The sequence below is a fragment of the Hypanus sabinus genome, unplaced genomic scaffold, assembly GCF_030144855.1.
Source record: "Hypanus sabinus isolate sHypSab1 unplaced genomic scaffold, sHypSab1.hap1 scaffold_694, whole genome shotgun sequence".
Taxonomy (NCBI): domain Eukaryota; kingdom Metazoa; phylum Chordata; class Chondrichthyes; order Myliobatiformes; family Dasyatidae; genus Hypanus; species Hypanus sabinus.
In genome coordinates, this window is record NW_026781546.1 from 73,833 (window position 1) to 218,011 (window position 144,179).

Below are 144,179 nucleotides of genomic sequence, written 5' to 3' on the forward strand. Positions count from 1 at the left end.
CAAGGTTTCCTCAAGGGAAAATCCTGTCTGATAATCTGCTGGAGTTGTTTCAACAAATAACAAGCAGGAGAGACAAAGGGGAACCGTCGATGTTGTGTGCATGGATTTTCAGAAGGCATTTGACATGGGGCCTCACCTGTGAGGCCACTCAGTCCCAGTACCCCCTAAAGACACCGCCAGCCGATGGGCATCAGGTGCGCCTCCTTGAGCCCCAACAAGCCACGATGATTCAGAGGTGCGACGAATTGGGCTCAAGGGCGAAATGAGGGATGGCTACAAGACCCGGAGTCCGTCATCCGCGGACCGGACCAAGACCCGGAATGCGGTCTTCGGACCGGGCCATAGCACAGACAAGAGAGATCCCAGACACATACGTTGATTCAGAACACATCGCTGGAGCAGAGCAGTGTAAAATAATAACAAAATACAGAATAAAGGGTCACGGTTACAGAGAAAATGCAGTGCAGGCAGGCAGGCAATTACGTGCCAGGGCCAGAAAGAGGTAGATTGTGTGGTCAGGGTTACATCTGATTGTAGTAGCGGACGGTTCAATAGTCTGATGACAGCGGTGTAGAAGCTGTCCCTGAGCCCAGTGAGACATGCTTTGCCCTCTTCACTCCGATGGGAGGGGGCAGAGGAGAGAATTTTCGGGTGGATGGAGATAATTATTTGACGATGCCTGCAGCTTTCCCGAGGCAGGGGGATGTGTAGAAAGAGTTCATGGAGGGTAGGCTCGTTTCGGAGCTGGGCTCAGCTCTTTACACAACACTCCACAGCCTCTTGCCGCCGTGGGCGGAGCGGTCTATATATTTTTAGTCAGGAACCAGGACGTTTCATGAGAACAGGGTAGCAGACATGGTGAACAGGGAAGAACATAAGACATTAATTTCTTTAACTTGCAGACTACTCTATGTGATGGTGTGGGACGCTGGGGAATTTGACTAACTGATATGTCCGGACAATGTACTCTTGACGAGTCTCGTATCCGGGGACCTTTGATGAAGCTGGGTGCTTTATCGGAGCAGCAGTGTGTGTCGAAAGAGTTCATGGAGGGGAAGTTGGTTTCGAAACTAGTCTCAGTCTTTTTCCACAGCACTCTGCAGTTTATTGAGTTCATGAGCAAAACAGTCTATACATTTTTAGTCAGGATCCAGGACGTTTCATGAGAACAGGGTAGTGGGCAAGGTGAACAGGGAAGTAAGAAAAGACATTTAATTATTTTCCCTTTGGAAGATTACTGTGCAGATTGTTGTGGACCAGAGGGGATTGCAGAACAGGTATATCCGGATTGATAGACATTCTGGACTCTTGACAAGTCCAGTATCAAGATCCCAGATGGTAGTTCAGTCTGAAAGAAGGTAGGGAGAGATGGAGAAGGAATACAGAGGTGAGACTGGGCCGGAGAGGGAAAGATAGGGAGAATAGAAGAAAGAAGGGGGACGGAGATGACAGGTGGCATGAGACCCAGTTAGATTTGTCGGGCTGATTTTTTCTGGGGAGGACAGACCACGAATTGGTATTAGATGAACCATGCAGAGGCTTAAACAGGTTTATAACAAGGGTTCAGCTGGCAGACCCGCCTGGAAGTTGATGTGTAACCCAAGGAGATCTCTCTGACTAATTCGATTGCGGAGGAACTATCCTCATTGTCCACTACATCTCCAATTTTTGCATCATCAGCAAATTTGCTGATCCAATTTACCACATTATCATCCAGATCATTGATATAGATGACAAACAACAATGGACCCAGCCCTCATCACTGTGGCACACCACTAGTCACAGGCCTCCACTCAGAGAGGCAATCCTCCACTACCACTCTCTGGCTTCTCCCATTGAGCCAATGTCTAATCCAATTTACTACCTCACCATGTATACCTAGCGACTGACTCTTCCTAACTAAACTCCCATGCGGGACCTTTTCAAAGGCCTTACTGAAGACCATGTAGACAACAACCACTGCATTCCCTTCATCCAATTTCCTGGTAACTTCCTCGAAAAACTCAACCAGTTTTGTTAAACATGACCTACCACACACAGAGCCACGGTGACTCACTAATAAATGTCTGTCTATCCAAATACTTATAGTTCATATCTCTTAATACTCCTTCCAATAATGTACCTGCTACTGACGTCCAACTCATCGGCCTATAATTTCCCGTATTACTTGTGGAGACTTTTTTAAACAACGGAACAACATGAGCTATCCTCCAATCCTCAAATACCTCACCCGGAGATACAGATATTTTAAATGTATCTGCCAGGGCCCCTGCAATTTCAGCACCAGACTCCTTCAAGCTCCGAGGAAATACCCTGTCAGGTCCAGAGGATTTATCTACTCTGTTTTGCCTCAAGACAACAAGTACTTCCTCCAATTCATGACCTCACTACTTGCTTGTCTTATTTCCATAGACTCCATCCCAATTTTAATAAGAAATTTAACACTGTATCTTCTGTAGATGGTACGTCAATATATTGATTTGGAAAACTTTGCTGGACACATTTTATAAACTCTAACCCGTCAAGACCTTGAACAGTATGGGAATCCCAATCAATATGCGGAAAATTAATATACCCTACTGTCCCAACTTTCCGTCTCCTGCAGTTCTCTGTTATCTCTCTGCAGATTTGCTCCTCCAATTCTCGCTGACTAGTGGGTGGTCTGTACTACAACCCCATTAATGTGGTCATACCTTTCCTGTTTCTCAGCTCCACCCAAATGGCCTCGGTAGACAAACCCTCTAATCTGTCCTAATTGAGCACTGCTGTATCATTTTCCCTGACAATCAATACCACAGGCCCTCCTCCACCCCCCACGATATTCATTCCTCTGCCTCTATCACGTCTGAAATATCTAAACCTTCAAAAATTAAGCTAGCAGTCCTGCACCTCCTGTAGCCACGTTTCACTAATGGCTGTAATGTCGTAATTTCATGTGTCAATTACTGCTTTCAGGTCGTCTGCCTTCTCTACAACACTCCTCGCATTGAAAAAAGACACACCTCAGAAGATTATTACCACCACACGGAACTCTTCCAATTGTAACTTTGCATGAACTTTTATACATAATTTATTTTCACCCCGCGCTCCACTATCTCCTCGGTCACTCTGGTTCCCATCCACCTGTAAATCTAGCTTAAACCCTCCTCAACAGCACTAAGAAACATTCCTGCAAGGATATTGGCTCCCCTGTAGTTCGGGTATAACCCGTCTCTCTTTTACATGCCCCACTTGCCCCAGAAGAGTCTCAGTGATCCTGAAAACTGAAACTCTGCCCCCTGAACCAGTTCCTCAGCCACGTGTTTATCCTCCAGAGAATCCAACTCTTGGACTCACTGGCACGTGGCACAGGTAACAATCCTGAGATTGCCCCCCTCGAGGTCCTGCTTTTTAACTTGCTACCAAGCTCTCTACACTCACTCTTCAGGACCTCCTCACTCTTTCTTCCTTCGTCATTGGTACCAATGTGTACCATGACATCTGGCTGATCCCCCTCCCACCTCAGAATGCTGTGCAGGCGATCAGAGACATCCCTGACCATGGCACCCGGGAGGCAACAAACCATCCGGGAGTCTCTGCCGGGTCCACAGAACCTCCTGTCTCTACCTCTAATTATCGAGTCCTCGACCACTACCGCTCTCCCTTCCCCTCTCCCTTCTGCACTGCAGAACCAGACTCAGTACCAAAGATCAGGATTCCGCAGCTTTTCCCAGGTAACTCATGCTCCCAACAGTATCCAATTTGGTATACATGTTGTTGAGGAGAATGGCCACAGGGGAGCCCTGCACCGCCTGCCCTTTCCCCTTCCCTCGCCTGACGGTAACCCAATTACCTGTGTGTTGCTCCTTTGGCGTAACGGCCTCCCAAAGACTGCGATCTATAAACTCCTCATTCTCCCAAATGATCCGAAAGTCATTCGACTATTTAAGAATGGAAGAAGGCAAAAGAAAGGAAATTATCGGCCAGTTAGTCTAACCTCAGTTAGCGTGTAAGCGTTGGAGTCTATGATTATGGTTGAGGTTTCGAGGTACTTGGAGACAAATGATGAAATAAGTCAAAGTCAGCATGGTTTCTGTGATGGGAAATATTGCCTGGCAGATCTCGCCTGACCTGATAGACCCTGGATAATTTCCAAAGTTCAGCATGTTAAATGTTCGGCACAGCATTGTGGGCCGAAGGACCAGTAACGTGCTGTAGTTGTTTTTAATGTTTCTATCTTTCTACATGTATAAATCTGTTAGAGTTTATAAGTGGTTGTCACTTATTTGGATTTTCAGAAATAAGTTTATAAGGTGCCACCCATGAGGCTGCAAAACAAAGATACATTTAGATGACATTACAGGAAAGAAACTGGCATGGATAGATGAATGTCTGACAGCCTGGAGGCAGCTCGCGGGAATAAAAGGGGCCTTTTCTGATTGGCTCCGGTGACGTGGTGTCCCTTCTGGGTCAGTATTGGGGCCGCTGTATTTCACTTTGTTTGTCAATGTTTTGGATAGTGGCTTTTTGGCAAACTTTGCGGATGATGCGATGATAGGTGGAGGAGTAGGTAATGGTCAGGAAGCAATGCGATTGTAGCAGGACTTAGTCAAATTAGAACAATGAGCAAAATGGGCGAAACACCTCTATCATGTCTCCTCTCATCCTCCTTCTCTCCAAAGAATAATACCCAAGCTCCCTTATTTTCTTATCATAATCCATACGCTCTAAACCAGGCAGCATACTGTTAAATCTCCTCTGTTCTCTTTCCAATGCTTCCAGAAAGAGGAGCAGAATAAAGGGTGTAAAGGTAATAAGGTAGAAGGGCTAAAGTGTGTGTACTTCAATGCAAGAAGCATCAGCAACAAAGCTGATGAACTGGGAGCTTGGGTACATACATGGAATTATGATGTATTGGCCATTACGGAGACTTGGCGGACAGCAGGGCAGGAATGGATTCTCAATATTCCTGGATTTCTGTGCTTTCAAAGGGATAGAGGGGGGGGGGAAGGGGAGGACGGTTGGGATGACGGCTCAGGAATAATATTACAGCTACCGAAAGGGTGGGTAATGTAGCAGGATCCTCTTTTAAGTCAGTATGGGTGGAAGTCAGAAACAGGAAGGGAGCAGTTACTCTACCGGGTGTATTCTACAGGCCACCTGGTAGCAGCAGAGATACCAAGGAGTACATTGGGAGGCAGATTTTGTAAAGGTGCAAAAATAACAAGGTTGTTATCATGGGAGACGTTAAATTCCCCAATATTGATTGGCACCTGGTTAGCTCCAAGGGTTTAGATGGGTCAGAGTTTGTGAAGTGTGTCCAGGACGGATTCCTTTCACAGTATGTTGACAGGCCGACTGGGGTACATGCCGTATAAGATCTAGTGTTAGGTAACGAACCGTGTCAAGTCACAGATCTGTCAGAGGGTGAGCATCTGGGGGACAGTGATCACAGATCCCTGACATTTAGCATTAACATGAAAAAAGGTAGAATCAGAGAGGACAGGAAAATGTTTATTTGGGGAAAGGCAAATAATGAGGCTAGAAGGCGAGAACTTGTGGGTGTGAATTGGGAGGATGTTTTTGCAGGGAAATGTACGACGGGCATGTGGACGATGTTTAAGGATCTCTTGTGGATGTTAGGGATAAAATTGTCCGGGTGGAAAAGATAAAGAACGGTATGGTGAAGGAACCATGTGTGACGGGTGAGGTGGAAAATCTAGTCAGATGGAAGAAAGCAGCATGCATAAAGTTTAGGATGCAAGGATCAGATGGGTCTTTTGAGGAATATAGGGTAGCAAGAAAGGAGTTTAAAAATGGGCTGAGAAGAGCAAGAAGGGAACATGAGAAGTTCTTGGCGAGAAAAAGTCCTTGGTAAAGGAAAATCCCAAGGCATTCTTCAATTATGTGAAGAATAAAAGGATGACAGGAGTGGAGGTAGGACCGATTAGAGATAAAGATGGGAATATGTGCCTGGAGGCTGTGGAAGTCAGCGAGCTCCTCAATGAATACTTCTGTTCCGTATTTACCACTGAGAGGGAACTTGATGACGGTGAGGACAATATGAGTGTCGTTAATGTTCTGGAGTATGTTGAAATTAAGGGAGAGGAGTTGTTGGAGTTGTTAAAATACATTAGGATGGATAGGTCCCCGGGGCCTGACAGATTCTTAAAGTTAGGATGCATGGGCATTTAGAGAATCATGGTCTGATCAGGGACAGCCAACATGGCTTTGTGAAGGGCAGAACGTGTCTAACAAGCCTCATAGAGTTCTTTGAAGAGGTGACCAGGTATATAGAGAGGGTTGTGCAGTGGATGTTATCTACATGGATTTTAGTAAGGCATTTGACAAGGTTCCTCACTGTAGGCTTATTCAGACAGTCAGATGGCATGGGATCCAGTGACGTTTGGCCAGTTGGATTCCAAATTGTCTTGCCTGCAGAAGGCCGAGGGTCGTGGTGGAGGGAGAACATTCGGATTGGAGGGTTGTGACTAGTGGTGTCCCACAAGGATCTGTTCTGGTACCTCGATTTTTCGTGATTTTTATTAACGACCTGGTTGTGTGGGTAGAAGGGAGGGTTGGCAAGTTTGCAGACGACACAAAGGTTGGTGGTGTTGTAGATAGTGTAGAAGATTGTCGAAGATTGCAGAGAGGCATTGATAGGATGCAGAAGTGGGCTGAGAAGTGGCAGATGGAGTTCAACCCGGAGAAGAGTGAGGTGGTACACTTCGGAAGGACAAACCCCAAGGCGGAGTACAAAGTAAATGGCAGGATAGTTGGTCGTGTGGAGGAGCAGAGGGATCTGGGGGTATATGTCCACAGATCCCTGAAAGTTGACGCAGGTTGAAAGGGTAGTTAAGAAAGCTTAAGTGCTGTGAGCTTGCATAAGTCGAGGGATAGAGTTTAAGAGCCGTGATGTAATGATGCAGCTCTATAAAAGTCTGGTTAGGCCACACGTGGAGTACTGTGTCCAGTTCTGATCGCCTCAATAGAGGAAGGATGTGGAAGCATTGGAAAGGGTACAGAGGACATTTATCAGGATTCTGCCTGGTTTACAGAGTATGGATTATGATCATTGAATAAGGGAGCTAGGGCTTTACTCTTTGGAGAGAAGGAGGATGAGAGGAGACATGATAGAGGAGTACAAGATATTAAGAGGAATAGAGAGAGTGGACAGCCAGCACCTCTTCCCCAGGGCACCACTGCTCGGTACAAGAGGACATGGTTTTGTTAAGGGGAGGGAAGTTCAAGGGGGATATTAGAGGAAGGTCTTTTACTCAGAGAGTGGTTGGTGTGTGGAATGCACTGCCTGAGTCAGTGGTGGAGGCAGATACTCAAGGGAAATTTAAGAACCTGCTGGACAGTTATATGGAGGAATTTAAGGTGTTGGGTTATATGGAGCGCAGGGTTTAGGTGTCGACAGAACATTGTGGGCCGAAGGGCCTGTACTGTCCTGCACGATCCTATGTTGTATGTTCTATGTTTCTTTTATTTCGTTCGGATAGATTCGGATCTCCAGCCCACGGTTTATTAAGTATCCAGAACTTCAATATAATCAAAAAAATCCTTATTTCCTCTGGCCACCGACAGCAGTTCTAAACCATTACAATCTACCCGAACAAAATAGAAGAAACAGATATATATCGATGTATTCAATCGAAGTAACATGTTTTGAAAATCGTGCAGGCTAATGCTGTACAGCACTCGCATGAAACGTTTATTGCTGATTCTTGGACCGTTCTGAATCTTGATATAAGGTGTGGAAAAATCCCAACATGTAAACACAACCTCAGGGATACAAACACAAGCATGGCGAGAAGAAGTTTATCACTGAGCTATTGAGCTCTTGATCACTGATACAACCCGCTGACAATAGTCTGGTTGGAAATGAGAAGACGAAAAAATATTAACAATGTTCTATTTCCTTGTGTTTTCCAACCAGGGACAGTGTGTAGTTGATCTGCTTTTCGGTAATGCGACATAGCTGGTGACGGAAGTTTATGCAGGGGAATACCTTGCATCTAGTGTTCACAATACCAACAGTTTCAAAGATGATATGCGAAAAAATGGAGTTAAGGCCCATGGATTTCGATCACAATTTGGAGAAAAGCCAGATTTGGTAGGATCAGAATGGACCAGGCAAGTGTGGAATGGGATTCGCATTTCCTAACAAACGTCCGTTGGGGAATCGCCTTCAAAAGTGACAACTTGAGAGTCGGTGCAGAACAGGTATGTGCATTTTGCTTCAGTCTTCCCGATGGAAGACACCGAACGTTTGGTGCGGGTTTTGGATGACTGGGGTCATGAAATGTCTGAGATGACCATTACTAGATGGAGGATTCTTGTGAAAAGGAAGGGTCTGAGAGTAGGTAATTAACCTGGACCAGATGGTGTCTACCACAGGGCTCCGATGTGAGTCGCTGAAGAGATCGTGGAGGCGTTAGTCATCGTCTTTCAAGAATCAGGACGAACTGGAATGTTTCCGGAAGACTGGAAAATTGCATAAGTCACTTCACACATCAAGAAGGAACAGAATCAGAAGAAGGTAAACTAAAGGCCAGGACGAGTGAATCTGCAGACGCTGAAATTAAGTAAAAGCATAAAATTCTGGCAGAACTCAGCAGGCCAGACAGCATCTACATGAGGAGGTAGTGACGACCCTGATGAAGGGAATTCGGAGTGCCAGTACTGGTACTGGAGAGTTGTCGCAGCTAGATGTTGTTTAGACCTATGGCAAGTTCAAGCATCGATGTTGGGGACGATTATTGAGGATGAGGTCTCAGAGTACTTGATCACGTGATCAGATAGGCTACAGTCAACAAGGTTTCCTCAAGGGAAAATCCTGTCTGATAATCTGCTGGAGTTGTTTCAACAAATAACAAGCAGGAGAGACAAAGGGGAACCGTCGATGTTGTGTACATGGATTTTCAGAAGGCATTTGACATGGGGCCACACCTGCGAGGCCACTCAGTCCCAGTACCCCCTAAAGACACCGCCAGCCGATGGGCATCAGGGGCGCCTCCTTGAGCCCTAACAAGCCACGATGATTCAGAGGTGCGACTAATTGGACTCAAGGGCGAAATGAGGGATGGCTACAAGACCCGGAGTCCTTTATCCGCGGACCGGATCAAGACCCGGAATGCGGTCTTCGGACCGGACCATAGCACAGACAGGAGAGATCCCTGACACATACGTTGATACAGAACACATCGCTGGAGAAGAACAGTGTAAAATAATAACAAAATACAGAATAAAGGGTCACGGTTACAGAGAAAATGCAGTGCAGGCAGGCAGGCAATTACGTGCCAGGGCCAGAAAGAGGTAGATTGTGTGGTCAGGGTTACATCTGATTGTAGTAGCGGACGGTTCAATAGTCTGATGACAGCGGTGTAGAAGCTGTCCCTGAGCCCAGTGAGACATGCTTTGCCCTCTTCACTCCGATGGGAGGGGGCAGAGGAGAGAATTTTCGGGTGGATGGAGATAATTATTTGACGATGCCTGCAGCTTTCCCGAGGCAGGGGGATGTGTAGAAAGAGTTCATGGAGGGTAGGCTCGTTTCGCAGCTGGGCTCAGCTCTTTACACAACACTCCACAGCCTCTTGCCGCCGTGGGCGGAGCGGTCTATATATTTTTAGTCAGGAACCAGGACGTTTCATGAGAACAGGGTAGCAGAGATGGTGAACAGGGAAGAACATAAGACATTAATTTCTTTAACTTGCAGACTACTCTATGTGATGGTGTGGGACGCTGGGGAATTTGACTAACTGATATGTCCGGACAATGTACTCTTGACGAGTCTCGTATCCGGGGACCTTTGATGGAGCTGGGTGCTTTATCGGAGCAGCAGTGTGTGTCGAAAGAGTTCATGGAGGGGAAGTTGGTTTCGAAACTAGTCTCAGTCTTTTTCCACAGCACTCTGCAGTTTATTGAGTTCATGAGCAAAACAGTCTATACATTTTTAGTCAGGATCCAGGACGTTTCATGAGAACAGGGTAGTGGGCAAGGTGAACAGGGAAGTAAGAAAAGACATTTAATTATTTTCCCTTTGGAAGATTACTGTGCAGATTGTTGTGGACCAGAGGGGATTGCAGAACAGGTATATCCGGATTGATAGACATTCTGGACTCTTGACAAGCCCAGTATCAAGATCCCAGATGGTAGTTCAGTCTGAAAGAAGGTAGAACGGAACGTAGGGAGAGATGGAGAAGGAATACAGAGGTGAGACTGGGCCGGAGAGGGAAAGATAGGGAGAATAGAAGAAAGAAGGGGGACGGAGATGACAGGTGGCATGAGACCCAGTTAGATTTGTCGGGCTGATTTTTTCTGGGGAGGACAGACCAAGAATTTGTATTAAATGAACCATGCAGAGGCTTAAACAGGCTAATAACAAGGGTTCAGCTGGTAGACCCGTCTGGAAGTTGATGTGTAACCCAAGGAGATCTCTCTGACTAATGCGATTGCGGAGGAACTATCCTCATTGTCCACTACATCTCCAATTTTTGCATCATCAGCAAATTTGCTGATCCAATTTACCACATTATCATCCAGATCATTGATATAGATGACAAACAACAATGGACCCAGCACTTATCACTGTGGCACACCACTAGTCACAGGCCTCCACTCAGAGAGGCAATCCTCCACTACCACTCTCTGGCTTCTCCCATTGAGCCAATGTCTAATCCAATTTACTACCTCACCATGTATACCTAGCGACTGACTCTTCCTAACTAAACTGCCATGCGGGACCTTTTCAAAGGCCTTACTGAAGACCATGTAGACAACAACCACTGCCTTCCCTTCATCCAATTTCCTGGTAACTTCCTCGAAAAACTCAACCAGTTTTGTTAAACATGACCTACCACACACAGAGCCACGGTGACTCACTAATAAATGTCTGTCTATCCAAATACTTATAGTTCATATCTCTTAATACTCCTTCCAATAATGTACCTGCTATTGACGTCCAACTCATCGGCCTATAATTTCCCGCATTACTTGTGGAGACTTTTTTAAACAACGGAACAACATGAGCTATCCTCCAATCCTCAAGTACCTCACCCGGAGATACAGATATTTTAAATGTATCTGCCAGGGCCCCTGCAATTTCAGCACCAGACTCCTTCAAGCTCCGAGGAAATACCCTGTCAGGTCCAGAGGATTTATCTACTCTGTTTTGCCTCAAGACAACAAGTACTTCCTCCAATTCATGACCTCACTACTTGCTTGTCTTATTTCCATAGACTCCATGCCAATTTTAATAAGAAATTTAACACTGTATCTTCTGTAGATGGTACGTCAATATATTGATTTGGAAAACTTTGCTGGACACATTTTATAAACTCTAACCCGTCAAGACCTTGAACAGTATGGGAATCCCAATCAATATGCGGAAAATTAATATACCCTACTGTCCCAACTTTCCGTCTCCTGCAGTTCTCTGTTATCTCTCTGCAGATTTGCTCCTCCAATTCTCGCTGACTAGTGGGTGGTCTGTACTACAACCCCATTAATGTGGTCATACCTTTCCTGTTTCTCAGCTCCACCCAAATGGCCTCGGTAGACAAACCCTCTAATCTGTCCTAATTGAGCACTGCTGTATCATTTTCCCTGACAATCAATACCACAGGCCCTCCTCCACCCCCCACGATATTCATTCCTCTGCCTCTATCACGTCTGAAATATCTAAACCTTCAAAAATTAAGCTAGCAGTCCTGCACCTCCTGTAGCCACGTTTCACTAATGGCTGTAATGTCGTAATTTCATGTGTCAATTACTGCTTTCAGGTCGTCTGCCTTCTCTACAACACTCCTCGCATTGAAAAAAGACACACCTCAGAAGATTATTACCACCACACGGAACCCTTCCAATTGTAACTTTGCATGAACTTTTATACATAATTTATTTTCACCCCCCCGCTCCGCTATCTCCTGTGTCACACTGGTTCCCATCCACCTGTAAATCTAGCTTAAACCCTCCTCAACAGCACTAAGAAACATTCCTGCAAGGATATTGGCTCCCCTGTAGTTCGGGTATAACCCGTCTCTCTTTTACAAGTCCCACTTGCCCCAGAAGAGTCTCAGTGATCCAGAAATCTGAAACTCTGCCCCCTGCACCAGTTCCTCAGCCACGTGTTCATCCTCCAGAGAATCCAACTCTTAGACTCACTGGCACGTGGCACAGGTAACAATCCTGAGATTGCCCCCCTCGAGGTCCTGCTTTTTAACTTGTTACCAAGCTCTCCATACTCACTCCTCAGGACCTCCTCACTCTTTCTTCCTTCGTCATTGGTACCGATGTGTACCATGACATCTGGCTGATCCCCCTCCCACCTCAGAATGCTGTGCAGGCGATCAGAGACATCCCTGACCATGGCACCCGGGAGGCAACAAACCATCCGGGAGTCTCTGTCGGGTCCACAGAACCTCCTGTCTGTACCTCTAATTATCGAGTCCCCGACCTCTACCGCTCTCCCTTCCCCCCTCCCTTCTGCACTGCAGAACCAGACTCTGTACCAGAGATCCGGTTTCCGCAGCTTTTCCCAGGTAATCCATGCCCCCAACAGTATCCAATTCGGTATACATGTTGTTGAGGGGAATGGCCACAGGGGAGCCCTGCACCGCCTGCCTTTTCCCCTTCCCTCGCCTGACGGTAACCCAATTACCTGTGTGTTGCTCCTTTGGCGTAACGGCCTCCCAAAGACTGCGATCTATAAACTCCTCATTCTCCCAAATGATCCGAAAGTCACTCGACTATTTAAGAAGGGAGGAAGGCAAAAGAAAGGAAATTATCGGCCAGTTAGTCTAACCTCAGTTAGCGTGTAAGCGTTGGAGTCTATGATTATGGCTGAGGTTTCGAGGTACTTGGAGACAAATGATGAAATTAGTCAACGTCAGCATGGTTTCTGTGATGGGAAATATTGCCTGGCAGATCTCGCCTGACCTGATAGTCCCTGGATAATTTCCAAAGTCAGCATGGTTTCTGTGATGGGAAATATTGCCTGGCAGATCCCGCCTGACCTGATAGACCCTGGATAATTTCCAAAGTCAGCATGGTTTCTGTGATGGGAAATATTGCCTGGCAGATCTCGCCTGACCTGATAGACCCTGGATAATTTCCAAAGTCAGCATGGTTTCTGTGATGGGAAATATTGCCTGGCAGATCTCGCCTGACCTGATAGACCCTGGATAATTTCCAAAGTCAGCATGGTTTCTGTGATGGGAAATATTGCCTGGCAGATCTCGCCTGACCTGATAGACCCGGGATAATTTCCAAAGTTCAGCATGTTTCATGTTCGGCACAGCATTGTGGGCCGAAGGGCCAGTAACGTGCTGTAGTTGTTTTTAATGTTTCTATCTTTCTACATGTATAAATCTGTTAGAGTTTATAAGTGGTTGTCACTTATTTGGATTTTCAGAAATAAGTTTATAAGGTGCCACCCATGAGGCTGCAAAACAAAGATACAATTAGATGACATTACAGGAAAGAAACTGGCATGGATAGATGAATGTCTGACAGTCTGGAGGCAGCGAGTGGGAATAAAAGGGGCCTTTTCTGATTGGCTCCAGTGACGTGGCGTCCCTTCTGGGTCCGTATTGGGGCCGCTGTATTTCACTTTGTTTGTCAATGTTTTGGATAGTGGCTTTTTGGCAAACTTTGCGGATAATGCGAAGATAGGTGGAGGAGTAGGTAATGGTGAGGAAGCAATGCGATTGTAGCAGGACTTAGTCAAATTAGAACAATGGGCAAAATGGGCAAAACACCTCTATCATGTCCCCTCTCATCCTCCTTCTCTCCAAAGAATAATACCCAAGCTCCCTTATTTTCTTATCATAATCCATACGCTCTGAACCAGACAGCATCCTGTTAAATCTCCTCTGTACTCTTTCCAATGCTTCCAGAAAGAGGAGCAGAATAAAGGGTGTAAAGGTAATAAGGTAGAAGGGCTAAAGTGTGTGTACTTCAATGCAAGAAGCTTCAGGAACAAAGCTGATGAACTGGGAGCTTGGGTACATACATGGAATTATGATGTATTGGCCATTACGGAGACTTGGCGGGCAGCAGGGCAGGAATGGATTCTCAATATTCCTGGATTTATGTGCTTTCAAAGGGATAGAGAGGGGAGAAAAAGGGGAGGACGGTTGGGATGACGGCTCAGGGATAATATTACAGCTACCGAAAGGGTGGGTAATGTAGCAGGATCCTCTTTTGAGTCAGTATGGGTGGAAGTCAGAAACAGGAAGGGAGCAGTTACTCTACCGGGTGTATTCTACAGGCCACCTGGTAGCAGCAGACATACCAAGGAGTAGATTGGGAGGCAGATTTTGTAAAGGTGCAAAAATAACTAGGTTGTTATCATGGGAGACGTTAAATTCCCCAATATTGATTTGCACCTGGTTAGTTCCAAGGGTTTAGATGGGTCAGAGTTTGTGAAGTGTGTCCAGGACGGATTCCTTTCACGGTATGTTGACAGGCCGACTGGGGTAAATGCCGTATAAGATCTAGTGTTAGGTAACGAACCGTGTCAGGTGACAGATCTGTCAGTGGGTGAGCATCTGGGGGACAGTGATCACCGATCCCTGACCTTTAGCCTTAACATGAAAATAGGTAGAATCAGAGAGGACAGGAAAATGTTTAATTGGGGAAGGGGAGATAATGAGGCCAGAAGGCGAGAGCTTGTGGGTATGAATTGGGATGATTTGCAGGGAAATGTGCGACGGGCAGGTGGACGATGTTTCAGGATCTCTTGCAGGATGTTAGGGATAAAATTGTCCGGGTGAAAAAGATAAAGAACGGTATGGTGAAGGAACAATGTGTGACGGGTGAGGTGGAAAATCTAGTCAGATGGAAGAAAGCAGCATACATAAAGTTTAGGAAGCAAGGATCAGATGGGTCTTTTGAGGAATATAGGGTAGCAAGAAAGGAGTTTAAACATGGGCTGAGAAGAGCAAGAATGCGGCATGAGAAGTTCTTGGCGAGAAAAAGTCCTTGGCAAAGGAAAATCCCAAGGCATTCTTCAATTATGTGAAGAATAAAAGGATGACAGGAGTGGAGTTAGGACCGATTAGACATAAAGATGAGAAGATGTGCCTGGAGGCTGTGGAAGTCAGCGAGCTCCTCAATGAATACTTCTGTTCGGTATTTACCACTGAGAGGGAACTTGATGACGGTGAGGACAATATGAGTGACGTTAATGTTCTGGAGTATGTTGATATTAAGGGAGAGGAGGTGTTGGAGTTGTTAAAATACATTAGGATGGATAGGTCCCCGGGGCCTGACAGATTCTTAAAGCTAGTATGCATGGTCATTTAGAGAATCATGGTCTGATCAGGGACAGCCAGCATGGCTTTGTGAAGGGCAGAACGTGTCTAACAAGCCACATAGAGTTCTTTGAAGAGCTGACCAGGCATATAGAGAGGGTTGTGCAGTGGATGTAATCTACATGGATTTTAGTAAGGCATTTGACAAGGTTCCTCACTGTAGGTTTAATCAGACAGTCAGATGGCATGGGATCCAGTGAAGTTTGGCCAGTTGGATTCCAAATTGTCTTGCCTGCAGACGTCAGAGTGTCGTGGTGGAGGGAGTACATTCGGATTGGAGGGTTGTGACTAGTGGTGTCCCACAAGGATCTGTTCTGGTACCTCTATTTTTCGGGATTTTTATTAACGACCTGGTTGTGGGGGTAGAAGGGAGGGTTGGCAAGTTTGCAGACGACACAAAGGTTGGTGGTGTTGTAGATAGTGTAGAGGATTGTCGAAGATTGCAGAGAGGCATTGATAGGATGCAGAAGTGAGCTGAGAAGTGGCAGATGGAGTTCAACCCAGAGAAGTGTGAGGTGGAAAACTTTGGAAGGACAAACTCCAAGGCAGAGTACAAAGTAAATGGTATGATTCTTGGTAGTGTGGAGGAGCAGAGGAATCTGGGGTTACATGAGCACAGATCCCTGAAAGTTGACGCAGGTTGAAAGGGTAGTTAAGAAAGCTTAAGTGCTGTGAGCTTGCATAAGTCGAGGGATAGAGTTTAAGAGACGTGATGTAATGATGCAGCTCTATAAATTTCTGGTTAGGCCACACGTGGAGTACTGTGCCCAGTTCTGATGACCTCAATAGAGGAAGGATGTGGAAGCATTGGAAAGGGTACAGAGGACATTTATCAGGATTCTGCCTGGTTTACAGAGTATGGATTATGATCAGTGAATAAGGGAGCTAGGGCTTTACTCTTTGGAGAGAAGGAGGATGAGAGGAGACATAATAGAGGAGGACAAGATATTAAGAGGAATAGACAGAGTGGACAGCCAGCATCTCCTCCCCAGGGCACCCCTGCTCGGTACAAGAGGACATGGTTTGGTTAAGGGGAGGGAAGTTCAAGGGGGATATTAGAGGAAGGTCTTTTACTCAGAGAGTGGTTGTTGTGTGGAATGCACTGCCTGAGTCAGTGGTGGAGGCAGTTACTCAACGGAAATTTAAGAGCCTGCTGGACAGTTATATGGAGGAATTTAAGGTGTTGGGTTATATGGAGCGCAGGGTTTAGGTGTCGACAGAACATTGTGGGCCGAAGGGCCTGTACTGTCCTGCACGATCCTATGTTGTATGTTCTATGTTTCTTTTATTTCGTTCGGGTAGATTCGGATCTCCACCCCACGGTTTATTAAGTATCCAGAACTTCAATATAATCAAAAAAATCCTTATTTCCTCTGGCCACCGAGAGGAGTTCTAAACAATTACAATCTACCCGAACAAATTAGAAGAAACAGATATATATCGATGTATTCAATCGAAGTAACATGTTTTGAAAATCGTGCAGGCTAATGCTGTACAGCCCTCGTATGAAACGTTTATTGCTGATTCTTGGACCGTCCTGAATCTTGATATAAGGTGTGGAAAAATCCCAACATGTAAACACAACCTCAGGGATACAAACACAAGCATGGCGTGAATAAGTTTATCACTGAGCTATTGAGCTCTTGATCACTGATACAACCCGCTGACAATAGACTGGTTGGAAATGAGAAGACGAAAAAATATTAACAATGTTCTATTTCCTTGTGTTTTCCAACCAGGGACAGTGTGTAGTTGATCTGCTTTTCAGTAATGCGACATAGCTGGTGACGGAAGTTTATGCAGGTGAATACCTTGCGTCTAGTGTTCACAATAGCAACAGTTTCAAAGATGAAGGGTCTGAGAGTAGGTAATTAACCTGGACCAGATGGTGTCTACCACAGGGCTCCGATGTGAGTCGCTGAAGAGATCGTGGAGGCATTAGTCATGGTCTTTCAAGAATCAGGACGAACTGGAATGTTTCCGGAAGACTGGAGAATTGCATAAGTCACTTCACACATCAAGAAGGGACAGAATCAGAAGAAGGTAAACTAAAGGCCAGGACGAGTGAATCTGCAGATGCTGAAATTAAGTAAAAGCATAAAATTCTGGCAGAACTCAGCAGGCCAGACAGCATCTACATGAGGAGGTAGTGTCGACCCTGATGAAGGGAATTCGGAGTGCCAGTACTGGTACTGGAGAGTTGTCGCAGCTAGATGTTGTTTAGACCTTTGGCAAGCATCGATGTTGGGGACGATTATTGAGGATGAGGTCTCAGAGTACTTGGAGTCACGTGATCAGATAGGCTACAGTCAACAAGGTTTCCTCAAGGGAAAATCCTGTCTGATAATCTGCTGGAGTTGTTTCAACAAATAACAAGCAGGAGAGACAAAGGGGAACCGTCGATGTTGTGTACATGGATTTTCAGAAGGCATTTGACATGGGGCCACACCTGTGAGGCCACTCAGTCCCAGTACCCCCTAAAGACACCGCCAGCCGATGGGCATCAGGTGCGCCTCCTTGAGCCCCAACAAGCCACGATGATTCACAGGTGCAACTAATTGTGCTCAAGGGCGAAATGAGGGATGGCTACAAGACCCGGAGTCCGTCATCCACGGACCGGACCAAGACCCGGAATGCGGTCTTCGGACCGGACCATAGCACAGACAGGAGAGATCCCAGACACATACGTTGATTCAAAACCCATCGCTGGAGCAGAACAGTGTAAAATAATAACAAAAAACAGAATAAAGGGTCACGGTTACAGAGAAAATGCAGTGCAGGCAGGCAGGCAATTACGTGCCAGGGCCAGAAAGAGGTATATTGTGTGGTCAGGGTTACATCTGATTGTAGTAGCGGGCGGTTCAATAGTCTGATGACAGTGGTGTAGAAGCAGTCCCTGAGCCCAGTGAGACATGCTTTGCCCTCTTCACTCCGATGGGAGGGGGCAGAGGAGAGAATTTTCGGGGTGGATGGAGATAATTCTTTGACGAAGCCTGCAGCTTTCCCGAGGCAGGGGGACGTGTAGAAAGAGTTCATGGAGGGTAGGCTCGTTTCGGAGCTGGGCAGTCCGCAGCTTCTTGCCGCCGTGGGCGGAGCGGTCTATATATTTTTAGTCAGGAACGAGGACAGGGTAGCAGACATGGTGAACAGGGAAGAACAGAAGACATTAATTGCTTTAACTTGCAGACTACTCTGTGTGATGGTGTGGGACCCTGGGGAATTTGACTAACTGATATGTCCGGACAATGTACTCTTGACGAGTCTCGTATCCGGGGACCTTTGATGGAGCTGGGTGCTTTATCGGAGCAGCAGTGTGTGTCGAAAGAGTTCATCAGGGGAAGTTGGTTTCGAAACTAGTCTCAGTCTTTTTCTCAGTCTCACTCTGCAGTTTATTGCGTTCATGAGCAAAACAGTCTATATATTTTTAGTCAGGATCCAGGACGTTTCATGAGAACAGGGTAGTGGGCAAGGTGAACAGAGAAGTCAAAAAGACATTTAATTATTTTCCCTTTGGAAGACTACTGTGCAGATTGTTGTGGACCCAGAGGGGATTGCAGAACAGGTATATCCGGATTGATAGACATACTGGACTCTTGACAAGTACAGTATCAAGATCCCAGATGGTAGTTCAGTCTGAAAGAAGGTAGAAAGGAACGTAGGGAGAGATGGAGAAGGAATACGGAGGTGAGACTGGGCCGGAGAGGGAAAGATAGGGAGAATAGAAGAGAGAAGGGGGACGGAGATGACAGGTGGCATGAGACCCAGTTAGATTTGTCGGGCTGATTTTTTCTGGGGAGGACAGACCAAGAATATGTATTAAATGAACCATGCAGAGGCTTAAACAGGCTAATAACAAGGGTTCAGCTGGTAGACCCGTCTGGAAGTTGATGTGTAACCCAAGGAGATCTCTCTGACTAATGCGATTGCGGAGGAACTATCCTCATTTTCCACTACATCTCCAATTTTTGCATCATCAGCAAATTTGCTGATCCAATTTACCACATTATCATCCAGATCATTGATATAGATGACAAACAACAATGGACCCAGCACTGATCACTGTGGCACACCACTAGTCACAGGCCTCCACTCAGAGAGGCAATCCTCCACTACCACTCTCTGGCTTCTCCCATTGAGCCAATGTCTAATACAATTTACTACCTCTCCATGTATACCTAGCGACTGACTCTTCCTAACTAAACTCCCATGCGGGACCTTGTCAAATTCAATCATACGATTTATGCAACAGACGGTACGCTTTCTTAACCACGGAGGCAACCTGCGCAGTTGCTTTGAGCGTCCAGTGGACGCTGACCCCAAGATCCCGCTAATCCTCCACACTGCCAAGAGCCTTACCAGTAATGCTATATTCATATTTGACCTACCAAAACGAACCACTTCACACTGACCTTAGTTGAACTCAATCTGCCACTTCCTGCCCTGTTTTGCGTCCAATCATTGTCCCGCTGCAACCTCTGACAGCCCTCCATACTATCCATAACACCTCCAACCTTTGTGTCATCAGCAAAATTAATGACCAATCTCTCCACTTCCTCATGCAGGTCATGTATAATAATCACGAAGAGTGTGGTTCCCAGAACAGATCCCTGAGGCACTCCAGTGGTGACCGACCTCCATGCAGGATATGACCCCTCTAAAACCAATGTTTGCCTTCTGTGGGCAAGGCAGTTCTGTATCAACAAAGCAATGTCCCCTTGGATCCCGTGCCTTCTTACTTTCTCAATAAGCCTTGCATGGGGTACGTTATCAAATGTCTTGCTGAAATCCATATACACAGGATCTACTGCTCTACTTTCATCAACGTGTTTAGTCACATCCTCAAAAAAATTAATCAGTCTTGTAAGGCACGACCTGCCCTTGAGAAAGCCATGCTGACTATTCCTAATCATATTATACTTATCCAAATGTTCATAAATCCTGACTCTCAGGATATTCTCCATCAACCTACCAACCACAGAGGTAAGACTCACTGGTCTATAATTTCCTGGGCTTTCTCTGAACTCTTTCTTGAATAGAGGAACAACATCTGCAACCCTCCAATCCTCCGGAACCTCTCCCGTCCTCATTGATGAGACAAAGATCATCGCCAGAGGCTCAGCAATCTCCCTCCTCGCCTCCCACTGTAGCCTGGGGTACATCTCATTCTCTCCCGGCGACTTATCCGACTTAATGCCTTCCAAAAGCTCCAGCACATCCTCTTTCATAATATCTGCACGCAGAAGTTTTTCAGTCTGCTGCAAGTCATCACTATAATCAACATGATCCTTTCCCATAGTGAATACTGAAACAAAGAATTCATTAAGTACGTCTGTTATTTCTTCCAGTCCCATACACACTTTCCCAATGTCACAATTGATAGGTCCTATTCTTTTACATCTCATCCTCTTGCTCTTCACATACCTGTAGAATGTCTTGGTGTTTTACGCAATGCTGCCCGCCAACGAACCAGAATTGTTTAGAGAGCTTAAGGTTAAAGCAACCTTAGGGGTGAGTGATCACAATTCGGATTCATTCAGAAATTTGAGAAGGAGAACCTGAAGTGAGATGAGTCAGTACTACAGTGGAGTTAGGGGGAATTACAAAGCCATGAGAAGTATTGGGCCAGAATTGATCGGAAAAGAACACTGGCAGGGGTGACGGCAGAGCAGCAATGGCAGGATTATCCGGGAGCAACTCGGAAGGCACAGGGTATATACATGCCAAAGAGGAAGAATTATTCTAAAGGAAAGGTGACAGAAACGTAGACAACAAGAGACGTCAAAGGCAGCACACAAAAGAAACAGCGGGCATATAATAGAGCCAAATTAATGGGCCGTCAGATTATTCGGAAAACTTTTAAAACTTAACAGAAGGCAACTGAAAAGGTCATTACTTATGGTAAAGGTGGAATGCGAAATTACGTCAGTCAATAAAATTAACCAGGATGCTAAAAGTTTCTTCAGATGCATAAAGTGTAAAAGAGCGGTGAGAGAGGATATCGGACCGCAGGAAAAAGATGCTGAAGCGGTAGCAATGGGGGACAAGGAAATAGCGGAAGTGAGAAGTGAGAAATTGTTTTGCGATGTTTTACATTGTGGAAGACACCGGCGGTTTGGTGGAAGTTCCAGGTGTCTGGGATCATGAAATGAGTGGTCACCTTTAGAAGTGAGAGGTTCCTAGAAACCTGAAGGTCTGAAGGGAGGCTCGCCACCTGGACCAGATGGTGACACCGCAGGTTTCTGAAAGAGGTGGCCGGAGAGATTGTGGAGGCATTCTTATCAAGAATCTCTGGGTCAGCTCTCCAGACTTCAGGAAGGGAGAGAGGCAGAAGAAAGCAACTTCTTGGCCAGATAGTCTAAACTCAGTGGTGGGGAAGTTGTTGGCGTCCATTATTAAGGATGAGATCTCAGGTTACCTGGAGACACATGGTGAAATATGCTTTAGTCAGCATGATTTCTTCAGGGGAAAATCTTGCCTGTCAAATCTGTTGGGGTTCTTTGATGAAACAACAAGCGGAAGAGTCAGAAGTGAATCGGCTGATGTTTTGTTTTGGGGAATTAGAGAGACTGCACCACTACTCAGACAGATTATGAGAATTGGCAAAGAAATGGCATCTAGAATACAGGGTCATAAAATGTAGACGAATTGAACGGGTTGACTATAAATGGAGAGAAAATACCCGCCAAATGAGAAGCAAACGGACGATGTTGCCGCCTAGTGAGATGTCAAGCTATATTGTGTTAGACAGCAGATTTCTGCAACATCCATGGACACAGGGTCTCAGACTATATTTTTCTGTGTGACTTCCATCATGTGTTTATCGTTAACATCTCGGATAAATGGTTTATATGTAGCAGTGAATCTTAATTCAGGTGCGGACAATGACGGTTTAAATGTTTGAAACACTTTCAGTTCTTCTTCATCAATAGCCACAGATTCGGCTGAGCACTGAAAGTCTCTCAGGAGATTGCCAATCATCTAGCCAATTGCTGTTAGAACTGCCACCACTGGTGTTAGCTTGTTAATACATTGATTGACAACAGTTTCACCTTCAATCCTGGGCGTGTGCTCACTCTCTTGGTCTGTATTGAAGCAAGCTATGACACGTTTGTCAGTCTTACTGTATTATCGCTGTCCTCCTCACCTGACGCGCTAGGGGTCGCTGTAGTGCCCACGTCATGTCTGGCCTGCAATTCCTCTGAGTTCGGATGGTGTCACTGTCTCGGGAGACTGCCCAAGTGCGGGCTGAAATAATTCGGAATTTCGGTCTGGTCCGGCGACGGTGGGGTCCGGGGGGGGGGGGGCGGGGTCGGGTGTATTCTCAGGCTAGAGCTTCAAAGTGGTGTCACTATAAGCGTCACCGGCAGGACCCCGCCCCTTTGAAGTCCCTGCTTAGTTTTCTTTTCACAATCAATCAGTTTGCTTCGGAGCTCCGCACAGTTCACTTCGATTGAATTGTAATCATAATGTTTGTCTTTCGCTCGTTCGGTGAATGCAGCGACCTGCTCTCTGGGCTCTGTACTGGCTCAATGCTGCTGGTTCTGCAGCGCGTCGTGGGCTTTTGCGCTTCTTTCCCAACCGATCAGTCTCTTCACTCGCCTCTTCATCTGCCCACTGTTGATGAAACTGACCTCACGGTCTTATCTCCAAATTACATATTCCCGGTTCTCACTCACCCTCAGGAATTCTCTGGATTTCAGCCTATTCTTAATAACCTTACAATGGCGGCATTTCTGTCTTCTGCTTTCATTAATTTTTATAAAACTGAGACGATGGTTAGACGGGGTTCTTTTTTTCAATCTTTTTCCGAAAAATATATATTCCATTTGTATGTACTACGATCAGCTTTTATTTTTCTTCAGCTTTATTAATTGTCTACATATTAATCTGTTGATGTTTTGTAACATTATACAGCTGTAGAAGATCATGTACCAATGAAAAGATTCTAAAAATGAAAATGATTTATTCAGGTGGGAGCTCTTAGTACGTTTCACAGATTTGGTTATTGTTTTAATTGGATCGTATTTTTAACTACTTTTATTACGTTTACCGCGATCTCGTAATGTTAATAGCTTGCAACCGAAGTTTAAATAACTTGTCCTGCAACCCAGAGATTCCTCGCGGGTTTCCACGTGTTCTGCCCCATCACATGTACGTGTGAGATCTATAGTGAGATCCATCGGCCAGGAAGGTGGAGTTGCAGCAGTCCCTGGAGAGCGCAGGGCATGCCGGGTCCCAGACCTGATGGTCATCCACTGCAAGCAAGGATGACCGCAGATTCAGACAACTGATCGTATCACTGGACTCGGACCTCAGACAACCGCCAGTACTATCCAATTGTGCTCTGGACCCACAGCTTGTCGAGTTATTTATTAGGGCCGGCCGGCCCTTCGAGCTGCGCTGCCCAATCGCGGGACAACTTACAGCGACCAAATGACCCACCAACCGGTGGGAGGAAAGCGGCGCAGCCGCCGGGGAACGTACGTACTCCTTGCAGTTAGCGGTAGGAGTTGAAGCCGCGTTGGTTGTGTAGTAAAGAAGCTGTGAAAACCACGGATTCTCACAGGTTATTTCAAATGAGGAAGGCAATTATTACCGCCCGTATAGTTTAGGCGGGGAAATATTCCACACTATCTGTGATTCTTTCAAGTCCTTAAATTTTCACAGTCTCCCCTACTGGACCATGCCAAAGTGCATTCCAATGGCATATGATGCTTTTAATCCAAGGCTCTTTCTAAGTTTTTGTAATTTTTTAAAATTGTGTTTCAACATCAAGCAAACATTTCCATAAGATGCATTTCACACATTGTACATATATATCATATAATCATATATGTCACAGATCTCCACAAAGTATTTATCTGAGGTTTACACTCATAGAAACGAGTGGAAATAAAAAACATGCAAAAGGAAAAAAAGAAAACTATGTACAAGTAAGGAGTAATCTTTTTTGTACAATATATTCATTACTGTGTGAGAATAAAATGAGGCATTATGTAGTTAAACTACTTTTCTCAGTATAAATCAAATTGTTCCAGCTTATGATTAACAGATGCTGTTATCTTCCTCATTTTGGAAATGTCCATTGTAATTTCCATCCATGTATTTAAAGTTGGGCTCCCCTGTGATAACCATTTCCTAGTAAGAGTCTTCTTCCCAGCCACCCACAGTATATTCATTAAATATTTATCTCTTTTCAACTATTCTTGAGGTATATACACAAAATATATGCTCTTACTCTCTAAGGGTATTTCACATTTAAAGATGTCTTGTAGGGCATTGTGTATCCCCCTCCGATAGTCTTTGATAACAGGGCAGTCCCTAAAATTATGATACTGATTTGCATTTTGATTTCCACAATTTCTATAGCAAACAGGGAGGTTACTATCATAATGGGATTACACATTATTAAGTTTTTCCATCCGAACTCCCTCCATTTCTGTGAACTGGTACACTTCCATTTATATCTCCATGTTATTGTCCATTCATCATCAGATATAATTATCCCTCCTTCCTTCTCCCATTTTGTTTTAATGTATGAAGTAGAATGTGTGTTAACATTTGACAAACCCTTATACATACTTGAAATGATTCTACTACCGTTATCTGAATTATATGCTCTTCTAAGTAGCTCTATCAAGCATGTACAAGCCTTGGTTACATTTTTAGACTTCCTATTAACATATTGTCGCATCTGTAAATACCGATAAAAACCTTGTTTTTCTAATAAATCTTTCTCTTTAACAGTGTTCCTTCTTTCATTATGTTGCAAAGAACTGTTATTCCTTTATCTGACCAGTCCTTAAATCCAGCATCCAGTTTATTTGGCGTAAAATCCGAGTCATACGCACACCATTTAAGAATTACAATATCTCCATCTAGATTATATTCTTTTATAGTATTTTTCCATATTTTAAGATTCAATTTCACCCATAGGTTTTCAATAGTATTTATATACTTCTGCAGGTTGTTATCAGACACAATTGATTGTATGGGGATGGCAGTACTCGCTCCTCAATCTTTTTGCATTGAGCGTCATATGATGGGTTGCACCAACATATTACAGCTCTCAACTGTGCTGCAAAATAATAATCTCTAAGAGAAGGTAGGCTCCATCCCACCTTTCCCGTTGCTAATTGCAAAGCTTTGAGACGAACTCTAGGCTTTTTGCCCTGCCAGATAGCATTCATTGAATTGATTTTAATTACTCTCTATTGGTGGGGTCTGAAAGAGATATAACAGTCTGGGCAGTATATTCATTTTAATAGACTCAGTTCTTGAACTGAGACTGCAAAAAGGAATCAGGTTCAATCAAGCCATTTCTTCCTTATTTTTTTATATAAAGGCTGATAATTGCATTCTGATAATTTTGCCAAATCTTTTGGCGAAATGATGCCAAAGTATTTGAAAGACTCTGTTTGCCATGCCCAGGGATATCTACTTTCAATTTCTCTTGGTGGGCTATAGTAATATGAAAGTAATTAGGTTTTATCTATGTTGATCTTGTATCTTGATAATTGACCATATTGTACAAAGGATTGCATCAATTAGGTAAAGAGTATGTTGGTTGCCCTAGATAAATCAAAATGTCATCCGCGTAACAAGCCAATTTATGCTCTGTCCCTTTAATAGTAATTCCCCGATATCTTCATTTTGTCTGATGTATTGAGCTAATGGTTCCAGATATAACGCGAAGAGTAGCGGTGACGATGCACAACCCTGTCTCGTGCTGTTTTCTAGGGTAAGACTATTTGATAAATATCCATTGATTTTAATCCTAGCAGTAGGGTTATCATGGAGTGTCTGTATAGTTTTAACAATTGTGTCTTGGAAAACAAATCTATGTAAAACTCTGTAAAGAAAATTCTAATTAACCGAATCAAATGCTTTTTCAGCGTCCACGCTTATCACTATTGCTCCGATTTTTTTTTGTATGTCATCCATAAAATGAAGTGTCCTTCGTATACTGTCTTGTGTTTGACGTTGTCGGATAAAGCTTGTCTGATCGTTACGTATCAGTATGGTTAGAAACTCCTCTAATCGTTTGGCCATGATGGAGGTAAATAACCTGTAATCCGCATTAAAGTAGATATTGGACTAAATGACCTGCATTCCATTTTATTCTTGCCTTTTTTCGGTATAGCTGAGATTATCGCTTCCTTCCAACTGGGTGGCATTTGTGCCTTTTTTATAGCCCAGTTCAGTGTGGGGAGTAAAACAGGAATTAACTCATTTTTAAATCCGTTGTACCACTCTGCCGTATACCCATCTGATCCTGGCGACTGGCTTAACTTAAGCCTACTAATTGCAGTTTTTAAATTCAACTTCAGTTATGTCAGCCGTCATCGTTCTATTTTGTTCTTCGCTTAAAGTGGGTAACTCTATAGAATTCAGGAAGGTGTCCATTTGGGTTATGCTTCCCTCTGGAACTCTGGAATATAGCGGTTTGTAATACCCTTCAAAAGCTTCTTGAATTTCACTTAGCTTTTTTTAAACATTTTTGTTCTTGGATCTCTAATTCTATGAATTGTATTTTCTGCTATCTTTTTTTTTCAGTTTCCACGCCAGTAGACTTAGATCGAATTTCATGCAGTGTCTGTTTCAGAAACATTATTCTTTTCTTGATTTCTTGCATTGCCAAACTATTAATTTCATTCCTATTTTTAAAGAATTTCCACTAATGTATCCTGTGCCAAATTCAATCTGTGCTTTTTCTCTAATTCTTTCAGCCTATTTTGTAATTCCTCCGATGTTTTATTCCTTATTTTTTTCTCTTATATGGGGATATCGCTGTAATCTTCCGTCTTAAGACAGCCTTTAGAATATCCCATAAATTTAGAGGTGTAACCTCTCCATTATCATTGAACTCTAAGTAGAGACCAATTTCTCTTTTAGTTAGTTTCTCAAAGTACGGATCATTGAGTAGACTTGAATTTAGTTTCCAAATAGCATTCTTTGGATGTAGGTCAAAATCAACAGATAAATAAATAGGTGCATTGTCACTTACATCTATTGTTCAAATTACACAGGTGATTATTTGTCTTTATCTTTTCCAAATGTTATGAAAATCTATTCTGGTATATACAGAATAAGGAGCAGAATAATGAATGTAATCCCTTCTGTCGGGGAAAAGGTCCCTCCATATATCAAATAAACCAACATCCTCAAAAAGTGTATTAACTTTGTTATGTAAGGATTTTGCTTCATATATTTTTTTCTATTGGAAGAGTCTAACCTTGGTTTTAATTGTAAATTTAAGTCTCCTCTACATATCAAGAGACCTTCTGTTTCCCTTACCATAATATTAGTAATTTTCTGGAAGAAACTAACATTAGTTCCTGGGGGTGGGTATATATTTCATAAAGTAACTGGATTTACGTCTATATTCGCCTTACCAGAGTAAACCTGCCCTATAAATCTTCCATTTCGAATACTTTCTCTAAATTTAGCCTGCTTGAGATGAGAATAGCAACTCATCTTCTATGTCCTGAGTTATATGAGCAGAAAAAAATTAGTGATGCCCATTCTCTTTAATTTTCCTTGCTCATTATCACTTGTGAGTTTCCTGTAAATATACTACATGGGCTTGTCCTTTTATTTCATTTTTGATAGAATTTTACTGCCTTCAACAGCACATTGCCAGTAAAAGAAATGAATTTTAATTTGTCCTTAGCCATGTCTATTTATCTGTTAGTAATTCATTGAAATTTGTAGAATATAACTTAATCGAGATCTGAAGGACTATTTTAAAGTGGACTGTTCCTTCAACAAGAGAGAGGGGGCGATCGGCTGATGCGCTATTTCAGCAGCAGGGGGCGAGAGAGTCTGTGAGTTGCCTTGGAGACCAAAAGGCGGAGCTCTATCATGGACAATTTGTTCCACACTTGTGAGATATATATTAGGTCAGTTGACTATTTAATCAGACACACAAAAGACCATGTAGTCCTTGCTGAAAATTATCCGGGCTCAACCCACCGACCAGCCACAGGGAAAAACTCAGTGGCAGAGACCTGACTGCGGAGGCTTTCGTCTGACAGGAGTCACCGTCAAGAGCGGTCACAGTGGATGCATGTTATTGAGGGGAAAAGCATCTGCAGTCCCAGCTGCGGCTCGCCTCATCTTTCCTCTCCTGCGGTCACCCAGTTACCGCGTCCAGCAGCTTACCTTTATCCACTTGATATCACCAGGGGAGGTTTTGAAAAGAAGAAAATAGATTATTTTTACTGTGCAGACTGTTAGTATGTACAGGTGAGAATGTGGGAGGCTAGGAGATTGAGAGAGAGAAAGAGAGAGAGAGAGAGAGAGAGAGAGAGAGAGAGAGAGAGAGAGAGAGAGAGAGAGAGAGAGAGAGAGAGAGAGAGAGAGAGAGAGAGAGAGAGAGAGAGAGAGAGAGAGAGAGAGAGAGAGAGAGAGAGAGAGAGAGAGAGAGAGAGAGAGAGAGAGAGAGAGAGAGAGAGAGAGAGAGAGAGAGAGAGAGGAGAGAGAGAGAGAGAGAGAGAGAGAGAGAGAGAGGAGGGGATGGGGGTAAAGAAAAAAAGAAAAAAGAATTCAGACCCGGATAATCTCCCTGTAAGCACGTTCCCTCCCTGATGAAACCTCTCTGAGCCACGTCCTCAACTCCCCGCTCTCAGCCCCACACAGTGACCGATCCCACCAATGCCGTCCGCTTCAACCTAACTCGTCTGAACTGACACACACCAAATGACGAGGTGTGCCAGGCTAGGCAGAGGTTTGTGAATGCAAGGCGGGGGTGGGGTGAGACATCGGGATAGGGTATTACTTTAGAATTGTCTACGTGTCGGAGGATACGTGGCGCGGGGAGGTTTTGTAGGCCGTGGGGTGTTGCAGAGGGTCAGAGGGTATTTGTCGGGGACGTTCAGTCCAGCCGACTGCGTTTCGCAGATTTGCTGACCGTACTGGAGCTTGCAATTGAGAATTGTTTTATGTGGTTGTGTTTGGGATCATAGATAGGGTTAAAGCGTCAGTACGTGGGCAGCGGCGGAATTATCCGTTTTGTCTTTGTCGACCTGTTCAGTGGAAATTCAGTGCCATCGCACCACTCCACACTGGAATGCTCCACACCTTCATCACGCGTTTGATTGATCGTTTGTCTTTCTGGGAATGTCTGTTTCTGCATATCGTGTCTGTGTGGGTGAAGTTTTCCGGCAGCCCTTCTGTTCCGCGGTTCCAGCTCGTGTTCACCTTCTCACTACTTGTCGCCAATTTGCTCTCTGTTTTTGTTTTCCCCAAAATCACAGCGTCACAGAGCACTACTGCGCAGAATCCGGCCCTTCGGCCCATCTAGCCCTTGCTGAAAACTTTCCCGGCTCGACCCTCCGACCTGCCCCCTGTCCAACGCCCTCCTGAACGCGACCGTGAGATGAGTGAATTCTTTCGCAGCAGTTACACTCGAACCCACACCCCGCACCTCCGCTGGCAGACACTATCTGAGTGAAGAGGCTCCGCACAGCGTGTTATCCTCTGCCTCTCCATTGCCCACCCTTGTCATTTTCACGAAGAATTCTAGCAGATTTCCGTATTCAGAAACCATGCTGACTTTGACTCCATTGATCTGTGGTCTTCTGGTATCCCGAAACATCGTCCTCAATAATACACTCCAACACGTTCCCAGCGACTGAGGTTCAGCTGGTCCAGGTGACGTACACGCCGGAAGACCTTTCGTTTGTCTCACAGGATTTCCTTCGTAATAGCAATGGCACTTCCTCCTCTGTCCCCTGAACCTCACCGACCACTGGCAGCTAGTGGCCTTCCCAGTGAAGAATGACACAGTGCCCATTAAGTTTGAACATGGAACATAGAACAGTACAGCACAGTACAGGTATGACATTTGACAAGTTTCCACATGGTAGGCTTATTCAGACAGTCAGAAGGCATGGGATCCAGGGTAGTTTGGCCAGGTGGAATCAAAATTGTCTTGCCTGCAGAAGGCAGAGGGTCATGGTGGAGGGAGTACATTCGGATTGGAGGGTTGTGACTAGTGGTGTCCCACAAGGATCTGTTCTTGGACGTCTACTTTTCGTCATTTTTATTAACGACCTGCATGTAGAGGTAGAAGGGTGGGTAGGCAAGTTTGCAGACGACGCAAAGGTTGGTGGTGTTGTAGATAGTGTGGAGGATTGTCGAAGGTTGCAGAGAGGCATTGATAGGATGCAGAAGTGGGCTGAGAAGTGGCAGATGGAGCTCAACCCAGAGAAGTGTGAGGTGGTACACTTTGGAAGGACAAACTCCAAGGCAGAGTACACAGTAAATGGTACGATATTTGGTAGTGCGGAGGAGCAGAGGAATCTGGGGGTACATGTCCACAGATCCCTGAAAGTTGACGCAGGTAGATAGGGTAGTTAAGAAAGCTTACGTGCTGTGAGCTTTCATAAGTCGAGGGATAGAGTTTAAGAGACGTGATGTAATGATGCAGCTCTATAAAAGTCTGGTTAGGCCACACATGGATTACTGTGTCCAGTTCTGATCGCCACAATATAGGAAGGATGTAGAAGCATTGGAAAGGGTACAGAGGACATTTATCAGGATTCTGCCTGGTTTAGAGAGTATGGATTATGATCAGAGATTAAGGGAGCTAGGGCTTTACTCTTTGGAGAGAAGGAGGATGAGAGGAGACATGATAAAGGAGTACAAGATATTAAGAGGAATAGAAAGAGTGGACAGCCAGCATCTCTTCCCCAGGGCACCACTGCTCGGTACAAGAGGACATGGTTTTGTTAAGGGGAGGGAAGTTCAAGGGGGATATTAGAGGAAGGTTTTTTACTCAGAGAGTGGTTGGTGCGTGGAATGCACAGCATGAGTCAGTGGTGGAGGCAGATACTCAAGGGAAAATTTAAGAACCTGCTGGACAGTTATATGGAGGAATTTAAGGTGTTGGGTTATATGGAGCGCAGGGTTTAGGTGTCGACAGAACATTGCGGGCCGAAGGGCCTGTACTGTCCTGCACGATCCTATGTTGTATGTTCTATGTTTCTTTTATTTCGTTGGGGTAGATTCGGATCTCCACCCCACGGTTTATTAAGTATCCAAAACTTCAAAATAATCATAAAAATCCTTATTTCCTCTGGCCACCGAGAGCAGTTCTAAACAATTACAATCTACCCGAACAAAATAGAAGAAACAGATATATATCGATGTATTTAATCGAAGTAACATGTTTTGAAAATCGTGCAGGCTAATGCTGTACAGCACTCGCATGAAACGTTTATTGCTGATTCTTGGACCGTCCTGAATCTTAATATAAAGTGTGGAAAAATCCCAACATGTAAACACGACCTCAGGGATACAAACACAAGCATGGCGTGAATAAGTTTATCACTGAGCTATTGAGCTCTTGATCACTGAGACAACCCGCTGACAATAGTCTGGTTGGAAATGAGAAGACGAAAAAATATTAACAATGTTCTATTTCCTTGTGTTTTCCAACCAGGGACAGTGTGTAGTTGATCTGCTTTTCGGTAATGCGACATAGCTGGTGACGGAAGTTTATGCAGGTGAATACCTTTCATCTTGTGTTCACAATACCAACAGTTTCAAAGATGACATGCGAAAAAATGGAGTTAAGGCCCTTGGATTTCGACCCTAATTTGGAGAAAAGCCATATTTGGTAGGATCAGAATGGACCAGGCAAGTGTGGAGTGGGATTCGCATTTCCGAACAAACGTCCGTTGGGGAATCGCCTTCAAAAGTGACAATTTGAGAGTCGGTGCAGAACAGGTCTGTGCATTTTGCTTCAGTCTTCCCGATGGAAGACACCGAACGTTTGGTGCGGGTTTCGGGTGACAGGGGTCATGAAATGTCTGAGATGACCATTACTAGATGGAGGATTCTTGGGAAACGGAAGGGTCCGAGAGTAGGTAATTAACCTGGACCAGATGGTGTCTACCACAGGGCTCTGATGTGAGTCGCTGAAGAGATCGTGGAGGCATTAGTCATGGTCTTTCAAGAATCAGGACGAACTGGAATGTTTCCGGAAGACTGGAGAATTGCATAAGTCACTTCACACATCAAGAAGGGACAGAATCAGAAGAAGGTAAACTAAAGGCCAGGACGAGTGAATCTGCAGATGCTGAAATTAAGTAAAAGCATAAAATTCTGGCAGAACTCAGCAGGCCAGACAGCATCTACATGAGGAGGTAGTGACGACCCTGATGAAGGGAATTCGGAGTGCCAGTACTGGTACTGGAGAGTTGTCGCAGCTAGATGTTGTTTAGACCTTTGGCAAGTTCAAGCATCGATGTTGGGGACGATTATTGAGGATGAGGTCTCAGAGTACTTGGAGTCACGTGATCAAATAGGCTACAGTCAACAAGGTTTCTTCAAGGGAAAATCCTGTCTGATAATCTGCTGGAATTGTTTTGAACAAATAACAAGCAGGAGAGACAAAGGGGAACAGTCAATGTTGTGTACATGGATTTTCAGAAGGCATTTGACATGGGGCCACACCTGCGAGGCCACTCAGTCCCAGTACCCCCTAAAGACACCGGCAGCCGATGGGCATCAGGTGCGCCTCCTTGAGCCGCAACAAGCCACGATGATTCACAGGTGCGACGAATTGGGCTCAAGGGCGAAAGTAGGGATGGCTACAAGACACGGAGTCCGTCATCCGCGGACCGGATCAAGACATGGTGAACAGGGAAGAACATAAGACATTAATTTCTTTAACTTGCAGACTACTCTTTGTGATGGTGTGGGATCCTGGGGAATTTGGCTAACTGATATGTCCGGACAATGTGCTCTTGACGAGTCTCGTATCCGGGGACCTTTGATGAAGCTGGGTGCTTTATCGGAGCAGCATTGTGTGTCGAAAGAGTTCATGGAGGGGAAGTTGGTTTCGAAACTAGTCTCAGTCTTTTTCCACAGCACTCTGCAGTTTATTGCGTTCATGAGCAAAACAGTCTATATATTTTTAGTCAGGATCCAGGACGTTTCATGAGCACAGGGTAGTGAGCAAGGTGAACAGAGAAGTCAAAAAGACATTTAATTATTTTCACTTTGGAAGACTGCTGTGCAGATTGTTGTGGACCCAGAGGAATTTGCAGAACAGGTATATCCGGTATGATAGACATACTGGACTCTTGACAAGTCCAGTATCAAGATCCCAGTTGGTAGTTCAGTCTGAAAGAAGGTAGAAAGGAACGTAGGGAGAGATGGAGAAGGAATACAGAGGTGAGACTGGGCCGGAGAGGGAAAGATAGGGAGAATAGAAGAGAGGGGGACGGAGATGACAGGTGGCATGAGACCCAGTTACATTTGTCGGGCTGAATTTTTCTGGGGAGGACAGACCACGAATTGGTATTAGATGAACCACGCAGAGGATTAAACAGGCTAATAACAAGGGTTCAGCTGGCAGACCCGTCTGGAAGTTGATGTGTAACCCAAGGAGATCTCTCTGACTAATTCGATTGCGGAGGAACTATCCTCATTGTCCACTACATCTCCAATTTTTGCATCATCAGCAAATTTGCTGATCCAATTTACCACATTATTATCAAGATCATTGATATAGATGTCAAACAACAATGGACCCAGCACTGATCACTGTGGCACACCACTAGTCACAGGCCTCCACTCAGAAAGGCAATCCTCCACTACCACTCTCTGGCTTCTCCCATTGAGCCAATGTCTAATACAATTTACTACCTCTCCATGTATACCTAGCGACTGACTCTTCCTAACTAAACTCCCATGCGGGACCTTGTCAAAGGCCTTACTGAAGACCATGTAGACAACAACCACTGCCTTCCCTTCATCCAATTTCCTGGTAACCTCCTCGGAAAACTCAAACAGATTTGTTTAACATGACCTACCACACACAGAGCCACGCTGACTCACTAATAAATGTCTGTCTATCCAAATACTTATAGTTCATATCTCTTAATACTCCATCCAATAATGTACCTGCTACTGACGTCCAACTCATCGGCCTATAATTTCCCGTATTACTTTTGGAGACTTTTTTAAACAACGGAACAACATGAGCTATCCTCCAATCCTCAGGTACCTCACCCGGAGATACAGATATTTTAAATGTATCTGCCAGGGCCCCTGCAATTTCAGCACCAGACTCCTTCAAGCTCCGAGGGAATACCCTGTCAGGTCCAGAGGATTTATCTACTCTGTTTTGCCTCAAGACAGCAAGTACTTCCTCCAATTCATGACCTCACTACTTGCTTGACTTATTTCCATAGACTCCATGCCAATTTTAATAAGAAATTTTACACTGTATCTTCTGTAGATGGTACGTCAATATATTGATTTGGAAAACTTTGCTGGACACATTTTATAAACTCTAACCCGTCAAGACCTTGAACACTATGGGAATCCCAATCAATATGCGGAAAATTAAAATACCGTACAGTCACAACTTTCTGTCTCCTGCAGTTGTCTGTTATCTCTCTGCAGATTTGCTCCTCCAATTCTCGCTGACTAGTGGGTGGTCTGTACTACAACCCCATTAATGTGGTCATACCTTTGCTGTTTCTCAGCTCCACCCAAATGGCCTCGGTAGACAAACCCTCTAATCTGTCCTACTTGAGCACTGCTGTAACATTTTCCCTGACAATCAATGCCACACACCCTCCCCCACCCCCCACCACATTCATTCCGCTGCCTCTATCACGTCTGAAACAACTAAACCTTCAAAAATTAAGCTACCAGTCCTGCTGCTCCTGTAGCCACGTTTCACTAATGGCTGTAATTTTGTAATTTCATGTGTCAATCAATGTTCTCAGCTCGTCTGCCTTCTCGACAATACACCTCGCATTGAAAAAGTCACACCTCAGAAGATTATTGCCACCACACGCAACCTTTCCAATTGTAACTTTGCATGAACTTTTAACATAATTTATTTTCACCCCCCCGCTCCACTATCTCTTCGGTCACTCTGGTTCCCATCCACCTGTAAATCTAGCTTAAACCCTCCTCAACAGCACTAAGAAACATTCCTTTAAGGATATTGGTTCCCCTGTAGTTCGGGTATAACCCGTCTCTCTTTTACAAGTCCCGCTTGCCTCAGAATAGTCTCAATGATCCTGAAATCTGAAACTCTGCCCCCTGAACCAGTTCCTCAGCCACGTGTTTATCCCCCAGAGAATCCAACTCTTGGACTCACTGGCACGTGGCACAGGTAACAATCCTGAGATTGCCACCCTCGAGGACCTGCTTTTTAACTTGCTACCAAGCTCTCTACACTCACTCTTCAGGACCTCCTCACTCTTTCTTCCTTCGTCATTGGTACCAATGTGTACCATGACATCTGGCTGATCCCCCTCCCACCTCAGAATGCTGTGCAGGCGAACAGAGACATCCCTGACCATGACACCCGGGAGGCAACAAACCATCCGGGAGTCTCTGTCGGGTCCACAGAACCTCCTGTCTGTACCTCTAATTATCGAGTCCCCGACCAGTACTGCTCTCCCTTCCCCCCTCCCTTCTGCACTGCAGAACCAGACACAGTACCAGAGATCCGGTTTCCGCAGCTTTTCCCAGGTAACTCATGCCCCCAACAGTATCCAATCCGGTATACATGTTGTTGAGTGGAATGGCCACAGGGGAGCCCTGCACCGCCTGCCCGTTCCCCTTCCCTCGCCTGACGGTAACCCAATTACCTGTGTGTTGCTCCTTTGGCCTCCCAAAGACTGCGATCTATAAACTCCACATTCTCCCAAATGATCCGGAAGTCACTCGACTATTTAAGAAGGGAGGAAGGCAAAAGAAAGGAAATTATCGGCCAGTTAGCCTAACCTCAGTTAGCGGGAAAGCGTTGGAGTCTATGATTATGGTTGAGGTTTCGAGGTACTTGGAGACAAATGATGAAATAAGTCAAAGTCAGCATGGTTTCTGTGATGGGAAATATTGCCTGGCAGATCTCGCCTGACCTGATAGACCCTGGATAATTTCCAAAGTTCAGCATGTTAAATGTTCGGCACAGCATTGTGGGCCGAAGGACCAGTATTGTGCTGTAGTTGTTTTTAATGTTTCTATCTTTCTACATTTATAAATCTGTTAGAGTTTATAAGTGGTTGTCACTTATTTGGATTTTCAGAAATAAGTTTATAAGGTGCCACCCATGAGGCTGCAAAACAAAGATACAATTAGATGACATTACAGGAAAGAAACTGGCATGGATAGATGAATGTCTGACAGTCTGGAGGCAGCGAGTGGGAATAAAAGGGGCCTTTTCTGATTGGCTCCAGTGACGTGGTGTCCCTTCTGGGTCAGTATTGGGACGGCTGTATTTCACTTTGTTTGTCAATGTTTTGGATAATGGCTTTTTGGTAAGCTTTGCGGATGATGCGAAGATAGGTGGAGGAGTAGGTAGTGGTCAGGAAGCAATGCGATTGTAGCAGGACTTATTCAAATTATAACAATGGGCAAATGGGCAAAACACCTCTATCATGTCCCCTCTCATCCTCCTTCTCTCCAAAGAATAATACCCAAGCTCCCTTATTTTCTTATCATAATCCATACGCTCTAAACCAGACAGCATCCTGTTAAATCTCCTCTGTACTCTTTCCAATGCTTCCAGAAAGAGGAGCAGAATAAAGGGTGTAAAAGTAATAAGGTAGAAGGGCTAAAGTGTGTGTACTTCAATGCAAGAAGCATCAGCAACAAAGCTGATGAACTGGGAGCTTGGGTACAAACATGGAATTATGATGTATTGGCCATTACGGAGACTTGGCGGGCATCAGGGCAGGAATGGATTCCAAATAATCCTGGATTGCAGTGCTTTCAAAGGGATAGAGAGGGGAGAAAAAGGGGAGGACGGTTGGGATGACGGCTCAGGGATAATATTAAAGCTACCGAAAGGGTGGGTAATGTAGCAGGATCCTCTTTTGAGTCCGTATGGGTGGAAGTCAGGAACAGACAGGGAGCAGTTACTCTACCGGGGGTATTCTACAGGCCACCTGGTAGCAGCAGTGATACCAAGGAGTAGATTGGGAGGCAGATTTTGTAAAGGTGCAAAAATAACTAGGTTGTTATCATGGGAGACGTTAAATTCCCCAATATTGATTGGCACCTGGTTAGTTCCAAGGGTTTAGATGGGTCAGAGTTTGTGAAGTGTGTCCAGGACGGATTCCTTTCACAGTATGTTGACAGGCCGACTGGGGTAAATGCCGTATAAGATCTAGTGTTAGGTAACGAACCGTGTCAGGTCACAGATCTGTCAGTGGGTGAACATCTGGGGGACAGTGATCACAGATCCCTGACCTTTAGCATTGACATGAAAAAGGGTAGAATCAGAGAGGACAGGAAAATATTTATTTGAGAAAAGGGAAATAATGAGGCTAGAAGGCGAGAACTTGTGGGTGTGAATTGGGATGATGATTTTGCAGGGAAATGTACGACGGGCATGTGGACGATGTTTAAGGATCTCTTGCAGGATGTTAGGGATAAATTTGTCCGGGTGAAAAAGATAAAGAACTGTATGGTGAAGGAACCATGTGTTACGGGTGAGGTGGAAAATCTAGTCAGATAGAAGAAAGCAGCATACATAAAGTTTAGGAAGCAAGGATCAGATGGGTCTTTTGAGGAATATAGGGTAGCAAGAAAGGAGTTTAAAAATGGGCTGAGAAGAGCAAGAAGGGAACATGAGAAGTTCTTGGCGAGAAAAAGTCCTTGGTAAAAGAAAATCCCAAGGCATTCTTCAATTATGTGAAGAATAAAAGGATGACAGAAGCGGAGGTAGGACCGATTAGACATAAAGATGGGAAGATGTGCCTGGAGGCTGTGGAAGTCAGCGAGCTCCTCAATGAATACTTCTGTTCGGTATTTACCACTGAGAGGGAACTTGATGACGGTGAGGACAATATGAGTGACGTTAATGTTCTGGAGTATGTTGATATTAAGGGAGAAGAGGTGTTGGAGTTGTTAAAATACATTAGGATGGATAAGGCCCCGGGGCCTGACAGATTCTTAAAGTTAGGATCCGTGGGCATTTAGAGAGTCATGGTCTGATCAGGGACAGCCAGCATGGCTTTGTAAAGGGCAGAACGTGTCTAACAAGCCTCATAGAGTTCTTTGAAGAGGTGACCAGGCATATAGAGGAGGGTGGTGCAGTGGATGTAATCTACATGGATTTTAGTAAGGCATTTGACAAGGTTCCTCACTGTAGGCTTATTCAGACAGTCAGATGGCATGGGATCCAGGGAAGTTTGGCCAGTTGGATTCAAAATTGTCTTGCCTGCAGAAGGCAGAGGGTAGTGGTGGAGGGAGTACATTCGGATTGGAGGGTTGTGACTAGTGGTGTCCCACAAGGATCTGTTCTGGTACCTCGATTTTCCGTGATTTTCATTAACGACCTGGTTGTGGGGGTAGAAGGGAGGGTTGTCAAGTTTGCAGACGACACAAAGGTTGGTGGTGTTGTAGATACTGTAGAAGATTGTCGAAGATTGCAGAGAGCCATTGATAGGATGCAGAAGTGGGCTGAGAAGTGGCAGATGGAGTTCAACCCAGAGAAGTGTGAGGTGGTACACTTTGGAAGGACAAACTCCAAGGCAGAGTACAAAGTAAATGGTAGGATACTTGGTAGTGTGGAGGAGCAGAGGGATCTGGGGGTACATGTCCACAGATCCCTGAAAGTTGACGCAGGTTGAAAGGGTAGTTAAGAAAGCTTATGTGCTGTGAGCTTGCATAAGTCGAGGGATAGAGTTTAAGAGACGTGATGTAATGATTCAGCTCTATAAAAGTCTGGTTAGGCCACACGTGGAGTACTGTGTCCAGTTCTGATCGCCTCAAAAGAGGAAGGATGTGGAAGCATTGGAAAGGGTACAGAGGACATTTATCAGGATTCTGCCTGGTTTACAGAGTATGGATTATGATCAGTGAATAAGGGAGCTAGGGCTTTACTCTTTGGAGAGAAGGAGAATGAGTGGAGACATGATAGAGGAGTACAAGATATTAAGAGGAATAGACAAAGTGTACAGCCAGCATCTCTTCCCCAGGGCACCCCTGCTCGGCACAAGAGGACATGGTTTTAAAGTAAGGGAAGGGAAGTTCAAGGGGGATATTAGAGGAAGGCTTTTTACTCTGAGAGTGGTTGGTGCGTGGAATGCACTGCCTGGGTCAGTGGTGGAGTCAGATAGACTAGGTAAATTTAAGAAACTGCTGGATAGTTATATCGAGGAATTTAAGGTAGGGGGTTATATGGGAGTCAGTGTTGGGGTCGATGCACCATTGTGGGCCGAAGGGCCTGTACTGTCCTGAACGATCCTATGTTGTATGTTTTATGTTTCTTTTATTTCGTTCGGGTAGATTCGGATCTCCACCCCACGGTTTATCAAACATCCAGACCTTCAATATAATCAAAAAAATACTAAATTCCTCTGGCCACCGAGAGGAGTTCTAAACAATTACAATCTACCCGAACAAAATAGAAGAAACAGATATATATCGATGTATTCAATCGGAGTAACATGTTTTGAAAATCGTGCAGGCTAATGCTGTACAGCACTCGCATGAAACGTTTATTGCTGATTCTTGGACCGTTCTGAATCTTGATATAAGGTGTGGAAAAATCCCAACATGTAAACACAACCTCAGGGATACAAACACAAGCATGGCGAGAAGAAGTTTATCACTGAGCTATTGACATCTTGATCACTGATACAACCCGCTGACAATAGTCTGGTTGGAAATGAGAAGACGACAAAATATTAACAATGTTCTATTTCCTTGTGTTTTCCAACCAGGGACAGTGTGTAGTTGATCTGCCTTTCGGTAATGCGACATAGCTGGTGACGGAAGTTTATGCAGGGGAATACCTTGCATCTCGTGTTCACAATAGCAACAGTTTCAAAGATGACATGCGAAAAAAATGGAGTTAAGGCCCTTGGATTTCGATCTCAATTTGGAGAAAAGCCAGATTTGGTAGGATCAGAATGGACCAGGCAAGTGAGGAGTGGGAGTCGCATTTCCTAACAAAGGTCCAGCGATGTGTTCAAAAGTAACAATTTGAGAGTCGGTGCAGAACAGGTATGTGCATTTTGCTTCAGTCTTCCCGATGGAAGACACCGAACGTTTGGTGCGCGTTTTGGATGACAGGGGTCATGAAATGTCTGAGATGACCATTACTAGATGGAGGATTCTTGGGAACCGGAAGGGTCCGAGATTAGGTAATTAACCTGGACCAGATGGTGTCTACCACAGGGCTCTGATGTGAGTCGCTGAAGAGATCGTGGAGGCATTAGTCATGGTCTTTCAAGAATCAGGACGAACTGGAATGTTTCCAGAAGACTGGAGAATTGCATAAGTCACTTCACACATCAAGAAGGGACAGAATCAGAAGAAGGTAAACTAAAGGCCAGGACGAGTGAATCTGCAGATGCTGAAATTAAGTAAAAGCATAAAATTCTGGCAGAACTCAGCAGGCCAGACAGCATCTACATGAGGAGGTAGTGACGACCCTGATGAAGGGAATTTGGAGTGCCAGTACTGGTACTGGAGAGTTGTCGCAGCTAGATGTTGTTTAGACCTATGGCAAGTTCAAGCATCGATGTTGGGGACGATTATTGAGGATGAGGTCTCAGAGTACTTGGAGTCACGTGATCAGACAGGCTACAGTCAACAAGGTTTCCTCAAGGGAAAATCCTGTCTGATAATCTGCTGGAGTTGTTTCAACAAATAACAAGCAGGAGAGACAAAGGGGAACCGTCGATGTTGTGTGCATGGATTTTCAGAAGGCATTTGACATGGGGCCTCACCTGTGAGGCCACTCAGTCCCAGTAACCCCTAAAGACACCGCCAGCCGATGGGCATCAGGTGCGCCTCCTTGAGCCCCAACAAGCCACGATGATTCAGAGGTGCGACGAATTGGGCTCAAGGGCGAAATGAGGGATGGCTACAAGACCCGGAGTCCGTCATCCGCGGACCGGACCAAGACCCGGAATGCGGTCTTCGGACCGGACCATAGCACAGACAAGAGAGATCCCAGACACATACGTTGATTCAGAACACATCGCTGGAGCAGAGCAGTGTAAAATAATAACAAAATACAGAATAAAGGATCACGGTTACAGAGAAAATGCAGTGCAGGCAGGCAGGCAATTACGTGCCAGGGCCAGAAAGAGGTGTATTGTGTGGTCAGGGTTACATCTGATTGTAGTAGCGGACGGTTCAATAATCTGATGACAGTGGTGTAGAAGCAGTCACTGAGCCCAGTGAGACATGCTTTGCCCTCTTCACTCAGATGGGAGGGGGCAGAGGAGAGAATTTTCGGGGTGGATGGAGATAATTATTTGCAGCTTTCCCGCGGCAGGGGGATGTGTAGAAAGAGTTCATGGAGGGTAGGCTCGTTTCGGAGCTGGGCTCAGCTCTTTACACAACACTCCGCAGTTTCTTGCCGCCGTGGGCGGAGCGGTCTATATATTTTTAGTCAGGAACCAGGACGTTTCATGAGAACAGGGTAGCAGACATGGTGAACAGGGAAGAACAGAAGACATTAATTGCTTTAACTTGCAGACTACTCTGTGTGATGGTGTGGGACCCTGGGGAATTTGACTAACTGATATGTCCGGACAATGTACTCTTGACTAGTCTCGTATCCGGGGACCTTTGATGAAGCTGGGTGCTTTATCGGAGCAGCAGTGTGTGTCGAAAGAGTTCACGGAGGGGAAGTTGGTTTCGAAACTAGTCTCAGTCTTTTTCCACTGCACTCTGCAGTTTATTGCGTTCATGAGCAAAACAGTCTATATTTTTTTAGTTAGGATCCAGGACGTTTCATGAGAACAGGGTAGTGGGCAAGGTGAACAGGGAAGTCAAAAAGACATTTAATTATTTTCCCTTTGGAAGACTACTGTGCAGATTGTTGTGGACCCAGAGGGGATTGCAGAACAGGTATATCCGGATTGATAGACATACTGGACTCTTGACAAGTCCAGTATCAAGATCCCAGATGGTAGTTCAGTCTGAAAGAAGGTAGAAAGGAACGTCGGGAGAGATGGAGAAGGAATACAGAGGTGAGACTGGGCCGGAGAGGGAAAGATAGGGAGAATAGAAGGGAGAAGGGGGACGGAGATGACAGGTGGCATGAGACCCAGTTAGATTTGTCGGGCTGATTTTTTATGGGGAGGACAGACCACGAATTGGTAGTAGATGAACCATGCAGATGCTTGAACAGGCTAATAACAAGGGCTCACATGGTAGACTGGTCTAGAAGTTGATGTGTAACCCAAGGAGATCTCTCTTTCTAAGTCGTTTGCGGAGGAAATTTCCTCATTGTCCACTACAGTGCAATTTTAACATCATCAGCAAATTTACTGATCCAATTTACCACATTATCATCCAGATCATTCACATAGATGACAAACAACAATGGACCCTGCACTGATCACTGTGGCACACCACTAGTCACAGGCCTCCACTCAGAGAGGCAATCCTCCACTACCACTCTCTGGCTTCTCCCATTGAGCCAATATCTAATCCAATTTACTCCCTCTTCATTTATACCTAGCGACTGAATCTTCCTAACTAACCTCCCATGCGGGACCTCGCCAAAGGCCTTACTGAAGTCCATGTAGGCAACAACCACTGCCTTCCCTTCATCCAATTTCCTGGTAACCTCCTCGGAAAACTCAAACAGATTTGTTAAACATGACCTACCACACACCGAGCCACGTTAACTCTCACAAATAAGTGCCTGTCCATCCAAATGCTAATAGTTCATATCTCGGAATTCTCCTTCCAATAATGTTCCTACTACTGACGTCAAACCTATTGGCCTAGAAATTCACGTATTACTTTTACAGACTTTTTTTGAACAACGGAACTACATGAGCTATCCTCCAAATCTCCGGCACCTCAGCCGGAGATACAGACATTTTAAGATTATCTGCCTGGGCCCCTGCAACTTCAGCACCAGACTCCTTCAAGCTCCGAGGAAATACCCTGTTAGGGCCAGAGGATTTATCTACTGGATATGCCTCAAGACAGCAAGTACTTCCTCCAATTCAATCTGTATCGGTTCCATGACCTCAATACTTGCTTGTCTTATTTCCATAGACTCCATACCAGTTTTAATATGATATCTAATATTGTAGATGGAAGCTCTGTATATTGATTTGGAAAACCTTGCTGGACACATTTTCCAAACTCTAACCCGACAAGACCTTGAAGAGTATGGGAATCCCAATCAATATGCGGAAAATTAAAATACCCTACAGTCACAGCATTCCCTCTCCTGCAGTTGTCTGTTATCTCTCCACAGAGTTGCTCCTCCAATTCTCGCTGACTATGGGGTGGTCTGTAATACAACCCCATTAATGTGGTCATACCTTTCCTGTTCCTCAGCTCCACCCTTATGGCCTCGGTAGACAAGCCCTGTAATCTGTCCTACTTGAGCACTGTTGTAATATTTTCCCTGACAATCAATGTCATACGCCCAACCCACCATCTTCATTCCTCTGCCTCTATCACTTCTGAAACATCTAAACCCTGGAAAATTAAGCTACCAGTCCTGCCCCTCCTGTAGCCATGTTTCACTAATGGCTATAATGTTGTAATTTCATGTGTCAATCAATGCTCTCAGCTCGTCTGCCTTCTCTACAATACTCCTCGCATTGAAAAAGACACACCTCAGAAGATTATTACCACCACACGCAACTCTTCCAATTGTAACTTTGCATGAACTTTTATACATAATTTATTTTCACCCCCCGCTCCACTATCTCCCCGGTCACTCTGGTTCCCATCCACCTGTAAATCTAGCTTAAGCCCTCCTCAACAGCACTAAGAAACATTCCTTTAAGGATATTGGTTCCCCTGTAGTTCGGGTATAACCCGTCTCTCTTTTACAAGTCCCACTTGTCCCAGAAGAGTCTCAATGATCCTGAAATCTGATACTCTGCCCCCTGAACCAGTTCCTCAGCCACGTGTTCATCCTCCAGAGAATCCAACTCTTGGACTCACTGGCACGTTGCACAGGTAACAATCCTGAGATTGCCCCCCTCGAGGTCCTGCTTTATAACTTGCTACCAAGCTCTCTATACTCACTCTTCAGGACCTCCTCACTCTTTCTTCCTTCGTCATTGGTACCGATGTGTACCATGACATCTGGCTGATCCCCCTCCCACCTCAGAATGCTGTGCAGGCGATCAGAGACATCCCTTACCATGGCACCCGGGAGGCAACAAACCATCCGGGAGTCTCTGTTCCTACCACAGAACCTCCTGTCTGTACCTCTAATTATCGAGTCCTCAACCACTACCGCTCTCCCTTCCCCCCTCCCTTCTGCACTGCAGAACAAGACTCAGTACCAGAGATCCGGCTTCCGCAGCTTTTCCCAGTTAACTCATGGCCCCAACAGTATCCAAATCGGTATACTTGCTGTTGAGGCGAATGGCCACAGGGGAGCCCTGCACCGCCTGCCCTTTCCCCTTCCCTCGCCTGACGGTAACCATTGGCGTAACTACCTCCCTCATTCTCCCGATTGATCCGGAAGTCATCCAGCTCCTGCTCCAGGTCCCTACGAGCTGCAGCTGGACTAACTTCTTGCAGGTGTCGTTGTCTCTCCCACATCCTGCAAGAGGAGCATTCCAACATCCAGCCTGGCATTCTCTCCACTCTTAGCGAACAGAGCAAAACTTACCGGAACCCACCCTGGCCTCTGTCAAAGCTTGTTGAGCTCAAGACGTCCCACTCTGCTCCCTCTCACGCCGCTGCCCGCTGTATACAGTGGTCGCCTGTTTAGACCTTTGGAGCTCTACTGTCTGACGTCACGCGCCTGCGCAGTCCAGCGTTTTTTCCCCCGAGCGGTGAATAAAAATGGTTTTTGTACGAGATTCCTTACTGCTTCACTATCAGCCTGCCGGTCCGATTTAGACAAAAAAACGTTTAAGTTGAAGTTCTAGTTTAAAATCTCCCCAGCAGCTGTAGCAAACCTCCCCATCAGTATATTGGTTCCACTGGGCTCAAGTAAAACCCGTCCTTTTTGTACATGTCACACCTGCCTCAAAGTGGTCCCAATGACCCAGAAACTTGAATCCCCGCTCCCTGCTCCAATCCCTTAGCCACGCATTTATCCTCCATCTTTTCCGATTCCTATACTCACTGTCGTGTGGCACAGGCTGTAATCCTGACATTACTGCACATGAGGACCTACTTCACAACTTCCTTCTTAACTCCCTGTAGTCTGCTTTCAGGACCGCTTCCCTTTTCCTACCTATGTTGTCGGTACGCAATATGTACCACGACATCTCGTTGTTGGAGCCTGGCCAGGTGACTGACCGCTCACTGGATGAACAGTCCTAGAACAGGGTCCAAGTGACAAAGATGGCTTTGTGTCAAAGTGTACGAAGATATTTTGCGAGGGATGTAGTGCTCAGAAAGCAATGCGATTGCAGTCGAACTTAGACAAATTAGAGGAACGTGCATAAAAATGTCCGATGGTATACAGTGTTGTGAAATATTTGATAATACAGTCGGGTAAAAGGAAGAAAAGCGCAGACCATGATCTAAATGGGAACAAAGCTCAAACGCCAGAGGTGCAAAGGGACTTCGGTGTCCTCGTGCCAGACTCCCAGAAGGTCAGGTTACGGGTTGAGTCTGTGATAACGAAGACAAATGCAATTTTGGAATTTATTTCAAGGATATTGGAACATAAAAGCAAGGAAATAATGCTGAGCTTTTATGAGACACAAGTCAGGCCGCATTTAGAGTACTGCTATCAGTTTCGGGCCCCATATCTCAGAAGGAGTGTGCTGTCATTGCAGAGAGAAGAGATGAGGTTTACGAGGGTAATTCGGGGAATGAATGGGGTTAACATATGAGGAACGATTGCCAGCTTTGAGTCTGCACAGTGGAATTTAGAAGAATGTGGGAAGGGGATCAGATTGCAACTTACTAATTGATGAAAGGAGCAGGTAAGGTGGATGTGAAGAGGCTGTTTCCTCTTGTGGGAACATCAAGAACTAGAAGTCACAGCCTCAGAACTGCTGAAGGATCTCGGCCTGGAACGTCGACGGTACTCTTTTCCGGAGTTGCTGCCTGGCCTGCTGAGTTCCTCCAGCACTCCGTGTGTGTTCCCTGGATTTCCAGCGTCGGCCTGTTTTCTCTTGTTTGAGAAAACACCACAACCTGAAACAGATGGAAGAATGAAGAGGAAATGAACAGATTACAAAACAGAGTCGGTTAGCGATGCTCTACGGGCAAGGATACAACAGCACTCGCAGACAAACATCTCCGGAATAGCAGCAGGTCCGCTGGTGTTTTATCACATTGAGCATTAATGGTATCTCGGGTGAGTGGTCGGGTGTAGTTACACTGCTAATGTCACCGCTCCACTACGGGAGACATAACGGAGGGTTCAAACACACAGTCCATTTGTTTGCAACTCAGGAACACGAAGGGTGCAATTACGCTGAGGGGTTTGTACTACCCAACCCCTAACAGCCACTGGGATATTGATCTTCAGATTCAGGAAATGTGTAAAATAATGGCGTTGAGTCGGGGTGGGGGGTGTTTCTATTTCCCCAATATAAGCTAGTGGCTTTTTAATGTAAGGAGTTCAGACAGGGCTGAATTGATTAAGCGTATCCAGGAGAGTTTCTGAAATCAACATGCTGACGGTCCAACGGGATGAGAGGACGTACTGGACCTCATGCCAGGTAAAGAGCTTGTCCAGGTGCCTCAAATGTCAATAGACAATAGACAATAGACAATAGGTGCAGAAGTAGACCATTCGGCCCCTCGAGTCTGCACCGCCATTCTGAGATCATGGCTGATCATTCACTATCAATACCCAGTCACTGCCTTGTCCCCATAACCCTTGACTCCCCTATCCATCAGATATCTATCCAGCTCCTTCTTGAAAGCATCCAGAGAATTGGCCTCCACCGTCTTCCGAGGCAGTGCATTCCACACCTCCACAACCCTCTGGGAGAAGAAGCTCTTCCTCCTCTGTTTTAAATAACTGACCTCTTATTCTCAATCCATGCGGTACTGGACTCTCCCAACATCTGGAACATATTTCCTGCCTCAATCCTATCAAATCCTTTAATTATCTTAAACGTTTCAATCAGATCCCCTCTCAATCTCCTCAATTCCAGCGTGTACAAGCCCAATCTCTCCAATCTCTCTGCGTATGACAGCCCTGCCATCCCAGGAATCAACCTAGTGAATCTACGCTGCACTTCCTCAATTGCCAGAATGTCCTTCCTTAAACCTGGAGACCAAAACTGTACACAATATTCCAGGTGTGGTCTCACCAGGGCCCTGTACAAATGCAAAAGGACATCCTTGCTCTTGTATTCAATTCCCCTTGTAATAAAGGCCACCATTCCATTTGCCCTCTTCACTGCCTGTTGCACTTGCTCATTCACCTTCATTGACTGGTGAACTAGGACTCCTAGGTCTCTTTGAATTTCTCCCTTATCTAACCCGACACCGTTCAGACAATAAAGATGGCTAAGTCAACTGGACCAGGTGGACTACATCCAGAGTCCTGAGACAGATTGCTGAAGAGCTTTGGTCGTCATCTTTCAAGAATCACTTCCCCCGGGCATGGTCCAGAAGGACTGTTAAATCGCAAAGGTCACTCGAGTATTTAAAAAGGGAGGAAGGCAAAAGAAAGGAACCTATCGGCCACCATCTAAACTCAGTTGGTGGGAAAGCGTTGGAGTCTATGATTCTGGTTGAGGTTTCGAGGTACTTAGAGACAAATGCTGAAATAAGTCAAAGTCAGCATGGTTTCTGTGATGGAAAATATTCCCTGGCAGATCTCGCTTGACCTGATAGACCCTGGAAAATTTCCAAAGTAATATATGTTCTGCACAGCATTGTGGGCCAAAAGGCCAGAATTGTGCTGTAGTTTTTTTTATGCTTCTCATTAACGCTAGGTAGGTAAATCAGCTAGATTTCAGGTTTCACGCGTTCAGATTTTCACCACTTCACTCTCAGTCGGGGTCAGGTTCCTGCAGAGACCCCAGTCAGCTCTCGGCGGTCCAAGGGAACAGATTGCATCACAGCCTGAGACAGTTGGAAGAACAAAGAGGAAGTGAGCTGATTACACAGCAGTGTCGGGAAAAACAGATGACGGGTAATGTTTCAACACTCTCAGACTGTGGAGTAGGAAGCGTGCAATGAGACTGACAGGAGCCCCGAACAGCCTTCGGGACATTGAGGAACAGATAGACAATCAGATTAAGGAAATCTGTAAATATAAGGGTGTTGTTGACAGGGCAGGGAGGAGCTTGCCCTGGAGGATTAGAGGGGGACACTGTCGGGGATGACGGTAGACAGAATAGTTCACATTTGCCGGATAGACATCTCCCACAGAAGGAAATGCTCCGAAATGACAGGGTTAGGCAATTGTGGCTGACAGAGGAACTGAAAGACTGCACAAAAGTCAATGAAAGGGTGTATAGTGCACAGACGTCTGTGGGAAGTTGGATGATTGGGAACTTTTCCAAAGCAAATAAAAGGCAACTGAAAAGACATAAGATGAGAAAAGACGAAACACGAAGGCTGACTAGCCAATAATATAAAGCATAATGCTAAAGGTGTTTTTGCTCAGTGACGTAAAGAGTTAAAAGGAGGTGGAAGTTGATACTGGGCCACTGAAATGGCGATGGTGGGCTAATTATAAAATAAGTCAAAGTCAGCATGGTTTCTGTGAAGGGAAATCTTGCCTGACAAATCTGTTCGAGTTCTTCGAGGAAGTAACAAGCAGTTTGGACAAACGAGAGGCAGCGGATGTCATTTACTTGGAGATTTCAGAAGGCATTTGATAAGGTGTCACACATGAGGCTGCTGAAGAAGATAAAATCCTGTGGCATTGCAAGAAGGATAGTGGCGTGCTAGAGGAATGTCTGTCAGGCAGGAATTGAAGTGGTCTTTTCCGATTGGCTGCCAGTGTTCCTCAGGGGTCTGTTTTGGGCTCGCTACTTTTGACATTGTTTGTCAATGATTTCGATCGGAATTGATGGTTTTGTGTCAGGGTTTACTAGGATAGGTTGAGGGGTAACTAGTGCTCAGGAAGCAATGCGATTGCAGGAAAACTTAAACAATTTGGAGGAACGGGCATAAAAGTGTCAGATGTAATGTAGTGCTTGGAAATGTTTGATAGTAACAGGAGCAATGGTGCAGACTATTATATGAATTGGAAGAAAGCTCAAACATCAGAATTGCAAAGGAAGTTGGGAGTCCTCGTGCAAGACGCCAGAAGATTAATTTACAAATTGTGTCTGTGATAACGAAGGCAAATGCAATGTTGGCATTTATTTCAAGGGGAATAGAATATAACAGCAAGGAGATAATGCTGAGCTTTTGTAAGACACTAGTCAGGTCGCACGTGGTGTATTGTCAACAGTTTCGGGACCCATGTCTCAGAAGGGATGTGTTGTCATTGGAGACAGTCCACAGTAGGTTCACGCGGATTATTCCGGAAATTAAGGGGTTAACGTATGAGGAGTAGCCGGTACTAATTTCCATGCTTGTAGCTTTCCTATAATACTGGGGTCTCTTAACTTGTTAAACGGCCTCGTGTGGCTCCTTGCCAACGGCCTTCTGAAACCCAGGGGCACAGTACCCACCGACTCTCACTTGTCCAGCGTGTTTGCTATTTCTACAAATATTCCCAACAAATTTCTCAGGCAAGATTTTCCCTCGAGGAAACCACGTTGACTACGGCCTATTTTATCATGTGCCCCCAGGTCAACCGAACCGACATCCTGCACAATCGACTCCAACATCTTCCCAGCCACCATGCTACCATACATATTCTCGCCTCTCTTTTATTACTTAATAACTCGGAAGAAATGCTTTGCTACCTTCTTTTATGCAATTAGCTAGTTTATAATTGCATTCCATCTATTCGTTCTTTTTGACTTTTAGGAACACGAATGCGTCTAATGGCGACTCCTTTGCTACTATCTTCGGAAACAGCTCTATTTATATCTCTGATATCTCTTTCTTTTTTCCTTGACCAGTTTCTTTAGAAGACCCCGACCTGGAGATACACGCTGACTTTGATTCCTTGCGGGGCCTCACGACCGGCCGCTTCTCGACATGCCAAGGGTGCGGCCTAGAAGACGAGTGCGCCTTCGGTGTGCCGGAATTTCCTGGCTCTGGAGACGGCCAGATTCCAGGCCGGTGACGCCGCCTGCTGGGTCGAGGAACACGAAAGATCGTCAGCAGCGAGCAGGCTGCTGGCTGTGCACCCTGGGACCCGAGCTCGGAAAAAACAAAACGACGCAACAGACTTTTAACACCACAGATTGGCGAGCTGCTTTGTTGATTCTCCCCTCTCGCTGGGAAACCGAGATATCACTTTCTCCCTTGTTCGTGAGAGAGAGAGAGCCTGTGGTATGTCGAATACCCGGTGAAAGGGTAGTCTTAGAAGAACATAGAACATAGAATAGTACAGCACATTACAGGTCCTTCGGCCCACAATGTTGTGCCGACGCACAAACCCTGCCTCCCATATAACCCCCCCCCCACCTTAAATTCCTCCATATACCTGTCTAGTAGTCTCTTAAACTTCACTAGAGTATCTGCCTCCACCACTGACTCAGGCAGTGCATTCCACACCAACCAATAAAAAACCTTCCTCTAATATCCCCCTTCAACTTCCCACAACTTACCTTAAAGCCATGTCCTCTTGTATTCAGCAGTGGTGCCCTGGAGAAGAGGCGCTGGCTGTCCACTCTGTCTATTCCTCTTAATATCTTGTACACCTCTATCATGTCTCCTCTTATCCTCCATCTCTCCAAAGAGTAAAGCCCTAGCTCCCCTAATCTCTGATCATAATCCATACTCTCTAAACCAGGCAGCATCCTGGTAAATCTCCTCTGTACCTTTTCCAATCCCTCTGCTATCTAGTCCGGTTCCATACACATTTTTTGAGGATGTGACTAAGCACATTGACGAAGGAAGAGCAATAGATGTAGTGTATATGAATTTCAGCAAGGCATTTGATAAGGAACCCCATGCAAGGCTTATTGAGAGAGTAAGGAGGCATGGGATCCAAGGGAACATTGTTTTATGGATCCAGAACTAACTTTCCCACAGAAAGCAAAGAGTGGTTCTAGACGGATCACAATCTGCATTGAAGTCGGGCTCCAGAGGTGTACCTCAGGGATCTGTTCTAGAACCCTTACTCTCCGTATAGTACGAATGGGTAAGACTCTTGGTAGTGTGGAGGATCCGAGGGATCTTGGGTTCGAGTCCATAGGACACTCAAAGCTGCTACGCAGGATGACTCTGTGATTAAGAAGGCATACGGTGCATTGGCCTTTGTCAATCACGGGATTGTGTTTTGGAGCCGAGAGGTAATTTTGCAACTTTAAGAGGACCCTGGTCAGACCCCTCTTGGAGAACTGTGCTCAGTTCTGGTCGCCGTGCAACAGGACGGGTGTGGAGAGCATAGAGAGGGCGCAGAGAAGATTTAACAAGGATGTTGCCTGGATTGGGGATCATGCCTTATGAGAAAAGATTAAATGAGCTCGGCCACTTCTCCTTGGAGCGACGGGGGATGAGAGGTGACCTGATAGAGGTGTATAAGATAATGAGAGGCATTGATCCTGTGTATAGTCAGAGGCTTTTTTCCCAGGGGTGAAATTGCCAGCACGAGAGAACACAGTTTTAAGCTTCTTGGAAGTAGGTACAGAAGATGTAGGGATATTCTCATCGCAAAGTACAAGACGTATGCTAAAGGGGGATATCGCGACCATAGCTGACAAGAGAAGTTAAAGCCAACATTTAGCCAAAGTGTAATCATAAAAGTAGTGAAAATTTAGAGGATTGTGAAGGTTTGAGAAACCAACCGAAGAAGGAAAAAGCGGAATATGAAGCTAGCCAATAATATTAAAGAGGACACCGAAAGTTTCTTCAGATATATAAAACATAAAACTGAGGCTGCAACACATATTGGACTGCTAAAATAACGTGAGGGAGATGTGATGGGGACAAGGAAATGGCGGAAAAATCTGAATAGTTATTTTGCGTCAATGTTAACTGCAAAACAGTCTGCTGTAAGTTCGAGAGTGTCAGGAGGAAGAAGAATGTGAAGTTGCCATTACCAGGGAGAGGGTACTTGGGACATTGAACGGTCACCAGGCAAGAAGATAGACATCCCAGTGTTCTGAAAGTGGAGGTGGAAGAGATGTTGGAGGCATTAATAATGCTATTTCAAGAATCAATTGATCCTGGCATGTTCTTGTTGGAATAGAAAATTACAAATGTTACTCCACTCTTCAAGAGGGGAGGGAGGTAGAAGGAAGAAAATTACAGGCCAGTTAGTCTGACCACAGTGTTTGGACTTGGTTGCGAAGTAGATGGTTTCAGTGTACCCGGAGGAACATGATGTAATAGGTCGCTGACAGCACGGTTTCCTTGGGGGAAATTTTTGCCTGACATATCTGTTGGAATTATTTGAAGAAATAACAAGCATGTTAGTGACTGGGGAATCGGTGGATGTTGTTTAGTCAAATCAAGTCAAGTCGCTTTTTATTGTCGTTTCGACCATAAGCTGCTGGTACAGTACACAGTGAAAACGAAACAACGTTCCTCCAGGACCCTGGTGTTACATGAAACAACACAAAACTACACTAGACTATGTGAGACAGCACAAGGCTACGTAAAGCAACATAAAAGCTGCACCAGACTACAGATCTACACAGGACTACATAAAGTGCACAAAACAGTGCAGGGCAGTACAATAATTAATAAACAAGATAATAGGCACAGTAGAGGACAAATTTCAATATAATAATAAATGATGAAGGTGTCAGGCCAGGCTTTGGGTATTGAGGAGTCTGACGGCTTGGGGGAAGAAACTATTACAGTCTGGTTGTGAGAGCCCGAATGCTTCAGTACCTTTTCCCAGACGGCAGGAGGGAGAAGAGTTTGTATGAGGGGTGCGTGGGGTCCTTCATGATGCTGTTTGCTTTGCGGATGCAGCTTGTGGTGTAAATCTCCGTGATGGCGGGAAGAGAGACCACAATGGTCTTCTCAGCTGACCTCACTATCCGCTGCAGGGTCTTGCGATCCGAGACGGTGCAATTTCCGAACCAGGCAGTGGTGCAGCTGCTCAGGATGCTCCCTATACAACCCCTGAAGAATGTGATAAGGATGGGGGTTGGAAGATGGACTTTCCTCAGTCTTCGCAAAAAGTAGAGACGCTGCTGGACTTTCTTTGCTGTGGAGCTGGTGCTTAACAAGTTAAGACCTGATGATATTACAGGAAAGATACTGGCATGGAAAAAACATTGGCTGTTTGCGGAGTCAAGGGATATGGGGAGAAGGCAGCAACGGGGTACTGATTGTATATGATCAGCCATGATCACAGTGAATGGCGGTGCTGGCTAGAAGGGCCGAATGGCCTACTCCTGCACCTATTGTCTATTGTCTATTGATTGGCAGCCAAAGAGTGGGAAGTAAGGGAACTTTTTTTTGGTTGGCTCCCGGTGACTAGTGCTGTTCCACAGGGGTCTGTGCTGTAACTGATTCTTTTAACGTTATATGTTAATGATTTGGGTGATGGAATCGATAGCTTTGTTGCAAACTTTACAGAGTCATAGAGATAAACGACATACAGTCATGCCCTTCCGCCCATCTAGTCCATTCACAGCTGGATCATAGACTTCCAGAAGCCTCCTGTCCACTCCTGCTCGCAGTTCATTCCACACTCTCACGACCTTCTGAGTGAAGACTTTCCCCCTCATGTTCCCCTTAAAATTCTCACCTTTCACCCTTGATCCTTGATCTCTGCTTGCAGTCTCACCCAACCACCGTGGATAAAGCCAGTAAACCTCTATCAAATCCCCTCTCAATCTTCTACCTTCTAAATAGTGCAGTCCTACCTCATTCAATGTTTCCTGAAAACCCGGGTCCAAGTCAGACCCCACTTGGAGTAATGTGCTCAGTTCTGGTCGCCTCACTACTGGAAGGAGGTGGAAGCCGTAGAATGGGTGCAGAGGAGATTTACAAGGATGTTGCCTGGATTGGGGAGCATGCCTTATGAGAATAGGTTGAGTGAACTCGGCGTTTTCTCCTTGGGGCGACGGAGGATGAGAGGTGACCTGCCAGATGTGTATAAGATGATGAGAGGCATTGATCACGTGGATAGTCAGAGGCTTTTTCCCAGTGCTGAAATGGCAAACACAAAAAGGCAGTTTCAAGGTGCTTGGAGGTAGGTACAGAGGAGATGTCAGGGGTAAGTTTTTTACTCAGAGAGTGGTGAGTGCGTGGAATGGGCTACCGGCATCGGTGGTGGATACAGATACGATAGGGGCTTTTAAGAGGCTTGTAGATAGGTACATGGAGCTTAGTAAAACAGAGGGTTATAGGTAAGCCTGGTAATTTCTGAGGTGTGGAGATATAGGGCCCAATTTTGTGGGCCGAATGGCCTGTATTGCGCTGTAGGTTTTCTATGTTTCTATGTTTCGATGTTTCTATACTGCAACATCTTTGTGAATGTTCTTTATGCTCTGTACATCTTTCCTGTAGATAGGTCACATTCGAGCAGTGCCTGGGTCAGGTTCCATGCCCCAGGAGGAGGGGAAGAGCCCAAGAGAGGGCAGAACGGGGAGGGGAATAGCTGAGCCGGGGAGGGACCTGTCGGGGAGGGGCCAGATCTTTAAAAGCAGCCCTGACAGGTAGCGAGACAGCGAGTGAGAGAGAGAGAGAGAGAGAGAGAGAGAGAGAGAGAGAGAGAGAGAGAGAGAGAGAGAGAGAGAGAGAGAGAGAGAGAGAGAGAGAGAGAGAGAGAGAGAGAGAGAGAGAGGGAGAGAGAGAATCAGCGAACGAACAAGTGCAACAGAGAGAGAGATGGCTCCAGTGTGGACAGGTGAACGGCCGGCCACGTCAGACGTCCAGAATATCGCAGATGCGGTGAGTTGCAAAATCTTTCAGAACCCTTAAACTACCCTTCCTCGGGTACATACATGCGAGAGACGGGTAGAGATGTAAAGGCATGGAAAAGGCAGTGGAAGTCCATTTGGAGAAGGGAGAGGAGAGGATTGAGTGTAGGACGGGGAGGATAATGATGACACTGACAGGGCGGAGGCTGGATGAAGGAGGAGAGTGCGGGAAAGGTGTGAGGGGGCTATATATGGGAGAGGATAGGGGAGGGCGTCGGTACCGGGGAGGGAAGGGAGGTAGAGGGAGAAGGGGGGTTTGGGAAGGGAGGGGGACGAAAGTGGGAAGGAAGGAGGAGGAGGAGGGTTTGGATTAGGGTGCGGGAGGAAAGTTGGAGAAGGAAACGGAATGCGAGGGGCAGGAACAGTAGGAGAAAGGGAGGTGGAAGGAGGACGAGCCAGGAGTGGAGAGAGCGAGAAATAGCAAAAGGGGGGAATAGCGAGATAATTGAAAATCGGAGAGAGGGTGAGAGAGTGAGAGAGTTTGAAAGAGAGTGAGAGAGAGAGTGAGTTTGAAAGAGAGTGAGAGAGAGTGAGAGAGAGAGAGAGAGAGAGAGAGAGAGAGAGAGAGAGAGAGAGAGAGAGAGAGAGAGAGGGAGACGGGGAGAGGAAGGGGATAGATCAGGGGAAGTAGGGAGAGGTGGGAGGGTGGAGAAAGAGTAGTGGGAGTGGGGAGATGGGAGAGAGAGACAGGGATACGGGGAGAAGAGCAGGGAAAATAGAGATATGCGAGAGGCCAGAAAGGGGAGGGAGGGCAGGGGAATTTTCGAGCGCGGAGAGGGAAGGAGAAGGAAAGAGTGGGAGGTAGAGAGAGAGAAAAAAGAGAGAGACGGATGAAAGGTGTGAGTTCCAGCAGGAGAATTGGAGAGAAGGTAAAGGATAGAGACGGGGAGGGGGGAAGAGCGAGAGCGTGACGGGAAAAGTGTGAGGAAGAGCAGGGACTGTGGAATGAGGTAGCAGAGAGTGAGACGAAGGAGGTGTTGGCAAGGGCAGGGAAAGTGGAGAAAGTTCAGTGACGGAGCGACGCGAAAGAGGAAAGAGGAAATGCCCGGATAGGGTAAGGGTATTGAGGCACACAGAAAGGGGGATATGAGCAATGGAGGAGGAGAGGGGGGAAGAGGGAGACGGTGAGTGTGGGTGAAAGAGCCGGGGAGGCGGAGAGAGGGGGGAAGAGAGTGACGGATTGAGGATGAAATGACAGGTCGGAGAGAGTCGAGGGAGATGGAGGATGAAGGGTACGATGTGAAAAGCGTGCGTCGGAGCGAACAAAAGCGGGGAAATGGAGAGAGGGGTGAGAGAGAAAAAATGATACCGTCACTCGGTTCCAGACACCCTACCTCGTGTCGCTCTGTCCTCTCCGGGAGATTCAGTTGTCTGTGTTGTTCCAGGTGAAATCCAGTGTGGAACATCACATCGGCCATAAACTGACGACGTACATCGCGAAAACCTGCCGTGACCAGGACCAGCCTTGTATGCTGGGAAAACTTTACCTGATCAAGGTCGAGAAGGGGGCAGGGTTGGGAATGGAATGGAGTCCGGGAGAGGGTGGGAGGGGAAAGGAGACCGGGAGGGGTGGGAGGGAAATGGAGACCGGGATGTGTGGGAGGGAAATGGAGACCGGGAGGGGTTGGGAGGGAAATGGAGACCGGGAGGGGTGGGAGGCAAATGGAGACCGGGAGGGGTGGGAGGGAAATGGAGACCGGGAGGTGGTGTGAGTGGAATAGAGACAGGGAGGGGGGAGAGAAATGGAGACCGGGAGGGGGTGGGAGGGAAATGGAGACCGGGAGGGCTGGGAGGGAAATGGAGACCGGGAGGGGTGGGAGGGGAATGGAGTCCGGGAGAGGGTGGGAGGGAAATGGAGACCGGGAGGGGTGGGAGGGAAATGGAGACCGGGATGTGGTGTGAGGGGAATAGAGACAGGGAGGGGGGAGAGAAATGGAGACCGGGAGGGGGTGGGAGGGAAATGGAGACCGGGAGGGGTGGGAGGCAAATGGAGACCGGGAGGGGTGGGAGGGAAATGGAGACCGGGATGTGGTGTGAGGGGAATAGAGACAGGGAGGGGGGAGAGAAATGGAGACCGGGAGGGGGTGGGAGGGAAATGGAGACCGGGAGAGGTGGGAGGGAATTGGGGACCGGGATGTGGTGTGAGGGGAATAGAGACAGGGAGGGGGGAGAGAAATGGAGACCGGGAGGGGGTGGGAGGGAAATGGAGACCGGGAGAGGGTGGGAGGGGAGAGGTGTAGGTTAGGAATAGCAAAGACGGGAAGGGTGCAGGGCTGGGAGAGGAATGGAGACGGGAGGGGAATAGAGACGGGAGGAGGTGGGAGGGGAATGGAGACCGGGAGGGGGTGGGAGAGGAGAAGTGTACGGGAGGTTAGGATTAAGAAAGACGGGAAGGCTGCAGGACTGGGAGGGGAACGGAGACCGCGAGAGGGTGTGAGGGGAGAGGTGTAGGGGAGGTGATCGAATGGGGTAGGTCTGTAGGGGTGGAAGGGGGCGACAGAGACGGAGAGGTGTGAAGGGAAGATTGGAAGTGCCGCAGACGGGGAAGGGCATAGGGGAGTGAGGGTTGACGGAGATGAGAGGGGAGTAGGGGAGGGAGAGGGTGATGGAGACGGGGTGGGGTGTAGTCAGGGAAGGTGGTGTCGGAGACAGGGAGGGGTTTAGGGGAGCGAGGGGTGACGGAGATGGGGAGGGCTGTCGGGTAGGAAGGGACGATGGAGACGGGGGTTGTAGGCGAGGGAGGGGTGATGGATACAAGGAGTTGTGTAGGAGTCGGAGGGGCAATGGAGACGAGGAGGGGTGTATGGAGGGAGGGGCGATGGAGTCGGGGGTGTAGGGGAGGGAGGGTTGACGGAGGGGAGGGGTGTAGGGGAGGGAGGGCTGACGGAGACGGGGAGGGGGTTAGGGGAGGGAGGGGTGACGGAGACGGGGAGGATGGTAGGGGAAGGAGGGGGTGACTGAGACTGGGAGGGGTTAGCGGAGAGGGGGTGACTGAGACGGGGAGGGGGTAGGGGAGGGAGGGGTGACGGAGACGGGGAGGGTGTAGCGGATGGAAGACGTGAAGGAGACGGGGAGAGGTTGTAGGCGAGGGAGGGGTGATGGAGACGGGGTGTGTAGGGGAGGGAGGGGCGATGGAGACGGGGGTGTGTAGGGGAAGGAGGGGCGATGGAGACGGGTGGTGTAGGGGAGGGAGGTGTGCTGGTGACGGGGTGTGTAGGGGAGGGAGGTGTGATGGAGACGGGGTGTGTAGGGGAGGGAGGGGCGATGGAGACGGGGGTGTAGGGGAGGGAGGGGCGATGGAGACGGGTGGTGTAGGGGAGGGAGGTGTGCTGGAGGTGGGTGTAGGGGAGGGAGGGGCGATGGAGACTGGTGGTGTAGGGGAGGGAGGTGTGCTGGAGACGGTGGGTGTAGGGGAGGGGGGTCGATGGAGACGGGTGGTGTAGGGGAGGGAGGTGTGCTGGAGACGGGATGTGTAGGGGAGGGGGGTCGATGGAGACGGGTGGTGTAGGGGAGGGAGGTGTGCTGGAGATGGGATGTGTAGGGGACGGAGGGGCGATGGAGACGGGTGGTGTAGGGGAGGGAGGTGTGCTGGAGACGGGGTGTGTAGGGGAGGTGTGATGGAGACGGGGTGTGTAGGGGAGGGAGGGGCGATGGAGACGGGGGGTGTAGGGGAGGGAGGGGCGATGGAGACGGGTGGTGTAGGGGAGGGAGGTGTGCTGGAGGTGGGTGTAGGGGAGGGAGGGGCGATGGAGACTGGTGGTGTAGGGGAGGGAGGTGTGCTGGAGACGGTGGGTGTAGGGGAGGGGGGTCGATGGAGACGGGTGGTGTAGGGGAGGGAGGTGTGCTGGAGACGGGATGTGTAGGGGAGGGGGGTCGATGGAGACGGGTGGTGTAGGGGAGGGAGGTGTGCTGGAGACGGGATGTGTAGGGGAGGGAGGGGCGATGGAGACGGGTGGTGTAGGGGAGGGAGGTGTGCTGGAGACGGGGTGTGTAGGGGAGGTGTGATGGAGACGGGGTGTGTAGGGGAGGGAGGGGCGATGGAGACGGGGGGTGTAGGGGAGGGAGGGGAGATGGAGACGGGGGGTGTAGGGGAGGGAGGGGCGATGGAGACGGGTGGTGTAGGGGAGGGAGGTGTGCTGGAGACGGGATGTGTAGGGGAGGGAGGGGCGATGGAGACGGGTGGTGTAGGGGAGGGAGGTGTGCTGGAGACGGGGTGTGTAGGGGAGGTGTGATGGAGACGGGGTGTGTAGGGGAGGGAGGGGCGATGGAGACGGGGGGTGTAGGGGAGGGAGGGGCGATGGAGACGGGGGGTGTAGGGGAGGGAGGTGTCCTGGAGACGGGGTGTGTAAGGGAGGGAGGTGTGCTGGAGACGGGGTGTGTAGGGGAGGGAGAGGCGATGGAGACGGGGGGTGTAGGGGAGGGAGGGGCGATGGAGACGGGGGGTGTAGGGGAGGGAGGGGCGATGGAGACGGGGTGTGTAGGGGAGGGAGGTGTGCTGGAAATGGGGTGTGTAGGGGAGGGAGGTGTGCTGGAGACGGGGTGTGTAGGGGAGGGAGCGGCGATGGAGACGGGTGGTGTAGGGGAGGGAGGTGCGCTGGAGACGGGGTGTGTAGGGGAGGGAGGTGTGCTGGAGACGGGGTGTGTAGGGGAGGGACGTGTGCTGGAGACGGGGTGTGTAGGGGAGGGAGGGGCGATGGAGACGGGTGGTGTAGGGAAGGGAGGTGTGCTGGAGACGGGGTGTGTAGGGGAGGGAGGGGCGATGGAGACGGGGTGTGTAGGGGAGGGAGGTGTGCTGGAGACGGGGTGTGTAGGGGACGGAGGGGCGATGGAGATGGGGTGTGTAGGGGATGGAGGTGTGCTGGAGACGGGGTGTGTAGGGGAGGGAGGGGCGATGGAGACGGGGTGTGTAGGGGAGGGAGGGGCGATGGAGACGGGGTGTGTAGTGGAGGGAGGTGTGCTGGAGACGGGGTGTGTAGGGGAGGGAGGTGTGCTGGAGACGGGGTGTGTAGGGGAGGGAGGGGCGATGGAGACGGGGTGAGTAGGGGAGGGAGGGGCGATGGAGACGGGGAGTGTAGGGTAGGGAGGGGCGATGGAGACGGGGGGTGTAGGGGAGAGAGGGGCGATGGAGACGGGGGGTGTAGGGGTGGGAGGGGAGATGGAGACGGGGTGTGTAGCGGAGGGAGGTGTGCTGGAGACGGGGTGTGTAGGGCAGGGAGGTGTGCTGGAGACGGGGTGTGTAGGGGAGGGGGGGGCGATGGAGACGGGTGGTGTAGGGAAGGGAGGTGTGCTGGAGACGGGGTGTGTAGGGGAGGGAGGTGTGCTGGAGACGGGGTGTGTAGGGGAGGGAGGGGCGATGGAGACGGGGGGTGTAGGGGAGGGAGGGGCGATGGTGACGGGGGGTGTAGGGGAGGGAGGGGCGATGGAGACGGGGTGTGTAGGGGAGGGAGGGGCGATGGAGACGGGGGGTGTAGGGGAGGGAGGGGCGATGGTGACGGGGGGTGTAGGGGAGGGAGGGGCGATGGAGACGGGGTGTGTAGGGGAGGGAGGTGTGCTGGAGACGGGGTGTGTAGGGGAGGGAGGGGCGATGGAGACGGGGTGTGTAGGGGAGGGAGGGGCGATGGAGACGGGGGGTGTAGGGGAGGGAGGGGCGATGGTGACGGGGGGTGTAGGGGAGGGAGGGGCGATGGAGACGGGGTGTGTAGGGGAGGGAGGTGTGCTGGAGACGGGGTGTGTAGTGGAGGGAGGGGCGATGGAGACGGGGGGTGTAGGGGAGGGAGGGGCGATGGAGACGGGGGGTGTAGGGGAGGGAGGGGCGATGGAGACGGGGGGTGTAGGAGAGGGAGGTGTGCTGGAGTCGGGGTATGTAGGGGAGGGAGGTGCGATGGAGACGGGATGTGTAGGGGAGGGAGGTGTGCTGGAGACGGGGTATGTAGGGGAGGGAGGTGCGATGGAGACGGGGGTGTAGGGGAGGGAGCGGTGATGGAGACGGGGGGTGTAGGGGAGGGAGGGGCGATGGAGACGGGTGGTGTAGGGGAGGGAGGTGTACTGGAGACGGGGGGTGTAGGGGAGGGAGGGGCGATGGAGACGGGTGGTGTAGGGGAGGGAGGTGTGCTGGAGACGGGTGGTGTAGGGGAGGGAGGTGTGCTGGAGACGGGGTGTGTAGGGCAGGGAGGTGCGATGGAGACGGGGGGTGTAGGGGAGGGAGGGGCGATGGAGACGGGGTGTGTAGGGGAGGGAGGTGTGCTGGAGACGGGGTGTGTAGGGGAGAGGTGCGATGGAGACGGGGGTGTAGGGGAGGGAGCGGTGATGGAGACGGGGAGGCGATTAGCGCGGGATGAAGTGACGGAGATGCGGAGGGAAGCCTGTCGAGAGCGCGGATCAGGGAAGTGGCAATGGGAAGGAGGGGTTGTCGGACGGGTCTCCCATGACTAACCGAGTGACCCTCCCCACAGATCGATATCAGCAACAACAACGTCCTCCACATTGAGGTGTTCGTTCCTCGTCAGCACTCTATCTCTGATTCAGTTCTGCTGGCGGTCGTGGAAAACTTCAGGATGAGCGATCCGCTGGAACCCTTGGTCTGAGAAACGAGAGTTTCCTGACCGATGCCAACCCCTCGCTGTGCATGCGGCCCACCCCTCGGGAATATTCCCCTCCCTCCCTACAAAGCTCGTCACGGGGTAGTTGGGACACCCTTGAGCTACCCACTGTTTAATGCGGGGTTTGGTTCTTCCTGTCCACAGATCCCAGACACACTCCCACCTCCCCAAGACCCTACACCCCCGCCAACTCACCGACACGTCCCGCGCTCCCGGAATACCAGCAGACCCACCTCTCCAGCTCGCTGAGGCCACCTGAACCGTCAGCTGTTCGACGCACAAGCTTTTCGCCAATAAAACGCGTTGATCCGATTGGTCGTCTGGTCGTCTTTAACCATCCTCTCTTTCGGATGCTGGGGGCGGGGGCAACGCTGCAGGGCAGCTAGTGCGGATGTCGGAGGGGGAGTGTATAATTTCGGAAGTTTGCGGGCCACTGACCTACAGTCTGACGGAGATCCAATCGGAGGCAGGCGGTCACGGCGACAAGGGGAGGGGGCGCGGTTCGAGGTGGCGTGTGGAGGGGAATCACTGCGAGGTGTGGATGATGTCAGTGGGATGAGAGGGCGGGGTGTGTGAGGTGGGCGGGATGAGAGGAAATAGAGGGCGGGGTTCGTGGGAGGAGTTGGCGCGTTAGGGATGAGGGGCGGAGTTTGCGGGAGGAGAGGTCGGAGTCAGTGGAGAGAGGGGGCGAGTGGAGAGAGCGGTTCGTGTTGTACAATCTGCGGCAGGGAGCGCGTAAGAGGGACACTTTTCAATCGGGGCGGCGATCGAGATTTTCAAAGCCAGAGTTTCGGGGCAATTCACGAAGAAGAGCTCCGACAAGCGACCAGCCGGCCTCTGGGATTGGTTAGCTGGAGCAAGTTAAAGGAAGGCTGTGCCAAGCGCGGCGGCGGTGGTTTGCGTGGTGTTAGGTACACGCAACCCTGGGGAGAGTACCTGTTACATGCTCGCAACCCTGTAAAACTATCAGCAGCAATAGGACGCACTTTAGTTTGCGGTTAACAGTCACTATTTTATTAGTAACTACTAAATATAGTAAATTAACCAGGTAATCAAAGGTTAGCAGCATTATGCGGACATAGGAGTACAGATAAAGTTCGCCAAACAAAGACAAGCTCAGCTGGTAAAAGTTACAGTCTGACGATGGGATGTTAGAAAGTTCGGTTCAGTTCCAATGCAGAGCTGATTCGGTTGTGTTGAGGGAGATATTTGTAACCCAAGGCGAAATCCACGACAGGGGGAACGCCAGTAAACAGGTGTCGTCGATCTTCCCGCTGTCCTGCGAATCCTCGCACGCAGCTTCACCAACAGTAGCTGATCAAAGGGGGACCCGAGTTCAACCCGGGGAAGTGTGAGGTGTGCAGTTCGGAAAGACAAACTCCAAGGCAGAGTACAAAGTAAATGGCGGGCTACCAGGTAGTGTGGAGAAGCGGCAGGGGACATATCCACAGATCCCTGAAAGTTACCTCCCAGGTAGACAGAGTAGTTAAGAAAGCTTATGGGGTGTTGGAAATGGAACAACTTTGGTACCGTCGGTTCGTTGCTGCGTTATCAATTATAACCCAAACATTCCGACTAAACAGACCATTACCTCAGCAGTTACCCACAAAAAAAAACACTTCATTATCACCCTGCAGAGAAGCCATTTTATATATGCAGTTAACATACAGTTAATAATGAGGACCCTACCATCGTTTACCCCTCCCCGTGCTACACGTTTCTCACCCTCACCCGCGGAGGCATTCCCACGCCACTCCGCATTATTCTTTTTGGAGTGGCTTTTGACTGTCAATTTCTGACGGCAGTTTTGTGTCACTTCTGAGTTCTTGTTCTGCTTGGCCGTTCTTGATTGGAGTTCCGACCCTGTCTTTAGTTCTGCCCGTTGCGCTGAGGTAACGGGAACCATGTTTCCTGAAGTCACTATTTCACATCCGGAAACAGCAGCCCACTCCAGCCATTGAAATTACTCTTTCAATCATTGAGGGGCCATCACTGTGCAGAATGAAATCTCTGGCAGAAGAAGAAACTGCCATAGATTTGGTGCGCTACCTCGGGAGAATATGTGCTGCGGCGTCCAAGGAGTGGTTGATGCTGCCCCCTAGTGTTCATTCAGGAAGATATCAAGCTGTATTGTGTTGGATTGTAGATTTCCGCAACATAAATGGAAACAGGGTCTCAGACTATATTTTCCAGTGTCACTTCCATCCTGTGTTTATCGTTAACGTCTCGGATAAATGGTTTATCTGTAGCAGTGAATCTTAATTCAGGTGTAGACAATGACGATTTAAATGTTTGAAACACTTTCAGTTCTTCATTTACAGCGACAGAGTCGGCTGAGCACTGAATGTCTCTCAGGAGATTGCCAATCAACTGATCAATTGTTGTTGGAACTGCCACCACTGGTGTTAGCTTGCTAATGTATTGATTAACAATATCGATAACCATATAACAATTACAGTATGGAAACAGGCCATCTCGGCCCTTCTAATCCATGCCGAATGCTTACTCACACCTCGTCCCACAGACCTGTACTCAGCGCATAACCCTCCATTCCTTTCCTGTCCATATACCTATCCAATTTTCCTTTAAATGACAATACCGAACCTGCCTCTACCACTTCTACTGGAAGCTTGTCCCACACAGCGACCAGTCTCTGAGTAAAGAAATTCCCCCTCGTGTTACCCTTAAACTTTTGCCTCCTAACTCTCATATCATGTCCTCTTGATTGAATCTCCCCTACTCTCAATGGAAAAAACCTATCCACGTCAACTCGATCTATCTTCCCATTATTTTAAATACCTCGATCAAGTCCCCCTCAACCTTCTACGCTCCAAAGAATAAAGCCGTACCTTGTTAGGTCTTTCCCTGTAACTGGGTGGTGAAACCCAGGTAACATTCTAGTAAATCTTCTCTGTCTATTTTGTTGTTATTTTTCCTATAATTCGGTGACCAGATCTGTACACAATACTCCAAATATGGCCTTACCAATGCCTTGTAAAATCTTAACGTTACATCCCAACTCCTAAACTCAATGTTGTGTTTTACAAAGGCCAGCATACCAACAGCTTTCTTCATCACCAGGTCCACGTGAGATTCCACATTCAGGGAACTATGCACCATTATTCCGAGATCACTCTGTTTTGCTGCATTCCTCAATGCACCTTTTACGAAGTATGTCCTATTTGGTTTATTCATACCAAAATGTAGCAACTCACACTTATTAGCATTAGACTCCATCTGCCATCTTTCAGCCCACTCTTCTAAATGGCCTAAATCTCTCTGCAAGCTTTGAAAACCTACTTCATTATCCACAGCGCCACATATCTTAGAATCATCTCCATACTTACTAATCCAATTTACCAACCCATCATCCAGATCATTAATGTATATGACAAACAACATTGGACCCAATACGGATCCCTGAGGCACACCACTGGTCACCAACCTCCAACCTGACAAACATTTATCCACCAATCCACCAACAGTTTCACCTTCAATCCTGGGTGAATTCACTCCCTTCACATGGCATATCTGTCCGTCTTTTTGTTTTATCGCTGTCACCCACGCTTGACGCGCTAGGGGTCGCAGTAGTGCACATATCATGACTGGCCTGCAGTGTCTCGGAGTTCGGATGGTGTCACTGTATCGGGAGACTAACCGGTGTGGCCTGAAATCCGGATGTGGCCGCTATCTCAGAAAGGTGATTCTCAAGTCAGAGCTTAAAAATGGCGTCACCTATCACTTCCTTCGAATATGGCCAAGCGCGGACGGACAGACTCTGAAGTAGGTCGGTAGTTCCCAAACATTCAAGCGAACAGAGCTTAGAGGGAAAGGAAAGCATTAAACGCTCGGTTTCTTGCGGTGAAGACCAGTTCGCTAATTTCTCTCCCAGCCTGACAGTGATGGGCGCTCAGGACTTCGATTGCAGACGCACCATCGCTGTTCGGCCAGATGGTGGCGCTCCAGTCCGTTGTATTGGCAGCGATGGGCGATCTCACACCGCGGAACACTGGACTTCTCATCTGAGGGCCCAGGCACCGTCGCTGCTCAGGAGCTGATTTTAAACAATTCCGTCATGGACGGTCCCAAGACCGGCTGCGGAAGGAGGAGATGCAGGAAAGATGTCGCGACTTTGCGGAGGATGCAGACGAAATTTAGCAGGATACAGCCTTGGATCAAAGTGCATGTGCTATAACGAGAGCTTAGGGCAAGCTTGGAGGCTGTCGGTTGATCTAATAGAGGGTTTTCAGGCACACCTGGAGTGGACGGTGGGTATATCTTTTGCAATGTCAAATAGCAGGGGTCAGAAATTTAAGATAAAATGGAATTATTCAAAGGAGATGTGACAGTTTGCGTATTTTTTTCAAAACAGACTGCGGTGGGTGCCTCGGATTCACTGCAGGGGATGCCGGTTGAGACAGATGCAGTGGGCAATCTTAGAGATGTTTAGATGGAACATGGAGGGGCCGGGGTGGAAGCGGAGGGTCGGCGCACAGATGCGCTTGGATGAGGCGGGTAAGGAGAGTGGACGAGGGAGAAAGGAGAGTGGGCGAGGGAGAAAGGAGAGTGGGCGAGGGAGCAAGGAGAGTGGGCGAGGGAGAAAGGAGAGTGGACGAGGTAGCAAGGAGAGTGGGCGAGGGAGCAAGGAGAGTGGGCGAGGGAGCAAGGAGAGTGGGCGAGCTAGCAAGGAGGGTGGGCGAGGGAGAAAGGAGAGTGGGCGAGGGAGAAAGGAGAGTGGGCGAGAGAGAAAGGAGAGTGGGCGAGGGAGCAAGGAGAGTGGGCGAGAGAGAAAGGAGAGTGGGCGAGGGACTAAGGAGAGTGGACGAGGGAGCAAGGAGAGTGGGCGAGGGAGAAAGGAGAGTGGGCGAGGGAGCAAGGAGAGTGGGCGAGGGAGAAAGGAGAGTGGGCGAGGGAGAAAGGAGAGTGGGCGAGGGAGCAAGGAGAGTGGGCGAGGGAGAAAGGAGAGTGGGCGAGGGAGAAAGGAGAGTGGGCGAGGGAGAAAGGAGAGTGGACGAGGGAGCAAGGAGAGTGGGCGAGGGAGAAAGGACAGTGGGCGAGGGAGAAAGGAGAGTGGGCGAGGGAGAAAGGAGAGTGGGCGAGGGAGAAAGGAGAGTGGGCGAGGGAGCAAGGAAAGTGGGCGAGGGAGCAAGGAGAGTGGGCAAGGGAGAAAGGAGAGTGGGCGAGGGAGCAAGGAAAGTGGGCGAGGGAGCAAGGAGAGTGGGCGAGAGAGAAAGGAGAGTGGGCGAGAGAGAGAGTGGGCGAGGGAGCACGGAGAGTGGGCGAGGGAGAAAGGAGAGTGGGCGAGGGAGAAAGGAGAGTGGGCGAGGGAGCAAGGAGAGTGGGCGAGGGAGCAAGGAGAGTGGGCGAGAGAGAAAGGAGAGTGGGCGAGAGAGAAAGGAGAGTGGGCGAGGGAGCAAGGAGAGTGGGCGAGAGAGAAAGGAGAGTGGGCGAGGGAGCAAGGAGAGTGGGCGAGAGAGAAAGGAGAGTGGGCGAGGGAGCAAGGAGAGTGGGCGAGAGAGAAAGGAGAGTGGGCGAGGGAGCAAGGTGAGTGGGCGAGGGAGCAAGGAGAGTGGGCGAGAGAGAAAGGAGAGTGGGCGATGGAGCAAGGAGAGTGGGCGAGGGAGCAAGGAGAGTGGGCGAGAGAGAAAGGAGAGTGGGCGAGGGAGAAAGGAGAGCGCGTGGACGAGCGGGAATGAATAAGCTGCCCCCGATTCCCCCACAGTCACACACAATTAACTGTCCGGCGACAACGAGTGACAGGTTGAATCCTCAGTCCCGTTTCTCACCGTCACTCCGCATCCGGGAACCGGCGGTCAGAAAATCACACTTCAGGGCCGTGTCCGAGATCGCTGCTGATCCAGGGTCACTGCCGAGGGATTTGCCAATTTAACGTCATTATATTGGCCAGACTGTCGAATGCAGCGTCCTCTGACCAAAGTGCGCAAAAAGATTCTCTCCCCGGATAATTCCACAATCGGGTACTGGTTTCTCAGTCTGAGCACCGGCCCCCCGGGCTCTTCCTGTGTGTGAAATTCCGGCTGATCTCCCGAGAGCAAACAACACGGCGTATGCAGCGTCACCGGACAGGCGGCGGAGTCACGTGGGTGCGGGACCTCCTCTTACGTCACAGAGTGCTCGGCTGGAGCCAGCGTCGTTTCAGAAGTTGGGAATTACCTGAAGCGTGGCCCTTAAAGGGGAAGGCGGCCATTAAAGGCGATGCCAGGAAGTCGGCCAAAATGTCCCCGTCCCGTCGATGAGGATTTTTCACACATTCAGAAGTTCACAGTCACACAAGACCTCCGGCTCTGGTATCCGGGCAAAACTTCAGTTCCTCCTTCCCAGTCTCACTGAATTGATTACTCGTCAGTCTGAAACAGATGGAAGAACAAAGATGAAATAAACAGAATACACAACAGTGTCAGTAACAGGGGACCGAGGTTAATGTTTCAACAACACTCACAGACAAATATCACCAGAAAACCTGCGGATCCGCTGATATTATAGCACATTGAACATTAACACAAACACTCATAGGATCCGCTTCAGACTCGGGAGGGTCAGTATGAGGCGGCGGAGAGTGGGCACAGATCCGTCTGTGAGCGAGTTTGATGCCAGTCTCAGATCCGTAAGTGATGGGTTTGTACTGAGAGCGGAGACGAGATCCTCGGCACCAGAATCTGTGAGACCGACACCGCTCAGCCTGGAGATGAGAGAGAGAGTGAGGGTGAAGGACACAGAGAGACAGGAGACGGTACAAATCCCCAGTGTTTATCAGTAACACAATTGGTGATCACATTAATGCTCAGTGTCAGACACCCAGTGACTGTAAACACAATCTCCCACAGTCTGGTACTTACCACAGTCTCTGTATTTTACACTCCGGGTTCCTCAGAGCCGCAGACACCAGTTTCACTCCTGAATCTCCCAGTTTATTATTGTTCAGTCTAAACACAAACGGACAAATTGATGAACAGATCCACCATCAGTCCGGGTCTGACTCCCTGTAGAGATCTCAGTTCCTTCATCCCGGTCTCACTGAACCGATTCACCACATTCAGATGTTCACAGATCCACTGTCAGTCCGGGTCTGACTCCCCACAGAGATCTCAGTTCCTTCCTCCCGGTCTCACTGAACTGATTCCCCCCCAGCCTGAAACAGATGGGAGAATAAAGATGAAATAAACAGATCACACAACAGTGTCAGTAACAGGGGACCGGGGTTAATGTTTCAACAACACTCACAGACAAATATCACCAGAAAACCCGCGGATCCGCTGATATTTTATCACATTGAACATTAACACAAACACTCACTGGATCCACTTCAGTCTCCGGAGGGTTCAGTAGGAGGCGGCGGAGAGCGGGGACAGATCGGTCTGTCAGAAAGTTTGATTTCAGGCTCAGATCCGTTAGTGATGGGTTTGTACTGAGCGCGGAGACGAGATCATCGGCCCCAGAATCTGTGAGACCGACATTGGAGCCTGGAGATGAGAGAGAGTGAGGGAGAAGGACAAAGAGAGACAGGAGACGGTACAAATCCCCAGTGTTTATCAGTAACACAATTACTGATCACTTTAATGCTCAGTGTCAGGCACCTAGCGACTGTAAACACAATCTGCCACATTCTGGTACTTACTCCAGTTTCAGTATTTTGCACTCCGGGTTCATCAGAGCCGCAGACGCCAGTTTCACTCCTGAATCTCCCAGTTTATTGCCCACAATTCTAAACACAAACAGACAAATTGATGAACAAAGTGATTCAAACCGCGGGTCTGGGGGTATTTCTCTCACTCGAATATTTCAGGAAACATTAAACCCTTCAGTCAATCACTGATCGGAGTCCCATCACTGTCAATGTCCCTCACTGACCAGCTCCACGGTATTCACCAAATGTCAGTAATTTCGTCTGTCGGTGTGACCTTATAGGCTCCACACATTCTCTAACGTTCAGGAAAAAAAACCTTCCTGACGTGAGTGGTCAGGAAAGAATGGCGGGAAAAAGACCCACCGGGGAAATCTGGCGTAGGCGGCTAAATAGATGGCGGAATAGTGATGGGAAGTTGGATGCCACAGGAGGAAGTATGTGGGAGAGAGTAATACCACAGGAGGAAGAGGAATGAGGAAGAGGGATCGGACAGGAGGAAGGGGGATGGGAAGAGGGATGCCACAGGAGGAAGGGGGATGGGAAGAGGGATTGGACAAAAGGAAGGGGGATGGGAAGAGGGATGCCACAGGAGGAAGTGTGCGGGAGAGAGTAATGCCACAGGAGGAAAAGGAATGGGGAAGAGGGATCGGACAGCAGGAAGGGGAATAGGAAGAGGGATGCCACAGGAGGAAGTGTGCGGGAGAGAGTAATGCCACAGGAGGAAGAGGAATGGGGAAGAGGGATCGGACAAGAGGAAAGGGGATGGGAAGAGGGATCGGACAGCAGGAAGGGGGATGGGAAGAGGGATGCCACTGGAGGAAGTGTGAGGGAGAAAGTAATGCCACAGGAGGAAGAGGAATGGGGAAGAGGGATCGGACAGGAGGAAAGGGGATGGGAAGAGGGATCGGACAGGAGGAAGGGGGATGGGAAGAGGGATGCCACAGGAGGAAGAGGAATGGGGAAGAGGAATCGGACAGCAGGAAGGGGGATGGGAAGAGCAATTGTATATGGATTTTAGCAAGGCATTTGATAATGTATCATATGCCAAGCTTATTGAGTAAATAAGTAGGCATAAGTAGGATTTGAGGACCAAGAAGTGGTTTCTCCACAGAAAGAAAAAAATGGTTGTAGACGGGTCATATTCTGCATGGAGGCCGGTGTGCCTGGGGGATCTGTTCTGGGACCCTTACTCTTCATGATTTTTATAAATGACCTGGATAAGGAAGTGGAGGGATGGGTTAGTGAATTTGCTGATGACTACAAAGTTTAGGGTTGTTGTCGATAGTATGGAGGGCTGTCAGAATATACAACGGGACATTGATAGGATGAAAACCTGGGCTGAGAAGTGGCAAATGGAGTTGAACCCAGATAAGTGTGAGGTTGTTCATTTTGGTAGTTCAAATATGATGTCAGAATATAGCATTAACGCTAAGCATCTTGGCAGTGTGGAGGATCAGAGGGATCTTGGGGTCCGAGTGCATAGGACACTCAAAGCTGCTACGCCGGTTGACTCTGTGGTTAAGAAGACATACGGTGCATTGGCCTTCATCAATCGTGAGATTGAGTTTAAGAGCCGAGAGGTAAAGTTGCAGCAATGTAGGGCCCTGGTCAGAACCCACTTGGAGTACTGTGCTCAGTTCTGGTCAGCTCACTACAGGAAGGATGTGGAAGCCATAGAAAGTGTCATTTTCAAAGATGTTGCCTGGATTGGGGAGCATGCCTTATGAGAATGGGGAGAGTGAACTCGGCCTTTTCTCCCTTGGATCGACGGACGATGAGATGTGACCTGACAGGTGTACAAGATAATGAGAGACTTTGATCGTGTGGGTAGTAAGAGGCTTTTCCCCAGTGCTGAAATGGCTATCACGAGAGAGCAGTTTCAAGGTGCTGGGGAGTAGGTATAGTGGAGGTGTCAGGGGTAAGTTTGTTACGTAGAATGGGCTGCCGGCGGCGTCGTTGGTGGCGGAAACGATAGGGTCTTTTAAGTGACTCTTGGATGGCTACCTGGAGCTTAGAAAAGTAGAGGGGTTGGGTAAAGCCTAGCTAGTTCTAAAGTAAGGACATGTTCGGCACAGCTTTGTGGGCCGATAGGCCTGTGTTGTGCTGTAGGTTTTCTATGTTTCTAAAACAACCTCTTCTGCAATGTCGCAGAAGGGAAGAAGCAGGCTGTGAACGACAGGAGGAATGGAGACATGCTCACCACTATTGATGTAAACATCACCGAGGATTTTACCTGGTCTGTACATACCGGCTGTGTGGTGCCTCATTCTCCTCAGACGGTGGAAGAAACCGGAGACGGTTGAAGGGTCCTCTATATCTGCAATAGTACCTCTCGGATCCTAAACTCAGTCCCACGATTGCTGAAGGCCAATACACCGTATGCCTTCTTAACCACAGAGTCAAAACACTTTGAGTGTCCTATGGGCTCGGAACCCAATATCCCTCTGATCCCCCACCTGCCAAGAGTCTTACCAGTAATACTAGATTCTGCCATCATATTTGACCTACCAAAATGAACCACCTCACACCTATCTGGGTTGAAATCCATCTGCCACTTCTCAGCCCAGTTTGGCATCCTACTAATGTCCCGCTGTAACCTCTGACAGCCCTCCGCACTATCCACTACAACCCCAAACTATTAAAGGTGTCATCAGAAAATTTACTCACCCATCCCTCTACTTCCTCACCCAGGTCATGAATAAAAATCACCGACCTCAATGCAGAATACGACCCGTCTACAACCTCTCTTTGCCTTCTGTGGGTAAGCCAGTTCTGGAGCCACAAAGTAATGTCCCCTTGGATCCGCTGCACTCTTACGTTCCCAATAGGCCTTGCAAGTGGTCCCTTATCAAATGCCATTCGTGAAATACTACATCTACTGTTCTTCCTTCATCAATCTGTTTAGTTACATCCTCAAAAAAAAAAATCAGGCTGGTAAGGCATGATGTGCCTTTGACGATGAATTGCTACAGGTTTAATACTATCTGATGAGAAAAAAATGTAACATTGTCTAACAGCAGTGTCTGTAAAAAGAATTCACCCGCCTTGGAGGAGTTTCATCTTTTATTGCTGTACAACGTTCAATCACAGCGGATTGAACTCGTCTGTAATGATACGGATCAACAGAAAAAGACTCTTTCGTATCAGTGAAAACAAACCTCTACAAAGTGATCTAAATTAATTACCAATATAAAACACAAAATTATTGATTTTGTTAATATTCAGTACTTTCCCACCACCAAATCATCACAGGTGCAGCCAATTGGTTTTTGAAGTCACATGATTAGTTAATTTGAGATCACCCTGTTCAGTGAAAAGTGTTTCAATTGATTCTGGTAAAATCAATTGTATCTGTATCTGGAAGGTCCGGCTGCTGTAGATCAGGATCCCGGCAAAACTACACCATGAACACAAAGGAACACTCCAAGCAACACCTCGAAAGGTGACTGACAATCACCAGTCAGGAGATTGAAGCATGAAAACGTCCATGTCACTGAATACTTCTTGAAGGACAATGAAGCCAATCATTAAGAAATGGAAAGAATATGGCACAGCTGTAAATCTGCTTAGAGCGGGCTGCTCGCAAACACTGAGTGACCATGCCAGAGGGGGACGAGTGAGAGAGGCCACCAAGAGACCCATGACAACTCTGGAGGAGTTACAAGCTCCGGTATCCGGGATGGGTGGGACTGGGCACACAACAACGGTTGCCCGGGTGCCTCACCGGTCGCAGCTTTATGGGAGGCTGCCAAAGAGAAAGCCGCTGTTGACAGGAACCCACATGGAATCTCGGCTGGAGATTGCCAGGAGGCATGTGGGAAACGCTGATGTCAGCTGGAAGATGTTTCTCTGATCTGATGAAACCAGAATAAGCCTTTTCGGCCATCAGACAAAATCCTACTCTTGGCCGAAGCCAAACAAGACATATAATCAAAAACACACCATCCCTACCGTGAAGCATGGTGGTGGCTGCATCATGCTGTGGGGATGCTTCACTGCAGCAGGCCCTGGAGGGCTTGTGAAGGTAGCGGGTAAAATTAACGCAGCAAAATACACGGGAAAGTTTCCTGCTTATGCAAGAACATCTGCTAAAGATAGGAGAGGGGAGAGAGACTTGTTGATTTGCTATATTATGACTTCTGCGAGGGTTATTTATCTTCTACCATTTTGCTCATTAACATTCCTCAGTGGACAGCTGGAGTGTGCTGGTTTGATGGACACAGTCATTCAAATTTGATTGAGAGCTGAGACCCGGTGAGTAGGGATAAAAGTCAGGTCTGGAGAGACACCCCTCAGACACACCAGGAGACACACCAGTGGACACTGATTGAGTGTTGGAACCCACAGGAAAGGTGGGGGCACCTGAGACCGAACCAGGAGATCGGTCAGTAAAGCTCACAGTGTCAAAGCAGGGCCGGTGGGGACTTGTGTGTGTGTCCACACATGCCAGAGTGACAAGTCTATCACAGAAGAACGGTCTAGCAGAAGGACGAAGAGGTCACAACTGAATGACCACACCGATCCGACAGATTAAGAAAGCAAAATAAGGTTTGAAGGTTTGCCGGACTGTAGCTGTTACATCCCGCCCGCGCTCTCTCTCTCTCTCTCTCTCTCTCTCTCTCTCTCTCTCTCTCTCTCTCTCTCTCTCTCTCTCTCTCTCTCCAACGATTACAATACAACAACCATAACGACATAAGCACTCATGAACTGAACTGAACTTTATACTTTTCTATGACAATTTATTTACCGCTAGACATCGATAGCTTGTTTATTATTGATTATTATTATTCCTACACTTTTAGCTTTATTACTGTTAACTTGTTTTATATGTTTATTTGCATTATTGATATGGTTTTTTGCTTATTTTTTATTAACAAACACCTTTAGTATAGTACCACCAGACTCCAACAAATTCTTCTTTCTCTGCTGGTTAGACACACAGTTACGGGGTACTAACAAATTGGGGGCTCGTCCGGGATTGATAAATAAATTTGGGTGCCAGTGAATCGGGATAAAAGTCCCTTAACTGATCTAGTTGCGTGGATAACCAGGCGGGAAACCAGAAAAGATGGAAATAGACAAATTTCTAAAGAACCCGACTTCGGGGTCATTAGAAGGTGCCGGGAAGGCGGAATTGGTGAGTGTTGGGAAACAATTAAATCATTCAGCGGTGAAATCGTGGATGAGAAAGTTGAATATACAGAGAGCGATAGCTATGCATTATGTATCAGAGGGCGTGTTCCAATCGGCTGTATACAAGTATACGATTTTCTGACATTAGATTCTACCTTTGAAACTTTTTAACATTGGAGAATGATCCCAAAACAAGTAGGGCTGGATGTCACGGATAAAAATCTGGTTGCTGGATAAGACGAGACTCACATCATACCGCTCACTATTCAGTGAGCTAATTCTTATAACTTGCTGATACGAAGAGCCGGGACGGGAAGGGCGGAATCATTGGAATTATTGTCACGTGACCGTTTCAGCCGCTGCACCAGTCTCCCGGACAAGATAAAATAGAGGTTTGTCTGAAGGTTGAGAGTCACACACTGCTGCTTTTCAGATCTGTGCGAAACATGTCTTTAGAAACTGAACCGCCTATAATGTGGACAATGAGTTTATTGAGATCGTAACGCAGAGCAAAGTTGAGAGGGCAAAGGTTGGTGAAAGCGTGAGGCTGCCTATCATGGGCTGGAGGAGTCTAGGTTGAAGTGAGAGAACTAAGCCGCTACGATAAAAAAATGTGTCACACCCTTCAGTGATGTCTCGGAGTGAAGATGTGACACTCGAGAGAGAGATGCCGGAGACACGGATAACGGTCGTATATAAAAAGTAAGAGACGTGTGGCACGGTGGCTTCTTCCACGAGGGTTGTCCTTCTCATGTGTGAATTCCCGGCCAACCGTCCTCTTCTATTCACCAGTGACGTCATCTGACGGAATAAATAAACAATTCATGTTGGCTCTCTCGGCAACTGGAAGGAAATAAAGATGGTGAGATCAAATACGGGCGATATTTACTTATTCGGTGTCAAAGAGAATTTGCAGACAATTTGTCTGTTTCGCAAGGCCACAGGCCCAGGACCATTATTCCTCTGAATAACAATGTTTGCTGCCCGCCGACGCCTGACCCCAGTCCCACAGTGTTACATGTCTCTCATCTGTTAATCACTGGGTAACTTGGCAGCACGCACAGCCGGGGCTCTGCTCAACTCATCGGCTTGGCCATAATGGACATGTTCCCTTTGCAAGTCACATTTTTCATCGACAGCCTCGTGTTCTGCTCACTTACCTCTTCAGATCACTGTAAACAGATCGATCCCCCAGAACCAGTCCCTGTTAAACGGAAATAAATCATTGTGATTAGCAAAAGTTAATAACAAACGCAGTCTGTGAGGGAGGAGAATTGAAAGAACTCCGAAAAGGACGTGGACACATGTAACAAATCGGCTCGGAAAGACCGTGGGACAGAGGGACCAGGTTGTGTTCCACAGTCCAGACTAACACATGATACTTCATGAGTTCATCCGCCATTTCTGCGGCCCCCATTGCCGCCTCTTCGACGTCATTCTCGCTGTCGATTGTCTCACTTCAGGGTCTGTTTCTTACTGTGTGAAGTGGAAACAATTACTTCAAAAAGGGAGAGACGCAAATAATTCCCTCACCGTGTAAGTGGAGTTTCCATCTTGTGCATTGTGCCTTGCGCCCTGGAAAGAGAAATTAAAGATTTATATTGTGACGTTTAACCTTGCGCTCGACAATTGTATTCTGTCTCTCCACGTGTAAACCCCGAGTGTATCAATCTTCGCATTCATTGCTGCTCGGACGCGACCCATCACATTACTTATCTTCTTATCTTTGAAACAATGACTGAGATCATAAACATAATACAAAGATCCAACCTGTTCATCCCTTGAGAGATTTTCATAGGTTCCCGATGAGTTCACGGTGTTTGTATCCAAGGTGCCTGCGGGAACAGTACAGATACGTCACAGCGGTGAAGAGCATCATGGGCCGTTGTTAATACAGCGGATGTCAATGCGGCCACAAAACAAAATGCCAGCGACAGCACGAACTACATTCCCACAAACGCCAGAAACCGGTCACCCCCTGTATAGACGGCCAATAATTTAGGTCAGATACAGAAAGGAAAATACCATACCGCCCCGCCAATGTAATCCTGTGTTGAAAATGTCCACTTATTTAACCGGACAACCCAACAACCCAAGCGACATTATTCGTGACCATTCTCTCGGATGAAACCCTGCAGATTCTGTGCACTAGGAACTGCCATATCTAAATGAAATGTTAAGAGTTCCAGGGGCCCAGTAACAGAACAGATGAAATGCAGTTCACTCACTGTTCCGTCCGGAATCGATGCTCGTGTCGTACTGGGATTGTGGGGGATCTTTGATCCTGAATGAACAGAAACAATGTTCAAAACATGAATTCCGGAGGAGTTGACTTTATTGCGCTGATACACAGAGTGAGAACGGCTCCAATCATTCCATTGCATTCTGCCCGGTTACTCCTTGATACTGTCCCGGTTATCGGGTGCCCGGTTCCAGGCCTGCTCGATCGCAACAACAGTGACCACAATGGGATTAACAGAGAAAGAATTGCTTTGGCCAACTGGATGACGGTTTTCCAGGGGAAAGTGTCTTTCAGACAAATGTTCCCATTTCAGGGGGAAAGCTCAATGCTGATTCTGACCACAGGTGACTCCTGATCTGTGGGATAATTCCGGAACTGCTGATCAATGTAACATGTCCTTGGGAAGATAAACTCTTGTTCCCCTGATCCTGTTCCCGTTTACAACACTGTCCTTTGTCAATATCTTTCAGCCTCGTTCATCCCACCGAAAGACTGTAAGACCATAAGAGATAGGAGCAGAAGTGGGCCATTCGGCTCAGCGAGTCTGTTCCGCAATTTAACCCTGGGCTGATCCAATTCTTCAAGTCGTCCCATGTCCCCTGCTTTTACCCGATACCCTTTGATACCCTGGTTAATCAAGAACCTGTCCATCTCTGTCTTAAATGCACCCAATGACTTGGCCTCCACAGCCGCTCGTGGCAACAAATTCCACAGATTTATCCCCCTTGGTGAAAGTAATTTCTCCGCATCCCGGATCTAAAAGGACGTGCTTAATTCTGAAGTCGTGCCCTCTTGTCCTAGACTCCCCTACCATGGGAAATAACTTTGCAATATCTAAACTGTTCAGGCCTTTCAACATTCGGAATGTTTCTATGAGATCCCCCCTCATTCCCCTGAACTCCAGGGAATGCAGCCCAGACCTTCCTCAAACGGTAACCCTTTCATTCCTGGAATCATTCTCGTGAATCCTCTCTGAACCCTCTCCAATGTCAGTACACCCTTTATAAAAATAAGGAGCCCAAGACTGCACACAATTCTCCAAGTGTGGTCTCACGAATGCCTTATAGAGCCTCAACATCACATCCCTGCTCTTATATTCTATACTTCTAGAAATGAGTACAAACATTGCATTCACCTTCTTCACCACCGACTCCACCTGGAGGTTAACCTTTAGGGTATCTCGCACAAGGACTCCCAAGTCTATTTGCATCACTGGATTTTGAATTGTCTCGCCATCTAAATAATATTCTGCCCGTTTATTTCTTCCACCAAAGTGCATGAACTACACTTTACCACAGCATATTTCATTTGCCGCTTCTTTGTCAATTACCCTAAACTATCTTGCTCTCTCTGCAGGCTCTCTGTTTCCTGAACGCTACCGGTTCATCCACCTCTCTTTGTATCAAGGGCAAACCTAGCCGCAGATCTATGAATCCCTTAGCCCACATCATTGACATACATCGTGAAAAGTAGCGGTCCTAGCACCGAGCCCTGTGGATCTCCACTAGTAATCAGCAGCCAGGCAGAATAGGATCCCTTTATTCCCGCTCTCTGTTTTCTGCCGAACAGTTAATGCTCCACCCACACTAGTAACTTCCCTGCTGTTCCATTGGCTCTTAACTTGGTGAGCAGCCTCATGAGTGGCCCCTTGTCAAAGGCCTTCGGAAAATCCAATTAACCACATCTACTTTATCTCCTTTGTCTACACTGCTAGTAATTTCCTCAAAAGGGTTTGTCATGCTGGCTTTAGCCTATCTTGTCGTGTGCCTCCAGGTACTCCCTAATCTCAACCCTAACTATAGATTCCAACAACTTCCCAGCCACTGATGTCAGTCAATCTCCTTCCACAAAGGCCGTCGGTTCATGTTCCCCCACCAGTAATGCCCGACTCGCCAGTTTCCTCCAGCTCCGGCTTGTGTAAATTGCTTCGGTCATCGGTTCCCGTTAAACCTTCCAATATCCCACTTCTGCAAAATAAAGATCTCCCGCAATAATTAGAAGAAGAAGCGATATTCGGAGAAAAGGGCATTTACCCGCCAATTTTCCTTGCGAATAACCATGCGCAGACTCCGCCGATCAGTCCTCCGGCAAGAGAACCCAGTTCACCCACGATCGCGGCAGCGCCTAGGGTGAAATTGTCGCCTGTTTCTGGGGCTAACACACACACAAAAAAACAACAAATATGTATCTTAGATTGCGCAAACCCGTCTTTTTCGGTGTCAAATGGATTTTATAGAACCTTAGAACATCACAGCACAGAAACAGGCCTTTCGGCCCTTCTTGGCTGTGCCGAACCATTTTTCTGCCTAGTCCGACAGATCTGCACCTGGGCCATATCGCTCCAAACCCGTCTCACCCATATAACTGTCCAAGATTTTCTCAAATGTCAAAAGTCAGCCCGCATCTACAACTTCATCTGGCAGCTTATTCCACACTCCCACCACTCTTTGTGTTCCATTTAATCTTTTCCCCCTTCACCCTTAACCCATGACGTCTGTTTTTTTTTCCCCTAGCCTCAGTGGAAAAAGTCTGCTTGCATTCACTCTATCTATACCCATCCTAATTTTATACATCTCTATCAAATCACCCCTCATTCTCCTCCGCTCCAGGGAAGTCCTAACCTATTCAACTTTTCTCTGTAACTCCGTTGCTCAAGTCCCGGCAACATCTTTGTAAACCTTCTCTGCACTCCTGTAATTACTCCTGTAATTAGGTGACCAAAACTGCATACAATACTCCAAATTCGGACTCACCAATTTCTTATACAACCTCACCATTATATTCCAACTCTTATACTCAATACTTTGATTTATAAAGGCAAATGTAGCAAAAGCTCCCTTTACTACCCTATCTTCGTGTGACGTCACTTTTAGGGAATTTTGTATCTGTACTCCCAGATCCCTCTGCTCTACTGCCCCCCTCAGTGTCCTACCATTTGCATTGTATGTTCTACCTTGATTTGACCTTCGGAAGTGCAATACCTATCACATGTCCGCATTAAACTCTATCTGCCATTTTTCAGACCATTCCTCCAACTGGTCCAAATCCCTCTGCAAGCTTTGAAAGCTTTCCTCACTGTCCACTACACCTCCAATCTTTGTATCATCAGTGAATTTGCTGATCCAATTTGCCACATTCTCATCCAGATCATTGAGATAGATGACAAATAACAATGGACCCAGCACTGATCCCAGTGACACATCACTAGTCATTGTTCCCATTGTCACTGACACAAGGGTGAGTTCCTGCCCTGTCTGCAGGAGATTGTTCCCATTGTCACTGAGACAATGGTGAGTTCCTGCCCTGTCTGCCGGAGATTGTTCCCATTGTCACTCACACAAGGGTGAGTTCCTGCCCTATCTGCAGGAGATTGTTCCCATTGTCACTGATACAATGGTGAGTTCCTGCCCTGTCTGCCGGAGATTGTTCCCATTGTCACTGAGACAAGGGTGAGTTCCTGCCCTGTCTGCAGGAGATTGTTCCCATTGTCACTGAGACAAGGGTGAGTTCCTGCCCCGTCTGCAGGAGATTGTTCCCGCTGTTCACCAGGGGACTGACAGAGCATTTTCAGGTTTAAAACAATATTTTAAACAACTAGACGCTCCGGTACAATTCGGACCTTCTTTTACCCATCTATACATTGAGAAAGTATGTTTGTTATAGTGCTTACCGATACAAAAAAAATGAATGTTGTTATTCACCTGTGCAGCCGCAGTAAACTTGCACGTATGTCTCTCCAGCGCCACCGCTGAAAGAGTTGCTGGCGATGCACTTGTACGTCCCTGCGTCGTTTCTGTTCACAGTGATTACAGTCAGTTTCGAGTTGCCGAAAGATGTAAATACTCTGTCTTTTTCCTGGATGGGTTGGTTATCCTTGAAGCATGTCTGTGTCTGAACAGTGCCCGACGCGTCACAACTCAGTGCGATGGTGTCGAGGTTTTCCAGGGGAGTGGAATCATTGGTCACCACGGCAACCCCACTCACTGGCTCTGTAAACACAATTAAAATGCAAATAGTTTTTCACTTGCTTTTACCTACAACACGTCCGCAATATTTGGATGCCGCCAACTGAAGATTGTCTACATTCATAGCTCTTATCCCCCATGCCTTTCGATATCAGGTTTCATTCCTGATTGAACTAAATTCCGGCACAGAGTTTAAAGTTTTACAGCTGTCACTTACGGTGAACAACATATTTACCATATAACCATATGACAATTACAGCACGGAAACAGGCCACCTCGGCCCTTCTAGTCCGTGCGGAACGGTTACTCTCACCTAGTCCCACTGACCCGCATTCTGCCCCTAACCCTCCATTCCTTTCCTGTCCATATACCTATCCAATGTTACGTTAAATGACAATACCGAACCTGCCTCTACCACTTCTACTGGAAGCTCGTTTCACACAGCTACCAGTCACTGAGCAATGAAATTCCCCCTCGTGTTACCCTTAAACTTTTGCCCCCCAGTCTCAACTCATGTCCTCTTGTTTGAATCTCCCCAACTCTCAATCGGAAAAAGCCAATCCACATCAACTCTATCTATCCCCTCATAAATTTAAATACCTCTCTCAAGTCCCACCTCAACCTTCTACGCTTCAAAGTGTACTTTTTCAACCTTTCCCTGTAACTTAGATGCTGAAATTCAGATAACATTCTAGTAAATCTTCTCTGTACTCTCTCTATTTTGTTCACATCTTTCCTATAATTCGGTGACCAGAACTGTACACAATACTCCAAATTTGGCCTTACCAATGCCTTGTACAATTTTTACACTACATCTCAACTCGAATACTCAATGCTCTGATTTATAAAGGCCAACATACCAAAAGCTTTCTTCACCACCCTATCCACATGAGATTCCACCTTCAGGGAACTATGCACCATTATTCCTAGATCACTCTGTTCTACTGCATTCTTCAATGCCCTACCATTTACCATGTATGTCCTATTTGGATTATTCCTACCAAAATGTATCACTTCACACTTAACAGCATTAAACTCCATCTGCCATCGTTCAGCCCACTCTTCTAACTGGCCTAAACATTTCTGCAAGATTTGAAAACCTGCTTCATTATCCACAAAGCCACCTACCTAAGTATCACCTGCATACTTACTAATCCAATTTACCCCCCCACCCCCATCGTCCAGATCGTTAATGCAAATGACAAACAACATTGGACCCAGGACAGATCCCTGAGGCACACCACTAGTCACCGGCCACCAACCTGACAAACAGTTATCCACCACTACTCTCTGGCATCTCCAATTCAGCCACTGTTGAATCCATTTTACTACTTCAATATTAATACCTAAAGATTGAACCTTCCTAACTAATCTTCTGTGCGGAACCTTGTGAAATGCCTTACTGAATTCCATATAGACAACATCCATTGCTTTACCCTTATCAACTTTCCTCGTAACCTCTTCAAAAAATTCAATGTTTGTCAAACATGACCTTCCACACACAAATCCATGCTGACTGTTTCTACTCAGACCCTGTCTATTCAGATAATTATATATACCATCTCTAAGAATACTTTCCATTAATTTACCCACCACTGATATCAAACTGACGGGCCTATAATTGCTAGGTTTACTCTTAGCACCCTTTTGAAACAATGGAACCACATGAGCAATACCCCAACCCTCCAGCAGCATCCCCGTTTCTAATGACATTTGAAATATTTCTGTCAGAGCCCCTGCTATTTGTACACCAACTTCCCTCAAGATCCTAGGGAATATCCTTTCAGGACCCGGAGATTTATCCACTTTCATCTCCATTAAACGCGCCAGTGCTTCCTCCTCTTTAATCGTCATAGTTTCCATGACTAACCTACTTGTTTCCCTTACCTTACACAATTCAATATCCTTCTCATTAGTGAATACCGAAGAGAAGAAATTGTTCAAAATCTCCCCATCTCTTTCGGCTCCACACGTAGCTGACCACTGTGATTCTCTAAGGTACCAATTTTATCCCTCACTATCCTTTTACTATAAATATAACTATCGAAACCCTTCGGATTTATGTTCACCTTACTTGCCAAAGCAACCTCATATCTTCTTTTAGCTTTTCTAATCTCTTTCTTAAGATTGATTTTACTTTCTTTATATTCCTCGAGCCCCTCATCTCCTCCATGCTTCCTGTATTTATTGCAGATATCTCTTTTTTTCCGAACAAGTTTCCAATATCCCTTGAAAGCCATGGTACTCTCAAACTTTTAACCTTTGCTTTCAACCGAACAGGAAAATAAAGATTCTGTACACTCAATGAGCTCCATTTCTCTATTATATCCTTCCCATAGAACAAGTTGTCCCAATCCACTCCTTCTAAATCCTTTCCCATCTCCTCAAAGTTAGCCGTTCACGAATCGAAAATTTCAACCCTGGGTCCAGTCTTACCCATCTCCACAATTATATTGAAACTAATAGCATTGTGATCACCGGACCCGAAGTGCTTCCCAGCACATACCGCCATCACCTGACCTATTTCATTCCCTAACAGAAGATCCAACAGTACCCCTTCTCTAGTCGGTACCTCTATGTATTGCTGCAAAAAAACTATCCTGCACACATTTTACAAACTCCAAACCATCCAGCCCTTTTACAGTATGGGCTTCCCAGTCTATGTGTGGAAAATTAAAATCTCCCACGATCACAACCTTCTGCTTACTACAAATATCTGCTATTTCCATGCAGATTTTCTCCTCCAAGTCTCGCTCCATATTGGGTGGTTTATAATACCACCTTGTAAGTGTTATTCCATCTTTCCCGTTCTTCAATTCCACCCAAAAAGCCTCCCTTGACGAGCCCTCTAAGCTATCCTGCCAGAGCACCGCTGTAATGTTTTAAATGCAGCTCAGCATTTAACACCATCATTCCCGCATCCTGACTGAGAAGTTACTGAAGCTGAGCCGCCAGCTGTCCCCGTTTCATTCGCAAGAGGAAATCTTGCAGCTCAGTTTCATATCTTCAGTTCTGTTAACTGTTGGGCAACGCTCTCCATTTCTGTTGTGTCCTTGAATCACACTGGTGTTGATGCTTGCAGAGTTTCCAACGGGGAAACACGGAAGTACATTGGAACAGCAAGGGCCCCTCACGCACACCTCTTGTTGGTCTGTAACTGGCGTTGGAGTTGACAGTGATGAGAGTTTTGAATCCATGGTCGGATCAGTACTCCTGTGATCAACGCGCTTCAGACTTCCGCCGCCTCCTGTGAAGGAAGTCAAACCCTCACGAAACTGTGGTTTGTATCTTAGCAACCGACTGTTGCAATTCAATCCACCACTGATGCACATTTCCAGTCTACGTGTTCATGCCTTCCGAGAAGGGGACATGTTCAGGATGTATGTTGAGCAATTTCGGAAACAGAATCAGCTTATTACGGCCAAAAAGGCAACGGTCTGCGAGCTGGTGTTTCAACATCTCTGCCTCTGATCTCAACGAGCATAGTGTACTAATCAACGGTTGGTTCAGCAAAGACACTAACAGTTAGAGTCACACAAAGCTGAATCAGGACCTTTGCCCCAACTGGTTTATCCCACCGAATATTCTGCCTGAGGTGGTAGCATTTACTCGCTCTTGTTTCATCGCAATTGACCAAATCGATTTTAAACAACCCGATTACGTCCGCATCTACCAATCCCTCCGGCTGATCTTTCTACATCAGCATCAAGCTCTGTGTGAGATCTTTGATTGTCGCCACCGCTTGAAATGAAACCCCTTTCATCTTTGTTGCCTTCTCTGCCCTGGAAACTGATTAACAATTTACATCCTGTCTGTACCTCACCGTTCCGTTCAACTCTTTACGATCACCAGTCGGTCTTAAGGACTTCAAAAGAGAACTATCTTATCGATCCTCTCTCCCCTTAGTTCACATGACCCACATTCGGTAAAATCCCCCTGTCTAGTCCCTGCGCAGTTCCTAACTTAATATCACCCATCATGCAATCGCAAGAACTCTATCAGGCTTGTTAGACACGATCTGCCCTTCACAAAGCGATGCTGACTGTCCCTGATCAGACCGATTCAGAACCCCACGGAAATATCACCCGAACATTTGCCACATTTCTTCCGTACCTTCCCCTGAGAAGATCTGTTTCCAATTTATCACTATCTCCTAAATGCACTCCCACTAAGAGATCTAACACCTGACCAAGTTAATTTCCCAATACCAGATCAAGTACAGCCTCTCCCCTTGAAGACCTATCTACAAATTGTATCAAGAATTCTTCCTGAACACAGCTAACAAACGCCACCCCATCTAAACCCCTTGCTCTATGGAGATGCCAATCAATATTTGGGAAATTAAAATCTCCCATTACGAGAGCTCTGTTATTATTACACCCCTCCGGGATCTGTTTCTCTGTCTGCTCCTCGATATCGCTGTTAATACTGGGCGGCCTATAAAAACACCCAGTAAAGTTATTGACCCTTCCTGTTCCTACCCTCCACCCAGAGGGACTCCGTAGACAATCCCTCCATGGCATCCACCTTGTCTTCAGTCGTGACACTATCTCTGATCAACAGTGCCACGTCCCAGCTCTTTTGCCTCCCTCCCTGTCCTTTCTGAAACATCGAAAACCCGGCACTTGATGTAATCACTCTTGCCCCGACGCATCTACGTCTCTGTAATTGCCAGCACATCATATCTCCAAGTACTGATCCAAGCTATAAGCTCATCCGCTTTGTTCACGTCACTCCTTGCATTAAAATAGACATTTTAAATAAACATTTAGGCTGAGCGTGTCCCTTTCCTATCACCTGCCTTTCCTCCGTCTCACACTGTCTATTTGTAAGCCAGCCGCTTCTTCCCGAGTCTCTTCAGTTTGGCTCTCACCCGTCAGGAATTCAAGTTTAAACTCCCCCCAGTAGCCTTAGCAAACCTCCCCACCAGGATATTGGTCGCCCTGGGAATCAAGTGCAACCTGTCCTTTTTTGTACTGGTAACATCTGTCCTAGAAGAGGTACAAGTACCCCGTTCCTGCCCTCTCCACATATCCTTTGACCCTGCTATCTGTAAGAGCTCTATCTAATTCTCTCTTGAATGCATCCAGAGACTTGGCCTCCACTGCCTTCTGGGGTAGAACATTCCACATATCCACCACTCTCTGGGTGAAAAAGAGTTTTTCCGCATCTGAGTTCTAAATGGCCTACCCCTTATTCTTAAACTGTGGCCTCTAGTGGGACTCACCCATCAGCGGGAACATGCTTCCTGCCTCCAGCGTGCCCAATCCCTTAATAATCTTATATGTCTCAATCAGATCCCCTCTCAGCCTTCTAAATTCCAGTGCAATCAAGTCAATCAAGATTTGAATACGTCAGTGGAATCCGGCTGATTAGACAACCAGGATTTGAATAGCCCGGACTCAGCAGAAAGCCGCTCGATTGGGCATTCGAGGTCGGGTGACCAAGCAGTTCGAAAAGCTCAAACAAATAAACAGAGCGGTAGCAAGCGGAGCGGCCAGTGGACGAGTGGAGCGTTGAGGCTTTGACTCAAGAGGCTTCGACGAGAAGAGTCGGAGGACGAGCTTGTTCCTAGTTAGTCTTTACAATGCCTCCTGAGACGGTGATGTGCCTCTCCTGTGAGATGAGGCAGTCTTGGGGGAAATCCCCGCTCCCGCAGAGTCACATCTGCCAGAAGTGTATGCGGCTGGGCGATCTGGAAGACCGTGTGAGAAATCTGGACACTCAGCTGGATGACCTTCGACTCACAAGGGAGAATGAGGCAGTCATAGATGAGAGCTACAGGGAGGTAGTCACACCTAGGCTGCCGGAAGCAGGTCGTTGGGTGACAGTCCGAGGGGGGAAAGCGAAGGAGAGTAGACAGGTAGTGCAGAACACCTCTGTAGCCATTCCCCTGAATAATAAGTTCACCGTAATGGATGCTGTTGGTGAGGACGACCGACCAGGTGTGAGCCACGGTGGCAGGGCCTCTGGCACTGAGTCTGACCCTGTGGTGTAGAAGGGTGGGACGGAGAAGAGGAGAGCTGTCGTCATTGGAGACTCCATAGTTAGGGGAGCAGACAGGAGATTTTGTGGACGTGTGAAGGAAACCCGCATGGTTTGTTGCCTCACAGGTGCCAGGATCCGGGATGTCTTTGACATCCTGGTACGAGAGGGAAAGCAACCAGAAGTCGTGATACATATTGGTACCAATGACATAGGCAGGAAGAGGGATGAGGTCCGTAAGTTTCGGGAACTCGGCAGAAGGCTGAAGAACAGGACCTCAAGGGTGGCGTTCTCAGGATTGCTGCCAGTGCTACGTGATGGTGATGGTAAGAATTGGAGGAGATGGCAGTTGAATGCGTGGCTGAGGAGTTGGTGCAGGGGGCAGGGTATACGATTTTCGGATCATTGGGATCTCTTCTGGGGAAGGTGGGACCTGTACAGATTGGATGGGTTGCACCTGAACTCGAGGGGGAGCAATATCCTTGCTGGTAGGTTTGCTAGCATGTTTCGGGAGGGTTTAAACTAATTTGCAATGGGGATGGGACCCGGAGCGATAGAGCAGTGAAAGAAGTGCATGGAGTAAAGACAGATCTGACATATAGAGAGACTTTGAGGAAAGAGAAGCAGAATAAAGGGATTAAAGGTAGTAACGTAGAAGGGCTAAAGTGTGTGCACTTCAATGCCAGAAGCTTCAGGAACAAAGGTGATGAACTGAGAGCTTGGATACATACACAGAATTTTGATGTAGTCGCCGTTACAGAGACTTGGCTGGCACCAGGGCAGGAATGGATTCTCAATATTCCTGGATTTCAGTGCTTTAAAAGGCTTGGTGGGGAGAGGAGGAGGGGTGGCATTACTGGTCAAGGGTCCTATTAGAGCTACAGAAAGGGTGGGTAATGTAGCAGGATCCTCTTTTGAGACAGTATGGGTGGAAGTTAGGAACAGGAAGGGAGCAGTTACGTTACTGGGGTATTCTATAGGCCCCCTCGTAGCAGCAGAGATACCGAGGAGCAGATTGGGAGGCAGATTTTGGAAAGGTGCAAAACTAACAGGGTTGTTATCATGGGTGACTTTTACTTCCCTAATATTGATTGGCACTTGATTAGATACAAGGGTTTAGATGTGGCAGAGTTTGTTAAGTGTGTCCAGGATGGATTCCTGTCACAGTATGTTGACAGGCCGACTAGGGGGAATGCCACACTAGATCTGGTATTAGGTAACGAACCGGGTTAGCTCACAGCTCTCTCAGAGGGTGGGCATCTGGGGGACAGTGATCACCGCTCCCTGGCCTTTAGCATTATCACGAAAAAGGATAGAATCAGAGAGGACAGGGAATCGTTTATTTGTGGAAGGGCAAATTATGAGGCTATGAAGCTGGAACTTGCGGGTGTGAATTTGGATGAGGTATTTGCAGGGGAAAGTGCAAAAGACATGTGCTCGATGTTTAAGGATCTCTTGCCGGATGTTAGGAATAAATTTGTCCCGGTGAGTAAGATAAAGAATGGTAGAGTGAAGGAACCATGGGTGACAAGTGAAGTGGAAAATCTAGTCAGGTGGAAGAAGGCAGCATACTGGAGGTTTAGGAAGCAAGGATCTGATGGGTCTATTGAATATAGGGTAGCAAGAAAGGAACTTAAGAATGGTCTGAGAAGAACAAGAAAGGGGATGAGAAGGCAATGGCGAGTAGGGTAAAGGAAAAGGCCAAGGCTCTCTTCGATTATGGGAAGAACAAAAAGATGACAGGAGTGAAGGTAGGACCGATTAGAGATAAAGATGGGAAGATGCGCCTGGAGGCTGTGGAAGTCAGCGAGCTCCTCAATGAATACTTCACTTCGGTATTCACCACTGAGAGGAAACTTGATGACGGTGAGGACAATATGAGTGAGGTTGATGTTCTGGAGCATGTTGATATTAAGAGAGAGGAGTTGTTGGGGTTGTTAAAATACATTAGGACGGAAAAGTCCCCAGGGCCTGACGGAATATTCCCCAGGCTGCTCCACGAGGCGGGGGAAAAGATTGTTGAACCTTTAGTTCGTATCTTTATTGTTGTCCCCTTGTTAAAAAAAGGTAATAGGGACAGTCCAGGTAATTATAGTTCGGTGAGCCTTACGTCTGTGGTGGGAAAGCCGTTGGAAAAGATTCTTAGAGACAGGATCTATGGGCATTTAGAGAATCATGGTCTGATCAGGGACAGACAGCATGGTTTAGTGAAGAGCAGATCATGTCCAACAAGCCTGATAGAGTTCTTTGAGGAGGTGATCAGGCATATAGATGAGGGTGGTGCTGTTGATGTGATCTACACGGATTTTAGTAAGCATTTGACAAGGTTCCACACGGTAGGCTTATTCAGAAAGTCAGAAGGCATGGGATCCAGGGAAGTTTGGCCAAGTGGATTCAGAATTGGCTTGCCTGCAGAAGGCAGAGGGTCGTGATGGAGGCAGTACATTCAGATTGGATGGTTGTGACTAGTGGTGTCCCACAAGTATCTGTTCTGGGACCTCAACTTCTTGTGATATTTATTAACGACACGGATGTTGGGGGTAGAAGGGTGGTTTGGCAAGTTTGCAGACAACACAAAGGTTGGTGGTGTTGTAGATAGTGTAGAGGATTGTCGAAGATTACAGAGAGACATTGAGAGGGTGTACAAGTGAGCTGAGAAGTGGCAGATGGAGTTCAACCCGGAGAAGTGTGAGGTGGTACACTTCGGAAGGACAAACTCCAAGGCAAAGTACAAAGTAAATGGCAGGATACTTGGTAGTGTGGAGGATCAGAGGGATCTGGGGATACGTGAAAGTTGCCTCACAGGTAGATAGGGTATTTAAGAAAGCTTATGGGGTGTTAGCTTTCATATGTCGAGGGATAGCGTTTAAGAGTCACGGGGTAATGATGCAGCTCTATAAAACTTTAGTTAGGCCACACTCGGAATACTGTGCCCAGTTCAGGACGCCTCAGTATAGACAGGATGTGGAAGCATGGGAAAGGGTACAGAGGAGATTTACCAGGATGCTAATTCATGCGACTATGAATTATGATCAGAGATTAAGGGCTTTACTCTTTGGAGAGATGGGGGATGAGAGGAGACATGATTGAGGTATGCAAAATATTAAGAGTAATAGATAGAGTGGACAGCCAACGCCTCTTCCCCAGGGCACCACTGGTCAATAGAAGAGGACATGGCTTTAAGGTAAGGGGTGGGAAGTTCAAGGGGGATATACGAGGCTGTTTTTTTTATTCAGAGTGGTTGCTTCATAATCACTGCCTGAATCAGTGGTGGCGCCAGTTACAATATTGAAATTTAAAAGAAAACTAGACAGGTATATGGAACTTGAGGTGCGGGGTTATAGAGAATAACGCAGTACTTTGCAGGCCCTTCGACCCACAATGTTGTGCCGACACTCGATTTACGAACGCTCACACCCCATAAGCTTTCTTAACTACCCTATCTACCTGTGAGGCAACTTTCAGGCATCTGTAGGCATGTACAGATCCTTAATAAAAATCACGAGAAGTAGAGTCTCACAACAGATCCTTGCGGGACACCACTAGTCACAACCCTCCAATCGGAATGTACTCCCTCCACCACGACTCTCTGCTTTCTACAGGCAAGCCAATTCTGAATCCACCTGGGCAAACTTCCCTGGATCCCATGCCTTTTGACTTTCTGAATAAGCCTGAATAAGCTTTCTGAATAAGCGTGTGGAACCTTGTCAAATGCCTTACTAAAATCAATGCAGATCACATCCACTGCACTGCCCTCATCTATATTCCTAGCCATATTCTCAGAAAACTCTACCAGGCTTGTTAGACACGATCTGCCCTTCACAAAGCCATGCTGACTGTCCCTGATCAGACCATGATTCTCTAAATGTTGATAGATCCTATCTCTAAGAATCATTTCCAACAGCTTTCCCACCACAAACGTAAGGCTCATTGGTCTATATTTACCCGGACTAACTCTACTACCTTTTTATGTACAAGGGGACAACAGTCGCCTCTCTCTGAACCTCTGGTACCATTCCCGTGGACAAAAAGATCCTAGCCAGAGGCTCTGTAATCTCTTCCCTCGCCTCGTGAAGCAACCTAGGGAATATTCCGTCAGACCTCGGGGACTTTCCGTCCAAATGTATTTACCAACTCCAACACCTTCTCTCCCTTAATATCAACATGCTCCGGAACATCAGCCTCACTCATGTTGTCCTCATCGTCACCTACTTCCCTCTCATTGGTGAATACCGAAGGGAAGTATTCATTGAGTACCTCGCTCACTTCCACAGCCTCCAGGCACATTTTCCCACGTTTTTCTCTAATTGGTCATCCCTTCATTCCTATCATCCTTTTGTTCTTCACATAGAATAATGCCTTGCGCTTTTCCTTTACCCTTCACACCGAATCCTTCCCATGCTCCCTTCTTGCTCCATCTTAAGCTATTTTCTTGCTACCCTGTATTCCTCAATGGACCCTTCTGATCCTTGCATCCCAAACCTCATGTATGTTACCTTCTTCCACTTGACTAGATTTTCCACCTCACTGTCACTCATGGGTCCATCATCCAACCATTCTTCATCTTCCTCACTGGGACAAATTTATTTCGTATATCCTGCAAGAGATCCATAAACATGGGTTGAGAGTGTGTTGAGAATGGCTTGGATGAGGTGTCAATAGGCTGTGTACTACGGCCGACATTCCTAATGGAGAAACAAGCCTTTATTTACATGGATCTGTAAAACTGCATGTATGTTTTTCACCGTGAACTGGCCTGCGGGGGGGGGGGGAGTGATGGACGGAGGAGGAACTGAGTTGTTTTGAGAGTATTCCTGTTTCAATGGAACTGCTGCAGAACTGTGACGAAGTAATCACCGCAGTTTCCTAATTTCCCTTATCTATTATCGTACATGGGAAACAATCCGATTTGCAGGAAACTTGCTGGGTGATGGGTGTGAGGCCTATGTTTTAACATTTATTACAGCCCTGTGGAACTGACTCAATGCTTGAGAGTCTGTTGGGAATGCCTTTGATGAGGTGTCAGTACGTTGTGTTGTACAACCGACAGTCCTGATGGAGAAACAAGCTATAACTCTCTGTATGTTTATCACCATGAACTGGCCTGTGGGGGGGGTGGGGGCGTTGGTAGGAGTGCTCTATGAATGGAGAACTGGGTGGTTTTGACAGTATGTGTGGTTCAATTGAACTCCTGATGAACTATAAGGAAGTAATTACCACAGTTTCTTATTTCTCTCTTATCTGTTCTTCGCAGACTGTGTAGTGTTAGACCCTGCAACAGAGCAAACGAATGCAATTGCAACGTGCAAGTTCCCTTCCTCCACCACCTGCACGCAATGGCCGATGTGTGCAGAGTCTGCAGAATGTAGCACAGTTACTCGTCAGGACTATTCTATGGGAAACTCGGGAACACCACTCCCACCACGACCAACTACCCCACCCCCCCACCTTAACAACCGTCCTCACCCTGAGGGCGAAGGTCAGCAAGGCAAAAGAGGAACAAGACGATTAAAGACTGCTTTTGTCCACAAGATTCTCCGCCACTCGGAAATCAGTCTGAGCTGCCTGCGTCGCGGTGCGGGTCCGATTCTCGGAATTTCCTGCCTGAGAGAACTTTGTTAGCAGCTTTCCCAGACAGAGTATGACAGTTTAAGGAGAGAGCCTCACACAAACCGCTCAGTGAGGGGTTTGTTAAGGGAGGGGTGATAAATTCCTGCCTTGCCAACAACAGGCAGACCCATCCCTTAAAATGCAAACACTTTGATGCAAACATTCCTCTGGGAATTGTTTTCCTGGTGATCATTTCTTGCTGAGGTATGTCTAAGAGGAGAGAATAAGCTCGCTGTGTAATCTATCAACACACAATGATATTGGAAAAATCAGCCCACCTCCCTTACCCCCAGAGCCCGAGAAACTCACTTCGTACTGCTAAATCTCTCTGCTCCTCCCTCAGCCTCCTGAACGATAACAACTGGAACTGTGTGCTCGGAGAATGTTTACAATCAGAACCATATTTATCATCACTGACATATGCCATTCGATCTGTTGTTTTGGACAGTAGTACAGAGCAATAGATAACAGTGTCTACGAGCTAAGATAAGAAGCATAGAATAAATAAGTATTGCAAGACGAGAAGAAAGTTGCGGTGGTATTCATGGGTCCAGAGACCATTCAGATACCTTATGGTGGAGGAGAGGTCGTGTTCCGGGTGGACTGAACGAGTGTCTTCATGCTTATAGACCTTCTCCCTGAGAGTAACATCAGTAAGTTGACAAAAAAAGACCTAATGATTCACGACTGTTAATGGAAATAAAACAACTTCAGAACCTTTACAAAAGAGGGAACAGTACAAAATGATGGATGCTTTCCCTGTCTCTGACATTCCAGCCTCTGCACCACTCCCTCTCTGAAACCGCACCCAGTCTATACACACACTCCCTGTCTCTTTAGACATCTTGCCCGCACGCCTCTCCGACGCTATGAGGACTCCTGCAGCAAAACCCATCTATTTCTCTGTAACCACAGACGTGCCCAAATACCACCTGAACACCCTCCCTCCCCCCCAGCATGCCTCGCATCTGCAATCTGGAGCCTTCTCCAGTCCCGGGAGCTTCCCTGTTTCTGTGTCCCTCTTCAAGCATTACACCATTCCCGTTTCACTACGCCCTTCTGGCCTCTGCAGACACTCTCTCTGTATCCATCTCAAGTGCTACTCCCCTCACGGTCTCTGTAACCCTCCCCGGCCCCTCTGGCCTTCCGCATCTCTGAACCTGCCTGCACCCTCAATGAAACAGTCAATGTCCTTGGGAGACGTGACCGTGCACATGTGTAGATCATATTTTCACTTGTCGGACGTATTTGTTGTCGGGACAAATTGCAAGTTTCAACCCGGTGTGGCTGAAGCCTTCTGTTAGTGGGTTTAAAATTGCGGAGTTCTCAGCCCCCGATGGATTTGCAGAGGGCAGATCACTGAGAGGGACTTAAAGCGTGGGAGATTAATGCCTGAACAGTCGTGGTGGTGTTGGCAGTGGGTAGAGGCTAATGGGGAAGTGGGTGAGAAGTGTCTGGGATAGATACTGCTGTATGGCTGGAGATGTTAGCTGACCGAAGTAGTTCCCGGTGTCGTTGTTTCCGTGTGTACATCCGACCGGAGATATTGTGGACACTGTAGGTATCAAACCAGGGTTGGGGCAAAATCTCTAATCTGACAGCACAGGACTAAGCACGTCAAATTCTGACATCCGACAGGGGATATTGTGGACACTGAAGGTATCCAAACAGGCTTGGGGCATGATCTCTAATCTGCGAGCACAGGACTAAACACATTAAATTCTGACATTCGACAGGAGATATTGTAGACACTGTAGGTATCCAACCAGGCTTGGGGCATGATCTCTAATCTGACAGCACAGGACTAAACACATTAAGTTCTGACATCCGACAGGAGATATTGTGGACACTGTAGGTATCCAACCAGGCTTGGGGCATGATCTCTAATCTGACAGCACAGGACTAAACACATTAAATTCTGACATTCGACAGGAGATATTGTAGACACTGTAGGTATCCAACCAGGCTTGGGGCGTGATCTCTAATCTGACAGCACAGGACTAAACACATTAAATTCTGACATTCGACAGGAGATATTGTGGACACTGTAGGTGTCCAACCAGACTTGGAGCATGATCTCTAATCTGACAGCACAGGACTAAGCACATTAAATTCTGACATCCGACCGGAGATATTGTGGACACTGTAGGTATCCAACCAGGCTTGGGGCATGATCTCTAATCTGACAGCACAGGACTAAACACATTAAATTCTGACATCCGACAGGAGATATTGTGGAGACTGTAGGTATCCAACCAGGCTTGGGGCGTGATCTCTAATCTGACAGCACAGGACTAAGCACATTAAATTCTGACATCCGACAGGAGATATTGTGGACACTGTCGGTATCCAACCAGGCTTGGGACATGGTCTCTAATCTGACAGCACAGGACTAAGCACGTCAAATTCTGACATTCGTGAGAAACGTTTTACTTCTTGTTTCTGAGAATTAAGGTTTCGTTGAATTGAGATCGGGAAGTGCTTGTTACACAATACCAGACTGTTCGTAATCAACTATTGTTACAACAAAGGAAGCGGCCGATTGCAAACTGGAGAAATTAGATCAGCAGCAAAACTTTATTAACCCTTTATAAACCGCCAGAGTGATAGAGAGGGGGATTGATCACGGGTCTCCGCAGCGGCGCCACTGGAGACCACAACCATCTCTGATCTCCAGTCACTGCTCTGTTTCCCAGTGACATTTCGTCCTGCAAATGGCACAAATGTAGAAATTACTCTAAAGAAAGGACGTTTCAGGCAGCAACTGTGAAAAAAGACACAGTCTGCGTTTCATAAGAACATAAGAGATAGGAGCTGGAGTAGGCCAATCGGCCCCTCAAGCCTGCTCCGCCATTTAACAAGATCATGGCTGATCCAATCTTAACTCTAGTTTTCACCGACTGCCACAAGGCAACAGTGCCAACCAACAGGGCACCATGCCTCCCATTTTATTTTATTATTCATCCCGCCCAAACCCGTGTGATCACCCGGGGGAATAAAAAAACGATTTGCCAATTGAGGAGAAAAAATCTGGAAAATTCCTCTCCGACCCATCCAGGCTATCGAAAACTGACCCAGGAGATCACATGGCTGATCTAAACCTAGCCTCATGTCCACTTACCTGCTCGCTCACCGTATCCTCTAATGCCATTTTTATCGAGGAAAATGTCTACATCCGTTTTGAATTTATTGAGTGTAGTAGCTTCCACAGCTCTCTGGGGCAGTAAGTTCCACTGCCCCACTACCCTCTGAGTGAAGAAATTTCTCCGCATCTCAGTCCTGGAACGGCATCCCCTTATTTTAAGATTATGCCCCCTAGTCCTAGTTTCGTGTCTGGACTAGCGATGAAGGTTGCAGGAACGAGGACCATGAATTTGGTCTCCCACCCAGAAGTTGTTTCCGACAATTTCTGTTTGCACTGCAGATTTCCGGCAGCTACGGGGATTTTGTGTCAAATAATAATTTACTGGAATCTTCCATGAAACGGACAATTGAGATTTCAGTGATGATTTAACAAAAGACTGCAGAGTTGTGGGATAACCTGAGGATAACAGGCCGGGTGGATGGTCGGAGTTTATTGCACAGGGGGGGACAACCTATATGAAACTCTGCTGGTGTCCTTGGCTGCGGTAGCAGTGAACCCTTCCCAAGGGTGATCAAAGTGCGTGGAGGTTTAAAGTGTGGAGATCTGTGGCACATGTGGATATATGATAGATATGTACAGAAATATATCTTACGGAAATGATTGTTTGATGATGAACTTCAATTAAAAAAAAAGTACAAAAAAGGTGTTCCTCTTTTTCACCTGTCGGGAGCTGGGTCTGTTGAATCCTGCGAATACTTAGCCGCCACAGCCGCCTGTGACAAAATATTGCCCGGTTTCATCAATCTCTGTTCAAAAACATTCCTCCTCATCTTCCTTCTAAAAGTACGCCCCTCAACCCTGAGGCCGTGTCCTCTGATCTCAGAGTCTCCCACCACAGGAAACATCCTCTCAACACCCACTCTATCAATTCCTTTCACCGTTAGATCGGTTTCATTGAGGCCACCCCTCAGGCCCAGAGCCATTGAAAGCTCTTCATGTGACATGCCATTCAATTCTGGAATAATTTCTGTGAACCTCCTTGAGCCCTTCTTCAGTTTCAGCACATTGTTGGTCAGTTCAGGGGTTTAAACCTGCTTACAATGCTGCAAGTGAGGCCTCACCCGTCCGTTATAAAGTTACAAAACCACATCCTTGATTTTATATTCTAGTTCACGTGAAATGAATGCGAACACCTTCCTGATCAAACACTAATCCTGGAAGTGAATCTTTAAGCGAACAAGTTTGAACCCAAGTTGAGCAACAAGAATCATCTCACTGGGTTACAGTGAAACATCGACACGAGGGAGACTGATGGAAGAACCACATGAAGTGACCGAATTATGGGATAAATCAACATGCTGCAAATCAGAAGCGACGTCACATTTCTGCCATATAGGCAGATAGAGAAAAGGGGCCGAATCTGTGACTCGGATTGATCATCATTTTCTGAGCCATTTCACGCAGCAATCGGAAGTCAAGTCAGAGTTTCAGCACCGTTTTCTATTTAATTACATTTGTTATTCAGCCATAAAAAAACAGAGTAATTGCTTCGGCCCTTTCAGCGAACGACAGCAAGCCCGATTGACAGAGGAGATTTAAACGGACGTTGTCTGGATGGCGGAGCATGCCTTAGGAGAATAGCTTGAGTGAACTCGGCCTTTTCTGCTTGGAGAGATGGAGGATGACGGGGGTGACCTGATAGAGGTGTTTAAGGTGATGAGAGGCATCGATCGTGTGGATCCTCAGAGGCATTTCCCTCGGATGAAGTTGCTAACACGACTGGTCTAACTTCCTAGTGCTTGGAAGTAGATACAAGGGGGATATGAGAGGTAAGAGTTTCACGCTGAGAGTGATGGGTGTGTGGAATGCCCTCCCAGCAAAGGCGGATAAATGGGTCTTTTATGAGACTCATTTTCATTAAAAAATCTTTTTATTAATTATTATTAAAGATTAACAAAAGGAGATACATTAAGTCAGTATGTCATTATATGCAAGAAAGAATTAAAATAGCAAATAACTGATTAACAAAGCTAAGCAAAATGTCAATAGTAATAAAAGAAAATAACGTGTTAAGAATATATTTTTGAAAGAAAATGAAGGAAAAAAAGAACCCCTCATAATAAAAAAAAACTACTAACTGAAAATCAAACAAACAAACAAAAGAATAACAACAACATTGGGCGCACAACCCCGGAGCTGTACAGCAATACATCTTCCAAAGGAAAAAAATCAATCCGCCAACTTGAATCCACTTAAAAATTTGGAAGGAAGGGTTCTCGGCCCGAGAATGCCCGACTGTTGGCAACGCACCTAAACAAACTCCTCAAAACATTGAGGGGAGTGGTAGACAGGCGCTCCTCTCACGGGAGCTCCCTCATTCCCGGGGTCTTTCTGCTAGATCTCTCTGCAATAGCCGGGACACCCTTCCCAATATATCTCTTCTTAAAGGGTGCAATTAATGGAATTAAAACCACTTGGCCGCTTGTGCCGCGGCTCCGGCCTCACGCTAAGTGAATAACGAAGCTAATCTGTGGGTTGAGCGTGAAGCGCTACGATATTTCATGTTTTTGAGCGTAACAAGTAGTCAGAAAACTATCGGACTATGACGTGGGTCAAAACGGTATATAGATTATATCACAGTGTAACGTTGAGACGACAAATGTCGGCGGCAGAGTGAAGGTGTCAATTATGGGACATAGGAGTCTGGGCTGAGGTGAGGGAACTAAGCTGCTGTGATACAAACGAGTCAAAACCTTCAGTGATGACTTCGTCCTGAGGATGTGAAACGCAGAAAATATCTAACGGAGACATGGAGAACAATTATTAAGAAACAATGAAGGACATTCTGAACGGTGGCTTTTCCCTCGATGGTTGTCCTTCCTCTGTGTCAATTCACGGGCCAACCATCCTCTTCTCTTCACCAGTGACGTCATCTGCGGAAACAACACACAATTTATGTTGACCACGTCAGCGATCCGAAAGTGCTGTTGCTGGGGAGGATAAATAATAAGTGATGACTTTTGAATCTGTGTCAAACATCGTGACATTGCAACCTTCAATACAACTAGGAGATTTCATATCGCCACGGTCCCAGGAAATTTGTTCCTTTCAATAACAGTATATCGTTGTACGATGCCGCCCAACTCCAGTCTTGCGCAGTTACTTGTCTCGAAACTGCTAATCACGGGCACAACCGTGGCCCTGCACGGCTCACAGAACTGAAACTAGTGGATACGTTTCCTTTACAAGTAACACTACGTATCGGCAGCCCAATGTCCCGTTCACATACCTCTCCAGATCACTGTAAACAGATCGGTCCTCCAGGACAAGTCCCTGTTAATGAGAGGAAATCAGCATCATTAGCAGATTTTTTTTATTAAAAACATTCTGTGAATGAAGTGAACTGCAAGAATATTGAAGAGTATCTGCGCACATTTAATAAATTATGTCTGAAAGTAACACAAAGCAGACGGACCGTGATGAACAGAGGATCCGAGACAGACAGACATGGTCCCCAAGCGAAAGGGCACGTAATTCCTTGCTTCTCTTCCTTCAAGAAGATCAGAGTGATATTTGCAACTTTCTAGTCCTCAAAAACAATTCCATAGTAATCTTCAGCTTGGCATACCAGTACTATTCCCTCCTCTACCCCTTTAGAGACACGTTTCAGAATGCTGGGGTGCAGTTAATCCAGGTGATTTCTCCACCTTCAGCCCTTCCAGCTTGCCTTGCATCTTCTCCTTATTATAGTGACTGCAACCACTCCGGTGACCTGACACTGTCATACTGATGGTCTGCTCCGCAGTAAAGACTGACACATATTACTTCATGAGTTCATCCGCTGTGTGATTCATCATACTGTGTGAAGTGGGAACAATTACTTCAAAAAAGGACTGACGCAAATAATTCCCTCACCGTGTAAGTGGAGTTTCCATCTTCTACATCGTTCCTTGCGCCCTGGAAAGAGAAATTAAAGATTTATATTGTGACGTTTAACCTTGCGCTCGACAATTGTATTCTGTCTCTCCACGTGTAAACCCGAGTGTATCAATCTTCACATTCATTGCTGCTCGGACGCGACCCATCACATTACTTATCTTCTTATCTTTGAAACAATGACTGAGATCATGAACATAATACAAAGATCCAACCTGTTCATCCCTTGAGAGATTTTCATAAGTTCCCGATGCGTTCACGGTGTTTGTATCCACGGTGCCTGCGGGAACAGTACAGACACGTCACAGCGGTGAAGAGCATCATGGGCCGTTGTTCATACAGCGGATGTCAATCCGGACAGAAAACAAAATGCCAGCGACAGCATGAACTACTTTCCCACAAACGCCAGAAACAGGTAACTCCCTGTATAGACGACCAATAATTTAGGTCAGATACAGAAAGGGAAATACCATACTACCCCTCCAAAGATATTGTAATCCTGAGTTGAAAATGTCTACCTATTTAACTGGACAACCCAACAACCCAAGCAGCATTATTCGTGAACATTTGCTCGGATGAAAACCTGCAGATTCTGTGTACTCGGGACTCCCATATCTAAATGAAATGTTAAGATTTCCAGGAACTCAGTAGTAGAACAATTGAAATGCAGTTCACTCACTCTTCCTTCCGGAATTGACGCTCGTGTCGTACTGGGATTGTGGGGGATCATTGATCCTGAATAAACAGAAACAAAGGTCAAAACATGAATTCGGAAGAAGTGACTTCTTGCACTGATACACCGAATGAGAATGGCTCCTACAGTTCCATCGGATACTCCATGGTTATTCCCTGAATCTGTTCCGGTTATGTGATGTCCGATTCCAGTCCTACTCGATCTTAACAACAGTGAGCATATTGGATTGCACGGCGATGGTGTTCTGGGCCTTCAGATCTCAGTTTTTCAGGGGAAAGTGACACATGTATCACTGAACGCTTCCGCTTTCGGAAAGATGTTCAAATTTCAGGAAAACAACGCCCACGTGAAAGTTTAATGCTGATTCTGTCCCCGGGTCACCCCTGATCTGTGGAATGTTTCCGGACTTGCTGATCAGTTTTAGGAGCTTTTGGGAAATGAGATGTAAAAAAAAAATGGAGAAAGGTGGAGCCGGAGCGGTCCCCGTTTTTTTTTTAATCACCAGGCGAGTGTCGAGAATTGACCAGCTGCAAGTTGATTGTTGTCGACAGGGTAATATTCAGTCACATATGGCAAAGTTACTTCCCTTGGGAGGGGAGTTTAGGACAAGAAAGCACGGGTTTAGGATCGAAGGCCGTACATTTAGAACAGAGGTGCGGAGAAATTACTTTAGACAGACTCTGATAAATCTATGGAATATGTTGCGTCTGTGGAGGTCTTATGGTCTGATATGCGTTACCGCTCACCGAAAGGATGTCAGTGCCTGTTGAACCTCTCCACCCATGCACCGCTCGTGTTCCATTCCTGAGCCTTGCACATGAACCGTCAGCAAGTATTTATGTATTTCCTTCTCCAGCTTGTGTAATTTGCTTCATCCACCTGTCGCATCTCAAACTCGCATTAAAGCTTTTGGTATATCACTTTTGCAAAAAAATAAAAAGAAAAAGAAAACAGAATTCTACCGCACCAATTAAAAGTAAAGGCTATATTAGGAGAAAGCATGCATATACCCGCCGGATTTCCTCGCGATCAACCATCCATTGACTCCGCCGATCAGGCCCATGCCAAGTAAACCAAGTACAATGCCCACGATTGCGCCAGAGCCGAGGGTGCAATTGCCATCTGTTTTTGCTGATAACACACAAGGGAAACATATATATATGTTTATATATCTTACATTCTGAGAACACGTCTTTATCACTGGCAAATTCATTTTCACAACAATTTGACTGAGTCAGTTTAGAGTCGCATATTGTGTCGCAAGGATTATTCCCGGAATGAAAGGGTTAACATGCGAGGAACGTTTAATTGCTCTGGGTGTTTACTCGTTTGAATTTAGAAGGATGGTGGGGGGGGGGATATCCCATTGCAAATTTCCGAATGGAACCATAGAAACATAAAACATTACAGCACAGAAAAAGGCCCTTCGGCCCTTCTCGGCTCTGTGGAACCATTTTCCTGCCTAGTCCCACTGACCTGCACCTGCAGCATATCCCTACATACACATCTCATCCATGTACCTGTCCAAGTTTCTCTAGAAGATTAAAATGAACCCTCATTTACCAGTTCACCTGTCAACTCAATCCACACTCCCACTATTCGCTGTGTGAAGAAGCTCATTCTTCCAACTGGTCCAAATCCCCCTGCAAGCTTTGAAAACCCTCCGCACTGTCCACTACACCTCCAATCTTTGTATCATTAGTCAATTTGCTGATCTAATTTACCACATTGTCATCGAGATCATTGATATAGATGACAAATAACAATGGACACAGCACTGATCCCTGTGGCACACCACTAGTCACAGGCCTCCACTCAGAGAAGCAATCCTCCACTACCACTCTCTGGCTTCTGCCATTGAGAAAATATCTAATCCAATTCACTACCTCTCCATGTATACCTAGCGATTGAATCTTTCTAAGTAACCTCCCATGTCAAAGGCATTACTGAAGTCTATGTAGTCAACATCCACAGCCTTCCATTCATCCACTTTCCTGGTAACTTCCTCGAGAAACTCCAATAGATTGGTTTGAACATGACCGACCACGCACAAAGCCATCTTGACTCTCCCTGGTAAGCCCCTGTCTATCGAAATACTTGTAAAGCCTTTCTATTAGTGATCCTTCAATTAATTTACCTGCTACTAACGTCAAACTTACCGGCCTATAATTTCTCGGATAACTTTTAGAGGCTTTTTTTTTAAAACAACGGGACAACAGGAACACCTCACCCGTCGATACCGACATTTTAAATATATCTGCCAGGACCCCTACAATTTCAACACAAGTCTCCATCAAGGTCCGAGGGAATACCCTGTCAGGTTCTGGGGATTTATCTACTCTGATTTGCCTCAAGACAGCGAGTACCTCCTCCTGTTTAATTTGTATAAGTTCCATGTCCTCACTACCTGTTTGCATTATTTCCAACGACTCCATCACAGTTTCCTTAGTAAATAGAGATGTAAAAAAAAAACATTTAAGATCTCCCCCATTTCTTTTGTTTCCGTACATAGCCGACCACTCTGATCATCAAGCCGACCAATTTTTTATAATCCTCAAGCACCTTATTTCCTCGCTGTTGCCTATATATGTTACACATCTCTCTCTTCTTTTTCTTCAGAGTTCCAATATCTCACGAGAACTAAGGTTCCTTATTATTATTCGTTTAGCCTTTAACCCTGACAGGAACATACGAACTCTGCTGTCTCAAAATTTCTCCTTTCCAGACCTCCCACTTACCAACGACATCCTTTCCAGAGAACAACCTGTCCCAATCTTCGCTTTTTAGATCCTTTCTTGCACTTTCAAGCACTGGCACACAGTACTTACTACACTGTGTGTCAGACAGAGTGGTCAGTAGCACTGGGGCTCCACAGGGGACTGTCCTGTCTCCTGTTCTCTTCATCATCTACACCTCGGACATCAACTACTGCACCGAGTCTTGCCATCTTCAGAAGTTTTCTGATGACAGTGCCATAGTTGGATGCATCAGCAAGGGAGACGAGGCTGAGTACAGGGCTGCGGTGGGAAACTTTGTTTCATGGTACGAGCAGAATCATCTGCAGCTTAATGTGAAAAAGACGAAGGAGCTGGCGGTGGACCTGAGGAGGGCTAAGGCACCGGTGACCCCTGTTTCCATCCAAAGGGTCAGTGCGGACATGTTGGAAGGATTACGAGTGCCTGAGGATACAATTTAACAAAAATCTGGACTGGTCAAAGAACACTGAGGCTGTCTACAAGAAGGGTCAGAGTCGTCTCAATTTCCTGAGGAGACTGAGTACCTTTAGCATCTGCTGGAAGATGCTGTGGATGGTTACGAGTCTGTGGTGGCCAGTGCTATCATTTTTGCTGTTGTGTGCTGGGGCAGCAGGCTGAGGGTAGCAGATACCAACAGAATCAACAAACTCATTCGTAGGGCCAGTGATGTTGTGGGGGTGGAACTGGACTCTCTGACGGTGGTGTCTGAAAAGAGGATGCTGTCCAAGTTGCATGCCATCTTGGACAGTGACTCCCATCCACTCCATAATGTACTGGTTAGGTATAGGAGTACATTCAACCAGGGACTCATTCCACCGAGATGTAACACTGAGCGTCATAGGAAGTCATTGCTGCCTGTGGTCATCAAAATTTACAACTCGTCCCTCGGAGTGCTGGAGTTGTAAAGTTTGTTGGAGTTTTTGGAGGGTGTAACAAGGATGTTAGACGAGGGTAAGCCAGAGGATGTTGTATACCTAGATTTTCAGAAGGCATTCGATAATGTGCCACATAGGAGATTAGTGAGTAAAATCAGAGCTCATGGCATTGGGTGCAGGGTTTCAACATGGATAGAAAACTGGTTGGCAGATAGAAAGCAAAGGGTAGCAGTGAATGGGTGTTTCTCGGACTGGCTGGAGGTGACTAGTGGGTTACCACAGGGCTCTGTATTGGGACCACAGCTCTTTACGATTTATGTCAATGATTTAGATGAGGGCATTGAAAACTATATCAGCAAGTTTGCTGACGATACTAAACTGGGTGGCAGTGTGACATGCGAAGAGGACGTTAGGAGAATACAGGGAGACTTGGATAGGCTGGGTGAGTGGGCAGATACTTGGCAGATGTCATTCAATGTGAATAAATGTAAAGTTATCCACTTTGGAAGCAGAAACAAGAGGGCAGAGTATTGTCTGAACGGGGTAGAGTTAGGTAAGGGAGAAATGCAAAGAAACCTAGGAGTTCTAGTTCACTAGTCAATGAACGTGAATGAGCAAGTGCAACAGGCAATGAAGAGGGCAAATGGAATGTTGGCCTTTGTTACAAGGGGAATTGAGTACAAGAGCAAGGATGTCCTTTTTGCATTTGTACAGGGCCCTGGTGAGACCACACCTGGAATATTGTGTACAGTTTTGGTCTCCAGGTTTAAGGAAGGACATTCTGGCAATTGAGGAAGTGCAGCGTAGATTCACTAGGTTGATTCCTGGGATGGCAGGGCTGTCTTACGCAGAGAGATTGGAGAGATTGGGCTTGTCCAAGCTGGAATTGAGGAGATTGAGAGGGGATCTGATTGAAACGTTTAAGATAATTAAAGGATTTGATAGGATTGAGGCAGGAAATATGTTCCAGATGTTGGGAGAGTCCAGTATCAGAGGGCATGGATTGAGAATAAGAGGTCAGTTATTTAAAACAGAGTTGAGGAAGAGCTTCTTCTCCCAGAGAGTTGTGGAGGTGTGGAATGCACTGCCTCGGAAGACGGTGGAGGCCAATTCTCTGGATGCTTTCAAGAAGGAGCTAGATAGATATCTGATGGATAGGGGAATCAAGGGAAATGGGGACAAGGCAGGGACTGGGTATTGATAGTGAATGATCAGCCATGATCTCAGAATGGCGGTGCAGACTCGAGGGGCCGAATGGTCTACTTCTGCACCTATTGTCTATTGTCTATTGAGTGTCAGCCACTTTGAGCCAATAAGCTGGATCTGGACTTATTTCCACTTGGCATTTGAACGTCAGGTTTGACACTACATTTGAAACAACTGGACGCTCCGGTACAATTCTGACCTTCTCCGGCCTATCTACAAAATGAGAATACCTGTCGAGTAGAGTAAAATCCGATACAAATGATGGCTGCTGGTTACCTGTGTACTTGCAGTAAACCTCCACGTAGGTCTCTCCAGCGCTACTGCTGAAAGAGTTGCGGGCGATGCACTTGTACGTCCCGACGTCGTTTCTGTTAACTCTGATTATAGTCAGTTTCGCCCTGTCGGGAGATGTAAATATTCTAACGTTTTCCTGGATGGGTTGGTTGTCCTTGAACCATGTCCGTGTCTGATCAGAGCCCGACGCGACACAACTCAGTGCGACGGTATCGAGGTTTTCCAGGGGAGTGGAATTATTGGTCACCACGGCAACCCTAGTCACTGGCTCTGTAAATACAATTAAATTTCGAATGGAGTTACACTTGGTTTCAGCGACATCATGTTCATAACATTTAGTTCGCCAACTCACGATCCCCGCCTCTGTCGCCATTCCTGTCTCTGATCCCCACGTGTTTCGATTTCAGATCAGATCGCGGACTGAATGAAACTCCGGCGGAGTTTCTAGCTTTACTGCTGTTTCTTAGTAACTTGGCTTTACTTTAATTGTCTTCTGGAACAAATGAGAATAAGCTGGTTTCCCCGTATACTCTGTCTTTTTAAATCTTATTGCACCTACAAAATTCGTCCTATAATACTGTAGGCAACACTGAATCAAGGTTATAGCCGGGTGTTTGATGTCCAAGGATACATATTGTATCGAAAGGACCGGCAGGAGGACAAGCGGGTCGGGTTTGATGTGTTGGTGAAAAATGAAGTTAAATTATTAGAAAGAGGTGAAAGTGGGTGGGAAAGTATTAAACCAATGTGGAACAGCGAGGGTAAAATATCCCTAATGGGAATTGCACGGAGACCGCCAGACAGAACAATGATGCGGCCTAAAACAACAACGTGTGATAGAAAATGCATGTCTAGTGGGCAATGTTACAATAAGTAAGGAGGGATTTCAATAGGAAGATAGATTGGAAAAATCAGGTTGGTACTGGATTCCAGCAGGGTGATCTTGTAGAGTCCCTGCGAGCTGGTGTTTCAGGGCAGCTGGTGGTTGAGCCCAGTAGAGGATCATCTATTATCTATTATTATCTACTCTGGATTTGGTGTTGAGCAAAGATACAGAATTGAACAGAGACCTTTAGGGAAAAGAAAACAAAGAACTTCGGGAAAGTGTTTATAACGTGATCGAATTCACACTGAAATTTGTGAAGGAGAAGCTGAAGTCTTATGTGTCAGTATCACAATGGGGTCAATCGAATTACAGACCCGTGGGACGGGAGTTGGCCAGAACTGTTGGGAAAAGAGACGATCATTAAGGATGAGGTCTCAGGGTACTTGGAGGCAGATGATAAAATAGGCTGCAGTCAGCATGCTTCCCTCAGGGGGAAATCTTGCCTGACAAATCTGCTGGAATCGTTTGAAGAAATAACAGGCAGGATAGACAAAGGATAACCGGTCGATGTTGTGTTCGGGAATTTTCAGAAGGCCAGGTCAAGGTGCCATACATGATACGAAGGTAGGAGGTGTTGAGGATAATGAGGTGGGTTTTCAAAGCTTGTAGGGAGAATTATGCCGGTTAGAAGAATGGCCTGAACGTTGGCAGATGGAGTTTAATGCTGAGAAGTGTGAGGTTCTACATCAGTCAGGGGTGTCAAACTCATTTTAGGTCACGGGCCGGATTGGGCAAAATGCAGCTTCATGCGGGCCGGATCAGTCGGGCGCGGGCGAACGCAGCTTTCATTGCCTCCGTTTTTTCAGCCTGTTCTCATGTGTCTCAGTCTCTGCTGTAACTACAAAGTGTTTCACTTCAGAAATTCCGTTTCTTATGAAGAAGACTGCTGAGCAAGCATTATTGTTATGATTGGTACTAACTTACCATCATAGGCTTCATATCGCCGGGCCATTAATAATTAAAATAATAGATCCATCTAAAATGATCTCGCGGGCCGTATATAATTCTACGCCGGGCCGGATATGGCCCGCGGGCCTTGAGTTTGACACCTATGTTCTACATTTTGGCAGGAATAATCCAAATGGAACATACAGGGTAAATGGTAGGGCATTGAGGAATGCAGAGGAACAGAGAGATCTAGGATAACACTGCATAGTTCCCTGAAGGTGGAGTCTCATGTAGATAGGGTGGTGAAGAAGGCTTTTGGAACGCTGGCCTTTATAAATCAGAGTATTGAGTACAGAAGTTGGGATGTAATGTTAAAATTGTACAAGGCATTGGTAAGGCCAAATTTGCAATATTGTGTACAGTTCTGGTCACCGATTTATAGGAAAGATATCAATAAATTAGAGAGAGTGCAGAGACGATGTACTAGGATGTTACCTGGGTTTCAGCACTTAAGTTACAGAGAAAGGTTGAACAAGTTAGGTCTATATTCATTGGAGCGTAGAAGGTTGGGGGGGGATTTGATCGAGGTATTTAAAATTTTGAGAGGGATAGATAGAGTTGACGTGAATAGGCTGTTTCCATTGAGAGTAGGGGAGATTCAAACGAGAGGACATGATTTGAGAGTTAGGGGGCAGATGTTTAAGGGAAACACGAGGGGGTATTTCTTTACTCAGAGAGTGATAGCTGTGTGGAATGAGCTTCCTGTAGAAGTAGTAGAGGCCAGTTTAGTTGTATCATTTAAGGTAAAATTGGATAGGTATATGGACAGGAAAGGAGTGGAGGGCTATGGGCTGAGTGCGGGTAGGTGGGACTAGGTGAGATTAAGAGTTCGGCACGGACTAGGAGGGCCGGAATGTCCTGTTTCTGTGCTGTGATTGTTGTATGGTTATATGGTTAGATGGTTTTATAAGTGAGGCTGTTTTACAAGCTTAGAGTTAATGGTATTACATGGAAGATTCAGCAAGATAAAGTAGTGGCAGATTGGCGAAAGCCAAAGCGTGAGCTTTCTCTGCCAGTCTGCCAGTGACCAGTGGTGTTCCCCGGTGGTCCGTGTTGGGTCCGATTATTTTCCTGTCACATGTCAATGATTTGGACGATGGAATTGATTGCACTCTTGTAAAGTTTGCAGACGACTTGAACACACGTGGAGGGGCATTTCGCATTGAGGATTTAGAGAGGCAGGAGTCGTAGAACGGTCATGCACTTTGTTTGAATAAATGGGAGATAAAACAGTAGAGGGAAAAGACAGAGTATTGAAGTGCATTGCGACTTGGGAGTCCTTGTGAAAGATCCAGTGAAGGTTAATGTTCATGTTGATTTTCTGCTCAGGAAGGCAAATGCAATGTCAGCATTCATTTCAAGTGGACGAGATTATAAAAGCAACGATGTAATCTTTCAATTTTCAATCACCAATGCGGTATCACCCTGAGTACTGGGAGCAGATATATCCCATTTTTCTTGGAAATTCACTCATATGAGTCTATCATTGAATGATTTTCGTATAAAGAGCATTTGATGGCTTTGCGTCTGTTTTCACTGGAAATCAGAAGAAAGAGGGGCGACCTGATAGAAAACTATCGAGAGGTGAGAGGCCTTGTTGGAGTCTACGTGGAGAGGACTATGGCCTCCGACTAACCATCCTCCTAACTTCTAAAAAACAACACAGAGTGGATGTGGAGAGGATGCTTCCTATAGTGGGGGAGTCTAGGAGAAGAGGACACAGATAGAGTGGAAGTGGAGAGGATGTTTCCTGTAGTGGGGGAGTCTAGGACCAGAGGACACAGATAGAGTGGATGTGGAGAGGATGTTTCCTATAGTGGGGGAGTCTAGGACCAGAGGACACAGATAGAGTGGATGTGGAGAGGATGATTCCTATAGTGGGGGAGTCTAGGACCAGAGGACACAGATAGAGTGGATGTGGAGAGGATGTTTCCTGTAGTGGGGGAGTCTAGGACCAGAGACACAGATAGAGTGGATGTGGAGAGGATGTTTCCTGTAGTGGGGGAGTCTAGGACCAGAGGACACAGATAGAGTGGATGTGGAGAGGATGTTTCCTGTAGTGATGGAATCTAGGACCAGAGGACAAAGATAGATTGGATGTGGAGAGGATGTTTCCTGTAGCGGGGGAGACTAGGACCAGAGGACACAGATAGAGTGGATGTTGAGAGGATGTTTCCTATAGTGGAGGAGTCTGGGACCAGAGTACACAGATAGAGTGGATGTTGAGAGGATGTTTCCTATAGTGGGGGAGGCTAGTACAAAAGGACACAGATAGAGTGGATGTGGAGAGGATGTTTCCTGTAGTGGCGGAGTCTAGGACCAAAGGACACAGATAGATTGGATGTGGAGAGGATGTTCCCTGTAGTTGGGGTGTCTAGAACCAGAAGACACAGATAGTTTGTATGTGGAGAGGATGTTTTCTATAGTGGCGGAGTCTAGGACCAGAGGACACCGATATAGTGGATGTGGAGAGTATGTTTCCTATTAGGAGGGGGGTGTAGGACTAGACGACACAGATAGAGTGGATGTGGAGAGGATGTTTCCTGTAGTTGGGGAGTCTGGGACCAGAGGACACAGATAGAGTGGATGTGAAGAGGATGCTTCCTATCGTGGATGAATATGTACTATAGTTTCCTATAGAGAGGGTGATTCCTGTGGTGGGAGAGTCAACGTGAAGATGACACAGCTAAAAATAGAGAAACCTCATTTCAGAACGGAGCTGAAAGGGTATTTCTTCAGAAGATTTAGTAAATCCGTGGAATTGTTTGCCACAAGCAGGGGTGGAGACCATGTCTTTATGTATATTTAACGCAGAGGTTGATAGATTTTCTATTGGTCAGGGCATCGAGGAATACGGGGAGAAGGCGATGTTAACATTCATTTCATGCGGACGAGATTGTAAAAGCAAAGACGTGACCTTTCAACTGTTTAAGCACCAGTGAGGCATCAGCTGGAGTATTGTGAGCAGATTTGGGGCACCGTTCCTGGAAAGGATGTGTTGATACTGAAGGGCTTCAAAGGAAGTTCACTCACATGAGTCTATTGTTTTCATATGACGAGCATTTGATGCTTTGTGTCTGTATTCACTGGAATCAGAAGAATGAGGAGTGAACTGATAGACAGTTTCTTTCCTCTCAACTCTTCTGGATTCTAGTGAATACAGGCTCAGAGACACTAAAGGCTCCTATTATGACAAGTCTTTCAATCCTGGAATCATTTTCGTGAACCCCCTTTGAACCCTCTCCAATTTCACCACATCCATTCTCGGGTAGGGGGCCAAAACCGCTCACAATACTCCAATTGAGGTCTACCAGAGCATTATAAACTTTCAATATTATATGCTTTCTTTTATATTCTTGTCCTCTTGAAATGAATGCTAGCATCGAATTTCCCTTCCTCACAAGAGACTCAACCTCTAATTTAACCTTCAGACAATCCTACACAAATTACTGACAAGTCCCTTTCCACATCATTATTTTTGTTGTATTTTCTTCATTTAAAACATAATAAGTTTTTGACACATGGGCTAATACAGTGATACTTGCGGTAAACGTTCACTCGATGTGCTGCTCACGGTCATCCTAACGTTATAGCTATCTGTTTTGTTTTTCATTAACCGCGAATAAGAAGCATGTCCCCCTCTTGCCGTGCACTCCAAACTAACTGTGTCATTGTGTTCTACCGAGTCAGCGTCATTCGATGTGGTGTTGGGCTTCTGTAAAAATACCACAGATCATGTATCACCTGTAACGTACTGTGGTGAAATGATGGCTCCAAGGAGATATATTCTGCTTAAAGCAAATTACTGCAGATGCACAAATCAGAGATAAAACTTCAGAATGCTGTCAATATTCTGGTCGTCTCACTAGAGGAAGGATGTGGAAGCCATAGAAAGGGTGCAGAGGAGATTTACAATGTTGTTGCCTGGATTAGGGAGCATGCCTAATGAAAACAGGTTCAGTGAACTCGGCCTTTTCTCCTTGGAGGGACGGAGGATGAGAGGTGACCTGATAGAGGTGTACAAGATGATGAGGGGTATTGATTGTGTGGATAGTCAGAGGCTTTTTCCCAGGGCTGAAATGGTTGCTATAGTAGGACACAGTTTTAAGGCTCCGGGGAGCAGATACAGAGGAGATACCAGGGGTAAATCTTTTAGGCAGAGGGTGGTGAGTGCGTGGAATGAACTGCCGGCAACGGTGGTGGAGGCGGATACGATAGGGGCTTTAAAGAGACTTTTGGACAGGTAAGTGGAGCTTAGAAAAAATGGAGGTTATATGTAAGCATAGTGATTCCTACGGCAGGGAGATTTTCGACACACGTGGACCGAAGGGCCTGTATTGTGCTGTGGGTTTTCTATGTTTCTATACTGTCATAGACATGTTGGCGGCACTGGGGAGGGGAACATCGTTAAACGTTCCGCTAGGTGATTTACAACTAATCATTTCCAGCTGTCTTGAGAAACAGTCGTTTTCAACAATAGAGTAAAATACAGCACAAATGATTACTTGATGTCCTTGAAGACGGAACTGACATCCGGCACGGGCAAGTGCGAGCAGCCTGCAAACAGAAACGGCGACACACAGCCACGCACAACAGTGAGAACTGAACAGTCCTAGAGCAGGTCTGGCAGAGTTCACTGGAGTCCAGGTTCTGCGACCACCGTAAAGGTTGTATTGTATTCTTTCACCACAGGAATAAAATGAAAGTTATAGTCCGAGATCGCATGACCCTGTCTCACTTACCAGTGACACGCAGAGTGACGGTCGCTGAGGTCTGGGACCCATTTGTTGGAACCATATACACACGGTATTCCCCGCTGTCCGACATGTTGACCGACTTCAGCAGAAGCGACCCGTTGGAGGTGAATACCTCTGCCCGTGAACTGTAGGAATTATCAACAGTCCCGGTCTGACCGATCCACTGGGCGACTGTTATCCCATTAAAATTCCAGCTTCCACTGCTGACGCTGGACGACGGCCGGACTGAAAAAAGCGCTTCACCTCCAGCGGTGACATTTATCTCGCTGTGCTCAACGATAATAGTAAACTGCTGGGACCCACCTGAGAAAGAGAAAATCATATGAGGGAAAAGCGACAGACGCAGATAGACTTGGGAACTGCACTTAACTCAATCTGTACAGATACCAGGGATTTGTTCTTAGCTCAGTAAGGTCGATAATTATAATCTCATCTTCATTCCCTTAACTACCGGTCGTTCTGTTAATTATCTGACCGCTGACTGGTCGAGAGAGTGACCCTCACCCGCCGTTATGTGGAGACAAAGAACGAGAGCTGCGAAGGCCAGTCCCGACATCCCGAGAGAGCAGCGCCGATCTCTGTTACACTCGGAGACTGAGCCGCACTTCCTGGTTTGCGGGTCAGATATCTGGATTCTGACGTCACAAGCGGCAGCGCTGATTGGATCAGAGAGTCTGTACTTTGCTTAAATCTACATCAAATCCTGTGTGTTGTTCTACAACTATCTGCTGCTGTGTGGAATCCGATAATGGTCTCAAAGAGAGTTTCTCTCACCCACCGACATGAAGAGAAAGAGAGAGAGTAAAGTGAACGTCATCCACGCGATCCCGAGAGAGCGGCGCCTGTCTCTGTTACATTCGGAGAGTGAGCCCCATTTCCTGGTCTCCATGAGAGATCCCGAGAGCCCGTTATCTGAAAAACCGGAGCTGACTGGAGCGCAGAGCGAGAAGGCGGAGAATGAACGAACCTAAAACGCTAAAGAAGCAGAAGGGTATTCGGCCCTCGATACTCTGGTGTTGTCCTGTACCAGATCATGTGGAAATTTCCTCCAAACTACCTCCCTCCGGTTAGGTAGACTGGCTGATTGTTGCCGCCGCAATAATCTTGCACACAGAGAAAGCAAGACCAAGGATGTGACTGTGAACTCCGCGAAGGAGAAGTCGGGAGATCACACACCAGTCCTCATTGAAGGGTCGGCGGTGGTGAGGGTGAGTAGGTTTAAGCTCCTTCTGAGAGAATCTCTGCTTGGCCTCACACAGTTACACATTCACAAAGAAAGGCACGTCAGCGGCTGTATTCCATTAGGGGATAGAAACATAGAAACAGAAAAAGCCTACAGCACAATAAAGACCCTTTGGCCCACAAAGCTTGAAGAGATTTGGTATGGGTATGTCTCCAAAAACTGGGAAATGTCCGCACATGCAAGGTGGAGAGTATTCTGACTGTTTCCATCACCGTCTGGTGTGCAGGCTGCAATGCACAGGATCGACACAGATTGCATAGGCTTGTGTACAACAATCACATTCATCACAGTGCAAGCCTCTTCATAATCGAGAAAATCTTCAAAAGCTGGTTCCTCAGGAATACCAGGTCCATAATTAAGGGTGATTACCGTCAGGTATATGCTCTTGTCCCATTACAACCATTCGGGATATACACCCTTCCTATTCGTACAAAACGGAATATGCTTTCTTCTCATTGCCACCATCCGGGATATATTCTCGTGTCCTTATCGCCATCCGGAAGGTAGGTACATGAGCCGGAAGACCCACGTTCAATGAGCTACCAATATCTTCTGCAATCAGTTTTTTTTTGAGCGGTACATGGACCCATGAAAGCGAGCTCATAATTCTTTTTTTTATTTGATAGTTCGTTTACTTTTTCATTATTTAATTTACTTACTCGTTCATTCGCTGGTTTACTTACCGAAATGTTATGTACATTGTATGCATATATTACTTATTAATGTACTGAGGACGCGTTCCGCCACTTGGCGGTTATGACAGCAATGACGGGACTTCTCTGAATTGACCAGCCAGATGTACAAGGATTCTCCATTGTTGGAACGGCCTTTGCTGGAGTGGAGTCAGTGTCATGTACCTTGTGTGAGATTTAGAGAAACTGGGATACCGCCTCTATCCCGCATAAATACATAAACAGACCCGCACAATGTACATCGGGTGCATGTTCCATGCATGTCCCATGAACGGGAGCTGCTGTTCCATGAGCTTTGACTCACACGGGACAATGAGGTGGTGATAGGCAGATGCTACAGGGAGGGAGCCACCCGAGAGGAAGGCGACAGGATCACAGGTAACCTGCGGGAGAGGCAGAGTGGATAGGCAGGCGGAGCAGTGACCCCTTGTGGCCGTACACCTCAATAGCAGGATGCATTTGGTGGTTTGCCGGGAGTGGAAATTACCAGGAGGAAGGTACTGAGACTGGCTCTGTGGCCCAGAAGGGGATGGTGAAAGGGGAGTACAATAGCGATTGGTAATCCTCAGTTAGAGGATCGGAACGCATATTCTGTGGGCATGGAAGAGACACCCAGTTACACTCCGAATCCATGGTTTATCATGAAGGAGTCGCCGCTGCTCTGTTCTTATCTGATGCAGACTATCGGTCTGCCTGATGGACTGATAACCCTTTGGTTTGGAGCGCGACATTCACAGTATGGCAGTGAGCCGTCTCAGTGAAAGAGAGGACTCAGAAATCCTCTGTGTCCCTTCGAAACAGCAATCTTGTCCTTAGGCCCTGTGCTCTGAACTCTAATGAATGTACATTGGCCAGGAAAATGCGGTGGAACAGTGGTCGTGTTCCCGTAGCTTCATTCTGGCCTGATACCCACCGCACCCCGTCCTCCCCTGGTCAATCTCGCTTCTCTGGCGGAATTCCGCTCACTTCCAGGTGCAGTACTTGCATGGCTGGGGGTTTATCTTTGACGACTCGTTGCTGTTCACCTGGACTTCATATGATCGCCGGTGCATGTATAGAATTCGCGTGTCGTTTTTTGTGCTTAATTGGCCGAAGACTGCTGCGATAAAAGTTAAGGAAATGTACATCTTGTAGATTAGTGAGCTGCCGGAAATTGTCGCCCTATATCGGCAGTATTGCAACGTTTTTAAATCGGACGGGCGATGTTAAGGACACAGAAAAGATACACGAGATTGAATCTGACTGCAAAGTTGGGCGGCTCAGTGACGCGCGTGACCAATGCACCCATTCTGAACTCGTGTCTGTATCTTCCACACTGCCCCCTCGTGGTGACAGCGTCCTGCCTGACTTCTGCACTGACGCTCTTTCAACTTTGCCAGTGAAATTCCGGCCGTCACTGTATTGCCGCCGGCGTCTTTTATCGCCGTGTGCAGTTGTGTTTCTCCTTTTGTCATGCGCAGTCACTGAAATTTTTCGAAGTGAAGCTGCCTTATACAGAAATACCCGTCGCATATGTAGGAAATAATATTGGGGCTATAAATGAGAGACATCTCTGCATTATCGCGCCTTTACATTTGATCTGCAACGGGTAGCATGTCTTTCGCTTGTTATTTGCTGTTGTGTTAATGCTGATCTTTAAGGGGACGTTTTGCAAAAACAGTCGCTGTTCCCGCTGATACACTGAACAAAAGCTACTTTGCAAAAATAGTGATTAAATGTCATTTGTTTTGTTAATGCTGATATTCAGGAGGATTTTGTTGGGCAATGTGGGGAACACCGTTACTTTGACATGCAACTGTGAGATGCTCTGAAGACAAAGATCCTTGTGGGTTTATAACAAGTACTTTGGATAATGAAAGTACATAACATTTTTGCAACCTCGCAGTGCCTGAAGGACATCACACATGGAATCCAGAGCACATCACACTCAGGTTAGGTCAAGATGCCTTGAGGTCTCGCGCCGCCAGATGATCTATGAAGATGTGTCAAATTCGCGGTTGCTGAAACAATACTTCTGAATGAACGGCGAGGGAGATTGACAAGGTAGTTGCTGAAAATTCAGATTCCCGCATCTACTTCAAGTTCGCAAAGCGGACACGTGAAACGGTCATTAATAAGTTCGGTAAACACGGGACGTGAAACAGACAGCCTGTCCCTTCTTCCCACACCAATCAGCGTGAATATCACGTCCAATCTGATCTTGCTGTCACTTCCATATTCCGATCCGTACATCACCAACTCCAAAAAGTCCAGTAACTGGTCAGTTACATCTCAAAACAGGGCATATTCGGGGACAGCCGCAACTTACCCGCCCTCACTACACCTCCAGAACCATCACCACCTTTCTACGGTCAAGATGAAGCTACACTCAGGTTGGACGAACAACAACTTATATGCCGTTCGGGTAGCTTCCAACGTGATGGCATGAATATCGACTTCTCTAACTTCCGTTAATGCCAGTTATCACAGAGTGCAGTCGTGTCCGTCCGTTTCAGATGCCCACCAACTGTAAGTCTGAGGTTGCAGACTGATCGGCCGGACTTGGTTGGACAAGAGCACAGATGTACAGGTCCTGATTGCACTGCAGACAGGGTTCACGGCCCTCAGCACAGGGAGTCAGTCAGAAAGAAGGAATAAGTTCCTTAGACCGTCTGTTGCCAATCTTTTTTCTTTTAATTTCTGACGAAGAGATAGTGGGTTTGAAATTCAGACGATATTTAGTTCGGATAGTTTGAAAGAACTTTGGACACTAAGGGGAGAGGTTGGAAAATGGCATCAAAGCTTCTGGCCAATCCGGAACTTCCGGCGTGGTTTCTGAGTGATGGGTTAGTCAGGGTGCGGGGGAAATGGGGATCTGAAGTTTCTGTTCAATATGATCTGACAATGGCCAGTGAACTGCAACCAGCTGCGCTATGGTGGAGCATCTGAGTTGAAAAGGATTTAAAATGTTTCCTGATACAAAATATATAATCCAGGACAGAGTCAATTGGTCGGATAGCAACCATGGACGCGCAAAGGGAAGGCGATTCTAACTTGGAGCCATTTTACCCGAGCGCCCTTGACACATCCACGCACCAGCCGCTGAGACTGCATGAAAATAACAGCGTTGAAGAGACACGTGTTCAACAACAAAGGATGCACCTTCTGCAACCCCACCAGATATCCGGATGTTTATTCAATCACCCATCGAGTGTTGCATTTTGTCAATATCTCAGACACCTCAAACACGTCATCCCTGTATTAATATTCTACTCACTGTCATGGTCTGGGTCAGAATTTGTTAATTCACTGTGTATTGGTCACCACAATGTGTTATTATATTTCCCAAGACTCCTTGATTACGCTACATTGTTGTTTATTTTACAAACCCGACCGCTAACTCTGCACTTCCCAGTGCCTGGAAAATCCCTTCTCCAAGCCCATGTTTGGACCCCCCACACCCGCACCTCCCGCGCTGTCCAAATGCAACTTGTGCCTCTGTGACCGCGGTGTGCGGCGGAGGGCGGGAAAGTGGCACCTGGCAACTGCTGGCTGTGGAAAAGGGCATCGGGGTGGCCACTCCCGTCAAGGTGGGAAGATGTTCGCCCCTCTTCCTCCCTGATTAGGGAGAGAACCTGTGGAATATCGAATACCGGGTGAAAGGCGAAGTCTTCGGGGTCACTGCAAGTCCGTGTCTTTGCTGTTGACCGGTGATCGGTGGGGGTGCCGATGTCATTTTTGCCGGTGGGGGCAGAGAGGGGATGGTTGCACGCTGCCGCTTATGAGGGGGTGGGGGGAGAGCTGAGGGAGGGTGCTTTGGGGTTCTAACATTTAACTCTCGTTCATTCTTTGTGGGCCGAAGGGCCTGCAACACTCTGTAGGGTTTCTGTGTATCAATGTTTCTATCTCCCAGGGCAAAGTTGAGAGGGCGAATGTTGGTGGAAGCATGAGGGTGGTGAACCCATGAGGGTGACGTCATTGGATGTCGGAGTCTGGACTGAGGTGAGAGAACTCAGCGGCTTCGATACGAAGTGAGTCTCGATCTTCAGTGATATCTCGGAGTGAAGACGTGACACCTGGCAGACATATGGGGGAGACATGGATAACGGTTGCAAATGTAACCCTCACGGAATCGGCTGGTGTATGTCTCGGGGAAATTCCGCCCACCCGCCAAATCGCGCCTCCCGTGTACGTGGATGCTGTGACGTGCTCCTGAGCAAAATCTCGCACACACACTATCAAACCGCACACCAGGTACTTTTAGAGAATACCCTGTACATATCTTACTAGAACCAAGTGTTTAATAGCGATACAATATATATCAAAGAGAAGAAAAGAAAGAAAAGGCGCCAGAACTTATAAGGGTTCAGTGCACAATCGTTGGAGCACAACCACCGAAGACTGCGGTCCGCTATTCGATCTTCTCCGACCTCCACGACCCGCGCGGCTGGGACCTCCCGCAGTGATCGACCACAGCGCCTCCAGGAGGGTCTGGAGGGATTTATTTCGACGTCAATTTGCCGGATATTTAAATTAACAATTTAAGGGCAAGGCGCATAATATTTCATATTTCCCAGAGGATAGAGAACTAAAGAGCGGGTAGAGCTCTCCGGTTAAAATTATGGAGTGCCACGTCGGTCTTTCTTCCTCAGTAACCGAAGGCCGGGGCTTGTCATCAGGATCGCTCAAAGCCGCTCTTCACAGTAGCAGCTTCACTTGACATCACCACATATTGTCGAGTGAAACTCCTGACGTTTTGACAAGTAGATGCGTTTCTCAGAATACAGATCCCCGAGCAGTGCAAGCCTGACTTCACTAAGTTAAGGAAGCTACCCCTTTGTGAATAAAATGCAGCCGCCGGACACAGTGAGCGAACCAATCTTGGAGTCAGATACCGGGGGTAGGAGTAACATAACACTAAGGGGTAGAAACATAAACCGCTGAAAACACTCAGCAGGTCGGGCAGCATCTGTGGAAAGCGAAGCAGAAGTCGACATTGCGATGCAGGACGGGAAGGCGGGGAGCAACAAAGCGGCACTAAAATGTTAAATGAAACGTCACCGGTGCGGGCCGGACATGGGAACGAAGACATTCGTCCAGCAGTTCTGACGGAGGATTTCAACTTGAAATCTTTAATGTTCCTTCTCCACAGGGGCTGCCTGACCGCCTGTGTGTATTCCGGGATGTCCTTTTTCTTGATATTTCCAACAACCCCAGCGCCTACGTTGTCATGAAATTCAGTCAAATCCAGTTTATAGGTGAAAGGAAAGATCTCTTCAGGTAACCCGTCCTGATGGGTGACCACTGGGAGATCCCGATTTTTCAGCTCCTCGGCAGCAGGGTCTCCCAATCCTTGCCGGGTCTCACCGCTCTCTGTCTGTAAATCCGTCAACACCGTACACCCCTCTATCCGAACCTCTCCTCCCCTTTACCCTTCCCAGTTTCTGAAGCACCCGGCAAGAACTACACATCACCCCATTTCTGTCCCCTACAACCACCCTGTCTCTGTAAACACCTCCATTGCTGTTCCCATCAGAATTTCTGTAACCCTCTCCCGTCCCGAGAACCTTCCCCATCTCTGCAACTGTCTACACTGTTAACGAAAAAATTAAGATTTCCAGGGAGATCTGCACCTTCTGTTGTGAAGTTGTATTTTTTTACCCGCTTCGTTACTATTTGTGGATGGGACAGAATTACAAGATTGAATCCGTTGTGTTTGGGAAATTCTGTTATGATTTCAGGAATCATCTACCCAGGGTGGAAGTTGAATTCCCGTGGAAAACAACGTTAAGGTTGAAGTCACTTGTGACGAACAAGGGAATTCCTCAAAGAAGAACATGTATAAATGATAACAAACCCGTCCAGGATAATGACAGGAAGTCGCAATCTTCAGAAAAAGCTGATTTGAACATAACCCTTCTTAACAGAAACGACACAGGAAAATATAAATGTACCGTAAGCAATGATTTCACTTGTGACCGCGCTGAGATCTATCTACCTTCAAGTGAACTGTAAGTTTGCAGGTAGATCATTACGTCAAATTGCCTTCCGGATTACTGATTACAGAAACAATGGTTACAGATGCTGAGACTAGAGGGCGCAATGGGACAAGTTATGGACAGGACAGGACTACGCCACCGAGTCGGTAATCAACGTTGACCGTAGAAATTATACTTGTCAGGTTGAGAACAAAGTAACCATCAAACACAGCGGCCTTTCTGTTGAGATCACAGTGCCGGGCAAGTGAACGTTTTGGTCGATATTCCACATCCAACCACCGCTTCAACGTCCGAGTAATTTTATTTTGCAACTTTCACGCTATTCTATTCTGACTATTTTAATCGTCAGAGAAAAAAAAAAGCAGCGTTGTCTGGGACGGGGAAGATGGAGCAGATATACCACAGGGCCTTAAGGGACATATTTATAACTCAAAGAGCCGGGTTTATTTCAAAACCAATTTAGATGCTTATTTAAGTCTACAGAATAATGTCTCATGCTTGCCAGAGCATTTTGACTCTTTATTTAGAAAAAAAAATGGAGAACCGTGCCGGTTTATCTGCCTCTGTCATAGAAGGCCGTTCTGTACCCGTGCTTGTAAACAGGATTGCCCATCGCTTCTCTTGACACCGGCAGCTTCATTTGGAATCGCCACCGACTGTGCAGTGAACCAGCTGAAGATTTGAGAAGCAGATCAGTTTTTCAGAGTACAATCCTCCTCGCAGGGCGGACGTGACTTCACGAAGTTAAGGAATCGATCCATTTGTGAACGAAGTTCAGCTGCTGGACGTGCCGAATGAACCAAATTTAAATCAAATTAAATTAAGCCAGCAGTGAAAAAAAAAAGAGACCGAGAAAATAAATCCGTAGAATTGCGGCCGGGAACTCCTTTTCATAAACTCCATTTCCTAACTTGGTCTACAGAGCTCAGCTGATGCGGTTGGACTGCAGTAGAAAGGAGTGATTCCATTCCTCTTTCAGTGCTATTGGCAGAGTCCGTGTCTCGTGTCCATGTAAACATCAACTCTTACACTCTCAGAAAAAAACGATGCCGTTGTGTTCTCCTGTGACGCTAAGGGCTCAATTCAGATAAAACATGGTGAGAAGATATCTAACCGACCCAATATCTTATAGGTATGCAGGTAGATCATTACATTACTTTACATTCAATATTACCGATCACAGAAACAACATACAATCACTATTTAAGCTGTAGATGGGTCAGGCAAAATCAAGATTCAGACGCAGAGTCCGGTTGTCACAGATACAGTCACTAGTCTGAAATAAACTTTGATCTGCTCAATGGTTTGGAGGGTTGTGCCCGTGACGTACTGGGACGACTGCGCCACCTGCTGGGTGATTTGCCGCTCGGAGACATCGGTCTTCCCACACGATGTTAAACTGCAGACTCTCAGTGCACGTACCGCAACACATCCACAGAGGTTGGCCGAGGTATTTCATGACATGCCGGATCTCGTCAGGCTCCTGATGAATTAAAACAGTTCTCGTGCTTTCCACGCAATTACATCTCCACTGTGGCTCCAGGACGGGGCCTCTGAGAGAGTGGCAGCCAGAAATTTAAAGTTCCTGACCCATCCACCTCTGATCCTCTGATGATTATTGGCTCATGGACCTCTGGTTTCTCATAGGCCGAACATTTATGTGATGATTACGTCGCTTTGTTCGTGACTCTCCCTCCAATGAAAACAGTTTAATATCACACATAGAGCTGTATAGTGCGGGAGCAGAGCCTTCGGCAATCGAAAAAAAAAGTAAATTCCATGACCTCTCCATGACCCCGTGGAACTGACGCCGCGCCCCACTCTTCATAACCTGTCATTCATTTGCCATTTAGACCAATACGTCGGTCACGATCGTAATTTGGTCTACAGCTTCTTAGCTGAAATGATTGGACTGCAGTAGAAAGGAATAATTCCATTCCTCTTTCAGTCCTATTGACAGGGCCGGTGTCTCGTGTCAATGTAAACATCAACTATTACACTCTCAGAAAAAAAACAACGATACAGTTGTATTCCCCAGTGACTCTGGGCTCAATTCAGATAGAGTATGATTAGAACACATCTGACCGTACTGATATTTTGTAGGTAAGCAGATAGATCATTACGTTAGTTTACACTCAATATCACCGATCTCAGAAACAGCATACAATCTCTATTTCTGCTGTAGATGGGTCAGGCAACTTGGGGATTCAGCCGCAGCGTCCGGTTGTCAGACATACTGTCACAAGTCTAAAATTAACTTGTTCTGTCCAGTCAGTTCCCAATACTGACTCTAGACGGCGCAGACAGGACAGGGTGACACCATCGAGTCAATTGTCAACGTTGCCAGTGGAAATTGTACTTGCCAGGTTCAGAACAACGTAACGGTGAAACGCAGCGGCTTTTCTCTAAAGATCAGCCTGTCACGTAAATAAAAGTTTCTGCCCATATTCCACTTCAATGGACCGCTTAAACGTCCAAGTAATTTTATTTCACAATTTAGCAATTTTCATGTTGTGGTCTTCTATTGACGTCATTCACCAGAGGGATAAAATATATGTAGTCAAGATGGAGCAGAGCTGCAGACATCAAGGAGGGTCTGGAGGGATTCATTTCGAGGTCAATTTGCCGGATATTTAAAATACTAATTTAAGGGCAAGGCGCATAATATTTCATATTTCCCAGAGGATAGAGAACTAAAGAGCAGGTAGAGCTCCCCGGTTAAAATTATGGAGTGCCACGTCGGTCTTTCTGCCTCAGTAACCGCGGGCCGATGCTTGTCATCAGGATCGCTCAAAGCCGCTCTTCACAGTAGCAGCTTCACTTGACATCACCACATATTGTCGAGTGAATCTCCTGACGTTTTGACAAGTAGATGCGTTTCTCAGAATACGGATCCCCGAGCAGTGCAAGCCTGAATTCACTAAGTTAAGGAAGCTACACCTTTGTGAATAAAATGCAGCCGCCGGACACAGTGAGCGAACCAATCTTGGAGTCAGTTACCGGGGGTAGGAGTAACATAACATTAAGGGGTAGAAACATAAACCGCTGAAAACACTCAGCAGGTCGGGCAGCATCTGTGAAAAGAGAAGCAGAATTCGACATTGCGATGTAGGACGGGAAGGCAGGGAAAAACAAAGCGGCACTAAAATGTTAAATGTACCGTCACCGGAGCGGGAGGGACATGGGAACGACGACATTCGTCCAGCAGTTCTGACGGCGGATTTCAACTTGAAATCTTTAATGTTCCTTCTCCACAGGGGCTGCCCGATCGCCCTTGTGTATTCCGGGGAGCCCTTTCTCTTGATATTTCCAACATCCCCAGCGCCTACGTTGTCATGAAATTCAGTCAAATCCAGTTGAGAGGTGAAAGGAAAGATCTCTTCAGGTTACCCGTCCTGATAGGTGACCACTGGGAGATCCCGATTTTTCAGGTCCTCGGCAACAGGGTCTCCCAATCCTTGCCGGGTCTCAGCGCTCTCTGTCTGTAAATCCGTCAACACCGTACACACCTCTATCCGAACCTCCCCTCCCCTTTACCCTTCCCTGTTTTGAAGCACCCGGCCAGCACTACACATCTCTCCATTTCTGTCACCTACAAGCAGCCGGTCTCTGTAAACACCTCCATTGCTGCTTCCTACAGAGTCTCTGTAACCCTCTATGGTCCCGATAACCTTCCCCATCTCTGCAACTGTGTATACTGTTAACGAAAAAATTAAGATTCCCGGGGAAATGTGAACATTCTGTTGTGAAGATGCATTTTTTTTTTACCCGCTTCGTTACTATTTGTGGATGGAACAGAATTACACGATCGAATCCGTTGTGTTTGGGAAATTCTGTTCTGATTTCAGGAATCATCTACCCAGGGTGGAAGTTGAAGTCCCATGGAAAACAACGTTAAGGTTGAAGTCACTTGTGACGAACAAAGGAATTCCTCAAAGAAGAACATGGATAAATGATGATAAACCCATCCAGGATAATGGCAGGAGGTCTCAATCTTCAGAAAAAGCTGATCTGAACATAGCCCATCTTCACAGAAACGACACAGGAAAATATAAATGTACCGTAAGCAATGATTTCAGTTGTGACCGCGCTGAGATCTATCTACCTTCAAGTGAACTGTAAGTTTGCAGGTAGCTCATTACGTCAAATTGCCTTCCGGATTACTGATTACAGAAACAATGATTACGGATGCTGACACTAGAGGGCGCAATGGGACAAGTTATAGACAGGACAGGACTACGCCACCGAGTCGGTCATCAACGTTGACCCTAGAAATTATACTTGTCAGCTTGAGTACAAAGTAACCATCAAACACAGCGGCCTTTCTGTTGAGATCACAGTGCCGGGCAAGTGAACGTTTCGGTCAATATTCCACATCCAACCACCGCTTCAACATCCGAGCAATTTTATTTTGCAACTTTCACGCTATTCTATTCTGTCTACTTTAATCGTCAGAGAAGAAAGAAGCTGCGTTGTGAGGGACGGGAAAGATGGAGCAGATATACCACAGGGCCTTAAGGGACATATTTGTAAGTCAAAGAGCCAGGTTTATTTCAAAACCAATTTGAATCAGATGCTTATTTAAGTCTACAGCGAATAATGTCTCATTCTTGTTAGAACATTGTAACTCTTTATTTATAAAAATAATGTAGAACCGTGCCGGTTTATCTGCCTCTGTTATAGAAGGCCTTTCTGTACCCGTGCTTGTAAACAGGATTGCCCATCGCTTCTCTTGACACCCGCAGCTTCATTTGGAATCACCACCGACTGTGCAGTGAACCTGCTGAAGTTTTGAGAAGCAGATCTGTTTCTCAGAGTACAGACCTCCGAGCAGGGCGGACGTGACTTCACGAAGTTAAGGAATCGATCCGTTTGTGAACGAAGTTCAGCTGCTGGACATACTGAATGAACCAAATTCAAATCAAATTAAATTAAGCCAGCAGTCAAAAAAGAGACCGACAAAATAAATCCGTAGAATTGTGGCCGGGAGCTCCTTTTCATAAACACCATTTAGTAACTTGGTCTACAGAGCCCTGCTGATGTGGTTGGACTGCAGTAGAAAGGAGAGATTCCATTCCTCTTTCAGTTCTATTGGCAGAGCCCGTGTCTCGTGTCAATGTAAACATCACTGTTTCCCTCTCAGAAAAAACAACGATAAAGTTGTATTCCCCTGTGAGTCTAAGGGCTCAATGCAGATAAAACATGATTAGAAGGCATCTGACCGAACTGACATTCTGTAGGTACGCAGTTAGATCATTACGTTAGTTTACACTCAATATCACCGATCAGAGAAACAGCATACAATCTCTATTTCTGTTGTAGATGGGTCAGGCAACATCGGGATTCAGCCGCAGGGTCCGGTTGTCACAGATACTGTCACAAGACTGAAATCAACTTGCAATGTCCAGTCAGTTCCCAATGCTGACTCTAGATGGCGCAGTGGAGCTGACAGCAGACAGGACAGGGTGACACCATCGAGTCAGCTGTCCACTTTACCAGTGGAAATTGTACTTGCCAGTTTCAGAACAATGTAACGGTGAAACGCAGCGGCTTTTCCGTAAAGATCAGCCTGCCGCGTAAATAAAAATATTCTGCCGCTATTCCACTTCAATGGACAGCTTAATCGTCCAAGTGATTTAATTTTGCAATTTTGCAATTTTCATGCTGTGGTCTTCTGTCGACGTCGGTCACCAGAGGAAAAAGAAAGTATGTGGTAAATATGGAGCAGCGTATCATGGAGGGTCTGGAGGGATTTATTTCGAGGTCATTTGCCGGATATTTAAAATACTATTTTAGGAGCAAGGCGCATAATATTTAATGTTAAATCCCTGACGTTTTGAGAAGTAGATGCGTTTCTCAGAATACAGATCCCCGAGCAGTGCAAACCTGACTTCACTAAGTTGTGGAAGCTACCCCTTTGTGAATAAAATACAGCCGCCGGACACAGTGAGCGAACCAATCTTGCCGGGGGTATGAGTAACATAACATTAAGGCGTAGAAACATAAACCGCTGAAAACACCCAGCAGGTCGGGCAGCATCTGTGAAAGGAGAAGCAGCAGTCGACATTGCGATGCAGGACGGGAATGCGGGGATCAACAAAGCGGCACTAAAATATTAAATTAATTTTTAAAGAGGGAGGACATGGGAACGAAGACATTCGTCCAGCAGTTCTGACGGAGGATGTCAACTTGAAATCTTTAACGTTCCTTCTCCACAGAGACTGCCTGACTGCCTGTGTGTATTTTTCTTGATATTTCCAACATCTTCAGCGCCTCCGTTGTCATGAAATTCAGTCAAATCCAGTTGAGAGGTGGAAGGAAAGATCTCTTCAGGTAACCCGTCCTGATGGGTGACCACTGGGAGATCCCGATTTTTCAGGCAATCGAAGCTTAGGTCCTCGGCAACAGGGTCTCACAGTCCTTGCCGGGTCTCACCGCTCTCTGTCTGTAAATCCGTCAAGACCGTACACCCCTTTTTCCGAACCTCCCCTCCCCTTTACCCTTCCCTGTTTCTGAAGCACACGGCAAGCACTACATATCTCCCCATTTCTGTCCCCTACAACCACCCTGTCTCTGTAAACACCTCCATTGCTGTTCCCATCAGTCTCTGTAACCCTCTCCGGTCCCGAGAACCTTCCCCATCTCTGCAACTTTGTACACTGTTAATGAAAAAATTAAGATTCCCGGGGAAATGTGAACATTCTGTTGTGAAGATGCATTTTTTTACGCGCTTCGTTACTATTTGTGGATGGAACAGAATTACACGATCGAATCCGTTGTGTTTGGGAAATTCTGTTCTGATTTCGGGAATCATCCCAGGGTGGAAGTTGAAGTCCCGTGGAAAATAACGTTAAGGTTGAAGTCACTGGTGACGAACAAGGGAATTCCTCAAAGAAGGACATGGATAAATGATGACAAACCCTTCCAGGATAATGACAGGAGGTCTCAATCTTCAGAAAAAGCTCATCTGAACATAGCCCATCTTCACAGAAACGACACAGGAAAATATCAATAAATGATTTCACTTGTGACAGCGCTAAGATCTACCTTCAAGTGAAATGTAAGTTTGCAGGTAGTTCATGACGTCAAATTGCCTTCCGGATTACTGATTACAGAAACAATGATTACAGAAGCTGGCACTAGAGGGCGCAATGGGACAAGTTATGTGCAGACAGGACAGGACTACGCCACCGAGTTGTTCATCAACGTTGACCGTAGAATTATACCTGTCAGGTTGAGAACAAAGTTACCATAACACACAGCGGCCTGTCAGTAACGATTACAGTGCTGTGCAAGTGAAACTTTCTGTCAATATTCCACATCCAACAAGCGCTTCAACATCCGAGCAATTTTATTTTGCAACTTTCACGCTATTCTGTACCGTCTACTTTAATCGTCAAGAAAAGAAAAGCAAGCTGTGTTGTCAGGGACGGGGAAGGTGGAGCAGATATACCAGAGGCCCTTAGGACACGGTCATGATCCGGTCCGTAAAATTCCCATTCCTGTTCACGGTCCGGTCCATGTTCCTTATTCCAGGTTTTCCGCGTTTCCCCAGCTTCTGTTGAGGCAGCTGATTTTTGCTTGGACTGGCCTCATAAATAGCTTCAGGATTCAGCCCTTGGCCAAGCACCCTGTCTTTATCCCTTCGCTTCAAGTCCCTCCTGCAGCCTTGCCTCGCCTCGCTTTGCCTCTGCCTGGAGCGTTGCCTCGCCTCGCCTTGCCTCTGCCCGGAGCCTTACCTCGCCTCGCCTCGCCTCTGCCCGGAACCTTCCCATGTCCTTTGCTTGCCGGTGAATTTCGTCTGAAGCTAAAATACTGGAGAACCGTGCCGGGTTATCTGCCTCTGTCACAGAGGGACATTCTGTGCCCAATGCTTGTAAGTATTACACCGACAGCTTCATTTGGAATCACCGCCGACTGTGTAGTGAAGCTCCTGAAGTTTTGAGAAGTCGATCTGTTTCTCAGAGTACAGACCTCCGAGCAGGGCGGGCGTGACTTCACGAAGAGAAGGAATCGATCCCTTTGTGACTGAAATTCAGCCTCGGGGCATACTGAACGAACCAATCTTAAATCAAATGAAAATATGCCGGCAAGGAAAAAGAGGCAAACGAAATAAAAGGCGTCTTCTCCATGATTCCGTACGACTGTAGCCGGGAACCTCTTTTCATAAGCTCCACGCCATTTGCCATTCAGGCCAATCTGTCGGTCCCGATTGTATCCTGGTCTGCAGAGCCCAACTGATAAGATCGGACTGCAGTGGGAAGGAGCAATTCCATTCCTCTATCAGTTCGACTTGCAGAGCCCGTGTCTCGTGTCAATGTAAACATCAACTCTTACAGTTCTCAGGAAGTGAACAATAAAGTTGTATTCACCTGTGACGCTAAGGACACAATTCAGATAAGAGATGGTTAGAAGACACCTGACCGAGAGAATATCTCTGCTTTCTGAAAAACCTAATCTGAACATAACCCGTCTGAGCAGAAATGACACAGGAAAATATAGACGTACTGTCAGTATTGATTACAGCGCTTACATCTCTTACTCCCTTTCCTTAGTCCTGACGAAGGGTCTCGGCCCGAAACGTCGACAGTGCTTCTCCCTATAGATGCTGCCTGGCCTGCTGCGCTACACCGGCATTTTGTGTGTGTGTTGCTTGGAGAATTGTGTCCAGTCCTGGTCGCCTCGCTATAGAAATAATGTGGCAGCGTTGGAAAGGGTAGAGAGGGGGTTTACCAGGATGCTGCCTGGTTTAGAGAGTATGTATTATGATCAGAGATTAAGGGAGCTAGGGCTTTACTCTCTGGCGAAGAGGAGGATGAGAGGAGACATGATAGAGACATGATAGAGGTGTACAAAATATTAAGAGGAACAGATGGAGTGGACAACCAGCACCTCTTCTCCAGGGCACCACTGCTCAGTACAAGAGGACGTGGCTTTAAGGTAAGGGGAGGGAAGTTCAAGGGGGATATTAGAGGAAGGTTTTTTACTCAGAGAGTGTTTGGTATGTGAAATGCACTGCCTGAGTCAGTGATGGAAGCAGATACACTAGTGAAGTTTAAGAGACTATTATACAGGTATTTGGAAGAATTTGAGATGGGTTTATAGGGGAGTAAGGATTAATGGTCGGCAGAACATTGTGGGCCGAATGGCCTGCACTGTGCTGTACTGTTCTATGTTCTATGTTCTATAAAGGAGATACTGAGTTGCTCTGACCGTATTTCTGGTTCAATTTTGAACGGCTGAAAAATGAGGAAATGATGACAACAGCTTCCCATTCTGTTTTCTATAATTAGCAGACACTGCAGTTTGAGACATTGCTGCAGAGCAAACGGATTCAATTACAACATACACCTTCCCTTGCTCCAGGACGAGCAGGGAGTGGCCGATGTCTGCAGTGTCTATACAATGCAGCACAGTTACTCGCCAGGACTATTCTGCAAGAACATTCGGACCACCATTCACACCACTACCAACTACCTGACCCCCAACTAACAACCGTGCTCGTCAGCAAGGTCAAATAAGAGGGCGAAGGTCAGCAAGGAAAATGAGGAACAAGGCGATTAAGCGTCACTTTTGCAAGCAAGGAAATCGTTGTGTGTGTATGTTATGTAAATTCTGCACGGACATGGGAAACAAGCCGACAGTCTTTCCGCTGCCCACTCCCTTCCTGAAAGATTAACGAGGCATTGCAGGCTTTACCTTGTAAAATATTTTCATTCTGATTGAATTTCATTTTGAATTTTTCACCCCATCCCCCCGTTGGCTCCTGGGATCTCTGCGACTGCGTGCAGGGCCTCAGTTTTGGCGACCCTGCTTCTTCACGGGGGACGGACTAGAGTCAGGCACTGCTCGCTAGCTGGGTTTGAACAACAATGCCGACCTGGCTGATATCACCATCATGGGAAACTTGCAGGATGATTGGTTCTGTAGCCTATATTTTAATATTTATTATATTCCTACGGAATAGAATCAAGGCTTGAGAATGGGCTGAGAGGGTCCTGAGTGCGGTGTAAGTATTATACCTAGTACAAGCTCCAACCACGATGGAAAAACAGGCTATTATTTACATCGATGTGCTAAACTTTGTGTGTTTTTGTTCACCGTGATCTTGGGGTAGGGGGGAGTGATCGGTAGAGGTGAAAATGGGTTGTTTTTGACCGTATTTCAGGTTCAATTACAACAGCTGTAGAACTGTGAGGGAGTAATTACCACAATTTCGTATTCCTGACTTATCCATTATTAGCAGACTGTGTAGTGTTAGACCCAGTGCAGTGTCACGTACACCGTGACCGGGTTACCGAACCAGCAGAAATGGAATACACGTTGCAGTCTGGAATTACTGCAACTAATAGTGTTTATTAGTGAACTAGGTAACACAGTACTATAAAATGCAAATATATGAAACAGTTTCGCAATGATATATACAGAAGTGTAAACATAACAAGCAAACCAAGCGGTTTCAAAGTCTAGGGGTAAATGGATCGCCTTACGATGGCGAAGAGTTCAGTTAAGGTCGCCGCAGCTGTTGGTGTAATGTGGGGGAGAGAGCGTGAGAGAGAGAGAGAGAGAGAGAGAGAGAGAGAGAGAGAGAGAGAGAGAGAGAGAGAGAGAGAGAGAGAGAGAGAGAGAGAGAGGAGAGAGAGAGAGAGAGAGAGAGAGAGAGAGAGATGAGAGAGAGAGAGAGAGAGTGGAAGGCTCGTCACACTGACTTACCTATTATTATCTGACTGTGTAGAGTTAGACCCTGCTACAGAACAAACGAATGCAAATGCAACATGCAAGTTCCTTTCCCCCACAACCGGCACGTAATGGCCGATTTGTGCACAGACGGCAGACTGTAGCACAGTAACCTACCATGAGTATTCTCCGAGAAACTCCGGTCCATCACTCCACCACTACCAAATACCCCACACCTACCTTATCTAATGACCCAGAGCTGAAGACGATGGTCAGCAAGGAAAGAAAGTGGAACAAAGAGATTAAACACTACTTTTGTCCTTATATAAAATTTATCCCGGACGAGCCCCCGATTTGTAACGAACGCCGTTAACGGGTTACTGAACCAGCAGAAATGGAATACACTTTCGAGTCTGGTGTTACTGTAACTAACAGTGTTTATTAGTAAACTAACTAATCCAGTACTGTAAAAGTGCAAATATATGAAACAGGTTAGCAATGATATATACAGAAGTGTAGACACAGTAATAAAAATCAAGCGGTTTCAAATTCTATGGGTAAACGGATAGCCTTACAATGGTGAAGACTTCAGTTCAGTTCAGTTCAGTTCAGGTCGACGCAGCTGCTGGTGTAACGTTGGTTGGAGAGAGAGTTGGATTGAGAGAGAGAGAGAGAGAGAGAGAGAGAGAGAGAGAGAGAGGGAGAGAGAGAGAGAGTTGAAGGCTCGTCACACTGACTTATCTATTATTATCTGACTGTGTAGTGTTAGACCCTGCTACAGAACAAACGAATGCAAATGCAACATGCAAGTTCCTTTCCCCCACAACCGGCACGTAATGGCCGATTTGTGCACAGACTACAGAATGTATCACAGGTAACCTACCACGCGTATTCTCGTAGAAACTGCGGACCATCACTCCCACCACTACCAACTACCCCACCCCCACCTTATCTAATGATCTAGAGCTGAAGACGAAGATCAGCAAGGAAAAAAAGTGGAACCAGGAGATTAAACACTACTATTGTTCTTCAGATAATTTTGTCCCGGACGAACCCCCGATTTGCAACTTACGCCGTGACCGGTTTTCCGAACCAGCAGAAATGGAATACACTTTGGAGTCTGGTATTACTGTAACTAACAGTGTTTATTAGTAAGCTAACTAATACAGTATTGTAAAAGTGCAAAGGTATGAAACAGGTTAGCAATGATATATACAGGAGTGTAGAGACAGTAATCAGTTGAGTTCAGTTTAGGTCGAGGTAGTTCGGGTGTAACGTTTGAGAGAGAACGACTGCGAGAGCGTGAGAGGGAGAGTGAGAGAGAGAGGCAGAGACAGAGAGAGAGAGAGAGAGAGAGAGAGAGAGAGAGCGAGAGAGAGAGAGAGAGTGGAAGGCTCGTCACACTGACTTACCTATTATTATCTGACTGTGTAGTGTTAGACCCTGCTACAGAACAAACGAATGCAAATGCAACATGCAAGTTCCTTTCTCCCACAACCGGCACGTAATGGCCGATTTGTGCACAGACTACAGAATGTAGCACAGTAACCTACCACGAGGATTCTACGAGAAACTCCGGACCATCACTCCCACCACTACCAACTACCCCACCCCCACCTTATCTAATGATCTAGAGCTGAAGATTAAGATCAGCAAGGAAAAAAAGTGGAACAAGGAGATTAAACACTACATTTGTCCATATTATAAGTTTGTCCCGGACGAGCCCCCGATTTGTAACGTACGCCTTGACCGGGTTACCGAACCAGCAGAAATGGAATACACTTTGGAGTCTGGTATTACTATAACTAACAGTGTTTATTAGTAAACTATCTAATACAGTACTGTAAAAGTGCAAATATATGAAACAGGTTGGCAATGATATATACAGGAGTGTAGACACAGTAATCAAAACCAAGCGGTTTCAAATTCTAGGGGTAAATGGATAGTCTTACGATGGTGAAGAGTTCAGTTCAGTTCAGGTCGACGCAGCTGCTGGTGTAACGTTGGGGGGAGAGAGCGTGAGAGAGAGAGAGAGAGAGAGAGAGCTGGAGGCACGACACACTGACTTATCTATTATTATCTGACAGTGTAGTGTTAGACCCTGCTACAGAATAAACGATTGCAAATGCAACATGCAAGTTCCTTTCCCCCACAACCGGCACGTAATGGCCGATTTGTGCACCGACTACAGAATGTATCACAGGTAACCTACCACGGGTATTCTCGTAGAAACTGCGGACCATCACTCCCACCACTACCAACTACTACTCCCCCACCTTATCTAATGATCTTGAGCTGAAGACGAAGATCAGCAAGGAAAAAAAGTGGAACAAGGAGATTAAACACTACTATTGTCCTTCAGATAATTTTGTCCCGGACGAACCCCCGATTTGCAACTTACGCCGTGACCGGGTTTCCGAACCAGCAGAAATGGAATACACTTTGGAGTCTGGTATTACTGTAACTAACAGTGTTTATTAGTAAGCTAACTAATACAGTATTGTAAAAGTGCAAAGGTATGAAACAGGTTAGCAATGATATATACAGGAGTGTAGAGACAGTAATCAGTTGAGTTCAGTTTAGGTCGAAGTAGTTCGGGTGTAACGTTTGAGAGAGAACGACAGCGAGAGCGTGAGAGGGAGAGTGAGAGAGAGAGAGGCAGAGACAGAGAGAGAGAGAGAGAGAGCGAGAGAGTGGAAGGCTCGTCACACTGACTTACCTATTATTATCTGACTGTGTAGTGTTAGACCCTACTACAGAACAAACGAATGCAAATGCAACATGCAAGTTCCTTTCTCCCACAACCGGCACGTAATGGCCGATTTGTGCACAGACTATAGAATGTAGCACAGTAACCTACCACGAGGATTCTACGAGAAACTCCGGACCATCACTCCCACCACTACCAACTACCCCACCCCCACCTTATCTAATGATCTAGAGCTGAAGATTAAGATCAGCAAGGAAAAAAAGTGGAACAAGGAGATTAAACACTACATTTGTCCATATTATAAGTTTGTCCCGGACGAGCCCCCGATTTGTAACGTACGCCTTGACCGGGTTACCGAACCAGCAGAAATGGAATACACTTTGGAGTCTGGTATTACTATAACTAACAGTGTTTATCAGTAAACTAACTAATACAGTACTGTAAAAGTGCAAATATATGAAACAGGTTGGCAATGATATATACAGGAGTGTAGACACAGTAATCAAAACCAAGCGGTTTCAAATTCTAGGGGTAAATGGATAGTCTTACGATGGTGAAGAGTTCAGTTCAGTTCAGGTCGACGCAGCTGCTGGTGTAACGTTGGGGGGAGAGCGTGAGTGAGAGAGAGAGAGAGAGAGAGAGAGCAGGAGGCACGTCACACTGACTTATCTATTATTATCTGACAGTGTAGTGTTAGACCCTGCTACAGAATAAACGATTGCAAATGCAACATGCAAGTTCCTTTCCCCCACAACCGGCACGTAATGGCCGATTTGTGCACAGACTACAGAATGTATCACAGGTAACCTACCACGGGTATTCTCGTAGAAACTGCGGACCATCACTCCCACCACTACCAACTACCACTCCCCCACCTTATCTAATGATCTAGAGCTGAAGACGAAGATCAGCAAGGAAAAAAAGTGGAACAAGGAGATTAAACACTACTATTGTCCTTCAGATAATTTTGTCCCGGACGAACCCCCGATTTGCAACTTACGCCGTGACCGGGTTTCCGAACCAGCAGAAATTTTATACACTTTGGAGTCTGGTATTACTGTAACTAACAGTGTTTATTAGTAAGCTAACTAATACAGTATTGTAAAAGTGCAAATATATGAAACAGGTTAGCAATGATATATACAGGAGTGTAGAGACAGTAATCAGTTGAGTTCAGTTTAGGTCGAGGTAGTTCGGGGGTAACGTTTGAGAGAGAACGACTGCGAGAGCGTGAGAGGGAGAGTGAGAGAGAGAGGCAGAGAGAGAGAGAGAGAGAGAGAGCGAGAGTGGAAGGCTCGTCAAACTGACTTATCTATTATTATCTGACTGTGTAGTGTTAGACCCTGCTACAGAACAAACGAATGCAAATGCAACATGCAAGTTCCTTTCTCCCACAACCGGCACGTAATGGCCGATTTGTGCACAGACTACAGAATGTAGCACAGTAACCTACCACGTGGAGTTTACGAGAAACTCCGGACCATCACGCCCACCACTACCAACTACCCCACCCCCACCTTATCTAATGATCTAGAGCTGAAGATTAAGATCAGCAAGGAAAAAAAGTGGAACAAGGAGATTAAACACTACATTTGTCCATATTCTAAGTTTGTCCCGGACGAGCCCCCGATTTGTAACGTACGCCTTGACCGGGTTACCGAACCAGCAGAAATGGAATACACTTTGGAGTCTGGTATTACTATAACTAACAGTGTTTATTAGTAAACTACTAATACAGTACTGTAAAAGTGCAAATATATGAAACAGGTTGGCAATGATATATACAGGAGTGTAGACACAGTAATCAAGACCAAGCGGTTTCAAATTCTAGGGGTAAATGGATAGTCTTACGATGGTGAAGAGTTCAGTTCAGTTCAGGTCGACGCAGCTGCTGGTGTAACGTTGGGGGGAGAGAGCGTGAGAGAGAGAGAGAGAGAGAGAGAGAGAGAGAGAGAGAGAGAGAGAGAGAGAGAGAGAGAGAGAGAGAAGGAGGCACGTCACACTGACTTATCTATTATTATCTGACAGTGCAGTGTTAGACCCTGCTACAGAATAAACGATTGCAAATGCAACATGCAAGTTCCTTTCCCCCACAACCGGCAAGTAATGGCCGATTTGTGCACAGACTACAGAATGTATCACAGGTAACCTACCACGGGTATTCTCGTAGAAACTGCGGACCATCACTCCCACCACTACCAACTACCACTCCCCCACCTTATCTAATGATCTAGAGCTGAAGACGAAGATCAGCAAGGAAAAAAAGTGGAACAAGGAGATTAAACACTACTATTGTCCTTCAGATAATTTTGTCCCGGACGAACCCCCGATTTGCAACTTACGCCGTGACCGGGTTTCCGAACCAGCAGAAATTTTATACACTTTGGAGTCTGGTATTACTGTAACTAACAGTGTTTATTAGTAAGCTAACTAATACAGTATTGTAAAAGTGCAAATATATGAAACAGGTTAGCAATGATATATACAGGAGTGTAGAGACAGTAATCAGTTGAGTTCAGTTTAGGTCGAGGTAGTTCGGGGGTAACGTTTGAGAGAGAACGACTGCGAGAGCGTGAGAGGGAGAGTGAGAGAGAGAGGCAGAGAGAGAGAGAGAGAGAGCGAGAGTGGAAGGCTCGTCAAACTGACTTATCTATTATTATCTGACTGTGTAGTGTTAGACCCTGCTACAGAACAAACGAATGCAAATGCAACATGCAAGTTCCTTTCTCCCACAACCGGCACGTAATGGCCGATTTGTGCACAGACTACAGAATGTAGCACAGTAACCTACCACGTGGAGTTTACGAGAAACTCCGGACCATCACGCCCACCACTACCAACTACCCCACCCCCACCTTATCTAATGATCTAGAGCTGAAGATTAAGATCAGCAAGGAAAAAAAGTGGAACAAGGAGATTAAACACATTTGTCCATATTCTAAGTTTGTCCCGGACGAGCCCCCGATTTGTAACGTACGCCTTGACCGGGTTACCGAACCAGCAGAAATGGAATACACTTTGGAGTCTGGTATTACTATAACTAACAGTGTTTATTAGTAAACTACTAATACAGTACTGTAAAAGTGCAAATATATGAAACAGGTTGGCAATGATATATACAGGAGTGTAGACACAGTAATCAAGACCAAGCGGTTTCAAATTCTAGGGGTAAATGGATAGTCTTACGATGGTGAAGAGTTCAGTTCAGTTCAGGTCGACGCAGCTGCTGGTGTAACGTTGGGGGGAGAGAGCGTGAGAGAGAGAGAGAGAGAGAGAGAGAGAGAGAGAGAGAGAGAGAGAGAGAGAGAAGGAGGCACGTCACACTGACTTATCTATTATTATCTGACAGTGCAGTGTTAGACCCTGCTACAGAATAAACGATTGCAAATGCAACATGCAAGTTCCTTTCCCCCACAACCGGCAAGTAATGGCCGATTTGTGCACAGACTACAGAATGTATCACAGGTAACCTACCACGGGTATTCTCGTAGAAATTGCGGACCATCACTCCCACCACTACCAACTACCACTCCCCCACCTTATCTAATGATCTAGAGCTGAAGACGAAGATCAGCAAGGAAAAAAAGTGGAACAAGGAGATTAAACACTACTATTGTCCTTCAGATAATTTTGTCCCGGACGAACCCCCGATTTGCAACTTACGCCGTGACCGGTTTTCCGAACCAGCAGAAATGGAATACACTTTGGAGTCTGGTATTACTGTAACTAACAGTGTTTATTAGTAAGCTAACTAATACAGTATTGTAAAAGTGCAAAGGTATGAAACAGGTTAGCAATGATATATACAGGAGTGTAGAGACAGTAATGAGTTGAGTTCAGTTTAGGTCGAGGTAGTTCGGGGGTAACGTTTGAGAGAGAACGACTGCGAGAGCGTGAGAGGGAGTGTGAGAGAGAGAGGCAGAGAGAGAGAGAGAGAGAGAGAGAGAGAGGGAGAGAGAGAGAGAGAGAGTGGAAGGCTCGTCACACTGACTTATCTATTATTATCTGACTGTGTAGTGTTAGACCCTGCTACAGAACAAACGAATGCAAATGCAACTTGCAAGTTCCTTTCCCCCACAACCGGCACGTAATGGCCGATTTTTGCACAGACTACAGAATGTATCACAGGTAACCTACCACGCGTATTCTCGTAGAAATTGCGGAGCATCACTCCCACCACTACCAACTAGCACTCCCCCACCTTATCTAATGATCTAGAGCTGAAGACGAAGATCAGCAAGGAAAAAAAGTGGAACAAGGAGATTAAACACTACTATTGTCCTTCAGATAATTTTGTCCCGGACGAACCCCCGATTTGCAACTTACGCCGTGACCGGGTTTTCGAACCAGCAGAAATGGAATACACTTTGGTGTCTGGTATTACTGTAACTAACAGTGTTTATTAGTAAACTAACTAATACAGTACTGTAAAAGTGCAAATATATTAAACAGGTTAGCAAAGATATATACAGGAGTGTAGACACAGTAATCAAAACCAAGCGGTTTCAAATTCTAGGGGTAAATGGATATTCTTGGGATGGTGAAGAGTTCAGTTCAGTTCAGTTCAGGTCGACGCAGCTGCTGGTGTAACGTTGGCTGGAGAAAGAGTTGGATTGAGAGAGAGAGAGAGAGAGAGAGAGAGAGAGAGAGAGAGAGAGAGAGAGAGAGAGAGAGAGAGAGTGAGAGAGAGAGAGAGAGAGAGAGAGAGAGAGAGAGAGAGAGAGAGAGAGAGAGAGGAAGGCTCGTCACACTGACTTATCTATTATTATCTGACTGTGTAGTGTTAGACCCTGCTACAGAACAAACGAATGCAAATGCAACATGCAAGTTCCTTTCCCCCACAACCGGCCCGTAATGGCCGATTTGTGCACAGATAGTAATTATTAAAACATGGGCCACACAGCCATCACCCAGCAAGCTTCCTGCAGCCTGGCTTGTTTCCCATGTTTCCATCTATATATAGATGTACCGACTAGAGAGGATGCAATATTAGTTCTCCTACTATTAAACAAGTTAGGTCAGGTGACAGAACTGTGTGCAGGGGGAACACATTGGGTCCAGGGAACATAACCCCATTAGTTTCAACGTGATCATGGATAACGATAGACCTGATGCCCGAGTTGAGGTTCTAAACAGGGGAAAATGCCAATTTTGAAGAAGTGAGCAAGGATATAAAAAAACGTGGATTTGGACAGGTTGTTCTTTGGCAAGGATGTCGTTGGCCTTGAAAGAGGAAGTTTTGAGAGTACAGAGTTTGTATGTTCCAGTCAGGATTAAAAACAAAGTGAATAAAGATCAGAAACCTTGGTTCTCTAGGGATAATGGAACTCTGATACAGAAGATGTGAGAGATGCATAACATGTAAAGGAAACGGGGAGCAAATAAGGTAGTTGAGGAGTATAAAATGTGCAAAAGTACACGAAAGAAATCAACAGAGCTAAAAGGAGATATGAAGTAGCTTTGACAGTCAAGGCGAATGATAATCCAAAATGCTTCTGCAAATATATTAAGAGGAAAATGGGATAAAGGGATAAGGGATAAAGCTGGTGCTCTTGAAGATCAGAGTGGTCGGCTATGCGTGGAACTAAAAGACATGGGGGAGATCTTTAATTTTTTTGCATCTATATTTACTGATGAAACGGGAATGGAGTCAATGAAAATATGGCAAACAGGTAGTGAGGTCATGGAACCGATACATATTGAAGAGGGGAAGGTGATTGCTATCTTGTTGCAAATCAGAGTAGATAAATCCCAAGGACATGAGAGGGTATTCCCTCGGATCTTGATGGAGACTGGTGTTGAAATTGCAGGGGCCCATGTAGATATATATATAAAGTATTAATATCCACGGGTGGGGTGACGGAGGGTTGGAGGATAGCTCATGTTGTTCCGGTGTTTAAAGATACTCCAAAAGTAATCAGCGAAATTATAGGCCGGGAGGTTTGCAGTCTGTAGTATATAAATTATTGTAAGGAGTACTAAGAGATAGGATATCTAAGTATTCAGATAGACAGGGACTTATTCGGTACAGTCAGCACGGCTTTGTGCACGGCAGCTCATTTGTAACAAATTTATTAGTGTTTTGAAGAGGTTAAATGGAAAGTGGATGAAGTCAAGTCCTTTGTTGTCTCCGTGGTCTTCAGTTAGGTATTTGACAAGATCCCGCATGGGATGTTAGTTAGAAAGATACCGTCGCTAGGAATAGATAGTGTGATAGTAAATTGCATTAGCCATTGCTTCAATGGGAGAAGCCAGAGAGTGGTAGTGGAGGATTGCTTCTCTGAGTGGAGGCCTGTGACTAGTGGTGTGCAGCAGAGATCAGTGCTGGGTGCACTGTTATTTGACATCCAAATCAATGATCTGGATGATAATGTGGCAGATTGGATAAGTACATTTGTTGGTGATGCAAAGACAGGAGGTGTAGTGGACAGTGAAGAATGTTTTCAAAGCTTGCAGAGGGTTTTGGACCAGCTGGAACAATGGGCTGAAAAATGGCAGATGGAGTTCACAGCAGAGAAGTGTGAGGTATTGCACTTTGGAATGAAACAGCAAGGTAGAACATATAAGGTAAATGCTAGGGCACTGTGGACTGCTGTAGAACAGAAGGATCGAAGAATACAGATACAAAATTCCCTAAAAGTGGCGTCACAGTTTGATAGGGTAGGAAAGGTAACTTTTGGTACATTGGCCTTTATAAATCAAAGTACTGAGTAAAAGAGTTGGATTGTTATGGTGAGGTTGGATAAGGTATTGGTGAGGTCAAATTGGCAGTATTCTGTGCAGCTTTGGTCACCAAATTAGTGGAAGGATGTTAATAAGGCTGACAGAGTGCAGAGATAGTTTACAAGGATGTTGACGGGACATGGGAAACTGAGTTGCAAAGAAAGTTTGAATAGGTTGGGTCTCTATTTCCTGGAGTGTAGAAGAATGAGGGGAGACTTGATAGAGGTATATAAATTCATGATGGTTATAGATAGAGTTAATGCAATCAGGCTTTCTCCACTGAGGTTAGAGGAGAAAATAACAGGAGGACATGGGTTAAGGGTGAATGGGGAAAAGATTGAAACGAACATGGGGGGGCTTCATCGTGGAATGATGTGGTAAATGCAGGCTCACTTTTAACATTTAAGAAGAACTTGAACAGCTACATGGATGAGAGGTGTTTGGAGGGTTATGGGCCGGGGGCAGGTCAGTGGGACATGGTAGAAAAATGGTACGGCACAGCCAAGAAAGCCCAAAAGCCGAATTTCTATGCTGCAACGTTCTATGATGTATATGTTGTCTAGTGCGTATGTATATTTCACAAACACACACACACACACACACACACACACACACACACACACAGACACTCACACACACACACACACACACACACACACACACACACAGACACACACACACACACACACACACACACACACACACACACACACACACACACACACACACACACCTGGATGCTGCGATTGAACACGGTACTGGGGAGCTGCACAGCAGAGGCCACTGTGACCATTCTTGCAGAGGTACAGGAGGACTGTGACCCTGCAATGTCTCGTTCATCTTTCCTGAAGGGAATGGGCAGCGAAAAAGAATATTGTCTCTCCGTGCCGTCCAAAAGATGGTCTTGCTGGCAAAAGTGACGTTAAATCGCCTTGTTCCTCATTTTCCTTGCTGACCTTTGCCCTCTGTGCGAGCACGGTTGTTAGTTGTGTGCCGGGTAGTTGGAAGTTGTGTGTATGGTGGTCCGAATGTTCTCGCAGAATAGTCCTGGCCAGCAACTGTGCTGCATTCTACAGACAGTGCACTCATCGGCCATAACCTGCTGGTACTGGAGCCAAGGATGGTGCATGTTGCAATTGCATTCGTTTGCTCTGTAGCAGAGTTTAACACCTTACAGTCTGCTAATAATAGATAAGTCAGAAAGACGAAACTGTGGTAATTACTTCCTCACAGGTTCTTCAGCAGTTCAATTGGACCAGGAATACTCTCAAAACAACGCAGCTCCTTCTCCATTGATCACCAACACCCCACCCTACCCCACAGGCCAGCTCATGTTGAAAAACATATTGACTGTTTCACACATCCATGTAAGTAATAGCTTGTTTATTCATCAGGACTGTCGGTTGTAATACACAGAGGATTGACACCTCACGGGAGCCATTGTCAACAGACTCTCAAGCATTGAATCATTTCCACAGAACTGTAGTAATTATTAGAACACATCCATCACGCAACGTGTTTACTGCAACTCGGCTCGTTTCCCATGTTTCCATTAATATATAGATGTGTAAGTAGAGAAGTTGCAATATTAGATCTCCAATTAAGAAAAGTGTTAGGACAGGTGATGGAAGTGTGTGCAGGGGAACACTTTGGTTCCAGGGATTATAACACCATTAGTTTCAACTTGATTATGGATGACGATAGATCTGGTCCCCGGTTTGAGTTTCTAAACTGGAAAAAAAGCCAATTTTGAAGAAATGAGGAAGTATATAAAAAGCGTGGATTTGGACAGGTTGGTCTTTGGCACGGATGTCGTTGATAGGTATGAGGCTTTGAAAGGAGAAATTTTGAGAGTACAGAGTTTGTATGTTCCTGTCAGGATTAAAAGCAAAGTGAATAAGGATAAGGAACTTTGGTTCTCAAGGCATACTGGAACTCTGATAGAGAGGAAGAGGGAGATGTATAACATGTATAGGAAACAGGGAGCAAATAAGGTAGTTGAGGAGTATAAAAAGTACTAAAATACTTAAGAAAGAACTCAGGAAGGCTTAAAGGAGACATGAGGTAGCTCTGGCAGTCAAGGTGAAGGGTAATCCGAAGGACTTCTACAGATCCATTGAGAGCACATGGATAGTAAATATAAAGCCGGTCCTCTTGACGATCAATGTGGTCGGCTATGCATGGAACCAAAAGACATGGGGGAGGTCTTTAATGTTTTTTTGCATCTGTATTTAGTAGGAAAACTGGTATGGAGTCAATGAAAATAAGGCAAACAAGTAGTGAAGCCATGTAACCTATACAGATTGAAGAGGAGGAGTTTCTTGCTATCTTGTGGCAAGTCAGAGTGGATGAATACCCAGGATCTGATAGGGTATTCCCTCGGACCTTGCAGGAGACAAGTGTTGAAATTTCAGTGTCCATGGCAGATATATTTAAAATGTTGGTATCTACTGGTGAGGTGCCGGAGGATTGGAGGATAGCTCATGTTGTTCTGATGTTTAAAAGGTCTCAAAAAGTAATCAAGGAAATTATAGGCAAGTAGGTTTGTAGTCAGTAGTAGATAAATTATCGGAAGGAGTTCTAAGGGATAGGATCTATCAGTTTTCAGAAAGACAGGGACTTATTAGGGAGAGTCAACACGGCTTTGTACGTGGTATGTCAGGTTTAACAAACCTATTCGTGTTTAGAGGAGATTAAAAGCAAAGTGGATGAAGGCAAGGCAGTAGATGTTGTCTACATGGACTTCAGTAAGGCCTTTGACAAGATCCCGTATGGGAGGTTAATTAGAAAAGTACAGTCGCTGGGAATACATGGTGAGGTAGTAAATTGCATTAGCCATTGGTACAATGGAAGAAGCCAGAGAGTGGTATTGGAGGAATTCTTCTCTGAGTGGAGGCCTGTGACTAGTGGTGTGCCACAGATATCAGTGCTGGGTCCATTGTATTTTGTCATCCAAATCAATGATCTGCATGACAATGTGGTAAATTGGATCAGTAAATTTGCTGATGAAAAAAAGATTGGAGGGATAGTGGAGAGTGAGGAAGGTTTTCAAAGCTTGCATAGGGATATGGACCCAAAACATCTGAAGGAGTTTAATACAGGTAAGTGTGAGGTATTGCACTTTGGAGGGAAACACCAAGATGGAACATACAAGGTATTGGTAGGACACTGGGGAGTGCAGTAGAATCGGTGGATTACAGGCATAATATTCCTTAAAAGTGGCGTCACCGCTAAATAGGATAGGAAAGAGAGCTTTTTGTACATTGATATTTATAAATCGAAGTATAGAATTTAAGAGTTCGAATGTAATGGTGAGGTTGTATCAGGTATTGGTGAAGCAGAATTTGGAGTATTGTTGGCAGTTTTGGTCAACAAATTAGAGTAAGGATTTTAATAGGGTTGATAGAGTGCAGAGATGGTTTTCAGGTATGTTGCCAGGACTTCAGAAACAGAGTTACAGAGAAAGTTTGAATAGGTTCGGACTTTATTCCATGGAGCGGAAAAATGAGAGGAGACTTGATAGAAGTCTATAAAGTTTTGATGGAAATCGATAGAACGAATGACATCAGGCTTTCTCCACTGAATCTAGGGGAGAAAACTAACAAGAGAACAGGGATTAAGCGTGAAGGGGAAAAGTTTAAAGGGATCATTGGTGGGTGGAGATCCATAATACAGAGAGTGGTGGATGTGTGGAATGAGCTGCCAGATAAAGTGGTAAATGCGGGGTCACTTTTCACATTTAAGAAAGAACTGGAATAGCCACATGGATGAGAGGTGGATGGTGGGATATGGGCCGGGTTCAGGTCAGTGAGACATGGCAGAGAAATGATACCGCACGGCCAGGGAGGGCCAAAAGGCCAGAGTCTGTGCTGGAATGTTCTATAGTTCTGTGGTAAGTATGAATATTACACACTCACACACACACACGCACACACACACACACACACACACACACACACACACACACACACAAACACACACACAAACACACACACAGACACACACACACACACACACATGCACACATACACACACAAACACACAAACACACACAGACACACACACATACACACATGCACACATGCACACACACAAACACACACACACATACACACACAAACACACGCATACACACACAGACACACACACACAGACACACACACATACACACGCAAACACACACACACACGCACACAAACACACACACACACATACACGCACACACGCACACACACACCTGGTGTTGTGATTGAACCCTGTACTGTGGACTTGCACAGCACAGGCCTCTGCCCACTGTGACCATTCTTGCTGAAGGAGGGTGAAATGTTACCCGCAATGCCTCGTTCATCTTTCATGAAGTGCGAGGGCA

General features: G+C 46.5%; 2 protein-coding genes and 2 long non-coding RNA genes across 4 annotated transcripts; 1 reads left to right on the forward strand and 3 right to left on the reverse strand.

Moving 5' to 3' along the window:
- The first annotated feature begins 55,027 nt into the window (after nucleotides 1–55,027).
- Nucleotides 55,028–62,076, forward strand: LOC132389889 (cystatin-B-like). Its single transcript, XM_059962450.1, has 3 exons — nucleotides 55,028–55,142; nucleotides 56,557–56,667; nucleotides 61,624–62,076. The coding sequence occupies exons 1-3, from the start codon at nucleotides 55,080–55,082 to the stop codon at nucleotides 61,753–61,755; spliced, it is 306 nt and encodes a 101-aa protein (XP_059818433.1). The 5' UTR covers nucleotides 55,028–55,079; the 3' UTR covers nucleotides 61,756–62,076.
- A 13,598-nt stretch (nucleotides 62,077–75,674) lies between these two features.
- LOC132389887 (uncharacterized) lies at nucleotides 75,675–78,946 on the reverse strand. The gene is made up of 5 exons (XR_009510716.1): nucleotides 78,824–78,946; nucleotides 76,777–76,832; nucleotides 76,319–76,383; nucleotides 76,082–76,123; nucleotides 75,675–75,752 (listed from the first exon to the last, which is right to left on the reverse strand). It is a non-coding gene; the product is annotated as an uncharacterized LOC132389887 (long non-coding RNA).
- A 19,783-nt stretch (nucleotides 78,947–98,729) lies between these two features.
- Nucleotides 98,730–100,107, reverse strand: LOC132389888 (uncharacterized). The gene is made up of 4 exons (XR_009510717.1): nucleotides 100,051–100,107; nucleotides 99,587–99,651; nucleotides 99,351–99,392; nucleotides 98,730–98,768 (listed from the first exon to the last, which is right to left on the reverse strand). It is a non-coding gene; the product is annotated as an uncharacterized LOC132389888 (long non-coding RNA).
- A 946-nt stretch (nucleotides 100,108–101,053) lies between these two features.
- Nucleotides 101,054–112,365, reverse strand: LOC132389885 (carcinoembryonic antigen-related cell adhesion molecule 5-like). Its single transcript, XM_059962448.1, has 4 exons — nucleotides 112,292–112,365; nucleotides 111,773–112,090; nucleotides 105,179–105,466; nucleotides 101,054–101,196 (listed from the first exon to the last, which is right to left on the reverse strand). Exons 1-4 carry the CDS (start codon nucleotides 112,341–112,343, stop codon nucleotides 101,054–101,056), a joined length of 801 nt encoding a protein of 266 aa, XP_059818431.1. The 5' UTR covers nucleotides 112,344–112,365.
- Between the last annotated feature and the right edge of the window lie 31,814 nt (nucleotides 112,366–144,179).

Excerpts from the sequence above, each read along its gene's own strand:
- LOC132389889 (XM_059962450.1), top strand. The coding sequence starts at position 55,080 with ATGGCTCCAGTGTGGACAGGTGAACGGCCGGCCACGTCAGACGTCCAG. Across the intron at positions 55,143-56,556 it reads TCCAGAATATCGCAGATGCG|GTGAAATCCAGTGTGGAACA; the intron begins GTGAGTTGCAAA and ends GTGTTGTTCCAG. Across the intron at positions 56,668-61,623 it reads GAAAACTTTACCTGATCAAG|ATCGATATCAGCAACAACAA; the intron begins GTCGAGAAGGGG and ends CCCTCCCCACAG.
- LOC132389885 (XM_059962448.1), bottom strand. The coding sequence starts at position 112,343 with ATGTCGGGACTGGCCTTCGCAGCTCTCGTTCTTTGTCTCCACATAACG. Across the intron at positions 105,467-111,772 it reads CGTCACTCTGCGTGTCACTG|AGCCAGTGACTAGGGTTGCC; the intron begins GTAAGTGAGACA and ends TTGTATTTACAG. Across the intron at positions 101,197-105,178 it reads GGTTTACTGCAAGTACACAG|CAAAAACAGATGGCAATTGC; the intron begins GTAACCAGCAGC and ends GTGTGTTATCAG.